The following is a 144179-nucleotide window of genomic DNA, read 5'->3' on the forward strand; positions in this document are numbered from 1 at the left end:
TAAAAAGGCAGAGTTTAAGGCTCTGTATCTGAGTGCGTACAGCATTCGTTAGCACAGAGCGAAATAAATATGTATGACCTGATAGCTATCACAGAAACATGGTTGCAGGGTGACCAAGGCTGCGACCTGAATATTGAAGGGTATTTGACATTTGGGAAAAACAGAAAGCTAGGAAAAGGTGGTGGGGTAGCTCTGTTAATTAAGGATGTCATTAGTACAGTAATGAGGGAAGGCCTTAACTGATAAGAGCACGATGTGGAATCAACTTGGGTGGAGATAAGAAATAGGAAAGAAAAGAGGTCACTTGTGGGAGTAGTTTATAGGCTCCCTAACTGTAGATACACTGTAGGACAGAGCATACAGGAGGAAACAGATGGCGTGTGTAAGAAAGGTACCGCAATATTCATGGGTGACTTCAATCTACATGTAGATTGGATGAATCAGGTTGGCAGAGATAGCCTGGAAAATGACTTCATAGAGTGTATGCAGAACAATTTCTTAGAGCACAATGGTCTACAGCCAACCAGGCTATTCCAGATCTGGTAATCTGAACATTGTGCAATCATCAGTGAACATCCCCACCACTTTATGATGGAAGGAAGGTTATTGATGAAGCAGCTGAAGATGGTTGGTCCGAGGACACTACCCTGAGGAAGCCCTGCAGTGATGTCCTGGAGCTGAGATGACGGACCTCCAACAACCACAACCATCTTCCTTTGTGCTCGGTATGATTCTGACCAGTGGAGAGTTCCCCCCCTGATTCCCATTGACTCCAGTTTTGCTCCAGTGGGTTCCTTGATGCCACACTCGGTCAAATGCTGCCTTGATGTCAAGGGCAGTCACTCTCACCTCACCTCGGGAGTTCAGTTCTTTTGTCCATGTTTGAACCAAGGCTGTAATGAGGTCAGGAGCTGAGTGGCCCTGCCGGAACCCAAACTGGGCATCAGTGAGCAGGTTATTATTAAGCAATGATAGCACTGTTGATGACCCCTTCCATTACTTTATTGATGATCGAGAGTAGACTGATGGGGCGGTAATTGGCCAGGTTGGATTTGTCCTGCTTTTTATGTACAGGACATACCTGGGCAATTTTCCACATAGCCAGGTAGATGCTCGTGTTTTAGCTATAGTGGAACAGCTTGGCTAGGGGCGCAGCAAGTTCTGGAGCCTAAATCTCCAGCACTATTGCCGGAATATTGTCAGGGCCCATAGCCTTTGCAGTATCCAGTGCCTTCAGCCATTTCTTGATATACTGTGGAATGAATCGAATTGGCTGAAGACTGGCTGGGGACCTCTGGAGGAGACCAAGATGGATCATCACTTCTGCTGAAGATTGTTGTAAATGCTTCAGCCTTACCTTTTGCACTGATGTGCTGGACTTCTCCATCATGGAGGATGGGGATATTTGCGGTGCCTCCTTCTCCAGTGAGTTGTCTAAATGTCCATCACCATTCACGACTGGATGTGGCAGGACTGCAGAGCTTAGATCTGATCCGTTAGTTGTGGAATGGCTTAGCTCTGTCTATCACTTGCTGCTCATGCCGTTTGTTACACAAGTAGTCCTGTGTTATAGCTTCACCAGGTTGACACCTCATTTTTAGGTATGCCTGGTGCTGTTCCTGGGATGCCCTCCTGCACTCTTCATTGAACCAGGGTTGATCAGGGGATATGCCGGGCCATGAGGTTACAGATTGTGTTCAAGTGCAATTCTGATACTACTGATGGCCCACAGTGCCTCATTGATTCCCAGTCTTGAGTTGCTAGATCTGCTCGAAATCTACCCCATTTAGCACTGTGATAGTGCCACACAAAACGATGGAGGGTTTCCTCAATGTGAATATGGACTTTGCCTCCACAATGACTGTGTGGTGGTCACTCCTACAAATTCTGTCATGGACAGATGCATCTGCGGCAGGCAGGTTGGTGAGGATGAGGTCAAGTATGTTTTTCCCTCTTGTTGGTTCCCTCACCACCTGCCACAGACCCAGTCTAGCAGCTATGTCATTTAGGACTCAGCCAGCCCTGTCTGTAATGGTGCTACTGGCGGGATAGGACATACCCGGGGATGGTGATGGTGGTGTCTGGGACATGATCTGTGTGGATGATTCCGTGAGGATGACTATGTCAGGCTGTTGCTTGACTAGTCTGGGAGACAGCTCTCCCAATTTTGGCACAAGGCCCCAGGTGTTAGTAAGGAGGACTTTGCAGGGTCGACAGGGCTGAGTTTGCCATTGTCATTTCCGGTGCCTATGTCGATACTGGGTGGTCCATCTGGTTTCATTCCTTTTTCTTGGCTTTTTAGTGGTTTGATACAACTGAGTGGCTTGCTAGGCTATTTCAGAGGGCATTTAAGAGTCAACCAGATTGCTGTGGGGCTGGAGTCACATGTAGATCAGATTAGGTAAGGACAGCAGATTTCTTTTCCTAAAGGACATTAATGAACCAAGTGGTTTTTACAACAATGAGACAGGATTAATCAATAACCTCACGGTAAAAGAGCCTTTAGGTGACAGCGATCTTAACATGATGGAATTTCATGTTCAGTTTGAAGGGGTGAAACGTGGGCCTAAGACTAGAGTTTAAACCTGAATATCGGTAATCATAAGGGTATGAAAGCAGAGCTGGCTAAAGGGAATTGGGCCTCAGGTTAAAAGGTAGGATAGTAGAGATGCTGTGACAGGTGTTTAAGGAGATATTTAAAAACTCTCAGCAAAGTTTATCTCTGTAAGAAAGAAAGACCCTTTGAGAAGGACACATCGCCCATGGCTGAATAAAGAAGTTAAGGATTGTATCAAATTGAAAGAAACACTGTACGAATCGGCAAAGATTAGTCATAGGTCACAAGATTGGCCAGATTTTAAGAATCAGCAAAGAACGACTAAAATAAAGGGAGAAAGTTGAGTATGAGAGAAAGCTAGCTAGCAGTATAAAAACAGATGGTAAGAGTTTGTACAAGTGTTTATCTAGGAGAAGTGTGACTAAAGCTAATGTTGGCCTTCCAGAGAGTGAGTCAGGGGTACTGATAATGGGAAAGAAGGAAAACAAATATACTTGAACATCAAATGGTAAACGGGAGGGAAAAACCTAAAACTATTACCAACACTAGGGGAATGTTGCTGGGGAAACTATTAGGCCTAGAGGCTGACAAGGCCCCAGATGGCCTGCATCCTTGGGTCTTAACAGAATTGGCTGCAGAGATAGGAGACACATTGGTTATAATCTTCAGAAATTCCTTAGATTCTGGAAGGGTCAAAGTGGATTGGAAAATGGCTAATGTAATATCTTTATTCAAGAAAGGAGGGGGAGGCAGAAAACAGGAAACTACAGGCCAGTTAGCCTAACCTCTGTCATAAGGAAATTGCTAGAATCCATTATTAGGGAGGTTATATCAGGACACTTAGGAAATCACAACATGATCAGGCAGAGTCAACATGGCTTTGTGCAAGGGACATAGTGTTCAGCTAATTTGTTCGAGTTTTTTGAGGAAGTAATAAGATGGATAAAGGGGAACCTGTAAATGCCGTGTGCTTGGATTTCCAAAAGGCATCTGATAAGGTGTCAAATCAAAGGGTACAAAGAGAACATGGTGTAGGGGGTAACATATTAGCATGCATAAAGGATTGGTTAGCTAACAGGAGGCAGAGATCAGGGTTAAATGGGTCTTTTTTTGGGTGGCAAGCAGTAACGAGTGCCATAGGGATCAGTGCTGGGGCCTCAATTATTTACAATCTACATCAATGATTTGGATGAAGGGACTAAATATATAAAACCTAAATTTGCTGATGACACCTAGGTAGGAAAGTAAGTTGTCAAGAGGAGGTAGAGAGTCTGCAATGGGATATAGACAGGTTAAGTGAGTGGGCAAAGATTTTGCAGACTGAGTATAATGTGGGAAAATATGAACTTGTCCACTTTGGGGGGGGAAGAATAGTAAAGCAGTATACTATTTAACTGGAGAGAGATTGCAGAACTCGATGGTACAGAGGGAACTGGGTGTCCTGGTACATGAATTACAAAAGGTTAGTATGCAGGTACAGCAAGTGATTAGGAAGGCAAATGGGATGTTGGTGTTTATTGCAAGGGGAATGGAATATAAAGGTAGGGAAGTTTTACTGCAGCTGTACAGGGCTTTGGTGAGACCACTTCTGGAATACTGTGAACAGTTTTGGTCTCGTTATTTAAAAAGAGATATAATTGCATTAGGAGCAGTTCAGAGAAGGGTCACTCGACTCATTCTGGGATAGAGGGCTTATCTTATGAAGAAAAGTTGAACAGTTTGGGCTTATACCCATTGGAGTTTAGAGGATTGAGGGGTGATCTTATTGAAACATACAAGATTCTGAGGGGATTTGGTGGGGTGGGTAGCAGGGGGATGCTTCCACTTGTGGGGAGGCCAGAACTAGGGGACACGGTTTAAGAATAAGAGTTTAAAGACTGAGATGGGTCTAATTTTTTTTCTCTCAGGAGGTGATTAGTGTGCGGGATTCTTTTCCCTAGAAAGCAGTGTAGGCTGTGTTACTGAATTTATTCAAAGCAGAGTAAGACAGACAAGGGAGCCAAGGGTTACGGTGGGCAGACGTGAAAGTGGAATTGTGACCACAATCAGATCACCCATGACCTAACTGAAGGGCATAGTAGGCTCGAAGGGCTGAATGGCCTCCTCCTGCTCGATGCCCCTATCCTGCCTCAGCCTGTGCCCCGCCCAGTCAGGCTGGCCCAGCACCAGGGACTCAGCTGGGGCTCCTGCTTCTGACAACTATCCATTGACCCAGATGGAATGTCTCGAAGAGGGTGTGAGGTGGAGTCTGGCAGGGGTTTGAATGTGGTGCCACCCTTTGCCCATCGGTATTGAATTGAATACAGAACAAGCGACTGCTGTTACGCTGAGCTGGGTGCCGTACCCGTGTCACAGCCGTCGGTGAGAACCCCTGTGTTCGCTGATCTCCATTGGCCCCTGATCCGGGAACTGCTCGAGTTTAAAATTCTCACCTCCTGTCCAAATCGGTCCAGGACCTCCTCCAGCGCGACAACCCTCCAAAACCTCGGCACCAATTCAATTCTGGCCTCTTGCACATTCCCAATTCTATTTGCTCCACCATAGGTGCTGTGCCTTTTAACTGCCTGGGCCCCTCTGCTCTGGGATTCCTCCCTAAATCACTCTCTCCTTAAAACCTTACCTCTTTAACAAGGCTTTCGGTCATGTGTCCCAATATTTCCTTATGTCACTTGCTGCCAATTATATCTGTGTAAATTATATATGTCATCTTGCACAACTGGGCTTATTCTCTGGGACCAGTTAGCGGGAATACCCAATGGTCTGGATAGCCCTGGATATTTGACCCCGGGATCTTTCCACATTTCCACTTAACAAAGAATTCTGGTTCTAATGTGGAGATCTGCTGCCACCTTGTGGAGGATGTAGGATAAATTTGAGGCCATTTTATTTGTGGAAACACTGGCTTTTTAACATTATTTCTTTCTTGAAAGAATGAATTAACTAATATTTCTCTAGTACCTTTCACAACCTTAGGATGTTCCAAATTATTTAACAGCCAATTAATTACTTTTGAAGTGTAGTCACTGTTACAATGTTTGTTTAATTTATTCATTCCGGGCTGTGGGTGTCACTGGCGATGCCAAAAATGTATCGTCCTTTCTGAGTTGTCCTTAGGGATTGTGCGCCACCTTCAGACAGCCTGGTGTAGGTACACCCACAGTGCTGTGAGGAACGGACTGTCAACATTTTGACACATGCAGCAACAGTGAAGGAACGTGAAATGGTTCCAAGTGTGGATGTCGTGTGATTTGGAGGGAAACTTGGAAATGGTGGTGTTCCCAACGCTTCTGCTGCCCTTATTCTTCTCAGCAATGGAGGTCACGGGTTTGGAAGGTACTGTTGAAGGTGCCTTGGTGATTTGCTGCGGTGCATCTTGTAGATGGTGCACACTGCTGCCCCTCTACATCGGTGGAGCAGGGAGCGAATGTTTAAGGTGGTGGATGAGGTGCCAATCAAGCAGGGTGCCATGTACTGAATGGTGTCAAACTTCTTGAGTGTTGTTGGAGCTGCACACATCCAGGCAAGTAGGCCGTGGAGTGGCTTTGGGAGTTATGAGGTGAGTCACTTGCCACAGAATATCCAGTCTCTGACATGCTTTTGTAGCCACTGTACTTATGTGGCTGGTCCAGTGACGTCGCTGGTCAATGGTGACCCAAGGTACCTGGTGGTGGAGCATTAGACAATGGTGATATTTGTGAATGGCAAGTTGGGGTGGAGGTGGTTAAACTTTCTCTTATTGGAGATGATCATTGCTGAGAACATAATGTGGTTGGTACAAAGGATATTTGCTTATCAGCACAATCTGGAATGTATGAAATGTGGGAGCCAGTTTGCACCCTGTGAAATTTCATTAAAGGTTTTCTAGAAATGCAGGTTGTTGTAAGTGCAGTTGAGGTGCAGGTCAGGCACGGTCTAATTGAATAGCAATAGAGGCATATCGGCTTGAATGGTCAACTCACGACTGTCTGAATACGAGAGCAGAGAAATACGGCCACAGGGATGGTCAATACAATCGGATCCTGCAATGATGTCAATGGGATCACTTCCTCCTGTAAACTCCTTCATCTGCCCCATGGGCTCAGGGAAATGGTGAGTGGAAATGATTGCAAGTCCTCAGTAACATTCCTTCCAACACTGAGTGTAGAGCAGCGCTGGGAGTCAGGCCCATGTGGTAGCTGATCCCAAGTCCCAGCTACAGGAACATTTCACCAGGTCTGTTGAAGGTCGTGAATCTGAAACATTAATTTGCTTTCTTTCCCAACAGATGCTGCCTGACCTGTTGAGTACTTCCAGCATTTTCTGTGCTTTATTCCAGATTACCAGCATCCTCAGCGTTCTGCTTTAACATTTAATCATTCCTGGACATCCCGCTGTTCCCAGTTCAGTGGGAACACTCTTACAGCTCAGCCAGAAGATCAGGGATTCAAATCCCATTAGAGACTCGAGCACAAAATCCAGGCTGGCTGTGTTAGAGTGCCGCCCGGTCTTGAGGGTGAGACATTAAATAGAGGCCCCCCCACAACAGTGCCTTCATTTCAAGAAGCTTAATTGGCAGTAACTACTTCGGTGCATCCTGCAGTCATGATAATTTTGATATAAAAGCAAATCTGTCTTTGCTTGTGCTGTGAAAACCCTGTTTCACTGTTTTCTTCATGCTCCTGTCCAGAAGGTTTTGTGTCCCAGTTTCTGTGCAGAGCTTATTCCGTGTATCCTGCCCTTTGTGAGAGTGTAAACAGGAGGGGATTGGGCAGCAGAGAATGTCACCACCATTGCTACACACACACACACACACACACACGTCCCTACACCCCTACAAACACATACCCCTACACACACACACGCCCCTACACCCCTACAAACACATACCCCTACACACACACACACCCGTACACACACAAACCCCTACAAACACACCCCTACACACACACACCCCTACATCCCTACACAGACACACACACCTACATACACACACACCCCTAAACACATACCCCTACACCCACACACACACCCACCTGTACACACACAAACCCCTACAAACACACCCCTACACACACACACCCCTACATCCCTACACAGACACACTCACCTACACACACACACACCCCTAAACACATGCCCCTACACCCACACACACACACCCGTACACACACAAACCCCTACAAACACACCCCTACACACACACACACCCCTACATCCCTACACAGAGACACACACCTACACACACATACACACACCCCTACAAACACATACCCCTACACCCACACACACACACCCGTACACACACACACACAAACACCTACAAATACACCCCTACACACACACACCCCTACACAGACACACACACCTACACACACACACCCCTAAACACGTACCCCTACACACACACCCCTACACACACACGCCCCTACACACACACACCCCTAAACCCCTACACACGTACACACACACACACACCCCTACACACACATACCTCTACACCCCTACACACACACCCCAAAACCCCTACACACACACACACCCCTTCACACACACCCCTACACACACACATTCCTACACCCACACCCCTACACACACAGACCTCTACACCCCTACAGACACACACCTCTTCACACACACATCCCTACACACACACATCCCTACACACACACACCCCTAAACACACATGCCCCTACACACACATGCCCCTACACACATCTCTACACACACAGACACACGCCTACAGACACACACCCCTACACCCACGCCCCTACACACACACACCCCTAGACCCCTACACACACACCCCTACACACTCACACCTCTACCCCCTACACACACACACACCCCTACACACACACACCCCTACACACACACACACACACACACACATCTCTACACACACACCCCCTACACCTCTCTACACACACACCCCAACAACCCCTACATACATACACCTCTACACTCCCCTACACACACACCCTTACACCTCCATATACACATACACACCCCTATATACACACACACAGACCTCTACACACACTCAGGCACCTAAATTCCTACACACACACACACACACACAAACATACCCCCTTACACACACAAACACACCCCTACACGCACACACACATATACCCACCTCACACACACACACCCACACCCATACATCCACAGCTCTATATCCACACACCCTTAAACACACACTTTCCTAAACCCCCTACACACACACACACCCCTACACAAACACACCTCTACACATACATACCCCTACACCCACACACACACCCACACCCCTACATCCACAGCCCTACGTCCACACACCCCTGCACACACACACACACACACACCCCTATACACAGGCACCCCTACATCCATACACCACAACATCCACACTCCTACAAAAACACACACACCCCTAAACACACATACCCCTACACCCTACGCACATGCACACCCCTAAACCAACTACACACACATACACCCCTACATACACATACATCCCTATACACACATCCCTAAACCCTCTACACACACACACCCCCTACACCCCCTTAAACACATACACACACACAGCCCTACACCCTCTACACACACACACTCCTACATACACATACATGCCCGACACACACACGCGCCCTACACACAATCACGCCCTGCACACAGATAGCCCCTACACCCCACTACACACACACCCCAACAACCCCTACATACCCCTATACACACACCCCTACGCCCCCATACACATACACACCCCTACACACAAACAAACACACACAGACCCCTACACACACAGACACCTAAATCCCAATACACACACGCATTCCCTCACACACATACACACCCCTACACGCACGCACACACATACCCCCCTAAACACGCACACATACCCCCTACACATGGACACACCCCCTACACACATACATATACCCCTTACACATGCTCACACACATACCCCCTACACACATATCCCCTGCACACACCCACATCTCCTACACACACACACACACCCTAGACACACACATCCCTACACGCAAACATCCCTAAACTCTTTATACACACACACCTCTACACCCCCTACACACACACGCCCCTACACCCACGCACACACATACCCCCCTACGCACACACACACACACACACATACCCATACACACATACCCCCACACCCACACACATACACATACCCCTACACCCACACACATACTCCCCTACATACGCACACACATACACCACTACACACACACACATACCGCCGTACACACACAACCCCCTACACAGACACACACATACTCCCCCCATGCACCCCTATGTGCACACACACAGACCCCTACACACACATACACCTAAACCCCTACACACACACATAACCCCCCTCCCCCCCCCCACCACACACACTCCCCTGCACAGGCACACACCCCTTACACACACATACATACCCCTACACACACACATCTACACACACCCCCACACCCCCTATACACACATCCCAACAACCCATACATACACACATCCCTACACACATACCCCATTACACACACACACATACCCCCCCTACACACACGCTCACACACATACCCCCCTGCACACACACATACCCTCTGCACACACACACACACACCCCCTACACACACACACATACACCCTACACATACACAGATCCCTACACATACACACATGCCCCCTACACTCACACATACTCCCCTACACACACACACACATACACCACTACACACAAACACATACCGCCCTACATACATGCCCCCTACACACACACACACACACACCTAAACCTCTATACACACACACACACATAACCCCCCCGACACACACACATACTCCCCTGCACAGGCACACACCCCTACACACACATACTCCTACACACGCGCACACCACCTACACACACACACACATACCCCCTACATATACACACATATCCCCTGCACACACACACCCTCACACCCCACACCCCCTACACATACACATCCCTACACACAGACATCCCTAATCACCCTACACACACACACATACACCGCCCTACACACATGCCCCCTGCACACACACAGACCCCTACACATGCACACAAATCCCCTGCACACACACACACACCCCTACACACACACAAACCTCCCTACAAACAAACACACACATATACCCCCTATACACACACACATATCCCTACACACACACACACACACATCTACACACACCCCCTCACACCCCCTATACACACATCCCAACAACCCATACATACACACACCCCTACACACATGCTCACACACATACACCCCTACACAAACACATACCCTCTGCGCACACACACACATACACACACACACGCCCTTACACACACACACACCCCTACACACACACACATACACACCCTACACACATGCCCTCCTGCACACACATACCCTCTGTGCACACAAACAACACACACACACACATGCACCCCTACACACACACAGACCCCTACACACATATAGACCCCTACACATACACACATACCCCCTGCGCATACACACCCATACACGCACATACCCCCACACCCACACACATACATACTCCCCTACACACACACACCACTACACAGACACACATGCACACACATACTGCCCTACACACATGCCCCCTAAACACACACATAACCCCCTACACGGACACACAGATACTCCCCCATGCATCCCTATGCGCACACACACAGTCCCCTACACACACACACACCCCTAAACCCCTACACACACACACATACCCCCTACACACACATAAAGCCCCCCGACACACATATACTCCCCTGCACACGCACACACCCCCTATACACACACTCACACACCCCCTACACACACACACACACATACTCCCCTATACACACACACACATCCCCTACACCCCCTTACACACACATCCCAACAACTGATACATACACACACCCCTACACTCCCCTACACAAACATACCCCTACACCCCCTTCACATACACACCTCTACACACACACACACACACACACAAACTCCTACATACACACAGACCCCTACACACACACATACCCCTTTACACACACAGATATACCTCCCTCCCCCCCCCACACACACACCCCTACACACACATACTCCTACACACGCGCACACCACCTACACACACACACACATACCCCCTACATATACACACATATCCCCTGCACACACACACCCTCACACCCCACACCCCCTACACATACACATCCCTACACACAGACATCCCTAATCACCCTACACACACACACATACACCGCCCTACACACATGCCCCCTGCACACACACAGACCCCTACACATGCACACAAATCCCCTGCACACACACACACACCCCTACACACACACAAACCTCCCTACAAACAAACACACACACACATATACCCCCTATACACACACACGCCCCTACACACAGACATACACACACACAGACTGCTACACATACACAGACCCCTACACACACATACTCACACACACCCCTACATGCACACATACCCCCCTACACACACACATATACCCCCCTTGCAGTTCCCACAACACTCAAGAAGCTGGACAATATCCAGGACAAAGCAGTCTGATTACTTGGCACCACATCCACAAACTTTCACTCCCTCCACACCGACGCACAGTAGCAGCAGTGTGTACCATCTACAAGACACACTGCAGGAACTCACCAGGGCTCCTTAGACAGCTCCTTCCAAACCCACGACCACTACCATCTGGAAGGACAAGGGCAGCAGATAGATGGGAACACCACCACCTGGAAGTTCCCCTCCAAATCACTCACCATCCTGACTTGGAAATATATCGTCGTCACTGTCACTGGGTCAAGATCCTGGAACTCCCTTCCTAACAGCACTGTGGGTGTACCTACACCACATGGCCTGCAGCGGTTCAAGAAGGCAGCTCACCACCACCTTCTCACGGGCAATTAGGGATGGGAAATAAATGCTGGCCCAGCCAGCGAAGCCCACATCCTGTGAATGAATAAAAAAAACACACACACCTCTAAACACACATGTGTCCCTAAACGCATGCACATGCACACGCACTCCTAAACAGGCACGCAGGGCCCAAAGCTTGTGTGCACGCCTCTAAACATGCGCACCCCTAAACACACATACACACACAAACACACACACTCCCTCTTCCTCTCCTTCCTGCCAGGTGACTGGATCGATCCGGGGGAAGGAGCCTGGGTTGACCTAGGCAACAGGTATCACCAAATGTTATTAGGTGGGGGGATAAATAAAGACAGGAATCACACCAGGTTAAAAAAAAGAACAATTTTATATCAAACACTGAATTTACCATATTTTTACATAGAATTGTTGATCGTCTTATTATAAAATTAATCGCTGCATATAAAACTCTTATAGCGAAAGCTAGCACTATGTTCCCATTAAATAAAACAATTGGGTGGAGGCACGGCTTATGCCCCAACATCACTAAACGTATTTAAATTGGAATTTCTTGGATGAACTCTAAACAAAATCAAACCAGACATCCTGAGCCAATAGCCTGAAAGAGCAGCAACAACTATCATAGTGATCTTTCCATATCCCGCACACACCGACTCTCACTGGGGTACAGTTCCACACACACTGACTCTCACTGGGGTACAGTTCCACACACACTGACTCTCACTGGGGTACAGTTCCACACACACCGACTCTCACTGGGGTACAGTTCCGCACACACCGACTCTCACTGGGGTACAGTTCCACACACACTGACTCTCACTGGGGTACAGTTCCACACACACTGACCCTGATTGGGGTACAGTTCTACACACATCGACTCTCACTGGGCTACATTTCCACACACACCGACTCGCACTGGGATACAGTTCCACACACACAGATTCTCACTGGGGTACAGTTCCACACACACTGACTCTCACTGGGGTACAGTTCCACACACACTGACTCTCACTGGGGTACAGTTCCACACATACTGACTCTCACTGGGGTACAGTTCCACACATACTGACTCTCACTGGGGTACAGTTCCACACACATTGACTCACTAGGGTACAGTTCCACACACATTGACTCTCACTGGGGTACAGTTCCACACACACCGACTCTCACTGGGGTACAGTTCCACACACACTGACCCTCACTGGGGTACAGTTCCACACACATTGATTCTCACTGGGGTACAGTTCCACACATACTGACTCTCACTGGGGCACAGTTCCACACACACCGACTCTCACTGGGGTACAGTTCCACACACACCGACTCTCACTGGGGTAAATTCCACATGCACTGACTCTCACTGGGGTACAGTTCCACACTCACTGACTCTCACTGGGCTACAGTTCCACACACACTGACTCTCCCTGAGGTACAGTTCCACACACACTGACTCTCACTGGGGTACAGTTCCACACACACTGACGCTCACTGGGGTACAGTTCCACACACACTGACGCTCACTGGGGTACAGTTCCACACACACTGACTCTCACTGGGGTACAGTTCCACACACACTGACTCTCACTGGGGTACAGTTCCTGAGTGGAGAGTTGGACTCCGACAATGAACTCTGCAGTTCGGAGAAGGTTCACTCAGTTGATTTATGGGATGAAGGGCTTGCCTTATGAGGAAAGGTTGAGCAGGTTGGGCCTATACCCATTGGAGTTTAGAAGAATGAGAGGTGATCTTACTGAAACAGAAGGTTCAGAGGGGCTTTGGCAGGGTAGGTGCTGAGAGTATGTTTCCCATCTTTCAGGGAATCTAGAACTGGGGTGGGGGGGCACAGTTTCAAAGTGAAGTGTCTCTCATTTAAGACAGAGGTGAGGGGGAAGGCGATGAGGAGGAATTTTTTCTCTCAAAGTGTTGCTAATGTTAGGAATTCATTTTTCCAGCGAGCAGTGGAGGCTGGGTCATTGAATATATTCAATGCCGAGCTAGACAGATTTTTGACTGACAAGGGAGTCAATGGTTATGGGGGACAGGCAGGAAAGAGTAATTAAGGCCACAATCATGGATCAGCCATGACTTTATTGAATGGCAGAGCAGACATGATGGGCCAAATGGCCTACACTTGCTCCTATTTCTTATGATCTCATGAACCCAGGGTTGGGAATGCTCAATGGGACTGGGAATCGAGTTCAACAGGACTCCCAAACACAGGAGTAAACCTGTGCCTCTGAGAGTGATGGTGCAGCTAGCTCCCTGGGTGTGTAAGTATTGGCTACACTAAAAGAATAGGTCAGACTCGTGGAGCAGCCAAACAGGAAAATGGAAGGTACCCGCTGCTACCGCACTGTTAACAGACAAAATCTGAGCAAAGAAAATCCAATCCAATTCATCACGAACCTATCTCTGAATTTCCCATCCCGGGCATCTGTATTGAAACTACTAATGTTTATAATATTATTGGAAAATATTTTTCTTTTAAAATAGAGGTTTAGTCTGTGGGTGTCTTAATTGGATTAAAGCCAGCTAGTCTGGGTGCTTTGATGGGTACTAGTTTTGAGATGTAAAAGAGGTAGAGTGCATTTGCATTTTTTAAATAGAGCATTCAAGAGGGGAGGGGGTGGGGGGGGGGGTGGGGGATGGTGGAGGGCGGGGTGGGGGGGGGCGGGGTTGAAATCTGACACCTAGCTAGCAGAGACCAAGCAATGTGTTTATATTACTAATACAATTGGTACTATGAAAGGGGTTTTATTGTTAAAAGAGGCTGGTGATACAATGAGAATTTACATTCAATGAGCTGTGTTAGGTATAACCTCAGCAGTTTGTGTGTGTGCAGGGCAGAGGCAATGTAAGATCAAACTAGCTGTAAACCTCCAACTGCCTCCACAGGAACCAAAGTGAAAGGAACCTCATTTTGAATTTGTCAGGTGAAAATGCTTTGCCTGGTGTCTGGTTAAAGTCTATGGGTTGCTGTTGCCTTAATGGAGATTAGTTTAGGAATTTGTTAGAAGTTATGATCGTAGTAATTTGTAGCCATGTGTATGTGTTTAATGTGTTGTAACTTAAAAAATGTTTTATTTAATTTAATATAAAACTTCTTGAGAACTGGTGGTCTGATTCCTGAATTTAGAGCTGCATCTTAAACATGCCACTTAAAATATAGCTTATAACAGTTGTTTTAAAGTTTTCCTCTGGGATTTTTAAATAACTCAGCTTTACCAAAAGGCTGTCTCATAACACATTACCTCCCCCTCCCTATTTTGTACAGTGCCTTTGATATACTGTACACTGACCCAATAGGATTACAGTATGGCTATTCCATATCACATCTTCACACTCTGTTCCATGTTACTGTCTTCACGCTCTGTGGTCATGGTTCTGGACTAGTAATCCAGAGGTTAAGAGTTCAAATCTGACAAAGTTTGTCTGTAAAACTGAATTCAATAAATTTGATAATTTGTGACTGGCAACAGTCTGTGAAGACAGCAACATGATTGTTGCAAAAAGCCAACTGCTTCATTAAGATCTTTCAGGGAACCAAAGCCCTTCATGCAGACTGACCTACATGTGACTTCAGTCCCACTCTATGCGGCAGACTGTGAATGGTCTCAGGCAATAAATGCCAGCCTCACCCGCATCACCCACAACCCAAGAACCTACTGGTGTTTGTGACGGCGATTTTTTGACGTTGTGTAATATTTCTCTGCCTGCCACTGTACCCAAAACAACAATCCATTTAAAATAAAATCTGTTCACTCCTCCCTTTAGTAGCAGAGTGAGAATGTGGGTGGAGGTCATTTTGACAAGTTATTTCTGACTAGTGCACTTAAACTGCAATAAGGCTTAAAATATATATATATATATATATACACACAGTTCCCTCTGACTCCTGGATCACTCAGTCCCAGTCCCACTCCCAGGATCCAAGCGGGAATTTCTGGTGAGGATTTCCATACTCACAATGGATTAAAATGTTAGTTCAGGAGACTACCCGGGGCCCTCCTCTTGGTGGTTTTTGCCCCCTGCTGTCCCTTTTTCCTTCGGCCAACCTCTTTCCTCCCTCCCCCATTCCACCATCAACACTCTGAGGGAAGTCTCCGTATATATAGGAGATAATAAAGATGGAGGCAGCTGTAATGGGGGAACACACACACACACACCCGGGGCAGACGGAACCTGAATCTCAGAGGGTGCCTGTTGGTAAATGGAGAACACCCTCCTCCCAGCGTGAGGCGCTACAAGGGTCAAAGGGAGCAGAGGAGAGGGTGATTGGAGGGGAGGATGGCTTCTTGCGTGAGGTTCCAGCAATTTGCTCTTCATCCGTTAATATCGCTACAGCATCTGAATCTCCCACTGTTGGGCCGGATTCTCATCGTAACTTTTACAAATCATCGCACTGTCCCGGTCGTAAGACTTGCCGCCTGAAGTGAAGGAGACAAGAATCATGGCAACAGGTTGACTAACACGGCGAGCATGCCGCTCAAGCACACAAGAGATCTTTCTCCCCGCCCCACAGACCCCCTCCCTAGTTTTCTCCTAAAGGCAATACCCCCTTCACTTAAGTACATCAGCATAAATACTGACAGTTCACCTCTCAACTGCTATTCCAGGAGAGGATCAGTTGGCTTGGATAGACTTGGGGATCGCACCCAACCGAGACGAACTATCAGAAGAAATATTTCCCCATCCCTAGAATCGGAAGGTGGGAGAGATGAGCAGCAAGAGTAATGGAAGTGGAGGGGCTGGATGAATACGGGGATTGGGAACAGGATTGTTGTGTGTGTGTATATATGGACACTGGAGTTCAACGGTTGTGAGACAACTGGGCTTCAAAGCTAAGAGGCGCCTCTTATCTTTCATAAAACAAAAACAGAATTACCTGGAAAAACTCAGCTTTCCCCCCCGCCCCCCCCCACCTTAAACCAGTTTATATTCCTCCTTTCTCCTAACTATGCTTCAGTTCTGCCGAAGGGCCATGAAGGCTCGAAACGTTAACTGATTTCTTCTCCGCCGATGCTGCCAGACCTGCTGAGTTTTTCCAGGTAATTCTGTTTTTGTTTTTAATATCTTCTCATGTGGCTTGGTGTCAAAATCTGACTATGTTCCCGGGAAGCACCTTGGGATGTGCTATATAAATGCAAGTTGCTGTTGTAAGTTTGCGTTGGGACAGCACCTCATCTTCCGACTAGGCACTTTACAGCCTTCTGGGCTGAATATTGAATTCAACAACTTTAGATCTTAAACTCCCCCTCCCCCCATCCCCACCCCGTTTCTCCCCCCTCCCTCTTTTTTTTCAATAATTTATATAGATTCTTCTTTTCCCACCTATTTCCATTATTTTTAAATCTAAAACTAAAACTTTTTTAGTCTTTCCACCCCACCCCCACTAGAGCTGTACCTTGAGTATCCTGTCTTCCATTCTTAATTAGCACTTTTCTCAGACAATATCACCACCTTCAACACCTCTTTGATCCTTTTGTCTGTGACATCTTTTGATTATCTGCTCCTATCACTGCTTGCTTATCTCCACAATCATCCCACCCTCAACTTCTCTCTTCCCCCCCGCCCCCCCCACCTTAGACCAGCTTATATTTCACTTTTCTCCTAACTATACTCAGTTCTGCCGAAGGGTCATGAAGACCCGAAACGTTAACTGATTTCTTCTCCACCGATGCTGGCAGACCTGCTGAGTTTTTCCAGGTAATTCTGTTTTTGTGCTGAAATAATCATGACTAGCGATAACAAAGGCAAGGTGAGGATTTTAGCCGTGGATGAGCTGAAGCAGGGGTGGAGTTGGGTGATGTTACCGAGGTGAAAGTAGGCAGCCTTGGGGATAGAGCAGAAGTGGTTGGAAACTCATCTTGGGTTCAAATACAACATTCTGGTTGCAAAGAGTCTGGCTCAACCTTGGAGGGCTACCAGGAAAAGGAATGGAGTCTGTGGCTAGGGACTGGAGTTCGTTGCAAGGACCAAAGATAATGGCTTCACTTTGCCCAATATTCAGGAGCATTGAGACAAGAGACAGTTGCTGGCTGGACTCGAAGACACGGTGTTCAAAAAGCATCAGTTTAGAGGACACTCACCTTTAATGTCGAGCACAAGCCCCTTGTACAAGAGGCTCTGGATTGTGCCACTCATTTCAAATGTCCACCAATGACTCGGTACCCGTTTCTCTGACCAGAGCACAACCTTACTGCCAGCATCAGTTACTGTGCCAATGGTTTGAAGGCTCATGTCCGGAGCAAACTGCAACACAGGGGAGGAAAGACACATTAAATAGGGAATGTAACGAGGCACAATGAAGGTTTGTCTGTTTATCTGGTGTGAAACAGACTTTGGCATTTCTTTCACCAACACTTCTCAACATGTTGACTCTTGCTGGGGTACCGATTCCAATGTCACCAAGCTGCCTTCTGGTACTAAACAACTCTTCTCGATGATGCAACTGTAGCATTGAGCGTCATTGGATTGTTTGAATGTGGAGGGCATCACCATCGAGCCCAATCACATTCTCAACCAGCTATCAGCTCTTGCTCCTGAACCAGAAGGTTGTGGGTTCAAGCCACTCAGCTATGGTACTGAATGGGCGCTGCAATGTTGGAGGTGTTGTCTTTCAGATGAGAAATCAGCTTCAAATTTTGATATTGTGCTCCGTACCCCTAAATCCAAGTCATGAATGTACATCAAAACAGTAGTTGTCCTAGTCCTGAACCCTGGGGAACACCACCGAATACTTCCCTCCATTCTAAAAAACAGCCATTTGCCACAACTCTGTGTTTACTATCCTGTAGCCCATTTTGTATCTGTGCTGCTACTGCCCCTTTTATCCCACGGGCTTCAATTTTGCTAAGGAGCCTAACATGTGGCACTTTATCAAGTACCTTTCAAAGTCCATGTGCACATCAACTACACTACTCTCATCAACCCTCTCTGTTATCTCACCAAAAATACTCCATCAAGTTCATCAAACACAATTTGCCATTAACAAATCCATGTCAACTCTCCTTTATTAGCCTGCGTTTGTCAAAGTGACTGTGGATTTTCTCCCAGATTATTGTTTCTAAAAGCTTCCCCATTACTGATGTTAAACTGCCTGGCCTGTAGGTAAAAGATTTAACCAGCTTTTTTAAATATTCGTTCATGGGATGTGGCCGTCGCTGGATAGGCCAGCATTTATTGCCCTTCCCTAATTGCCCTTGAGAAGGTGGTGGTGAGCTGCCTCCTTGAACCGCTGCAGTCCATGTGGTGTAGGTGACCCACAGTGCTGTTAGGGAGGGAGTTCCAGGATTTTGGCCCAGCAACAGTGAAGGAATGGTGATATATTTCCAAGTCAGGATGGTGAGTGGCTTGGAGGGGAACTTCCTGGTGGTGGTGTTCCCATTTGTCTGCTTCCCTTGTCCTTCTAGATGGTAGTGGTCATGAGTTTGGAAGGTGCTGTCTAAGGACCCACATTGCTGTGGGTCTGGATTCACATGTAGGCCAGGCCAGGTAAGAATAGCAGATTCAGACATTAGTGAACCAGATGGGTTTTTACAACAATCGACAATGGTTTCATGGTCATCATTAGACTTTTAATTCCAGATTTTTTTATTGAATTCAAATTTCACCACCTGCTGTGGTTGGATTTGAACCTGGGTCCCCAGGGCATTACCCTGGGTCTCTGGGTTACTAGTCCAGTGACAATACCACTACACCTATGCCACTGCCTTCCCCACCATCCCTCTAACAATAATTTATTCGTGGGATGTGGGCGTTGCTGCCAATGCCAGCATTTATTACCATTCCCTATACAACTAGTTACAATGTCCTAGCAAGCCAGAGTTAAGAGTGAACAACGTTGGTGTGGGACTGTAGTCACATATCAGGCAGACTGGGTAATGAACTTGTTTTATGAGAAAACAGTGGTTTCACGATCATCATTACTGATACTAGCTTGTTATTTCTGATTTTATAACATTATCTGAATTTATGCTGTCCAAGGAACTGTCAAGGTGGGATTGAACTCATGTCTCTAGGTTGTTAACGTAGGCCTCTGAATAGAATGCATTTTGATTCCTTTATGTTAGCTGCCAATCTATTTTTGTACTGTCACTTTGCCCCTTACTTTCTTTTCCATTTCTGTACCCTCTTTCAAGGGGCCACTTATTGCCCCATTAACTTCTACTTGTCCGTCTTTGACCCCAGGCCAGATTCCTCCTCCATTTGCTGAAATTAGTTCTCCTCTAGTTTTCCTGGGTGATTTGGAGGGTGTACAGGCCATAGTGAGCTTAGGGCCAAATGACAGAACAGGGTCTAGGGGCTGAATGGCCTACTCCTGTCCCTATGTCAACGAAGTGAAGCAATTGGCCTTGACCTGTTTGAATCCAGGTAGGGGAAAAGTGGGAACGTAGTCTGAATACACGGCCATTTTAACCCTCCCCCCGCCCCCACACACACCCCCCCTATCCCTGCGCCCCCCCCACCTGAACATCAGTGTATTACTCAAACATCCCAGAGTATGTTACATTCAAAGGAAGGTTGTTGATAGTGATCCCCTCTTTAAGGTGGGTGTCACATATCAACTTGTTGAGCTGCGCAGGATCCCCCCTCCCTTGTAGATCAGTGTAAACGAACAGCAACTCTCTTACTTTGGGTTTTAGCAACCCTTTCTCATAGAACCAGAGCTGCTCCAGATCCTTATCCTCAGGAGCGACGATGACCCGTCCGGACTTTACATCCTCCTGACACACAGTAACCGACAGGAGACCCTTCGTCTCTTTGTTCTTGATTTGGAAAAATGTAGGTTTCTGTAAAGACAAAGACATTTGGCATTAACCTCGAGGGTGTTGGGGCAGCGGGAGCAATGGTCTCATGCTGCTTCCCTCGTACTTGTGTTGAGTGTCATGCAACAGGAGTAAGGGAAACAGCAAGATGACTTTCAGGCCAGCGAATTTAGTACACTTGAAGGCGAGCAGCTGAAGTACCGAGGCCCCTAGTCTGGGGTAAAATGAGTAGGAGAGGAGAAGAGATGAGTCAGCAAGTTTTAAAAGGGAGATAACAAGATTGGGTTTTAAAGGGCAGTAGTAAGATTGGAGTTTGCGATTTGGAGGTTTAGGTTTGGCTGGTTATTGACAGTCTTGCACTAACCTGTGAGACTGGTGATAAGGATCCAATCCTGGAGAAGCCACTGTACTTGGGCCAGTTTGAAATCTCAATGGACTCCAGGAGCACTTGGCGACCTCGGAAGTTGCTGTACTCGTAGATCACCCAGCTGCGGACAGCAAAGGGAAGCAGGTGGGTCATGGCGTGGTGATATAAACAAGCTCTCTTTATACCCCTTAACCTTTGGGGTTCCATGCAGCCTGTCACAGGCTGGTTTGGGGTGGGGAGTGCCTGGGAACCTTGCATCACAATGGAGTCGTCAGGCTGGAGGTGTTAATGCTTGGCGGTTTGGTAGTTCTTGCCCACCACGATAACGTTAGGGCACTACTCCCTGTCATGCTGCCCCACGTTAACGTTAGGGCACTACTCCCTGTCATGCTGCCCCATGTTAACGTTAGGGCACTACTCCCTGTCATGCTGCCCCATGTTAACGTTAGGGCACTACTCCCTGTCATGCTACCCACCACGTTGACGTTAGGGCACTACTCTCTGTCATGCTACCCACCACGTTAACGTTAGGGCACTACTCTCTGTCATGCTACCCACCACGTTAACGTTAGGGCACTACTCCCTGTCATGCTACCCCACGTTAACATTAGGACACTACTCCCTGTCATGCTACCCACCACGCTGACGTTAGGGCACTACTCTCTGTCATGCTGCCCCACGTTAACATTAGGACACTACTCTCTGTCATGCTACCCACCACATTAACGTTAGGGCACTACTCTCTGTCATGCTACCCACCACGTTAACGTTAGGGCACTACTCCCTGTCATGCTACCCACCACGTTAACGTTAGGGCACTACTCCCTGCCATGCTACCCACCACGTTAACGTTAAGGCACTACTCCCTGTCATGCTACCCACCACGTTAACATTAGGGCACTACTCCCTGTCACGCTGCCCAGAAGCTGCCATGTGGAATAATCTCATGCTGTTTAGCCAGCCACAGTTTGAAACCGTTTCAAGTGCACAGCGTGAGGCTAAGGTTCCCAATCTTTCAGCATTGTTCTGAGTCTCTGAAAATTGAAGAGGACAGGGCTGCAAGCAACACAGGAAAAAATTCATAACACTGATTTAAAACAAAAATGCTTTCCCCCCCCCACCCCGCTTTTTAAAAAACTATTTTCCTTAACAGTTGCAAAAATATTGGGGCCGAGGAAGAAGCCTGTCTGACAGAATCGAGAATCATCCAAATGGATAACGAGGAGCCTGTGCACTTTCTGATTGGCCGTGGGAAGGTGGGACACTGTGTCAGGGGACCAATGGGAGTGTGGGGGGGTGAGGTGATTGGAGGCAGGAGGTCATGTGATGACACCTCCAGGAATGCATCCAACCAGAGTTGGCAAGCCCTCTGCGAGACCCATAAAACAATGCATCAGATAATCGGAGACAAAGCCTGTCTCACCAGTCATATAGCACCATAAGCAAATAAAACCCTTTAAAGCGGGAAGGTTCCTTACTGCGCAATTTAAAAAAGTGAACTGACCATTTTCTGGTTTTGGAGTTTTTGGGGTTTCTCTCCAATTGTCCAGTGGGTCTCCAGGTCTGACATGGAAGTTGGGAATAGGCTCTGTTCACAAGCTTCCACTGCCTCCTGTAACAGGCCTTGTTGCAGAGGGACACTCAGGTGTGACAAACCCATTGGATGTCTCTGATTGGAGAAGCCATATCCTTCATTCAACATCAGCCTACTCAATGTGGCTCAGATAGGAAACTGACAGAAAACTCCGTGAACCTCTCATTGCTCATCTCTGTAACGCTGTGATCTGATCAACACGGGTAACTAATGTATAAATTCCAGGATGCAAACATCACACATCCAAGAGGCTGTCAAAGACAAAAAGGTTGCCTATCATGATACCACTAACCCTGGCTACAATGGAGATGAATGGGTAATTCCTGTCACTTGTGTCTGGAGACTTGATTTTACACATATATAACTCGTATTGTTTTAACTATCCTCCACTAACTGCGTCTTTCTGGAGAAATAATCCTGCTTTTATTGAGCTATTTTGAGGTAGTTTTGGTTCTGCGTTTGGAAACTCTGATGACACCTCCTATGAGTTAAAGTTCCACACCCACCTCCAACTCATTGGCTGGCCGTGTTTGCTCTGGAAAATTAAACTCAAGTTCACTTTCCAAAAAGAGTCATCGAAAGAGGTTCTTACTCACTAAAACTCGCTCCATACTTACACACCGCCATTGACACGGAGAGACAGAACCAGATTGTTGTAGCCATCAGACAGCAGGTTCTTCACTTCCGAGCCCAGTTCAATCTCTTTCCCTTCAAAGTTCTCCAAGCTATATAAAGTGAGTGAAGGCTCAGAGAAGACCTGTGTGAAACAGACAGTTACCCAATGGACCACACACTAATCCCACCATTACTCCCTCTGGTCCGTCATGTACAAATCCTGGATTTCAGGTACGTTTTTTCAAATTCAATTCTTGTCAGGGATGAAGATTTTTTTTCAAATTTAACTGGGAAACTATGGGACAGCCAAGGGCAAATGTTGTCCCAAAAAAAGAACTTGTTTTTATATATTGGCCTCAGGGTGCCCCAAAGCCCTCACAGGCAATGAAGAACTGAAGTGTGGTCACTGTTGTCAAGTTGCTGAGGGCCAACTAGGTGGGATGACGCCCCATTGGAGGACTTTGGTGGGAGGCACCATTATTATCATTCAACACCCACTTACCCAATATGGCTTTGGCAGGAATTGGTCAGAAAACTTGGTGAACCTCTCCCCCGGCCACCTTCGAGAAACTGACTGAATCTGTTGTCTTTTAGGGGAACACAGCAGCTCATTTGCACTCAGTGGGATGTAAATACGCCTTGAACTGTAATTCAACATGGCAAGCCTGACATTTTTCCCAAATTCTTTTCAGGTCTCAATTCGTTATTGCCCAGGTGAATTCATAACCCAGCAAGATCCTGTAAACGCCGATAATGGCCGGGTAAACTGTTGTAGTCATGTCAGTTCAGGGATAAATATTGACCAGAACATCATTGGGAACTCTCCTCCTCTTCTTCAAAGGAACATCATGGAATCTTCTACATCCATCTGGGAGGGCAGACAGACCCTCAGCTTAAAGTCTCACCCAAAGGATGGCACATCCACCAGTGCTGCATCCCCTCAGTACTGCACTGGAGTGTCAGCCTAGATACTGTGTAGAAGTGGCTGGGGTGGGGCTTGGACTTCTGATCCAGTAGCAAGCGTTCAACCAACTGTGTCACATCTGAAGGTAAGCTGTGAATCTGTCATCCTATGCACTCTTCCTCCCCATAGTATTTTCACAATGTTGAAATGAAGGGGCGGGAGGGGGTGTTAACTCCAGAGCAGGGAGCTTATAGGATGTCCAGGCCAACCCCCCAGGGCTGTGGTGGGAGATCTGTTCACTTCAATAGCCAAGCCTCAAGGCATAGAATTTACAGCACAGAAACAGGCCATTCAGCCCAACTGATCTATGCTGATCTTTATTCTCCACATACGTCTCCTCCCACCTACCAGTATATCCTTCCATTCCTTTCTCCCTCATGTGTTTATCTAGCTTCCCCTTGAATGCATCTATTCTATTCACCTCAACTGCTCCATGTGGTAGCAAGTTCCACATTCTCACCAGTGTCTGGATAAAGAGGTTTCTTCTGAATTCCATGTTGCATTTATTAATGACTGCCTTATAATTTATGACCCCTAGTTTTTGTCTCCCCCACATCCACCCTCTCAAATGCTTTCATTATTTGCAAAAAATTAAAGGGACTCTAACCTGTTCAACCTTGACAGTGAGTAATAACCCAACCGACCAGCTGGCATTGGGCTTGTGAAGATTGGGCCACTTATTGGCTGCCAAGTCGGCAATCAGGCCAGTCACAAGGGTTTTAAAGGTTCAGGAAAGTCCTGTGGGTCAGAATGTGGTGGGGAGGTGGGTAGGGGTGTGGGGGTGGGTTCCTGGAGAAGCAAGAGCCCAAACTTTCTTTGTGGGAACTTCGTCTTCCTGTCGACCCTCAAAAATATAAACTTATAACTTTACCCAACTGGGCTTCCGCCAGGTGTGACTGAGCAGACTTATTGTTCAATAGGCTGTTAAAATTACATTAAGTTCCGAATGATTTCATAGGCCCTAAGTCACATTTACTCAGGGAGCTCTTGCTGCAGCCAATTGAGCTTCTCAAATGCCCAGGAACACAGCGTCATTAAAATGGCCACGGGGGCAGGGAAAGAACAGAAAGCTCACTGCTTGGATTTTAACTCCCATTCCACCTGATTTCCACTGTCAAGACACATCGCTGTCTACAACTGTAAACGTAATCTAATGCAACCAACTCAGCCATTCAGTCAGGATGAGAAGCATGTTTCTCTAATTGTTGTGACTCACTTACAACAGCAACTTGCATTTATATAGCACATCCCAAGGTGCTTCCCGGGAACATAGTCAGATTTTGACACCAAGCCACATGAGAAGATATTAAAAACAAAAACAGAATTACCTGGAAAAACTCAGCAGGTCTGGCAGCATCGGCGGAGAAGAAAAGAGTCGACGTTTCGAGTCCTCACGACCATTCAACAGAACTGAGTATAGTTAGGAGAGGGGTGAAATATAAGCTGGTTTAAGGTGGGGGGCGGGTGGGGGGGAGAGAAGTTGAGGGTAATTCTCCCCACCCTCAACTTCTCTCCCCTCCCCCCCGCCCACCCCCCACCTTAAACCAGCTTATATTTCACCCCTCTCCTAACTATACTCAGTTCTGTTGAATGGTCGTGAGGACTCAAAACGTCGACTCTTTTCTACTCCGCCGATGCTGCCAGACCTGCTGAGTTTTTCCAGGTAATTCTGTTTTTGTTTTGGATTTCTAGCATCCGCAGTAGTTTTTTGTTTTTATATCTGAGAAGATATTAAGCCAGGTGAGCAGGTAAGTTTTTAAATCGAGGACTGCCAAAGGTGGAGCAATTGTAGATACTTACATGGGGTATGGCCTTGACACTTCGCACCTGGGTGGTCATCCTGCAGCCCATCGATTGCAGGTCTGGGTAGTCTCCTTCACCAATCACATAGACTCTCCCATCATAGGCCTGGCCCTCATATAACGCCCAGCTGAAAGACAAAGCATGCTTGGATTAGTGAACACTGCACCCACTTGGAACATAAAACTGTAGCTTTCAGCAAGATCGCAAGAATAGAATTATACAGAGCACAGAAACCCATCTGGTCCATGTCAGGATTTATGACCCACATGAGCCTCCTCCCGATGTTCTTTATCTAACCCGATTAATCTATCCTTCTATTCCTTTCTCCCTCATGTACTTATCTAGCTTCCACTTAGTTACAAAAGTAATTGAAAATGAAAGTTCAACTTTACTTCAAATGGGCTGGAATTCAAGGGAGAAGAAGGTGTGCTTCAGGGGAGGTGGTGGTGTAGTGGCATTGCCAGTGGGCTAGTATTCCACAGACATGCTCTGGGAACCCAGGTTCAAACCCTACCGTGGCAGATGGTGAAGTTTGAGTTCAATAAAAATCTGGAATTACAAGTCTGAAGATGACCATGAAACCATTGCTATTGTTATAAAAACCTCCTCTGGCTCACTAATGTCCTTTAGGGAAGGAAACCTACCATCCTTACCTGGTCTGGCCTACATGTGACTCCAGACCCAAACAATGTGATTGACTCTTAACTGCCCTCTGAGGAATGGGCAGTAAATAATGGCCTAGCCAGTGATGCCCACATCCCATAAACAAATTTTTTAAAAAAAAAGTTGCCTTGGTCAGGGACCATTTAGAATATCGCTTTAATTCAGTACTGCTTTTCCACTGCAGCTCAATAGTGAGTGCAGGGGCAGATTCGCCAGAATAATACCTAGGTCAAAAGGGTTTAATTATGAGGGCAGGTTGCATAGATTCAGTCCTCAAGTCTAGGAGGAAGAAGAGTGGTCCGGTCGGGGTGTTAAAAATTATAAATTGATTCATCTTCCCTCGGGAGGGCAAGTCCAATCTTAAAAGCAGATCCGAAATCAGAAAAAATCTTTTCACCCAAATGGTAGTAAAGACCGAGAACTCACACCCCTAAGATTCATGCATGTCATGGACCAATTGGAGTTTTTCAATATAAAATGAGGTACACTTTTGTCGGATAGGGGTGTCAAAGGGTATGGAGCAAAGTGAACCAAATGAAGCTGGGCTACAGGTCAATCCGGATCTAATTATAAATGATGGGACAGTCGAGGGGCTGAATGGCCTTCTCCTTTTCTTATAAAGTGGAAGATTTGCACTTGGAGAGCACAGTGCTTTGGGATGCCAGTGTGGGAAGCCACAGGGCAGGGATGCAGATGGCTGCCCTCTGCTGAGGAAGCGGGGGCAAGTCAGAGGGAGAGTTCTCGCTGGGCATCCAGTGATGAAAGAGCAACATTGGCAAAGGGCTTGGACCAGGAATCCATATCACATTCTCAATCAGGGAGAAAAATCTAAAAATCACTATTTAAACACCAATATCCAAACATTTCTGTCAAATGTTCAGTGTGGTTACACTGCTCCACTGTTAGCTTGATGTAAACAGTATCTTGCTGTCTGCTCACAAGTGTGAAGTTGCTGTGTTTGCACAAACTCAACTATTTACAGATATTTAGGTCTAGTAATTACAAGGGTAACTGCATGGTAAACACTGATGACGCTCTGACACTAAGTGTGGATTTTCATCCCTTCATGTTGTGAATCATTTTAGGAAAATTTTAAAAATGTAAAATTTTTAATTTTTCAAATCTATTTTCTTGTTTTGCCTTCTCTCTTCTCCTCAATCCCCTTCCATCCAACTTTTCTTCTTCTCTCTATTTCTCTTTCTATACCTGATTTGACACATTAAATTTAAAGAGTTTAATTCAACCTCCTTCTCAGTCCTTCACTTTCCAAACAATTCAAGCTCATTGATTAAGACAACCAATTGGTTGCCATGTTCACTCTGGTCTCCAATCCCCTGTTACCTTCACTACCACCGCTATCAGCTCACACTTTCAATAACTTGGTGGGTAAATAATTTTTGAGCTGGAGAGGGCAGGGGCACATCAGACAGCAAACACTGTTAAATGGTTGTGTATGAACCTGGTCCCCGATGATGATGAGAAAATTGGAGGAGGGAAGACAATAGATGTAAAAAGAAAACACTTGCATTTATATAGCATCTTTCACAACCCCAGGATGTCCCAAAGCACATTACAGCCAGGCAAGCACTTATTTTAAAGTGTAGTCATTGCTGTAATGTGGGAAACATGGCAGCCAATTTGCGCACAGCAAGCTCCCACAAACATCAGTGTAATGATGAACATAGAAATCTGTTGTAATGATGTTGATTGGGGGATAACTATTGGCCTGGACATCAGCGGGGGCAACTCCCCAGCTCACACAACATGTCATAATCACGGTGCACAGTATGTTACAACATACTGGCAATCGAGTGCATTTACCTGCCATTTAGAACTCTGCATGATTGCATCTTAAATTCTCTTGGGATTCCAATCTTTTTCTTCTCGAGCATCAGGCAGCGTCCACTGAATTCGGCCTCCGAGTAGACCTTTATCTTTGTGGTGAAAGAAAAGAATTTGAACTTCATTTTAATCGCACATAGGTCAAGACAGCAACAGGACCAAAGGAAAGATTAGTATCAGCAACTAGCAAAATGAATAATATAGGAGTGAAGGAAAAGTCATGTAACCGATTACAAATCTAATCTGGCATGTGGTTGTTTTGTTTGTTTTGTACTTTCTTATGTGTGTCATTCATTCCCTGTTGTCTTAAATGTGACTGTGGGCTTTAAGAAAAGAAAAAACGTGACTTGCATTCATACAGCACCTCTAGGTTCCAAGAAATCCCAAAACACTTCACAGCCCATGACATACTTTAAGTGCAGCCATTGTTGTAAGGTAGCAAGTGGGCAACCAATTTGCACCCAGCAAACTCCTGAAAACAACTCTGTGATCTTGGCCAGATAATCTGTTTTTAGAGATGTTGGTTGAGGATCAATATTAACAGCCTATCCAAAATTTAATCTTGAATGTTAACATAGTTTCTGCCTCAACCATTAACTCTAGAAGTGAATTCCACGGCCTCACAACTCTTTGTGTGAAGAACTTTCTCTTGTTCTGTGTTCTAACTCTCTTAGTATAATCTTGTATCTATGGCTCCTTGTTCCTGATCCCTGAACTACTGGAAACAATCTTTTTCTATTTGCCCTCTCTCATTCTTTCATAATTTTAAACACTTCTGCTATATTGCCCCATAACCTGTTGGTTGTATGGTGGTTGTTTTGGGGATAAGGGGGGGATGCTGCCACACTGGGGTTGGGTTGGTGGTGGCCACATTAGGGTTGAGGAGGGGCTGTCTACTTTGAGGGTTGCCCATGTTCTGACACATCCTATGGTGCATGAGCTGCTTGTAATGAGTGTTGGAAGCTCAGAGCCAAGTCAACACTGCATAGCTGTCACGGTTGATAATTGTTGATAATTAAGCAGCCATCTCACCAATGGAACTGGGACTTTGACCAATTCAACACCCCATTCCCCATCCAATACTCTTGTCGTTCTCCTTTTCTGAGGAACCCGACTCTAGCTATGAAGTAGCTCCAAGGGAGACATTTACATTAGGATAATTCCAAGAAGTCACTTGGAATTGTGTGAGCCTTGCAAGTGAAAGCTGGTTATCTAGGTCGGTCAGCACAGCCAAAGCTCATCCTATCCTATGTTGGATGTCCACATGTGCACATTCTGGCAGAACGTATTCAGGAACCCCGACTGATTTACTACAGAACACAGGAACAATGAAGCTAATTGTAGCAACCCTACCCCTATCTTAATGAAAGTCTCTAACTCAGTAAAGACCCAAGATAAACCAGGAAATTCCCTGGTATCTCCCAATAGGATCACAGGATGAAGCAGCACAAAAAGAGGCCTTTTGGCCAATCATGTACATGTTTGCCTTTTGATTGGACTGCCTGACTAGTCCCAGTCTTATGATCGTTCCCCACAGCCCAGCAAATCTTTTCTCTTAGGAATTTAAATTCTTATTAAGTTTGCATCCATCGCCCTTTCAGGCGGTGTATTCTAGAACAGAATAACTTCTTGTGAAAATTTCTTTCCTCTTGTCGTCTTTGGTGCGTTTGCCAATCATCTTAAACTCACTGGTTATTGACCTTCCTGCCACTTTAAATGGTTTCACTTTATTTACTCTATCAAAACTCCTCAAGATTTTGAACACCTTTGTCAAATCTCTCCTTAACCTTCTCAGCTCCACAAAGAAGAACCCGAGTCTCACCATGTAACTGCAGTTTCATATCCCTGGTACCTTGCTAGTAAAGCTCCTCCGCAATTTCTCTAAGACCTTGACATCCTTCCTAAACAGTGTTGCCCAGAATTGGGCAGAATACTCCATCTGGGGTCTAGCCAATGTTTTATGGGGCTTCAGTGTAACTTACTTGCTTTTACACTCCCTGCCTCTATTGATAAAGCTAGCAACCTCATTTACAAAATAAATACAGTGGGAGGGTGTGGAGAACGATACTCACCTTTAGTCTCAGCTGCTGATCAATTGGCTCCACCTGAATACACAAAACAGATGACGAATCACTTTATCAGTCAGTCTGTACCTATGCCACAGTGCACTGACCCCCCTACCCTGCCCCCACTCCCCAGCTCTCAGGGAGATATACTATGAAACATGCTAGAGCAGTGGCTCTCTCAATCTTTTTGCTTCAAAGGTCCCCCTCTCATGTTATCAAAATTCCACAGACCTCCCCACAGGACAACATAATGTTTTATCTGTGTAAAATTTAGTTGTACGATTAAAGGTTATATATGCGTTATTATTTTAGTTTTTCTTAATGTGAAATTAAATGGGCCAGGCACTTTCGGTGGTTGAAAATACACAGCCACTGTCCACAAGCAGACCTGCTGGAGAGAGCGTGATGGAGAACTCATCCCCTCACACATCTGACTGACTGCAGAGCCCCCTTTTTTTTTATAGCATTGCCTGCACTGCCTGAGGAGTTGTTGCCTTGTCCTAATGACAGAACATGGAGGGTTTGTGGACGCCCGAGGTCAATGTTTAACCTATCCCAGAGATCTGACAGGTGCTCGCTAGTTCCCAGCATGCCTTAGCATCCCAAAATGTTACAGTGCTTCAAAGGAAATTTTAAATCTTTTAGCTCCCACAGCACCCCCCTGCAACCCCTGCTTTTCCATTTAGGCTTTTTTTCCCACACTAGGCCCGCTTATATTTAAGAACGCTTTAATGTCATTTTAATTTCAAAATAAATTTAATTTCACTTTAATCCTGTCCTTGGCATATTATTTTTAATCCTCTTCTCCACCAGTCACAGCAGAAGCGACACTGTCCAGCAGGGCTGCTTCCTTCCCAAACTTGCCAACGGCCAGGGAGGGTGCGAGTGGCCAACAGCGAGTGAGCGAGGGAGTGAGGGGCAGAGTGTAAGCCAGCCTCCACCATGCGGATTTGCACATGGCACCTGGCAGCCCAGTCTAAAGCAAGGCCAGGGTCACAGGGGAGAAGCCAGTTCTTGGTCCAGCTTTTGGAGCCCTCGCAAATGGCACAGGATGGTGACAATGACAGTTCCTTCTCTTCCTCCTCCACCCTCACCCCCAATGGGAACCCCTTGAAATCTTCTCATGGACCCCCACTTCAGAACCCTTGTGCAGCAAGCAGCGAGGTAGAAAACCTCTTTATCACTGGATTTATTTTTAGACAGGAGAACTGAGGCATCTGCAACAAAATAAGGATCAGGTACCAATCAGCAATGATTGAACTCAATGGCGAAACAGGCTTGGGGGGTGCTGAATGTCATCCCTTCCTGATCATATAAAATGAAAGACTATTTTAAAACCCTAGAAAGAAGGTTTTTAATATTCTGCTGGATTACAGTACATTTTCCTTGTTAAAAAGTGCAACACATTTTTTTTATTCGTTCATGGAATCTGAGTGTTGCTGGCTGGGCCAGCATTTATTGCCCATCCCTAATTGCCCTTGAGAAGGTGGTGGTGAGCTGCCTTCTTGAACCACTACAGTCCATGTAGTGTAGGTACACCCACAGTGCTGTTTGGGAGGGAGTTCCAGGATTCTGATCCAGCGACAGTGAAGGAACGGCGATATATTTCCAAGTCAGGATGGTGTGTGGTTTGGAGGGGAACTTCCAGGTGGTGGTGTTCCCAGGTACTGCTGCCCTTGTCCTTCTAGATGGTAGTGGTCGTGGGTTTGGAAGATGCCGTCTAAGGAGGCTTGGTGAGTTTCTGCAGTGCTTCTTGTAGATGGTACACACTGCTGCTACTGTGCGTCGATGGTGGAGGGAGTGAATGTTTGTGGATGTGGTGCCAATCAAGCAGACTGCTTTGTCCTGGATGGTGTCAAGCTTCTTGAGTGTTGGAGCTCATTCATCCAGATAAGTGGAGAGTATTCCATCACACTCCTGACCTGTGTCTTGTAGGTGGCTTTGGGGAGTCACAAGGTGCATTGCTTGCCGAAGGATTCTGAGCCTCTGACCTGCTCTTGTAGCCACAGTATTTATATGGCTCGTCCAGTTCAGTTTTTGGTCAATGGTAACCCACAGGATATTGAGAGTGGGGGATTCGCTGATGGTAATGCCATTGAATATCAAGGGCTGATGGTTGGATTCTCTCTTGTTGGAGATGGTCATTGCCTGGCACTTGTGCGGCGCGAATGTCACTTGCTACTTTTCAGCCCAAGCCTGGATATTGTCCAGGTCTTGCTGCATTTGGACATGGACTTGCCCCTTGAGCAACAATTTGAATATCCCACTGATGCCCTAAGTCTCTCTCATTGTAGGATTGAGTAATGCAGAGCTGAGAGGATCATGTACACACACACACATAGCCCTTGAAAACAGGTTCCAATTGCAAATAAATATCCTGTTAGACCTCTGCTTGTGTAAATTTTTAAGAAGAATAGGTTCCTCAAACATACAATGTTTCCCTCAAGACTTTATTCTCCCATTTTTTTCCCCTCTCCTATCCTCACTCCCAAAGGGACGGACTCTTTGTTGGAGCAGCGGTTCCTCAGATAACAAATGCCCTGTTACCTTCCCCAGTTCAATCCACTTTAGCCTAGGCTACAGTGTTGGCTGCATATTCAGTGTTTGAAGGGACATCAAGATCAGTTTGAAATCCCTTCTCACCTGACATCCATACAACTCTTCTCTAGAGGGTCACTGGATAGCAATCAGGGATAGGAACCCGGATTAATTTCTTTCCCAGGCCAGAGTAGAGTTGCCAGCTCTGGGTGAATGTATTCCTGGAGGTTTCATCACATAACTACCTGTTGCCAATTGCCCCATCCCCACACTCTCACCATTGGTCACCCAACATGCCCATCTTTGTGGTGTCCCTCCTTCCACAGCCAATTGGAAGGCAAACAGACTCTGTTCTCCAATTTGATGATTCTTGACTGTCAGTCAAACAGCCTAGTTCCCAGCTGCAATATTTCCTGAAGGAATAAACAGGAGACTTCCAAGAAAATGCAAAAAATAGCTGCAATTTATTTTAATGCCTCATGATTCTTCTTCAGGTTTGCTTGCAGCAGTATTTTGTGCATTCATTTTCAATTCTCGGAGACTCCAGGGCAATCTTCAAGGGTTGTCAACCCCAGTCCAGTGGTGCTGAGGCCAATGATGCTGCTCCCCACTACTCGCGGAGGTCAGTCAGATGCCCCCAGACTGGTGATCGAATTTGGAGGCTCCACATCTGAAGAGCTTGGGTATAAACTGGAGAGGACATTTGCCCATCGAGCCACTGTGGCGGCTCAGGAAACAATGGTTTATTCACCAAGGGGCCGGTGTCGGGGGTTGGGGGGGGGTGGGGGGGAGTCATATTATTAGAATCATAGGATGCACAGTATCAAAGTAAATGATTGGCTTACCAGTAAGATAGGGTGCAGGGAGCTAATCTTACAGTTCTGGGCACCCCAGTCCTGAGGGTTCCGGTAAATTCCTTTCTCGACAATGTACTGAGATCCAGAATAATTGACACTCTCGTAGGCCACCCATCTGAAAGAAGAAATGGTGAATATTTAGCAGCAAGGAAGCAGCTCAACGCCAAGCATTGAAAACAGGCTCTGGGCCTCGACTCTGGGCATTGATCCACAGCCTCTACACTTCTCCAGATACAAGTTCTTGAAATTATTCACTTTTATGGTAAGCTTGTTTGTTTTTTTTTTCCCTGTAGGATTTTCACCCTGGGTTGCTGGCCCTCCCCGTACCTCATTCAAGATACCTTCCTTCAAGCGCAAGCACAGGCAACCAGTGTCGAGAGATTGTGCAACTATGGAGCACTTGGCAGTCTATACCTGAACCCACCCTATGCCACACCCTTTGGCAGCTTGGGACACTCTGCAGCGAGCCAAGGGAAAACTCCCCAAGTCCATGACACTGGAGACAAATTGCAATGCTCAGCTGAAATTAGATCTCGGAGCAACAGGTCAGAGATCAAACCTGAGACCATCCTAGTCAACATGGCTACAGCATGGTAACCTTGCCTCTAACACAAGTGAGCAGTAGATTGTGCACACAGCTATTATAGGAAACAGTAGCCTTCGTAAACCAAAGGCAATAGTAGCCACAGTGTACAATATAATATCAGCTCCATTATATATTGCACAGTCCCAGCCCATGCTAACTCTCTGTCACATGCAGTTATAGTTCAGACCGCTGCAATGTGTTTACTGTCACTTACACTCCATTCAAAACATGAATGAATTGTATTATATCCTCGACATCAGCTAGCTCCAGGTCTGGGACTGATTCGACCATCATGAATGAATCTTTCCCCTCGTCGACATTTTTCTCATTCAGAACAATCGCAGGGTTAGAAAAATCCTTCAAAAAAAACAAAGAGAAGATATCAAACAAGATCACCCACAACACACTTTCTGCTCAGTTAATGCCAATCACTTTTAGATAAAGGAATTATCAACTTTTTACAAAATTATTCCACCCCGCAACTCCACCCCCACCCTTGTTTCCCCCTGGCGATGATGACTTTGCTGGGGAGACAGGTCTGGTCACCATCCTAGCATCAGTTCTACTTGCCTGAGCCTGGACTGTTAGTAGGTTGTTCTGGCATGTGAATACCATAGTGAGGCATCAACGCACATTATGTGCAAACCTTACACCCCCACCACAGCCCCACTCATACCACCACACATGTGAACTAGTCCCCAAATGCTCCCCTCCTTCCCCATGCCCAAACATTTCACTAAACAGCACAGGCATCAGCAGCAGGAATCATAGCTGATTTCCCCTAAGCCCTAACTCAGGATCAAATCACATCCCATCTAATCGAATCATAGAATAATACAGCGCCAAAGGAGGCCATTCAATCCATCATGCCTGTGCTAGCTCTTTGAAAGCTATCCAGTTAGTCCCACTCCCCTTGAACTTTCCCCATAACCCAGCAAATTCTTTAATTTCAAATAGATACCTGATTCCCTACTGAATGTTACTATTGGGTGCACTTCCAACACCCCTTCTAGTGCATTATTCCATGAGGCAATGTAGTGCCACCATTGGCCAAGATCACAGACTGGACATTGACCATGGGACACGTCTTGTCTCCATGCCAGGACCTCCCTCACCAGCTAGGCCACTGGGGGAAAAGCTGAGCTTTTGGCATTGTAAGAAATGTCTCTCTCAGATCCCAATACTCACTGCCCGAATGACGCGCAGTGACTTCAAATCCTCATCGCAGCCACCCCATGACCTCCAGTCCAGGAACTCGCCTTCTTCCAAGAGGTACTGATGGCCCCTGAAACCTTCCTTTGAGTAACCAACCCAACTGCAAGAAAGAGTTAAAGGGAAAAAAAACAGCATGTCAGCGGAAAGCATTTAAAGAGCACAAATAAACATCCAAATAACATTTTTAGACGGCATAGAATAAAAAGAAAGGGTGGAATCATCCCAGATTTACACTAAGTGCGATAGTGGGCGTGAAAAACAACATTTTACCCGCCAGCCGCAATGGCGGATTTTCGCGCTGTACCGACCCCTTCCTGACCCCTTCCCAACGTGTCCCACCTCATTAATAATACATTCATGGGAAAAACGCCGAATCGCTGGCAGGTGAGTTCCGCTTTGTCCGTCACGCCATGACCTCAGTGCTTCCTCGCTCTGGGCTCTATATTTAAAGTGCACCAGGGCACAGCCTATTTCATGTCTACAGACCAGGACTGTTCCTCGCGACAGATAGCCCTGAAAACAAAGGGGATGGCAACCCTCAAGTTTAGTGATGCCTCTCTGGGGCGCCTGCTGGATGCAGTCGAAGGTCACCGCAAACTCCGCTACCCCCTACTCTGGCTGCAGGAGGTCCGCCAGAGTCACCAATCCGGCCTGGGAGGTAGTGGCAGTGGCGGTCAGCATCAACGGAGCACAGAGGAGGTCAGCCATCCAGTGCAGGAAGAGGATGAATGCTCTCATCCTTTCCGCCAGGATAAGTCACCCACCTCATCACTCTCAACTCACACACTCACAAACCCATCTCACATCCACAAGGATCTCACACATCAAGGGACAACAACACTAACTCCTACACACCCTCACACCTCCAGCAGGCTCAGATCCTCTGGAGCTCATGTCCTCACCCTGTCCGTGTCTCTGCTCACCACACAAACATTCCACACAGTGCCATGTGTCCTGCTCACACTCTCTCCATCTGTTTCCATGAAGGAGAAGCTGGCTCACAACAGGAGAGGTCTCAGTGGCCCACATTAAGCCCCTCACTCACTTTGAGGAGTGTGCCATCACGCTGACTGGTGAGGAGGTGGACCGTGCCTATGGCGGTGGTGAGGTCGGTGGTGAACACCCACGTGAGGATCCTGCACCACATCATCCCTCCCTCAATGCAACTGTGAGTGCTCTCTCTCCTGCTTTTGACTGTTGTCACGCGCTAATTATCTCTGCTTTGGTTCACAGGGAGCTCTGCCAAGCAACCGACACTCTCAGCCAGCCAGTCCCTCAGCTCCAACCAGGGCCTCACCTCCAGTAAAGAGGACACCTCCTCCACTGAAGAATAGGAAATAAGCAGCCTGGAAGACCCATCACAGCGCTTACCCACACCCTGCACCAGGGCAGAGACACACACCTCGGCGGGACCTCGATCTAGAGCAGGCTTGTGCTCACAATCTGGTGGTCACCGCATGGACACGTGTCCACTGCAGGAGGAGGCAGGTTCAGCCGAGCTCCCCGGCACTGGAAGAAATGCTGGAGAAGAGGCAGCTGTGAGGTCCGAGTCAGATGATGAGCTTCCGGATTCAGCCTTGCAACTCATTGTAGAAAGTCAGCAGAAGGCGGGGGAACATCACGCAGAGCTGTTGGAAGCCCTCAACAGAGTCGCACACGAGTCGGAGGAACGCTTCAGCTCTGAAGAAGAGTCATAAGGACTCGAGGTGTTGGCTTGGTTTCTCCCTTCACAGATGTTGTCAGACCTGCTGAGTTTTTCTGGCATTTTCTGTTTTCTTTCCGGTGTTTATGCTTCACTTGAGCTTCCTCCCATCTTTCTTCAACTAAAACTATCATTGTAACCATCAATTCCCTTCTTCCTCATATGCTTATCTAGTTTCCACTCAAATGCATCTATACTATTTGCTTCAGCCACTCCTTGTGGTAGCAAATTACTCGTATACTGCCAGCCCTGCATTGCAAATAGACCCTGACCCAAGATAATGGATGAGGTCAGTGGGAGGGGAGGGGAAAGTATGGTTGGAAACCTTACCCCCACCCCTCGCTGCTCCTCCCCTAAAAGGAGTATCCCGACTGTAGGGCCAGTGATTAGAAAGCTGTATCACCAGGCCACACCAACCCTTTCTGTGCTATGCTATATACTTGTGCTGAGGTACTCACATTCCTCCATACACCTTTATGGAGCCAGCGTTTGAGAGAGCAGCACCAGTGTTGGGGTATCTGGACAGGAAGTCCGAGGAGTCACTGTACACTTCTCTGCTTCTCCCTGCAAAGTGCGGTTTCTCAAAAATGCTGATCTGGAAGGAAAATAACAATTTTTTAAAATCAGGGGACCCAGGCGAAGGGCCAGGATCCATTGTACTGGATAGCAGCAAGGCTGGAAAGAGTGGCTGAGAGTGCATGTCACAGCTGTATGCAAGTGCTCCTGAAGAGTCATTGCAGTAGGCCAGTGTGGCGCATAATCTGGGCAAGGTCATGTAGTGCTTATGGCGTTGCAATCAAGAGGTCTGGGCTAATAATCAGGAGAATGCAAGTTCAAAACAAAGTTTGAGAAACTGAATAAGAATCTAGAAATGAAAATCTGGGATTGGTAAAAATGACCGCGAGGCTGTCAGATTGTGGTTAAAAACCCAAATGATTTCGCGAATGCCTCTTCTGTCCTTGCTCAGCCTTGGCCTAAATGTGACCCCAATCCTACGTCAGCATGGTTGACTCTTCATTGCCCTCAGAAGTGGCCTCGCAAGACCCTCAGTTATACCAAACTGCTACATTGCAGAGATTCAAGACAATGATTCACTACTAACGCCTTGGGCATTAAGTGATGGGAAATAAATGGTGGGCTTGTGAGAAGGATGAGGAAGGGGAAAGAGCGAGGGAGAGAAGCAAAGGAACAGAAAAGGCTGAACGGAGGGAACGAGAGGGGGCAGGAGAAAGAAAGAATAAAGGGAAAACATTTCTTGCACCAGTACTCAAAACTTTACAGGAATTTTATGTGGCACAATCCAGAAAATGTAATTTTTTTTCCCCCAAAAGCTCCCTCCCCCAAGATACAGTAACATAACAAATCTGCAATGAAACAACTGATCAATTCCACTTTCTGTTTTCCTACCTTGGGTTCGTAAGGCTTCTCCACCCTGGGTGGACCCTGAAAATAAATCACACAAGACACTCAATCTTTGGCAGTTCAGCCTGAAACACTTGACCTGTTAGAGGGCATCTTATACTTAAGGGGGGCCCCTTGTTCTGGTGTTACCCACAAGTGGATTCAATTTCTCCACATCCACTGCACAGCAACCCCCCACAACCCCAATCATCCCCTTTAAACCCCTTCACAATTCTGAATAAGTCTATCGGGTCTTCTCTCAGTCTTCTCTTTTCCCAGAGACCAAGAACCCCAAGCTGCTCAAATATTCCTGACAGATTGTAATTCTGGGATTGTTGGTTCCTCCCAGTTGGTGAAAGCTGAGACACCCTCCTAACGCCTACTTGTTCTCGCATTAGTATGCTGGGGAAATTGGTCAGTTTTGACACCCGTCTTGACATCTCTACAATGATATTTTTATGTTGTGTCGCATTGCGTGTATACCATTTGTACTGGCATCAGAGATCCCACTTGTGCTTTCTCTGCTCTCCATTCCTCCAGTGTTCGATAGCCACCCACTTCCAGTGCACTCTGCTGGCCTTCGAAGAAAGGTTCAGAGTAAACAAACCATCTGTGGAGATAGAGAGACATCACTGTGGATCCTTTTAAATCCATTTCAAAATTCTCATCCTTGTGATCAAAATTCTCTCCATAGTCTTCACACTCTCCCCGTCTCTGGAACCTCCTCCACCCTTACAACTCTCTGGGATCTTTGTGCTCCTCCAATTCTGACCTCCTGTGCATTCCCGATTTCCATTGCTCCGCCACTAGTGCTCTTGTCTTCAGCTGCCTAGGCCATAATCTCAGAAATTCCCTCTTCAGCGTCTTGCCTCCTAAAAGATGCTCCTTAAACTCTATGGACAGGATTTTTTAAATGGTGGGTTTTCCTACCCTGACACCCAAAGAGCCAGCGGGGAATGCACCCCTCCCAATCACGGCAGCCCCGCAACCATTTAAAGCTTCAAGGAGCGTTAATTGGCATGAGATGGGACTTCCACGCCTCACTTGAGACCCACCTCAGAGAGCTGCCAGCCAATCTGATTGGTCATCAGCTCTGTAGCCCCAGCAGTGCCAGTGGCAGCAGTGGTCAGGACTGGAACTACAAGCAGTCCCCAGATTTTAAGTCCTGAAGACCAGAAAGTGCGGGAGGTCTCCTGGAGGGAAGGGGAGGCAAGGTGGGGCAGAGGGTTGGAGGTTTTGACGGGGAGTCCACGAGGGAAGACCTGGAGGGGTGCTCGATATGGAAAGGGGGCCCTTGAGGGAGGCACCCCTATTTCACTCCCGAGGTACAAGCAGGGTGACCTGCCGTGCTTCTCCTCACCACTGAACTCCTCCTACCAGCCTCAAAATTGAGGCCAGGACAGGAAGTGGCCCTAAGTGGCCAATAATTAAAGTTATCCTGAGTGCCCTAGTTAATGTTTTATCCCTCAGTCAACATCACAAAAATAGATTACTTGGTCAATGTTATATTGCTGATTATGGGAGCTTGCTGTGAGCAAATTGGCTGCCACATTTCCTACATTACAACAGTGACCAAGCTTAAAAAAAAGCTTCATTGGCTGTAAAGCATTTTGGGACGTCCTGAGGTTGTGAAAGGCGCTATACAAATTTAAGTTCTTTCCTTTGCTCCCACTGCCCCCACACATCTTACAGTGGCATGGGAATGGGATCCTGCTCATCACCTTGATACAGGACAGTGCAAGGCATAAGGGGCACTTACAGGGACGGCAGAAGATACAAAGGAGTAGGAACAAGTATTCAGTGTCACACTTGGCGCACAATTAAACCAACCGAGCCATCAGTACTCATCCAGTGAGACCCTTTAACAACAAGAGAGCTGAGAGACTCACAGTCCAGAATTCACAACGATGGAGGTTGTTCTTGGGGAAAACCCAAATATCCGAATATCCTCGGATTCACCATAAAATGACAGCTTCTTCCCCTCGCCGTTGGCATCTGGGAACAAGGATATTTGTGGTGTGGTGTAGTCCTGAAAAACAGCAACCCAAAGAAACAATGAGTCATGGAATGGTTCTGATTAATGAAGTTTGATCAGTGTGGAAGGACCGTCAATGATCATCTCCTTGTAGACTTTCCCCTGGTTTCAATGCTGTGCGCAGTTGTGTATATCTCCTATACCACTTTGCAGAAGCACAGAAACAGGAGCAGGCCCATTCAACCTCATTCCACACTGGACTCTAATGACCAGCAGAAAGAGGTAACCTTCCTCTGGGTACCGACTGTCATCCACATTCTCCAACATATGGGCAGGAAGAGGTCATTCAGCCCTTAGAGCCCATTGTCATTCAGACCTGTACCTTCACTCCATCCCTCTGCCTTGGTTTTGTAACCCTTAATACTTACCTAATAAAAATCTACCAATTTCAGTTTTAAAATTTTCAACTGGCCTCCCGCCTCATAAACTTTTTTTTTTGTTGGGGGTGGGGGTGGGGCGGTGGGGAGTGTTCCAGGTTTTCACCACCCTTAGTGTGAAGAAATTCTTCCAGAGATCACCCCTGCATGGACATTCCTTAAAAACCTGCCTCTTTGGTGAAACTATTGGTCACCAGTCCAAGTTATCTCTTCATGCGTTTTGGTGCGAAATTGTGCCTGGTAACCGCTCCAGTGAGTCCCCCTGGGACACTTTACATTGTTAATATATACAATGCAAATTCCAGCTGTTATTGTTGTTATCTCACACCAGTAGTTTGGGGATTTTACGTTGCAAATTTCTAAATTCAAGTCCCACTGCTTTGGTGCAACCAGTTTCTAATCGCTTTTGAACAGCCCTTCATATAGGGGCCCTGTACTAGCACTGTGAATACTGGGAGAGAGAAACCAAGAGAAATTATTGACGTACTCTTGTGTCAGATTAGAAACTTAAATCGTAGTTTGGGGATTGAAGTGAAGGGAGGGTTGTGTTAGTTCTGAATCAGTCATTGTGTTGGATGGTGCCTTAGCTCAGTCAACTGCTTATAGCCCAGTCCCTCTCTCTAGCATACCGGCCTCTCTCAGCACCGCAGTGTCCTGCTCCCTCATGTGCAGTATCTGTAGTGTGGGGAATAGTCAGGATGCATCAAAAATCAAATGTCATAGGAACAGCAGTCAGCCTTTCGGTTCCGCAAGCCTTTTTGACCCTTCAATTAGATCATGGCTGATCTGTATCCTAATTCCATTTTCTTATCTTATTTCGTATCTATCAATATCCTCACCCAACAGAAATCTATCAGTCGCAGAGTTGAAACTTTCAATTGACCCCCAGCATTTACAGCCTCTTGGGAAGAGAGTGTTAGTTTACCACAAGCCAGCATGTGAAAAAGTGCTTCCTGATTTCATAGAGTCACAGGGCAGGATTTCCCGGTCAGCATGCGGGGGGGCAGGGGGGGGGGGGGTGCGGGACCCACACGCCGACGCGTAAAATGACGCGGGATGATGTTGGGCGGAACTCCCGACCTCACCCCGCGTCATTTCAGTTTTCAGGTTGGCGGGGGCACAGCCAAATCAGCGGTGCGCCCGCCGACCTGTCAACGGCCTATTGAGGCCATTTAAAAGGGTAATTGCAGTGGTTAAAGGACCTGCCTGTCCAACCTTAAGGCCGGGAGCCCTGGCGGGCTTCAGTGAAAGCATCAAACCTCATCCACGGGCGGGATGAGGTTTCATGAGGGCTTTTAAAAATTTAATAGAAGTTTAACTAAAAGTGATGGACATGCCCCAACTGATGTGACAGTGTCACATGAGGGGACATGTCAGGGGAATTTTATTTCTCTATTTTTAACATTTTTGGTGTCAAACTCCCTGATGCAGCACTTAGCCTCAGGGAGATGAGTGCCCTCTTACACGCACATGCGCGAAAGAGCGCACTCTCGGCTCAGGGAATCGCACCCCCCCCCGCCCGCACAGGGAGCGCATAGCATTCCTGGCAGACGTCACGCTGGACGGGCCTTAATTGGCCCGCCCACGTAAAATGGCGGCGTAAACCCGCGCCCGCCCTTGAACTTCCCCCCCGATGGGGGGATAATTCTGCCCATAGAGTCATAAAGGTCTACAGCACAGAAAATGGCCCTTCGGCCCATTGAGTCTGCGCCAGTCGAACAAGTACCTAACTATTCTAATCCCATTTTCCAGCACTACGCCCATAGCCTTGTATGCCATGGCATCGCAAGTGCACATCCAAATACTTCTTTAATGTTATGAGGGTTTCTGCCTCTGCCACCCTTTCAGGCAGTGAGTTCCAGATTCCCACCACCCTCTGGGTGAAAAAACTTTCCTCACATACCCTCTAAACCTCCTGCCCCTGACCTTAAATCTATGCCCCCTGGTTATTGATCCCTCCACCAAGGGGAAAAGTTCCTTCCTGTCTACCCTATCTATGCCCCTCATAATTTTATGCACCTCAATCATGTCTCCCCTCAATCTCCTCTGCTCCAGAGAAAATAACCCCAGTCTATCCAATCTCTCCTCATGACTAAAACTCTCCAGTCCAGGCAACATCCTGGTAAATCTCCTCTGCACTCTCTCTAGTGCAATCACATCCTTCCTATAATGCGGATTGCAGAACTGCACGCAATACTCTAGCTGTGGCCTAACCAGCGTTTTACACAGTTCCAGCATAACCTCCCTGCTCTTATATTCTATGCCTCGGCTAATAAAGGCAAGTGTCCCATATGCCTTCTTAACCTCCTTATCTACCTGTCCCGCTACCTTGAGGGAGCGGTGGACCTGCACACCAAGGTCCCTCTGATCCTCGATACTTTCCAGGGTCTTACCATTCATCGTGTATTCCTGTGCCTTGTTTGTCCTGCCCTAGTGCATCACCTCACACTTATCCGGATTAAATTCCATTTGCCACTGATCAACCCCATCTGACCAGCCCGTCTATATCCTCCTGTAAACTAAGGCTATTCTCCTCACTATTTGCCACCCCACCAATTTTTGTGTCATCTGTGAACTTACTGATCAACCCTCCTACATTCAAATCTAAATCGTTTATATATATTACAAGCAGCAAGGGACCCAACACCGATCTCTGTGGAATCGCACTGAACACAGGCATCCAGTCATAAAAACACCCCTCGACCATCACCCTCTGCTTCCTGCCACTCAGCCAATTCTGGATCCAATTTGCCAAATTGCCTTGGATCCCATGGGCTCTTACCTTCATTATCAGTCTCCCATGTGGGACCTTATCAAAAGCCTTGCTGAAGTCCAAGTAGACTATGTCAAATGCATTGCCCTCATCTACACACCTGGTCACCTTTTCGAAAAATTCAATCAAATTGGTCAGACATGACCTCCCCTTAACAAAACCATGCTGAATGTCCTTGATTAATCCCTGCCTCTCCAAGTGTAGATTAATTCTGTCCCTCAGAATTGCTTCCAATAGTTTTCCCACCACTGAGGTTAGACTGACTGGCCTGTAGTTCCCTGGTTTATCCCTTCCTCCTTTCTTGAATAACGGTACCACATTGGCTGTCCTCCAGTCCTCTGGCACCTCTCCTGTGGCCAGAGAGGTATTGAAAATTATTGCCTGTGCCCCTGCTTTCTCCTCCCTTGCCTCACTCAACAGCCTGGGATACATTTCATCCGGGCCTGGAGATTTATCTACTTTTAAGCCTGCCAGACCACTTAGAACCTCCTCCCTTTCTTTGCTAATTTCTTTAATTATATCATAGTCCTTCTTCCTGATTTCCATACCCACATCGTCCCTCTCACTTGTGAACACCGACACAAAGTATTCATTTAGAACCCTACCTACGTCTTCCGGTTCCACACACAAATTATCACTATGGTCCTTAATGGGCCCTACTCTTTCCCTAGTTATCATCTTACTCTCAATGTACTTGTAAAATAACGTTGGATTTTCCTTTATTTTACTTGCCAATGTTTTTTCATGCCCCCTTTTTGCTCTCCTAATTTCCTTTTTAAGTTCCCCCCTACACATTCTATACTCCTCTAGGGCTTCTGCTGTTTTGAGCCCTCGGTATCTGCCATAAGCCTCCCTTTTCCTCTTTATCCAATCCTGTATATCCCTCGACATCCAGGGTTCCCTGGATTTGTTGGTCCCACCCTTTATCTTTACTGGAATATGTTGACCCTGTGCTCTCCCTATTTCCTTCTTGAATGAGTCTCACTGCTCTGATGCAGATTTACCTAAAAGTAGCTGCTCCCAGTCCACTCTGGCCAAATCATATCTGATCTTATTAAAATCAGCCTTCCCCCAATTTAGAACTCTGATTTCTGCCCCACCCTTGACCTTTTCCACAACAACCTTGAATCTAACGGAGTTATGATCACTATCTGCAAAATACTCCCCCATTGATACCTCTACCACTTGCCCGGTTTCATTCCCTAAAATTAAGTCCAGGATCTCCTCTCTTGTAGGGCCTTCTACGTCCTGGCTTAAAAAGCTTTCCTGGATGCATTTTAAGAATTCCGCTCCCTCTAAACCTATCACACTATGACTAACCCAGTTAATGTTGGGGAAGTTTAATTCCCCCACTATTACTACCCTATTATTTTTACACTTCTCTGAAATTTGCCTAAATATCTGCTATTCTATTTCTCTCTGACTGTTTAGGGGCCTATAGTACACTCCCAGCAATGTGATTGCTCCTTTTTTGTTTTTCAGTTCTACGCATATGGCTTCATTTGAGGAGCCTTCTAACATGTCATCCCTCCTTACTGCTGTAATTAATTCCTTGATCAATATTGCGATACCCCCTCCTCTTTTACCTCTTTCCCTGTCTCGCCTGAAGACCCTATATCCTGGAATATTGAGCTACCAATCCTGCCCCTCTCTCAACCATGTCTCTGTGACAGCAATGACATCATACTTCCATGTGTTAATTTGTGCCCTCAACTCATCTGCCTTATTCGTCAGACTCCTTGCATTAAAATAAATACCATCCAACCTTGCCAAACTCCCTTGTGCCTTAACTGGCCTATAATTACGATGCCTTCCAGGCTCACTTGCTCTCTCTTCTAATTTTGGCTGTGCATCTCCCCCTGCTGAACCGCCTCTCAGAATCTCATCCCCCTGCCAAGTTAGTTTAAACCCTCCCCAACATCACTAGCAAACCTCCCCGCAAGGATGTTGGTCCCATTTCGGTTCAGGTGCAACCTGTCCACCTTGTACAGACCCCACCACCCCCAGAAACGGTCCCAATGTCCCAGAAATCTAAAGCCCTCCCTCCTGCACCATCTCTCCAGCCTCATTCATCTGGACTAACCGCCTATTTCTGTGCTCACTAGCACGTGGCACCAGAAGTAATCCAGAGATTACTACCTTTGAGGTCCTGTTTTTTAATCTGCTCCCTAGCTCCCTAAATTGTGCTTGCAGGAACTCATCCCTCTTTCTACCTATGTCGTTGATACCAATATGTACCACGATATCTGTCTGTTTGCCCTCCCCTTTTAGAATGTCCTGCAGCCGTTCAGTGACATCCTTGACCCTGTCGCCAGGGAGGCAACATACCATCCTGGAGTCACGTCTACGGCCGCAGAAATGCCTGTTTGTTCCCCTTACTATTGAGTCTCCTACCACTGTTGCCCCTCCCCTCTTTTCCCTCCCCCCACCCCATGCAGCTGAGTCACTCACAGTGTCAAGAACGTGGCTGCACTCCCCAGAGGAACCATCACTCTCACTGTTTTCCACGCAGAAAAACGGTTCTCGAGCGAGATGCACCCTGGGGATTTCCTGACTACCTGCCTGACACCTTTCTTCTGTCTGATGGTCACCCATTCCCTCTCTGTCTGCACTTCCGTAAGCTGTGGTGTGGCCACGTCTGAAAACGTGCTATCCACGAAAATCTCAGCCTCGTGGACGCACCTCAGCGCCTCCAGCTGCCGCTCAAGCTCCGAAATTTGGAGCTCAAGTAGCTGCAGCTGGTGGCACTTCCTGCACACGTGGTCAGTCAGAGCGCAAGGAGCGTCTAGGACTTCCCACATATTGCAGGCAGTACATAACACGGGACTGAGCTGCCCTGCCATGCCTCTAGTTTAAAAGAAAACCCTTACTTTAAGTTACATACAGTAAAAAAATGTTAAATTATTTATGTACTTCAAATAAAAACTAGAACTCTTACCTTTCCTTAGCTTAATCTATTTTAAACTGGAGAAAAACACTTACCCACTACTCACCAATCAGCTCTCACCTTTGTGCTGACGTCATTTTTTGATGCTTCCCTGCACTCACGCTGGTTCTGATCCCTCCGCCACTCCCTCGTGCTGTCTTGTGATGTCACTCTTCACTCCCAATGTGCCTCGCTTTTATTATGCCCCTTCCTATCTCCAGTACAAAACCCTTGGAGATCTCTGTGTTCATCTAATTCTGGTGTCTTGAGCATCCCCGATTTTAATCGCTCCACCAATGGCTGCCATGCCATCAGCTGTCTAGGTCCTAAGTTCTGAAATTCCCTCCCTAAATCTCTCTACCTCGCTCTTCTCCTTTAAGTCAGTCCTTAAAACCTATTTCTTTAACCAAGCTTTTGGTCACCCATCCTGCTGTCTCCTTATGTGACTCAGTGTCAAATTTTGTTTGATATGAAGTACCTTGGGGTTTCTTTTACTACGTTAAAGAGGGTCTATAAATGAATGTTGGTGCTGCTGTTGTCATAGATTGTTTAGATTTGCTTTGGGCTAGAAGGTGGAGAGTTTATTATGCACAAGTCACTTTAGATGAGAGTCCTTTACAGTATGAAGCTAAAATATATTGGACAGTCAGTAATTACGCTTGAAACTCTGGCCAAATGCAAAATTTGCTCGAGAGAATCATTCCAAAGTTTCAGTCGTTTCTAACTGATAACTTGGGGATTTATTAGCTCAGCTTTTATTTTGCAATCCAGAGAATACAAGTTCAAGTCCCACCAGGGCAGTTTGTGAATCTGATTTTGGTTTAAAATATCTGGAATATCGGCATGAATTTTCATCACCGAGGCGGGTAGGAGGTGTCAGGAAAATTCCCGGCTCGGCCCCGCCTGCCTCGGGAGAGAGGAGCCGCAAAGGAGGGATCTTCGTTGCTGTGGGGAGTGCGTGGGCTGGAGTCAGGCCAGCCAGCTCGAGAAGGAGGTCAGAGGCAGCCACAGGGGTGCCAGGTGCCAAAGCCAGCTGTTTAGAAGGGCAGCCAGAGTCTTTGTCTCAGTTAAAATAAAGACACAAAGGGCCTCCAGCCCTCACCTATCACACCTCCTCACCCCCGACACACTCCCTATGCCCTATCCATGCACCCCCCATGCCCCCTACCAACCCCTTTTGGCTCCTCATACATCCTAAGCCAAGCTATGACCAGCCCCTCACCCACCTCCTATGGTCCCGGAATTGGGACCAGTCCGCCATTTTTAAAGGGCTCCTGAGTCATTCCAACTCGGTGAAAATTCAGCCCATAAAGCTGGTATCCATAAAAATTACCTTGAAACTACCGGATTGTTGTGAAACCTTGTGGTTGAATGGTAAATGCCTTCTGAAGTGGCCTCGCAAGCTGTTCAGTTGTATCAAACTGATGCAAAGAATAACCAGGCCAGTGATTCAAAACACTGCCTCACCACCACTAAGGAGGGCCAATAATTATGGCCTTGCCAGCGACACCCATTTCCTGAGAATTAACAAAAAACACAAAGGAAATCATTTTTCATGTTTCTCTTACCCTGACTGCTCTCCTGATGGAGCCGATGATGATGGGTTTGGTAGGAGGTGGTTTGGAGTCAGGATCTTCAGTCTCATCTTCAATTTCCTCTGACCAGGGATCCATCAACTCGATATCCTCCTCTCCAAATATGAACTTCTTCCCATTAAAATCTGGCTTCTCATAGGCCACCCAGCTAAAGATGATCAGAACAAGGCCACAGGTTTTTTTTCAGATGTTTCTTTTGTAAAATGTTTCTTTTTACAATCACCTGAACTCTCAGTGATGGGATCCACTGCAAATGCAATTGCTTATTCCATCTCTCTGTCTATCTTGCATTGCTTTAGGGAAAAGGAGAGAGAGGACCAGGTCGTGTAAAAACGGCATTGCCAACTTTGATTGGAGATATTTTTATCACATGACCTCCCGCCCCACCCCCCCCCACCATTGGTCGCCCTCACGGTCACTCCGTCTTCCCCTGGTTAATTATCTGATTGGATGATTCTTGACTGTGAGTCATACTGCCTTATCCATCTCCCAAATTTTTGAATTAATAAACAAAAGCGTTTAAAGAAAATGAAAAACATGCAGCATTTAAAAAAAAACACCCCTATGATTTTTCTCCGGGGTTTCTCTTGCAGCATTGTTCTGGAGATTCTTCTTTAACAGTTGGAGACTCCAGGACAATCCTGGAGGGGTTGGTAACCCTAGATACAATTAAGATTGATAGTGTTTTTCACAATGTCATAACTCTCATCACCTATTCATCAAACACAGACCAACATTCCCTTTACTGTGATGGGCCACTAGATGCCCCTTCAATATTTACCAAACTTTTGGAATTCTGCTATTGTGTCTCTCTCTTTTGCAAAGTTCCTCATTTCCTCTCTGAGTCTGATGCTTATTGGGTTAGAGCACGCAGGGATCCTCTGGAAGGCCATGTGATTGATCCTTTTATTTCCATGCATAGGAACAGGGGAAAGTAATTGGTCCCCTGAACCTGTTCTGCTGACATTCAACGAGATCATGGCTGATCTGTGGCCTAACTCCATATACCTGCCTTTTCCCCATATCCCTTCATACTTTTGGCTAACGAAAATCTAGTGAGCTCAGTTGTAAAATTAACAATTGATCTAAGCATCATTTGCTGTTTGTGGAAGACAGTTCCAAACTCCTACCACCCCTTGTGTGAAGAGTTTCCTAATTTCACTCCTGAAAGGTTTCCCTCTGATTTTGTGACTATGCGCCCAATCCAAATTCCCCAAATAGAAGAAATAGTTTCTCTCCATCTACCTTTTCTGTTCCCCTGAATATCTTGAAAATGTCGATTAAAAGTGCAAGAGCAAAATGCAAGAGCATGAACAGTGAATTCAACCTACTGATTGGAGGCTAGGGGATCCCAGCCCTCTCCTTCCCTGGCATTTAATGTGTGCATTTTCCAGAATGGTCACAGGATAACGTTCTGAAGCGGGAAGCCTGGCCAATTCTTTCCCATTGTCAGCAATGTAAGCCATCCACCCCTCCCAAACAACCAGTCTACTGGTACTGAAGCCAACTGTAGCCCTGACTGTAGTAGTAGGGTGTGGTACTTACAGGGTTAATGTGGGACTGAGTAAAGTACCGCCCACACAGTGATGTAAGAAGGCACATGACCCAGAGCCAGTGTCAGTCTGGAGAGGGACAAAGATGTGAAAAAACCTAGGGTGGATTCAGCTCCATACCTGTCCCTCTACTATATATGTTATATAGTTACGAGTTGTTAATAAAGACTTGCTTATAATATACTCAAGACTACGAAGCCTACTTCATGTTTTCCGAAGCAGGATTCTTCATGGCAGCAGCATCCGGATCAAAAACCCTTACCTCACAGGAATTAAAAACTAAGGAAAAGGGCACCTTCAACGCTTTTGAACTGAAACAAGCTCCCAACTGAAGCTACAGACATGGAGAAAATTCAGCAGAAAGAAAAAGCCCCAGCGAGAGCAGAGCTTGGGAGCAAAAAGTTTTACTCCAGCATAAGACTCCACTAAATCTCCCTTGGAAGTCCAGCTGCTCTGGCTGAGATCAGCTAATTTGCTTCTGATCCAGGCTCGAATCTATCTGTATGGTTCAGTACTAGAGTGACTGAGTCATGAACAAAGCTCATCAAGATACATGGGGGGTTAAATTCACTGTTGTCTGCCCCCTCCTTCCAAGTAGCTTTACTCCCCCATGGACAAATAATGCAGGTCCAAGGAGCCAATGGAGGTCCATTGTGCTTCAGACCCCATCACAGTGAAGCCAGGGCTGCAGGAGGAGGCAGCAGCAGTTAAGTCTTCAAACCAATATTGCAGCAAGAGACCTGAAGCAAGCACCGAGTCGCGTACTTTCATATGCAGGTGGCCTAATCACTGTTTCAGCAGTGTGGGGGAATCAAGGATACCTAATTTATCCTTTCGCAATATGGTAAGCCGTGCACTTTCAGGTCAGACAAGCCAACACTTCAAACCCTTTATTCTGGAACCTTCGAAGGCAGTGTGGTACCTGAAAAATGAGTGCTACACACCCCAATTTAACCCCCTTAAATGTTAACAACCAATTTTAAATGTATTTTTTTACAACAAGAAAGAGAAGCAAGGGGAGAAAAAAAGAAATCGCTGGAGCTGGAGGATTAGTAGTTACACACCCTCCAAAAGATAGTATGGCATTGACCAATTGTGAAATGTTTGCATTGGACTTACCATCCTCGAATAACTCTCACTGAAATCACAGCAGGAAAAGGCCATGATGTGCAATCAGGTACATCGCAACTAATTTCTCTCTGAAAGCCGGAGAAGTTTGGCTTGTCGTAAATGATGATCTAAATCATGAGAGATAGGAGATCGAAAAGAGTCAGAAGTTGAGAGGAGTTGATCTGTTCCACAGACAGAACCAATGACAGGCGTCATCACTCACTTATAGTTAAGCTTGTGAATCTTTGCTCATCGCAAATGACATAGAATTACATAAAATTTATGATACATAAACAAGCCATTCAACCCAACCAGTCTACATCAGTGTTTATACTCCACACCAGCTTACTCCCACCATTCCTTTTTTAACCCCATCAGCATATCCCTCTATTTCTTCCTCATATACTCATCTAGCTTCCCCATAAATGCGTTAATTACTGCATGTGGCATGTGACACGAGGGTTATAACGTTGCGAAGAGTCCCAGTAAACCTGAGGCTTGGGAGAGTTTTAGAAGTTAGCAAAGGACAAACAAAAAATGCATGAAAGGGAAGAAAATGAATTAGAGTAAACGAACAAGAAATATAAAAACAGATGGTAAAAGCTTCTACAAGTATGCAAAAAGGAAGAGAGTAGCAAAAATAAACATTGGTCCCTTAGAGGCTGAGACAGGAGAAATTATAGTGGGGAATAAGGAAATGGCAGAGGCATTAGACAATCTTTGTATTTGTCTTCACAGTAGAAGACACACAAAGCATACCAAAAGTAGTGGGGAACTAAGGGGCTAATGAAATTGAAGAACTTAAAAGTAATTAATATTAATCAATATTAATTTAAGGGGAGACAGTGGTGTAATGGTAATATCACCAGACTAGTAATCCAGAAGCACAAACTAGTGCTCTGGAGACATGGGTCCAAACCCTACCATGGCAGCTGGTGGAATTTGAATACAATTCAATAAGTCTGGAATTAAAAGCTTGTCTCAGTAATGAAACTATCATTGATTGTCATAAAAACCCATCTGGTTCACTCATGTCCTTTAGGGAAGGAAATTTGCCATCCTTACCAGGTCTGGCCTACATGTGACTCCAAACCCACAGCAATGTGGTTGACTCTTAACTGCCCTCTGAAATGGTCGAGCAAGTCACTCAGTTCAAGGACAGTCAGGGATGGGCAACAAATGCTGGCCTTGCCAGTGACGCCCACATCTCGTGAAAGAATGAAGAAAAATATCAGTAGAGAAAAAGTACTAGAGAAAGTAATGGGATTAAAAGCTGACAAATTTCATGGACCTGGTGGCCCACATCCTAGTGTTCTAAAAGAGATGGTTGCAGAGATGGTGGATGCGTGGTTGTGATCTTTCAAAAATCCCTAGATCCTAGAATAGTCCTAGTAGTATTCAAGAAAGCAGAGAGAAAACAGGGAACTATAGGCCAGTTAACCTGACATCAGTCATGCAGAAAATGTTGGGAATCCAAGTAGGTTAATGAGACATTTAGAAAATCAAAATATGATTCGGCAGAGTCGACATGGTTTTATGAAAGGGATATTGTACTGAACATATTTGACAAATTTATTAGAGTTTTTTTGAGGATTTAACTAACAGGGTATTTAATGGGGAGTCAGTAGATGTAGTACATTTGGATTTCCAAAAAGACATTAGACACAGAGCCATATAAAGATTATTACACAAGATAAAGGTTCATGGAGTTGGGGAATTATATTAGCATACACAGAAGATTGATTGATGGACAGAAAGCAGAGAAGAGGAATAAACAGGGCATTTTAAAGTTGGCAGGCTATAACTAGTGGGGTGAGGCCACAACCAGGGTTGAGGCCACTGCTATTTACCATCTATATCAACGACTTTGATTAAGGGACCAAGAGCAATGGATCCAAGTTTTTTGATGATACAAAGTTGGGTGGTACAGTAAGCTGTAAGGAGGACAAAGTCTTGCTACAATTAGACAGGGTTTTGTTGAGACTACTCCTGGAATACTGTATACAGTTCTGATCTCCATACCATAGGAAGGATATACTTGCTTCGGAGATGGTGCAGTGAATGTTCACTAGATTCATCCTAGATGAGAGATTGTCCTGTAATTTGTCAATAAATGCTGGCCCAGCCAGCGAAGCCCACATTCCGTGAATGAATAATAAAAAAAAATGAGAAATGATTTCACTGAAACATGTAAGATTCTGAGGAGGCTTGATAGGTTAGATTATGAGAAGTTGTTTCCCCTTGTTGGAGAGTCTAGAACGAGGGGTGGCGTAATCTCAGGATAAGGGTTCGAGCATGTGAGATGGGATGAGGAGGAATGTCTTCATTCAGAGAGTGATGAATCATTGGAATTCTCTACCTCAGAGGGCTGTGGATGCTCAGTTGTTGAATCTATTCAAGGCTGATGTAGGTAGACTTTTGGAATCTAAGGCCAGAATATAACACTCATTGAGCGGGTGCGCGCCCGACCCGAACGAGCGTAAATTGAGACACGATGACATCAGGCGAGCATCCCAATGTCATTGCGCAGTCACGCGATATTTCAGTCTGTAGGCATGGGCGGGAGTCAGCAGCGTGCCCGCCAACAATTATAAGAACTGTTAAGGCCATTAAAGTTATAATTGAATTAAATTTTTCGTGAAAAGGCCAAGTGGCCTTTGCATTTTTTAGGAAACCTCATCCACAGGCGGGATGAGGTTTCCAACAGCAAATAAAAGTAAAATAAAAATGTTTACATTTCATTAATAACATGTCCCTGCTCATGTGACAGAGTCACATGGGGGGACATGTTTTATAACATTTTAAAAATCTTTATTTTTAACTTTTCAGATCTACATCTCCCTGAGGCAGCTCTGTACCTCAGGAAGCTTTTCCAGCACGCACTTGCGCCCATGCGGATCTTCTGCCCTGCTGTGGGGCGGAAGTCCCGCTCGGCCCTCGTTAATGAGCCGTGCAACGCTTTATCTCTATGGAGCTGGTCGGGCCTGGAGCAAGTTGGCTTCACACCGTCATGATTTCCGGCAGGATTGGGTGGGGGGGGAGGCATGCTGCCTGCCCCCCCCTGTAAAATTCAATCCATTAACTCAATTTCTCTTTCCACAGATACTGTTTGCTTGATTTAATTGGCAGCTCCAATTCTTTTCACTTGAAGGACCAGTTTTGTCCCATTGTGAAGATCTGTCCGCCTGATGGTACTGTGTAATTTATTCATATGTTCCTGGAGACTCATCACCGCATTTGCGTGAGGGTGTTGCACGGCTGCTGTTTTGCTTTAATTCTTACATGACATTAGTTGGAAAGGATGAAGCTGAATTGTTTATCTAAGATTGATTGAGCAAGTCCTTTAATCCGTGGAGCAATTAAAACATCACCTGAGTCATAGCCAGGAAACTTGTTTTGCTCTAATTAGAACTGTCGCTTCTAATATTTCTCAGTGTGTCAGGAGAGATACGTAAATAATCTGATTTTGTCCATTGAATTACAACATAGGAACAGGCCATTCTGCCCAACTAGTCTATGCTGGAGCTCATGCCCCTTACAAGCTACCTCCTGCCTTACTTTATCTCACCTTATCAGCATATCCCTCTATTTCTTTCTCCCTCATGTGCTTACTTAGCTTCCCCTTGATATCTATGCTTGAGTATTGCTGAAAAAAAAGAGACATGCTATCAAAGCTTTTCGTCTTGCACTCACCAGGACAGCTCACAAGAATTTTCCAACAGTAATGGGCAAGGCCATCCCTGAGGGGGTTGTAGAGCCTGGGGCAAATCACACTGCATGGACTCCCCCGTAACATTTTTAGACAAGTTTCCGCTGACGGATGGGCTCCTGAGCGTGTGTGCGAAAAGGAGAACCAGCAGCGTCCCAGCTACTGAGCAGTTGGTTACAAGCACGGACTGCACTATTGACTGTGACAACTGTGTCGCATGTAAAACGACACCTTGCTTCCAAGGCTGAACACAATTGTTGGCTCTCCTTTCATTAAGGAGAAATCCATGATCCCTATGGGATTCCATTAGAACATTTTTACTAACTCAGCCCACATCCCAACTGGAGAACAATTTTGATCAGTTTTGGTCCCCTTAACTAAGGAAAGATATACTGGCATTGGAGGCAGTCCAGAGAAGGTTCACTAGGTTGATCCCGGGTATGGGTGGATTTTCTTATGAGGAGTGGTTGAGAAGGTTGGACTTGTACTCATTGGAGTTTAGAAGAATGAGAGGCGACCTTATTAAAACATAAGATTCTTAAGGGGCTTTACAGGGTAGATGCTGAGAGGTCGTTTCCTCTGGTGGGGTGGGGGGTCTAGGACCAAAGGGCATAATCTCAGAGTAAGGGGGCACCCATTTAAACCAGAGATGAGGAGGAATTTCTTCTCTCAGAGGGTAGTGAATCTATGGAATTCTTTACCACAGAGGGCTGTAGAGGCTGGGTCATTAAGTATATTCAAGGCTGGGATAGACAAATTTTTAATCAGTAAGGGAATCAAGGGTTATGGGGAAAAGGCAGGAAAGTGGAGTTGAGGATTATCAGAACAGCCGTAGTATCAATGAATGGCAGAGCAGACTCGATGGGCCGAATGACCTACTTCTGCCCCTATGCTCCTACGTCTTATGGTCCTATGGTCTAAGGTCGGAATTTTTCAGCCCCTCTCGCCAGTGGGATCTTCCGGTCACGCTGACGCGTTTGGGTGAGTGGAGATTTCAATGGCTTGCCGAACCTGCCACTGGGAGGGGTGGGGGTGGGGGGGGAGTTGGTGGGGGCTGGTGGGGGTTGGCAGAGAGGGCTGGAAAAGTTTGGCCTAAACGTCAGAGTGAGGACATTCACTGTGCTCAACTTTAAAAAAAAAATTACAAACACAATGTAATAAATAATTCGACTTTTAAAAAAGCGACAGTCCATCTTCCAACGTTAAGCAAATGTTCATTGCAAATGCTCACTGGAAGAAAAATAAGAAGCAGAGAGTTTCAATTGCCCGGGACCACAAATAAACACAGCAAGTGAGTGACTTACCCCACAGGTTGGACACTATGCACTGAATGCTGGCTTTAAAGACACTAACTAGTTTGGAATAGTTCATCTTGCCCCTCTGCATTAGATGAGAGTTGGAATAAAAGCTGCTCTGCCGCTGCCACCGAGGTCAACACTGCGGTCTCCAGGGGTGACAGACGGTGCTGAGCCCGCGTCGTGCTTCCGGCCACTGGACCTGCTGCCTTGACAGGGATTTATCCCAGTTCAGGTGGTTTTAACCTGCTTTCTCTTCTACCCTTTTATGAGTTTTGGAGAGGGGATACCAGCTTCGTTTATTCGCTTATATCCACCAGCTTAGAGTGCGAGAGACAGCGAATCAGCTGGTATGCACCTACAGACTGTATTACATCTGATGTCAAAGCACGGGGGTCCCCCCCAAAGTGAGGGGCCCAGGGATTCACCGTACCATAGGGATGGCTCTGGTAATGGGGGAACAACAATTTATATTGCATGAGAAGAGAGTGTTGATTGGTTGGCAAGTGGACTCTGATTGGTGGAGGCGGGTCCACCAATCAGAGTCCACTTGCCAACCAATCAAATGCTCTTCTCATGCAGTATAAATTGATGTTCCCCCATTACTGTTGGAAAATTCTTGTGAACTGTCCTGATGAATATAAGACTAAAAACTGAGACAGCATGTCTCTACTTTTCAGCAAAACTCAAGTTATGTACTACCAAATGACTATTCGTATATCTATGCTATTCGCTTTAGCTATTCCATGTGGTACCATGTTCCACATTCTAACCACTCTCTGACTAAGGAAACTTCTCCTAAATTTCTTCTTGATTTATTAGTGTCTAGCTTATATTTACGGCCTCTAGTTCTGGTCTCTTCCACAAGTGGAAACATCCAATCTATGTCTACCTATCAAACCTGTTCATAGGATCAAAGACCTTCATCAGGTCATCTCTCAACCTTTCTTTTTCTAGAGAGAAGAGTGTGGGGAATCACTGCATGAGTTTGAATATCGCTGGGATGAGGTTTGTTTTCAGTACATTGGCCGTTTGGGTGGAAGAATCTTTCAGCAACTCTCCACCTTCTGGCATCTGTCTGAAACTTTTAAAGCTTCTTCCCTTTTGCTTACCCCTTCCAACTCCTGTTTGGTGTCTGAATCTCAGCCCTCTCTTCCGTAAATTTCCTCTGGGAAATTTCATGACATGAATAGTCTTACTGGAGCAACCACACTTTGCTGAGAGAGGAAAAACTTGTCTATTCTTGTGTACAGGCTATAATTTTCTTAAAAAGCAGGGAATTTTCAGAGTATTTTGCAGAGGTTATTCAAAGCCATGAGCTTTCCTTGTAACACACTGAATTTTGCACTGGCTGATTGTATTCTACCTATGACCTGCTCAGACTCCTAAAGGCAGTTTTCAGAAGTGTTTAGACATTTCTGTCCATAATCATTCTTTTAAACTTCGGTTTTGTTTTAATCTAAATACTCATCCAGCTCCTCTTTATAAAAGGAAGTTGACTTACACAACAGTAAGTATTCCATTTGGCTCAATGATGAGAACATTCACCTGATGTCAGAAGGTATTGGGCTTACACCAAAGTCTACGCTGATAATTTGGTTCCAGGGAATATTGCGCTGTCAGAGGTGCCATCTTTCAGACACAATGTTAAACCGAGGTCCTGACTGTTAATTGTATAAATTAAGGTTAAGCTTAAACAGGTGGAGGGGCACTCATTGTATAATTACTTGTGCAAATATCCTATATTTGCCATTGGTTTACGGAACATCTAATGCATTGCTTCTTTGTATTAATAACACCTTTTGCATCTATAGTAGTGGCCAGGTGGTTAAGGCAATAGGTTAGAATTGCATTTGGGGTCTCCTCACACTATGTCCAAATCCTGCAGATTCTATTCCTGATTGACTTGAGTAGCTCACTTGGTTTGACATCTTCCTCTGGTTGGGAAGGGCAAGTGATCAAAATCTGTTCCAGGACTTGGGAGGTACGGAAATAACATTTATCTGGCTTGATTTTTTTTTTAGTCACAATACCCTTTTAAAGGAGTTGTTCATTTAGTTAATTTGTTTACTTGTTCATCAGTACTCAGAAGAGTATAAGAGACACTTCTCTTTCAAATGGGTTGATCATTTGTTTATTTTTATTTGTTTTCAAAAAGAGTATAAACACTTATTGATGCTGGTGGTGGGCTGTAGAGTTTAAAGATTTACATTTGTAATGTCCTTGTGAATAAATCCAAAACCGTAAGAAGTTTGGAGAAGTTTAAGACTATCTGCCTTCTCAGGCGGAGGTAAAAGATCCCAAGACACTATTGAATGAAGAACAAAAGCGACCTCCTGTTGATGTGACAAACCTTCCTCCTTCAAAACATTATCTATTGATTCACTCCACCTCTATCCATGGGACTTTGCTGTGTACAAACTGGTTATCACGTTTACCCACTAAATAACTGATGGCACTGTGATGACACTTCCAAAAAGTTATTGATTAGGAAGTCCTGAGCGGGTGAAAGGAACTATGATTCATTTTGATAAACTTCAGTTGCCCGTGGCTTGTATAAAATAGAATCTCTTTATCAAATATAAACATTTTGCATTTCCTGGTTCATAGTTCATTGCTCTTAACTTTTCGTTTCTAGTGGTAAATGTTTCTGCCATTTTTTTTCACTCATAGAATCTTACAGCAAAGGAAGAGGCCACTTGGCCCATTGTGCCTGATCCAGCTCTTTAAAAGCTATCCAATTTGTCCCACTCCCCTGCTCCTTTTCCAACAGCCCTGCAATTCTCTCCCAAGTATTTATCCTATTCTTCCTTGAATGTTATTACTAATACTGCTTCTATCATTCTTTCAGGATCATTTCAGATAATCATAACCTACTGCATAAAAAAAAATCCTCCTCATTAACCCTCTGGCTCTTTTGGCAATTACAATGAATCTGTTTCATCTGATTACCGAACCTTCTGACACTGGAAACTCCTTATTTACTTCTTCAAAACCCTTCACATCTCTCTTAAATGTTCCCTTATCTTTATCCGCTCTAAGGAGAACAATCGTAGTTTCTCCAATCTCTACATGTAACTGAAGTCCCTCATCCCAGGGTATCATTTTGGTCAATCTCCTCTGCACCCTTTCCAAGATTCTGACAACCTTCCTAAAATATGGTGTCCAGAACTATTTCATCGATTGAATTGCTCCTGAATTGAAGTGCATGCTGCACTGTGGATGCCATCACATGAATGACACAGATTGCATTGCCCATTCTGTTTAAACAGTTTTTATTTAATTCTGTCCTTTGGTTTATGACATGCGCTCCAGGGGCGGCGGTGGGCTAGTGGTAATATCACTGGACTAGTAATCCAGAGGCTCAGTCTAATGCACTGGGGACATAGTTCAAATCCCATCATGGCAAATGGTTGAATTTAAATTCAATCAATTAATCTGGAATTGAAAGCTAATCTTAGTAATGGTGACCATGGGATTGTCATCAAAACCCATCTGATTCACTAATGTCATTTAGGGAAGGAAATCTGCCATCCTTATCTGGTCTGGCCTACATTTAACTGTAGATCCACAGCAATGTGGTTGACTCTTAGCTGCTCTCTGAAATGGCCCAGTAAACCTCTCAGTTCAAGGGCAATTAGGGATGGGCAACAAATGCTGGCCCCGTCAGTGACACAAGTATTCCATCAAAGAATAAGGAATCTCTCTGAATGGCATCAACTTGTCTTCACAGGAACTACTTAATGGCATCAGATTATCAAGACTCTTGTTGGCTAAGGGTAGATGTTAACATGCACCTAGGCTATTTTTCTTTTAAATTGAGAAACATCTGTCATGCCGGAGACCACTTGCTTGAAGAATCATCATGGAGGCAAGGTAGATCAAAAAGTGGTAGTCTTGTTGGTAGTTGGTCTTGTTTCTTTTTGAAAAAAAACAGGTCCTGAACGAAGGGGAAACTGATGGGATGGGTGGGATGTTGCAGGGGGAAGGGCATGTTACTGGGAAAGAATGAGCCAGAATAGAAAATAGAGTGATGAGTCGGGGTTTTCACACAACAAAGAGGGAGCAGGATGGTGTCACTGGGGCCCATAGAGGGTCATCAGATGAAATCTCCAAGGGCCGCTGACCCTTGTAGCATCAATAAAAGAAACAAAGAAAGAGGATCAAGGCTACTTGAAGTGCACCCAGGTGAAACGTACATTTAGTTTGAATTGAGCAGAGCTAAGAAACTTCCCATGCAATTTGTAATTCTTACCTTGCCAGGTCGTGGGTTAATTTTTCCCTGGTCCTTCGGTATGCGTTTCTGTAAAGCAAAATATATATGAAACTTTTGATTAATTAGAGCTGTTTCACAGTGAATGACACCAGCTCCTGTCAAGTGGGCACTGAGGGTTGAAATAGAGGGTGTGACTGTAGCATGCATAATCAAAGAATTAGCTTGGATGTCAAGAATAATTCTTCTCCCAGAAAATTGAGTAGACACACACACACACAAAATTTTTAAAAAAATCATTACTTTGCTTTAATCAGCTGCATCAACATTCCCTGGAGCCCCACTGATGGTTAAACCATTTAAGTCAAAAGAGCCTGGAGTGATAATTGGGATCAGTTAATTAATGCAAAATGGAACACACAATGGAAAGTAGGAGTGGCTGATATCCTGCTCAGAGTTAATAATCTCACTCAGGGCAGTGACCAAAATGGCAAAATTAGCCGTGATAAAAAGAAGATAAAAGGATTCCTGCTCCTCATTACAATCAAATGACTCATGTCAGAATGTGCACAGGTGAGGATGTTGTAGCAAGGGCAGGATTGGGCTCAGTGCTGATAGATTTCATAGACAAATGACCTGTCACCACTTACTTCTAGGTGGATACTTGAAGAATGGTCACTTAGATGAGGTACAGGAGGGTAAACATCTCTTATGTGGCCATAATCTATCAAGAGTTAATATCAGAGGGTACATAAAATGGACAATGAACCTATACACCCTCCCCTGATTTTTTTCCTTTGGAAAGCTTATAAATCTATCATAATAAACATTACTTGAATAGCCACTTAAAAGTAATTATCCTCTTAAAAGCTCACAAATCTGTCAAAATAAACAAGCACACATTCCCCTTGACAGCTGTGTCAACAAACCCTCCTGAGCAGAATCAATTAGAGTCTTTGAACACACCCAGAAGCTCAGCCATCTGGGAAAGCTTTGAAACAGCCAAACAGATGGCTGAGGTGAACTTAAAAGGGAAAATCAAAACAATGGGGACATTTCACACTCTCAGACCTGGATTTCAATATTGTACAATGCATAATAGCACTTTATCCAGTAGATAATGTACAATATAGGGTATAATGTATCCTAATGCATCTGAAGACTTTTCCACTTTTGCATTTTTAAAGCCCACCTGACGCACTTTGGCCCTGTGTCGGGACAGAAAATTCCAGCCCTTGGAGTTAGTTCCCAGGGACACAGGGGGCCAGAGGAGTGGCAGCCAATGGAGTGGCATGGGAATGGTAGAATGGATATGGGCTGGTTTATGTCAAAACATCTTGAGGGAAAATTGGACCAGAAAATGGAACAATGTAACCAAGGAACAGTTTCAAAATAATTCCCCTCCTTTCCTCCATTTCCCATTCCTATTTTCTTCCCTCCTTCCCTGAAAGCACTAAATTAAACTTTCGATTCTGACGGGGAGTAGAACAGGCAATAGATCATTGGCTGCCCGTTATATACCCTCGCCCGATTCTGATTGTGGATGGCATTCTGGGATGTTTCTGTATATGTGGAGTGCTGCAGAAATGCAAGGTCTCATTAGTTTTATTGCCTGTGTTTATTGAATAATGTCAAATCCAATGAAGCCATTTCATGGGGCAAAACTAACTCCATGTTCTGTCAGCATGTCTGCACTTTCCTCGAGTTGACATTGGTTCTACTCCTGGAGAGCAGTAGCTACAGCCTGAGTTTACATATGTAGGTATCCAGCTCCATAGAAAGAGTGGTTTGGTGACATATTTTTCAACATTGATAGAGTGCAGGTTGAAAATTCTCTAAATTCCACTGAACCTGTACATCAGAGCACAGGTATTAACTTGGGTACCCAAAGAGCATTCATCATTATGCAAACATGCATATATATATATATATATATATGTTGCTGCGTCTCACTAGGCCTTAAAACCACACCATTTTCATTAAATGTTTAGAAAAATTTGCATTGCCTAGAGAGGGAAAGAATCTTAATCATGATGAAATTTGTTACGAGTGAAAGATTTTATGCACTTTCTGGTGATATGTTTATGTTTAACTCCTTCATCACAGTGTGTCAAAAAATGGACAACAATGATTCAAGTCTTCAACGAGTCCCAAATATACATAAGTTACTAATGCTTGCTTAGATACCAGCTGGGATACAGGCATTACAGGGGTAAGTCAACCTCACTACCTCACCTATGTAGCCACTCTTTCTTTGGAAGCCTAGGGAATGAGTATCAAAAGACTATTTGATAGCGGGTGGCATCACAACCAAGCTGATCCTCTTCTCACCTAATGCCCAAACCCAAGTGATTTCTGACAGGAGTGACAAGATAGCCCTGGAAACTCTAGTGAACACCTTCCTGCCCGTCCAGGGACTCTGGAGTAACTATGGACTCTATTACCAACACACCACTCATAGACTGAGCTAGGAACTTGGTCTTTATGGGTCACTACACTAAATGATGCATTTCCTGGTCTGCAATCTAAGTCAGTTCTCCAGAATTGTCCTGGAGTCTCCAGGAATTGAAAACTGATCTCCAGGTTACTGGTCCTGAAGAAATATCATCACGCCATTAACAAAATTATGGTGGGGGGCGGTGGGGTTTCTCCTCATTCTTTGAACATTTTCACTTACTAGATACAAAAATATTGGAGGTGGGAATAAAAAACTGTTTGGTTGAAGTTGAGAATCATCCAATCGGGTAAAGAAAGAGTTCATTCATTTCTCAATCAGTGTGGCTGCAAGGGTGACCGTGTCAGGGCATGAGTGGCAAGAGTGTGGGGGTGGGGTAATTGATGACGGGTGGCCATGTGATGAAACCTTTATGAATACATTCAATGAAAGTAAGGAACCCTGTGTGATATGCTTTGTTTCTTGTTTGGAGGAAGGGATGCTCCCCAGACACCTCCTGATGCAGCTCTTTGACTGGCTAGAGATTGGGAGCAACACACGTGCAAAATATGAGCAGACCAGTCACCCAGTTAGCATTGGTCTTACCAACAGATACAATGTATTGATACCATGGCATGGATCCGATTAACATTATTGAGGCATTCAGACAAGGGGTATTGGGTCAAGTATGAGTAAGTGGTTGTTTCAGAGTTGGTGATATAAGCTAATGGTGTGCCCTAGAGTATGTGTTAGGACCTAGCTCATCACATACATAAGTAATTTTGGAATGGGCATGGAGGACCAATATCAAAAGTTGCTGAAGATATCAAATTAGAGGGCACAGCAAGTGTGAGGGTGGTGGAGGAAGACGAAGGAAGGTTAGGGGTGGGAATAGGCAGATTATTAGGAAAATGCACAGAATCCCTGTATAGTGATCAGGAATGGGAATTGTCAGGAAAAAACAGAGGGGATAAACTTTCTACTCACCCATGCATCTGGAAAAGCTGTGATTCTTCTTGGTTTTCCATTAGCAATTGCATGCTGTCCTAAATCAGAAGGTAAAGAAAGTCTGCTGGACTGAAGGTTCCTGCCAGTATCTGACAGACTGGAGTACCCAGTCATCAGCCTTTCAGAGATGCTGGAGGGCAGACTGGGCCTTCTAGTATCCATCAAACCCCCTTCAAACATGCTAGCAATGAAAGTTGTTGGTTGCTGGTCAGTGGCCATTGTTGTTGTGCCGCCACCTTCATATGACAAATTTCTGTGTATAAGATTTGGCAATGTAGTCGATGGACTTATTGAACTCGCAGTTATTGATTTCAGGCTATGATCCGATGAGCTAGAGAAAGGCTCTAGGGGTTTCTTATAGTTGGAGTACAACATGCTGTTACTAAGTCGAGACCATTTGTTTTCTGCACCAAGAGGCTCTTTGTTTTCTGAATTTGCATTGAATGCCAGGTTGGTCCTTCCCAGAAGACTCGATTGGAAAACTATGCTGTTCTCTGCAGATGCACGTTGGATGCCAATTCTGGGCTTCTCCTCGAGTTGCATCTTCATCATCTCCAGAGGGGTGAGAATTTCTTTTTTTGGAGTCTTTGAGAAATCTATTCGAGGGACTGGTGAAACAGGTTGGGAAGGGAGGCTTGGCAAAGGCTTTCCATCGGTAACCAGCATGCCTGACAGCTGCTGTGGTTTCTCAGCGTTTGGAGAAGATAGAGGATTCTTTGGATTGGTTTGATCCTCTTCTATTGGAGGCAATGTGGCAAAAGGAGGAGAGATGCAAAGTGTTCTCTGGTTTCTAGGACCTTTGTTACGACTCAAGAGCATTGGAGAATCCAAGTTACGAATGGCATCTGCAAACCCATCTATTTCTGATAGACCATCAGGGTCGTCTGAGACATTTGCAGGCCATTTCTCTCTTTGATTTTGAATGAAGATGTCAGTGGAAGACATTTCATTCTCTAGAATGAGGCTTCCAGTTGATTGGAGTTGTTGATCACCACTTTCCTCTTGTCCTGTCTTCTCGGATGTATACCGGAATGTCTGTGCTTGAGACCCTGGATTAACTATGATGGAGCTTCTGGCCTGGAAATCTTTTGAATCCTCTGCAGGATTTTGAACAACAGCACTTTTTGAATTGAGAAGAGGCTTTTCAGTGGTGAAGGAGTCCAAAGAGTATTTTAGAGTTTTTTGAAGTGACCCATTTTCAGAATTTAGGAGAGGGGATTTAATTGGCTGTGGTCCAGGGACTTGATCCAATGTCAACTTGGCAGGTACACTTTCCTCACTGATTGGAAAGAGAAGTGTTTTAGAAATAAGACCATTCTGATCAGGGTTCAGTTGATGGAGAGTATTTATCAGTTGAGCACGTCCAGAGGAATTCACATTCTGCAACACATCACCTCTATCAAGTTGAGACACTTTGCTGGGCTGCTGAGCTGAATCACTTCCAATTTCCCTGACGTACAGAACCGAATTCACGGTGCTGTGGCTGCCAATGTTTTCTGCGGTGCTGCTCTGTGTTGGATTGCCTGACAGAGGGAGATCACGTCCATTCACAACACCGCCTTCACCTGTAACCGATATTGCAGAAACTTTGTGTTTCGAATCTGCAATGCTCAGTCGCAAGAAGCTATCTGGCGATCCTGACATTCCACTCCTGGTGCCACTGGGCCCTCCATTACTCTGTTGCTGCACCCTGCTGTTTGAGGTAAGTGAGGAGTCAGGACTCCCCGCAATTTGAGAAGACACATCTGTGGAAAGGTGCTCAGCAGTTTCAGCTCCGAGTTGGCTGCTAGTGTTCATTGTCCCAAAGTTATCAATTCCCACTTTTCCTGTATTCTCTCGGTTGCTTTCTATGCCTCCTGCTTGCAGAACTGGCCGTGGCAAGCTCACCAACTTTAGAAGACTTGTTTTGCTGAAAGAAACATTAAATAGTTTGTTTTTAGAAAGTGTTTCAGCACAGACATTCAAAACACGAGTACGCTGGATTCAATGCTTCAAAGAGAAAGAACACTTTAATTTATTGAAAAAAACTATGTCAATAACCTGGGGATTTTTTCAGTGGAGAAGGGAATGCTGACAAGAGACCTGATAGTGCTCTTTAAAGATTATGAAGGGAATCTCTCGGGTACATGTGATGAAAATATTTCCACTTGCGAGGAATCCAAAACGAGAGACCATAAATTTATTAGTGACTCTGTCTGTAAAGACGCACTGTGTAATGAAACTAGGCAAGCTCAGTCCAAAGCACACAACGCCTGCTCATTCGACAGTAGCTCCTCAAACTCTCACACCAACCCTGTCCCTCCCCGAACTCTCACACCGACCCTCAGCCCCTCCCAAACTCTCACACCGACCCTCAGTCCCTCCTCAAACTCTCACTCCGACCCTCAGTCCCTCCTCAAATTCTCACTCCGACCCTCAGTCCCTCCCCAAATTCTCACACCGACCCTCAGTCCCTCCTCAAACTCTCACTCCGACCCTCAGTCCCACCTCAAACTCTCACTCCGACCCTCAGTCCCTCCTCAAACTCTCACACCGACCCTCAGCCCCTCCCAAACTCTCACACCGACCCTCAGCCCCTCCCCAAACTCTCACACCGACCCTCAGCATCTCCCAAACTCTCACACCGACCCTCAGTCCCTCCCCAAACACTCACACCGACCCTCAGTCCCTCCCCGAACTCTCACACCGACCCTCGGCCCCTCCCAAACTCTCACACCAACCCTCAGCCCCTCCCTAAACTCTCACACCAACCCTGTCCCTCCCCGAACTCTCACACCGACCCTCAGCCCCTCCCAAACTCTCACACCAACCCTCAGCCCCTCCCCAAACTCTCACACCAACCCTGTCCCTCCCCGAACTCTCAAACCGACCCTCAGCCCCTCCCCAAACTCTCACACCGACCCTCAGCCCCTCCCCAAACTCTCACACCGACCCTCAGCCCCTCCCCAAACTCTCACACCGACCCTCAGCCCCTCCCCAAACTCTCACTCCGACCCTCAGCACCTCCCAAACTTTCACACCGACCCTCAGCCCCTCCCAAACTTTCACACCGACCCTCAGTCCCTCCCCAAACTCTCACACTGACCCTCAGCCCCTCCTCAAACTTTCACACCGACCCTCAGTCCCTCCCCAAACTCTCACACCGACCCTCAGTCCCTCCTCAAACTCTCACACTGACCCTCAGCATCTCCCAAACTCTCACTCCGACCCTCAGCCCCTCCCCAAATTCTCACACCGACCCTCAGTCCCTCCTCAAACTCTCACTCCGACCCTCAGTCCCTCCTCAAACTCTCACACCGACCCTCAGTCCCTCCTCAAACTCTCACTCCGACCCTCAGTCCCTCCTCAAACTCTCACTCCGACCCTCAGTCCCTCCCCAAATTCTCACACCGATCCTCAGTCCCTCCTCAAACTCTCACACTGACCCTCAGTCCCTCCCCAAACTCTCACACCGACACTCAGTCCCTCCCCAAACTCTCACACCGACCCTCAGTCCCTCCTCAAACTCTCACACTGACCCTCAGTCCCTCCTCAAACTCTCACACTGACCCTCAGTCCCTCCTCAAACTCTCACTCCGACCCTCAGTCCCTCCTCAAACTCTCACACCGACCCTCAGTCCCTCCTCAAACTCTCACTCTGACCCTCAGTCCTTCCTCAAACTCTCACTCCGACCCTCAGTCCCTCCTCAAACTCTCACACCGACCCTCAGTCCCTCCTCAAACTCTCACTCTGACCCTCAGTCCTTCCTCAAACTCTCACTCCGACCCTCAGTCCCTCCTCAAACTCTCACTCCGACCCTCAGTCCCTCCCCAAACTCTCACACTGACCCTCACTCCCTCTCCAAATTCTCACACTGACCCTCAGTCCCTCCTCAAACTCTCACACCGACCCTCAGCCCCTCCTCAAGCTCTCACACTGACCCTCAGTCCCTCCCCAAACTCTCACACTGACCCTCACTCCCTCTCCAAACTCTCACACTGACCCTCAGTCCCTCCCCAAACTCTCACACTGACCCTCAGCCCCTCCCCAAACTCTCACTCCGACCCTCAGCCCCTCCCCAAACTCTCACACTGACCCTCAGTCCCTCCCCAAACTCTCACTCCGACCCTCAGTCCCTCCCCAAACTCTCACACCGACCCTCAGTCCCTCCCAAACTCTCACACCGACCCTCAGCACCTCCCCAAACTCTCACACCGACCCTCAGTCTCTCCTCAAACTTTCACACCGACCCTCAGTCCCTCCTCAAACTCTCACACCGACCCTGTCCCTCCCCAAACTCTCACACTGACCCTCAGTCCCTCCTCAAACTCTCACACTGACCCTCAGTCCCTCATCAAACTCTCACACTGACCCTCAGTCCCTCATCAAACTCTCACACTGACCCTCAGTCCCTCCTCAAACTCTCACACCGACCCTCAGTCTCTCCTCAAACTTTCACACCGACCCTCAGTCCCTCCCCACACTCTCACACCGCCCCTCAGTCCCTATTCAAACTCTCACTCCGACCCTCAGTCCCTCCTCAAACTCTCACACCGACCCTCAGCCCCTCCCCAAACTCTCACACCGACCCTCAGTCGCTCCTCAGGCTCCCTCACAAACTGAGGCAGTAAGTCTTCAAACTCACTCTCACATTCACTAATTCCTCAAACTCCCACACAATTACTTAACTCACTCTCAGGCACTTTCAGCAGCTCATCAGATGATATCCTCTAGAACTACGGTTCCCTTATCCCTTAAAGCCACCAACCTGGAAGTTCCCCTCCAAGCCACTCACCATCCTGACTTGGAAATATATCGCCTTTCGTTCACTGTGGCTGGGTCAAAATCCTGGAACTCCCTTCCTAACAGCACTGTGGGTGTACCTACACCACATGGACTGCAGCTGTAGCAGCTCACCTCCACCTTCTCAAGGGAAACTAGGGATGGACAATACATGCTGGCCCAGCCAGCGAAGCCCACACCCCATGAATGAATTAAAAAAAAACACGCAGAATATCAACTTCCTCTGACAGTGCAGAAGGTGCATTTTTCTGTAAGTTTGTTTAGACTATAGTTTGTGGCGCACCCTCCCAGCCTGGGCATCAGTGGGGGAACAGCTACTGCCTCAAGTCTCCACAGCCGCTGTAAACCTCACAATAAGCAGGTACCAGTAATCCCCACAGTGATGGTCCCATCAATAACACCCCTTCAAAGCACCAGGTTTCTAACAAAGTCTCCCAGCAGCAGAGTAAAACATTTACCAGAGAGCAGACCCAAATAAAATACTTTGGCTATTTTTTTTCTTAAAGAAATAAAAAGGTGTATTGTAGGTTTGTTTGTCCCGGCCAAGTGTGTGTGTGTGTGTGTGTGTGTGTGGAGCACCCACCTTTCAGTGTGTGGCTCGGGGATGTTGTCCAGGTTGCGGCTGTAGCCCGGGCCCCGCGGCTGGAGAGCTGTGATGTGTCCCTGGTGATGTTTCCAGCTCTCTCCTCTCCTCCCGCATCCCGGCTCGGGGTAATGACTGGAGTCACGGAGAGGCGTGCCCGGTACACCCGCCGCATTCCTGTGGCATTCCTCAGCCTGGGCAATGGGAACTGGCCCCGCAGGTTTCTCCTGTTCCGGGGAACGCGACTCTGCCATGGGCACCTGGTTGGATTCCGCTCTCCCTCTCTCTCTCTCCCTCCCTCCCTCTCCCTCTCTCCCTCTCTCTCTCTCCCTCCCTCCCTCCCTCTCCCTCTCTCCCTCCCTCTCTCACTCTCCCCCTCTCTCCCTCCCTCCCTCCCTCTCTCTCTCCCTCTCTCTCCCTCTCTCCCTCCCTCCCTCTCTCACTCTCCCCCTCTCTCCCTCCCTCCCTCTCCCTCTCTCTCTCTCCCTCCCTCTCTCCCTCTCCCTCCCTCCCTCTCTCTCTCCCTCCCTCCCTCCCTCCCTCTCTCTCCCTCCCTCCCTCTCTCTCTCCCTCCCCCACGGTCTTCCCCCTTGGTCTGAGTGATGGTGATGTGGTATTTAGTCCTGGCTTTATCCCGGGGCTGCCCTCACTGCGGGGGTAGGGGGGGTCACCGATCGACTCACACCCCCCACCCCTCCAGCGCTGAGCGGACTGTGGCTGGGTCAGGGAGGGAGGGAGGGAGGGAGGGTCACTGTGGGTTCCCGGAGCTGGGGTTTCACAGGCAGGGCAGCCTCCTCTTTTATCTGAGCGAGTGTATGAAGTGCCCTGAGCCCAGTCAGGGAGTTCCTGCTCTGGGAGAGAGGCAATGGGGGATCTGGTAAGGCGCGTTGGGTGTCAGGAATGTGGTGACACTGGATCCTTTCAGGGTGTGATCCCAGTCTCCCTGTCTCCGAAACTCGCGGCTCTGACACTGCCGAGCATCTGGCTCATTGGCCCCCCGGCCCGGCTGTGTGGACAGTGAGACCACCCCCCTCTCCCCGGCCCGGCTGTGTGGACAGTGAGACCACCCCACCCCTCTCCACCCCTCTCCACCTCACCCCTCCCCTCTCCTGGCCAGTCCCGGTCCTCTTGATGGTCCCTTCTCCAATTGTCTGCCTGGCCCCGCTGCTGCCTCGCTGGACAAGGCACTGACCGGGGGTCTGGCACCTCTCTCTCTTTCAACCCCTCCTGCCCTCCCACACCTCCAAACAGCCTCAAAATGCTCCCCCCGCCCCCCGCTTCTCAGGTCCGTCTCGGAGAAGCTGAAATAGCGTTTCTAGAAAGAAAAAAACAAAGAAAAGATAAAGTACATTCAAAGTGGGTTTAACATGAACACAGTTGGCCTGAAGGAATTCTCTCTCTCTCTCTCTCTCTCTCTGTGTGTGGTGAATTTCCTGTTTCTATTCAACAGAACTGTCAGGGAGTCAACCAGTTAATTGTTAATAACATTGTCGATGTGTCGCTCGTGTATTTGTCACTCCCCGAGTTATATTGAAAATTCTTGGAGAGCCATGTTCACCCACAAAACCTCCCTCCCCGGTGTTCAAATCCCTCCATGGCCTCTCCCTTTCCTATCCCCGCGACCTCCTCCAGCTCTACAACCCTCCGAGATCTCTGCGCTCCTCCAATTCTGACCTCCTGTACATTTCCAGTTTTCATCCCCTCACCTCTGGCAGCCATGCCTTCGATTGCCTGGACCCAAGGAATTCCCTCCCTAAACCTCTGCATCTCTCTCACACTCTCTCTCTCTCTCTCTTGTCCTTTAGCCAATATACTTCAAATCTACCTCTTGACCAAGTTTTTGGTCACTTGCTGTAAAATGTCATGTGGTCCAGTGTCACATTTTGTTTGATTATGTTCCTGTGAAGGGGCTTGGGGATGTTTTACTTATGTGTTAAACGTGCTTTATATATGCAAGTTATTGTTGGGCTGGGAATGAGACTACTTGTATATGGTGGGGCTAATCTGATGCCCTGGCACTTGGAATGAAGCCACAAATAGTAGAAGATGTGTGGACATATTGGGGTCAAAATTGGTGCTTTTCTCCCTTTTATAGGGAGTAAAGCAGGCAAGTTCCAGCAGCTAACTACCACCAGTGGTATTGACCCCATATTGATACTCAGGGTTTTTAGGTGACGTATTCCATACCCATGTGTTAGTGGGTACATTTATCTGTAGATAGGGCAGAAGTGGAGAAAGTGCTTCCACTTGTGGGTGCGTTCAAAACAAGGGGAATCAATACAATAACATCCTGGGGGTTACCATTGACCAGAAATGGAACTGGGCTAGCCATATAAATACTGTGGCTACAAGAGCAGGTCAGAGACTGGGAATCCTGCAGCGAGTACATAGGAACATGGGAGCACGAGTAGACCATTCAGCCCATCGAGCCTGCTCTGCCATTCCATATGACCATGGCTGATCATTCACTTCAATGCCTTTCTCGCACACTATCCCGATATGCCTTTACGTCACTGGCATTTAGAAATCTGCCAGTTTCTACTGTAAATAAACTCAATGACTGAGCTTCCACAGCCCTCTGTGGTAGAGAATTCCAAAGATTGTTGATGACCCCTCAATAGGTGAGAGGCCTGTCAGAGGCTAGGAATTGTGCAACGAGTAACTACCTCCTGACTCCCCAAAGCCTGTCCACCATCTAAGTGTGATGGAATATTTTCCCCTTGCCTGGATGAGTGCAGCTTCCACAACACTCAAGAAGCTTAACACCATCCAGGACAAAGCAGTCTGCTTGATTGGCACACCATCCATAAACATTCACTCCCTCCACCATTGACGCACAGTAGCAGCAGTGTGTACCATCTTCAAGAAGCACTGCAGAAACTCACCTAGCCTCCTTAGATGGCATCTTCCAAACCCACGACCACTACCATCTAGAAGGACAAGGGCAGCAGATACCTGGGAACACCACCACCTGGAAGTTCCCCTCCAAGCCACTCACCATCCTGACTTGGAAATATATCACCGTTCTTTCACTGCTGCTGGGTCAAAATCCTGGAACTCCCTTCCTAACAGTACTGTGGGTGTACCTACACTACATAGACTGCAGTGGTTCAAGAAGGCAGCTCACCACCACCTTCTCAAGGGCAATTAGGGATGGGTAATAAATGCTGGCCCAGCCAGAGAAGCCCCCTCTGAGTAAAAAAAGAAAATTCTCCTTATCTCAGTCCTAAGTGGCTTCCTGCTTATTTTGAAATTGTGTCCCCTGGGTCTAGACTCCCTTACCTGCATCTACCCTGTCTATCCCTTTAAGTATTTTGTAGGTTTCAATGAGATCACTTCTCATTCTTCAAAACTCTAGAGAATACAGGCCCAGTTTCCCCAATCTCTCATCAAGTAATCACCTCCTGACTCCCCAAAGCCTGTCCACCATGTACAAGGCTCAGTTGGAGTGAGATGGCCTTACTCTCCAACTGCCTGGATGAGCGCAGCTCCAAAATCACTCAAGAAGCTTCTACCAACCAGGACAAAACACCTCATCCATGACTTTCAACAATCACTTCCTTCACCACCAGCACACAGTGTTGGAAGTGTATACTATCAACGTGTACTACTGGGGGCGAGAGTTCAGAGGGGATTTGGGGCGGGAGTTCAGGGGAGACTTGGGACAGGAGTTCGGAGGAGACTCGGGCAGGAGTTTAGAGACGACTCGAGCAGGAGTTTGGAGGAGACTCGGGGTGGAAGTTCGGAGGAGACACCGGGTGAGGGTCAGGGGAGACTTCGGATTGGGGTTCAGGGGAGACTGTGGGAAGCGGTTCGGGAGAGATGCAGAGGAGACTCGGGGTGGGGGTTTGGGGGAGACTCGGGGTGGGGGTTCGGGGGAGACTCGGGGCGGGGTGTTGGGGGAGACTCGGGGCAGGGGTTCGGGGGAGACTCGGGGCAGGGGTTCGGGGGAGACTCGGGGCAGGGGTTCGGGGGAGACTCGGGGTGGGGGTTCGGGGGAGACTCGGGGCTGGGGTTCATGGGAGATTCGGGGCGGGGTGTTGGGGGAGACTCGGGGCAGGGGTTCGGGGGGGACTCGGGGCGGGGGTTCGGGGGAGATTCGGGGCGGGGGTTGGGGGAGACTCGGGGCGGGGCTTTGGGGGGACTCGGGGCGGGTGTTCGGGGGAGACTTGGGGCGGGTGTTCGGGGGAGACTTGGGGTGGGGGTTTGGGGGAGACTTAGGGTGGTGGTTTGGGGGATACACAGGGAGGGAGTTTGGAGGAGACTCGGGGCGGGGGTTCAGGGGAGATTCTGGTGGGGTTCAGGGGAGGCTTTGGGTGGGGGTTCAGGGGAGACTCTGGACTGCAGGTCGGGGGAGATGCAGAGGAGACTTGGGGCGGGGGTTCGGGGGAGACTCAGGCGTTGGTTTGGGGGAGATTCCGGGTGGGGGTTCTGGGGAGATTCTGGGCAGGGGTTCGGGGGAGATTCCGGGTTATCCAGCGGTGCTGTTGGTGTTTGGAAACAGAAATCGCGGTATGACATCACAGAACGATCATAAGCTGATTGGCTGGTGAGTATTGTTGCTTAGGGATGGAGTCTTATGGGGGCGCGCTGCCATTTTAGGTGGGCGGGCCAATTAAGGCCCGCCCAGCGTAACGTCCGCACAGAAGCGCTATGTGAGGGTGCGCTCTTTTGGCAATGCGCACGAAAGAGCGCACTCATCTCCCTGAGGCTAAGTGCTGCCTCAGGGAGATCGTCTCTATTGTACAAATGATTAAAAATAGAGAAAAAAAAATCCCCAACATGTCCCCTCATGTGACACTGTCACATGAGTTGGGACATGTCCATAACTTTTTTAAAAACTTAAATTAAATTTTTAAAGACTGACATGAAACCTCATCCCGCCCTAATTCCCGCCAGGGCTCCCAGCCTGCCCGCCAACCTTAAGGTCGGACAGGCAGGTCCATTAATTACTTTAATGACTCTGTCAATGGCCTCAATTGGGCATTGACAGGTCGGCGGGCGCACAGCTGATTTTGCTGAGGCCCCGCCTTCCTGAAAATTTAAATGAGGCGCGGTGACGTCATGAGTTCTGCCTGATGTCACCGCGTATCATTTTACGCCCCGCTCCCTGCTCGCCGACGGGAAAATCCTGCCCATAGAGTACTTATAATAGGGGACTTTAAATACCCAGATATAGACTGGGATAGTATTAGAGTAAAGGGCCGAGAGGGTCAAGAGTTCTTAGAGTGTGTTCAGGAAAAATTTCTTCAGCAGTATGTTTCCATTCCAATGAGAAAGGAGGCACTGCTAGACCAGATTCTTGGGAAAGAGGTGAGCCAAGTGGATTAAGTGTCGGTACGTGTACCTTTAGGGGACAGTGATCATTGTACCATAGGGTTTAGGCTGACTGTGGAAAAGGACAAGGAACAATCCAGAAAAAGAAAAAAATAAGTGGAGGAAAGCCAACTTCAATGGGATAAGAACAGATCTGGGCTGAATAAATTGGAGTCAAAGGTTGGCAGGAAAAACGGTAGCTGAACAATGGGCTACCTTCAAAGAAGAGAGAATTTGGGCACAGTCAAGGTATAGTCCTTCGAAAGGGAAAGGTAGGGCAAACAAATCCTGAGCTCCCTTGATGAAAAAGGAGATAGAAATTGAGATAAGGAAGAAAAAGTGTGCTTATGACAGGTAGAAACTACAACTGAGAACCAGGCTGAATATACAGGGTTCAGGGGGAAGGTGAAGAAGGAACTAAGAGAAACAAAGGGGGAGTATGAAAAGAGACTGGCAGTTAACATAAAAGGGAATCCCAAAGTCTTCTGTAGGCATATAAATGGCAAAAGGAGTAGGGATGATGAGGCACCAGAAAGGGGATTTACACATGGAGGCAGGGGGCATCGCTGAGGTACTAAATGAATACTTTGCATCTGTCTTTACCAAGGAAGAGGATGCTACCCAGGCCATGGTAAAAGATTAAGTAGTCCTGACATTAGGAGGTTTAAAATTCAAAAGGAGGTATTGGATCGATTACCTGTACTTAAAGATGATAAGAGACCAGATGAGATGCATCCAAGGATACAGCGAGAAGTGAGAGTGGAAAATGCAGAGACACTGGCCATAGTTTCATTTTTCCTTAGATTCAGGGATGGTGCTGTAGGACTGGAGATTTGCAAACATTACACCCTTGTTCAAAGAAGGGTGTAAGGATAAACCCAGCAACTACAGGCCAATCAGTTTAACTTCGATGGTGGGGAAACTTCTAGAAACAATAATTCGGGACAAGGTTACTAGTCACATGGACAAATGCAGGTTAAATAAGGGAAGCCAGCATGGATTTCCTAAGAAAAAATCATGTTTAACCAACTTGCTTGAGTTTTTCAAAGAGGTAACAGAGAGGGTCGATGAGGGTAATGCTGTTGATGCGGTGTACATGGACTTCCAAAAGGCATTTGATACAGTGCCACACAACAGACTTGTGAGCAAAGTTTATAGCTCATAGAATAAAAGGGACAGTAGCAACATGGATATGAAATTGGCTGAGTGACAGAAAACAGAGAGTAGTGGTTAATGGATGTTTTTCGGGCTGGAGGAAGTTTTTTTGTTGAGTTCCACATGGGGTCAGTGTTGGGAGCCTCGCTTTTCCTGATATACATTAATGACCTAGACCTTAGCGTACAGGACACAATTTCAAAATTTGCGGATGATATAAAATTCAGAAGCATTGTGAACTGTGAGGAGGATAGTGTAGAACTTCAAAAGGATGTAGACAAGTTGGAGAATGGACGGACAGGTGGCAGGTGAAGTTCAATGCAGAGAAATGTGAAGTGATCCATTTTGGTAGAAAGAACATGGCAAGATATTATAAAATAGGGGGTACAATTCGAAAGGGGGTGCAGGAGCAGAAGGACCAGGGTGTATATGTGCATAAGTCTTTGAAAGTAGCAAGACAGGCTGAGAGCGTGGTTAGTAAAGCGTAAAGTATCCTGGGCTTTATTAATAGGGGCATAGAGTACAACAGTGGTAAAAATGGCACAAGCTCTCCTAGCTGTGCTCTGTCTATATAAAAAGTTTTCCTTCTTGCATGCTGCTTCTTTAAATATGCTTACCCGTAATGTTTGGGAGATTATTTTTCATCAGTGCAGCAGCTTATGCATCGTCAGAAAAATTCTAGTAAAGTTCTCAGCGTATACATACACCATGTGTGTGTGTGTGTGTATGTATGTGCGAGCGCATGCGTGTGCACATGCCTGTGTGTAACACTGTGTCTTGTGGCACTGTGACAAAGCTGTAACTGGCAGATTTACTCCGAGTAGTTCGGCCCCATTGAGAGCATTGCGCAAACTTTGATGTTTCAGGTTCCCCTTAGTAAGCAATTTCAAAATTGGACTGAAATGAAAATTCAGCTGAGAGATAACTTGGGGAGGTAAAACTAGACTACGCCCACACATCGGTGCTTCCAAGTTAGCTTGATTTTTCAACAGAGTGATTAGCTGTTGATCCTACCTCCTTCCTGTGGCAAAAAATGGATCATTCTGTCCTCCTTCATCAGCATTTACTTCAACCTGTCAGCAGGTTGTCTATAGGAAATTCTTTGCAGTTTGGGCAACCTGACTGAGAAACCCTGAACGTTGATGTACATGGGGTGAATTACAGCACAGTAGGAGGCCATTTGGCCCTCTGCCCATGCTTAAGCTCTGCAAGGACCTCCTCCCGCACCTCACCCTTTCTCCCTCATATGCTTATCTAGATTCCCCTCAAATACAGCTATGCTGTTCCCCTTAACCATCTGATGGTACAGTTGTTTAAATGAAAAAGGGGCTTATTAGATCCTACGTATTAAAAAGAGGTATAGAAAGTTAAGCTAAACCTGCCCAGATCGTTAAGTTAGGCAGCAGGTAGAGTATTGCATTTAATTTTGGTTGTCTGAGGGGTGAGAGGAACATGGGGAAAGAATTCACTGGGATAATGCAAGGGCAGAAAGGCTTTATTTGTGAGACTAGAGGAATTGGGAATAAATTGTTGTTGCTAAACAAGAGAAGGGCATGAAGAGATCAGATAATGTTCATAATTGAGGATTTTGATAGAGTACAGTAGCAATTGTTTTCACTGCTCCCTGAGTTGGTAACTGGTTGGAATAAATTTAAGGCCATTGACAAAAAGGGGAAAGTTCAGAGGATAATTTAATATAGAGGATTTCCTGGACATTGAATGCCCTATAAGAAACAGCAATTGCAGCAGAATATATCTCAGTTTTTTAAAAGGGGGCAGATAAATAATAGCAAAGTAAACACCTACAGGGTTACAGAGAAAGGACAGTGAAGCGGGGCTAATTGGATCATCCTTCAAAGAGCCTGCAAAGGCACAATGGGCCAAGTGGCCTTCATTCTCTATTGTTTTATTCCACGAGAGTTAGCAACCAAAAAGACACAGGTGAGAGTCAAGCCCAGGGTCATCTGAAAAAAGGAGAAAATCCATGGAACAAAAGTCAAATTTGCTTTACTCAGAAGAGTGGCTTTGCTCCTGACACTTAGTGATCCAGTAATGGGCCATCAATGCCACCAGGGGGAGCCAGTGAGCACAGAAAGGCAGCAGACAGAATCGCAGGAGGCCATTTGGCCCCTTGTGCCTGTGCTGGTTCTTAGGGAGCGCTATCCAAATTAACCCCGGTTTCCCTGCTCTTTCCCCATGGCCCTGAATTATTTCTCCCTTTCAAGTACTTACCCAATTCCCATTTGAAAGTTATTGCTGACTCTGATCCACTGCATTTTCAGGCAGTGCTTTCCAGATCATTAAAAGTCACTGGGAAAAACAATGATCCTCATCTTACCCTCTGGTTCTTTTGCATATCACTTTAAATCTGTGCCCCCTGGTTACCGACCCTTCTGCCAGTGCATTGCTTCTCCCTGTTTACCCTTCACAATTTTGAACCCCAGTATTAAAGTTCAATTGACATTGTGTTTGTGGGCAGGTGTGAGTGAGGTGGGGGGGTGGGTGAGTCTGTCCTGGGATACATTACTCAGCGCAAAGCACTGCTTTCTCTACAGCAAATGCAAAACAAGCTAAGTCTGTGATTCAGCTGCCTCACGCTTAATACCATATCAGCTGTGGTTCAGTGGGTCGCACTCTATCCTGAGTCAGAAGGTTATTGGTTCAAAATCTACTCCAGAAACTTGGGCGTATAACCCAAATTGACACTCCCAGTGCTGTTTTGAGGGAGTGCTGCACTGCCTTTTGGATAAGATGTTAAACCGAGGCTCTGTCTGCTCTTTCAGATGGATGTTAAAGATCCTGTGGAATTATTTGAAGGGCATGAGAGACCTGGACTGATACTTTGCTCTCAACATCTTAAAAACAGGTTATCGTGTCATCCATCTTACTGCTGCTGGGTGCTTGCCGCATGCAGATTGGCTGCCCTGTTTCCCTAAATTACAACAGCGTCAATGTTTCAAAAGTGCTTCATCGACTCTTTGGGGACTTCCTGTGGTTGTGAAAGGTGCTACACAAATGCAAGTCTATTCTTCCTTTATCATTCCCAAAACGTGCTCATGTGAACTTGTCATTGTTCTGACTCAATCACCCTGCTGAGTTTCACCAGTGAACAATTCCTGGGTGAGACAATTCCAGTCTCGAGTCACAGGGATGAGAAAGCGGCTAATGTCAAAGCATAAACACAACAGCAAAACAAATAATCAAATGGACTTCAGGAGTCTGTCGAGTGGGATTAATAGAATCTTCAACTGTCCTTTGCTTTCTTCCCTTTTAACTTCATAACCTAGCTGCTGAATTTGGGATGTTTTCTCTCTCTGAACAATGGGAAAAGCTAGAGACAGCAATGGAGATGAGGCTATCCCAGAATCCATAGCAGTAGTGAGCATGCTCTATTAAAACTGAAGGGCCGAACTCCACAATTGTTCAGCTGTTTAAAATATTGGACCGTACCAACAGGATAGTCCTGAGTTCAGTCATTGCACATACTTGCTATCCAGTGACTCCTGCTGTTAAATATACAGGTTGAGTAAGGACAGGATATTCTCTTGATTGGCCCCCCATGTTCCACCCTCCGAAAGTTAAACTCATCCAAAACATTGCTGCCTGTATCCTAAATCGCACCAAGTACTGCTCACCTATTATTGCCAACCGGTCCAGTAATGTGTTGTATGTATGTGCTCAAATCCCTCCTCCAGTTCCACAACACTCCGAGATCCTACACTCCTCCAATTCAGACCTCTTGCATATCCCTGATTTCCTTTGCTCTGCCATTGCCGGACTATAGGTCTGCTCCCCTGGCCCTAAAATTTGGAATTCCCTCTCTCCACTGCTCTCCGCCTCCCCTTTAAGACACTCGTTAAAACCTTCCACTTTGGCTAAGTTTTTGGACACCTGTCCTAATGTCACACTGTGTGTCTGTTTTTGTTTAATAAATGCTTCTTTGAAGTTCCTTGCAACAGTTTAGCACACTAATGATGCTATGTAAATGCAAATAGTTATTGTTGCTGTTGCAGGATTAGGCAGAGCTGCGATGCCCTTTGTGCACAAATATCAGGTTGACACCCACAGTCTGGGCTCACACACACCAAGAGCGGCCCCTTGGCTGTGGGACCAGGAAGGGCTGAGAGTCCCATTTCCCAACAGGAGCCTTGCTCTTCACCCCCAGGCGGCTAGGTACGAAGGTCATGGAGTGAAATAAACTAAACTTTGTCACAGAAATCAATTACATCAGGAAGTAGAAAGGCAGAGGGTGATTCTCCCAGTGCAAAGAGTACACTTCAATCACACGCAAACTATACACACCTCATCCACCCCCCATATACGCGTGGACATTCACTGGCACACACACACACACACACACACACACACACGCGTGCACAGAAACACACATTCCTGCTCAGGTGAACAAACCATACCTTTTCATTATTTCAAATGCACAGGATTTTCATTTTCACAGGGGATTGAGTCTAAAGACCTGGATTTTTCAGTTGAATCACCCAGCAGCACAGAGATGGTGTGTTAGGCAGGCAATCAAGCCAAAGAAGGACTGCTGATTATTATTACATTGGAGGAGGAAGTGAGCACAGTTCATTCTTAAGCTTTTGTTGGTAGTTACAGAGTAGAAACACACCATTCGTTGCTCCACATTGGCCTTACAGTTTTACCCTGGAGAATTTGCCTGGGGATTGAGCTTTGATGTGCAGACAATTAACAGGAGCCCAACACACTGACCTTGTGATCACTCCCCACTTTCCCGAGTCCATTTGGGGTGGCATCGGGCAGTCTCAAATCTATTTGATTATTGAGCGCACACAGTCAGCTTTCCCTGCTCTGCTTGGCTGGAAGAAGAGGGCAAATATCTCACAGAGACAATTGGGTCCGTTTCAGTAAATCATCCATTTGCCAGGTAACTCCGGGATCTCTGCGCTCCTCCCATTTTGGCCTCTTAGACATCGCAGGCTTGCACTACCACCATTGACAGCCATGCCTTCAGCTGCCTAGACCCTAAGCTCTGGGATTCCCTCCCTAAACCTCTCCACCTCTCTTTTTTTCCTTTAAGTGGCTCCTTAAAACTCCGCTCTTTGACTGAGCTTTTGGTCATCTGTCCTAATACATCCTTACGTTGCTTGGTATCAAATTTTGCTTCATAATCGCTCCTGTGAAGGCCCTTGGGATGTTTTAATTATGTAAAGGTGCTACTTAAATGTAATTTGTTGTTTGTTGTTGGCGGAACCACAAGAAGCTACAGTTTTCTCACAACACATCTCTAACACAAACCGATTTCCCTCCTCTTTTCTCAGCTATCCTTCCACCCATCCTGTCCCGATGGCAGGAGTACAGTTCCAGGTGTACTGACAGCAGCTCCTCCCCCACACCCCAGTATGTCTCCCCAAATGGCCAGACAGTCTGCACAGTAAAACCTACCCGACTCCAGGGTTGGAGGATCAGAGAGACCTCGGAGGGTTTAGAGGAGGTTACAGGTAGAGGGAGGGCTGAGCGATTTTGAAAGCAAGAATGAGAATTTTAAAATCCAAACCTCACCAGTTGGGAGCCAGTGTAGGCAAGCAAACACAGGAGTGCTGGATGAACAGGACTTGGTGCAAGTCAGGGCACAGGCAGCAGCTTTGAATGATCAAGTTTACTAGGAGTAGTATGTGGGAGTCTGGCCAGGAGTGCGTTGGAATAGCCAAGTCTAAAGGTAAAGGCACCAGTGAGGGTTTCAACAGCAGATGAGCTGAGACCTTCAGAGTAAGGTGATGTAACAGAGACAGGCAAGTGCCAGGCAATGACCAACTCCAACAAGAGAGAAGTTAACCATCTCCCCTTGATGTTTGACAGCACTTACCATTGCTGAATTCCCCACCGTCAACAGCCTGGGTCAGCCACATAAAATACTGGCATTGGAGGCCGTCCAGAGAAGGTTCTCTAGCTTTTTCCTGGGTATGGAGGGATTTTCTTATGAGGAGAGGTTGAGTAGATTGGGCCTGTAATCATTGGAGTGTAGAAGAATGAGTACGCTTTATTGAAACATATAAGGTTCTTAGGGGGCTTGACAGGGTAGATGCTGAGAGGTTGTTTCCCCTTGTGGGAGAGCCTAGCACCAGTAAGGGGTTGCCCATTTAAGACAGAGATGAGGAGGAATTTCTTCTCTCAGAGGGTAGTCAATCTGTGGAATTCTTTACCGCAGAGGGCTGTAGAGGCTGGGTCGTTAAGTATATTCAAGGCTGAGGTAGACAGATTTTTAATCAGTAGGGGAATCAAGCGTTATGGGGAAAAGGCAGGAAAGTGGAGTTGAGGATTATCAGATCAGCCATGATCTCATTGAATGGCGGAGCAGACTCGATGGGCCAAATGGCCTACTTCTGCTCCTACATCTTATGGTCTTACAAGAGCAGTTCAGAGACTGGGAATTTTGCAGAGAGTAACTCACCTCCTGACTCCCAAAAGCTTACAAGGCACTCTCTACTTGCCTGGATGAGTGCAGCTCCGACAACAGTCAAGGAGCTTTCCACCATACAAGACAAAGCAGCCTGCTTGATTGGCACCCCATCCACCACCTTCAACATCCACTCCCTCCATCACTGACGCACAGTAGCAGCAGTGTGCACCATCTATAAGATGCACTGCAGCAACTAATCAAGGCTCCTTTGACAGCACCTTCCAAACCTGTGACCTCTATCACCTAGAAGGACAAGGGCAGCATATGGGAACAGCATGATGGCACATTCCCCTTCAAGCCACACACCGCCTTAACTTGGAACTATATCACTGTTCCTTCACTGTCACTGAGTCAAAATCCTGGAACTCCTTCCCTAACAGCACTGTGGGCGTACCTACACCACATGGACTGTAGCGGTTCAAGAAGGTGGCTCAACAGCACCTTCTCAAGGGCAATAAACGCTGACCTTGCCAACAACATCCACATCCCATGAATAAATAAAAGAAAAATGTGTAAAAAGGTGATCTTAGCGGTGACATGAGTATGCGGTCTCAACTCAGGGCCAAATATGACACCAAGTTTTGGTGTTGGTGGGAGAGGGATCAAATAAGTGACTAGGAGACGGAGTTTGTAGCGGGGAGTGAAGACAATGGCTTTGGTTTTCATAATATTTACTTGGAGGAATTTTCAGCTGAACCAGCACCGGAGGCCAGAGAAACCCTGATAATTTAGAGTCAGTGGGAGAGTCAGAAGAAGTGGTGGTGAAGCAGAGTTGCCAAGGAGGTGTTGTCATCCTGTATTAAAATCATCATAATTTGGCCCATCGTGCTTGTGTTGGATCTGTGAAAGAGCTGCAAAATTAACCCCGTGCCCCGTGCTCTTTTTGGATAACCTGACGTTTTTCTTTTGCCTTTCGAAATATTTATCCAATTTTCTTCTGTAAGCTATTATTGAATTTGCTTCCACCGCCCTTTCGGGTGGTGCATCCCAGATCATAAATTGCAGTGTAACAGAATTCTCCCCTCTCCGTCTGGCTCTTTTGCGAATCTCCATTACATTGTGCCCTCGGTTACCAACTCTCCTGCCACTGGAAACGGTTTCTCCTTATTTACTCTGTCAAAACCCTTCATGATTTTAACATTATTACAGGCTCAAAGCTGATAAATTGGCGGTTGGAACCCACAACCTTCTTACTGAGAGGTGAGAGTACTGCCCACTCAGCCATGGTTAACAGCCATTTAGTTGAACAGCTAAACATTAAACTCTTGACAAAGTCGAGTTTCATTTCTTCCTTTAGGACCTGAAAGATCCTTAGTGAGTCACTTGGCTGACATTTAGAATGCATTGCTGTATAATGTCAGTAATAATTGGATTATTAATGAAATCCAATGTATCAGCAATTTACCAGCTTAACGGGGTGTTGCCTGTTGAGAAAAGACTTTTCAATTAAATTCACATTGATAGTTTTAAAAATTCTTTCACAGGATGTGGGCGTCGTTGGCTGGGCCAGCATTTTTTTTTATTGCCCATCCTTAGTTGCCTTTGAGAAGGTGGTGATGAGCTGCCTTCTTGAACCGCTGCAGTCCATGTGGTGTAGGTACACCCACAGTGCTGTTAGGAAGGGAGTTCCAGGATTTTGACCCAGCGACAGTGAAAGAACGGCGAGATATTTCCAAGTCAGGATGGTGAGTGACTTGGAGGGGAACTTCCAGGTGGTGGTGTTCCCATTTTGTCCTTCTAGGTGGTAGTGGTCGTGGGTTTGGAAGGTGCTGTCTAAGGAACCTTGGTGAATTCCTGCAATGCATCTTGTAGTTGGTACACACTGCTGCGACTGTGCGTCAGTGGAGGAGGGAGTGAATGTTTGTGGATGTGGTGCCAATCAAGTGGGCTGCTTTGTCCTGGGCAGTGTCCAGCTTCTTCAGTATTGTTGGAGCTGCACTCATCCAGGCAAGTGGGGAGTATTCCATCATATTCCTGACTTGTGCCTCGTAGATGGTGGACAGGCTTTGAGGAGTCAGGAGGTGAGTTACTCGTCGCATGATTCCTAGCCTCTGACCTGCTCTTGCAGCCATAGTATTTATATGGCTAGTCCAGTTCAGTTTCTGATCAACAGTAACCCCCAGGATGTTGATAGTGGGGGATTCAGTGATGGTAATGCAATTGAACATCAAGGGGCAATGGTTAGATTCTCTCTAGTTGGAGATGGTCATTGCCTGACACTTGTGTGGCGCGAATGTTACTTGCCACTTGTCAGCCCAAGCCTGGGTATTTTCCAGGTCTTGCTGCATTTGGATATGGACTGCTTCAGTATCTGAGGAGTCGCGAATGGTGCTGAACATTGTGCAATCGTCAGCGAACATCCCTACTTCTGACCTTATGATGGAAGGAAGGTTATTGATGAAGCAGCTGAAGATGGTTGGGCCTAGGACACTACCCTGAGGAACTCCTCCAGTGATGTCCTGGAGCTGAGATGACTGACCTCCAACAACCACAACCATCTTCCTTTCTGCGAGGTATGACTCCAACCAGTGGAGAGTTTTCCCCTTGATTCCCATTGACTCGAGTTTTGCTAGGGCTCCTTGATGCCACACTTGGTCAAATGCTTCCTTGATGTCAAGGGCAGTCACTCTCACCTCACCTCGGGAGGTCAGCTCTTTTGTCCATGTTTGAATCAAGGCTGTAATGAGGTCAGGAGCTGAGTGGCCCTGCGGAACCCAAACTGGGCATCAGTGAGCAGTTTTTGCCAAGCAAGTGCCGCTTGATAGCACTGTTGATGACCCCTTCCGTTACTTTACTGATGATGGAGAGTAGACTGATGGGGCGGTAATTGCTGGGTTGGATTTGTCCTGCTTGTTGTGTACAGGACATACCTGGGCAATTTTCCACATTGCCGGGTAGATGCCAGTGTTGTAGCTGTACTGGAACAGCTTGGCTAGGGTCGCGGCAAGTTCCAGAGCACAAGTACTAATGCTGGAATATTGTCAGTGCCCAGAGCCTTTGCAGTATTCAGTGCCTTCAGTTGTTTCTTGATATCATGTGGAATGAATAGAATTGGCTGAAGACTGGCATCTGTGATGCTGGGGACCTCTGAAGGAGGCCGAGATGGATCATCCACTCAGCACTCTTGGCTGAAGATTGTTGTGAATGCTTCAGCCTTATCTTTTGCACTGATGTGCTGGGCTCCCCCATCATTCAGGATGGGGATATTTGTGGAGCTTCCTCCTCCAGTGAGTTGGTTAATTGTCCAGCGCCATTCACAGCTGGATGTGACAGGACTGCAGAGCTCAGATCTGATCCGTTGGTTGTAGGATCACTTATCTCTGCTTATCACTTGCTGCTTATGTTGTTTGGCACTTGAATAGTCCAAATTGACATCTCAGTTTTAGGTATGCCTGGTGCTGCTCCTGGCATGCCCTCCTGCACTCTTCATTCAACCAGGGTTGATCCCTTGGCTTGATGGTAATGGTAAAGTGGGGGATATGCCGGGCCATGGGGTTACAGATTGTGTTCGAGTACAATTCTGCTGCTGATGGCCCACAGCGCCTCATGGATGCCCAGTCTTGATTTGCTAGATCTGTTTGAAATCTATCCCATTTAGCACCGTGGTAGTGCCACACAACACGATGGAGGGTATCCTCACTGTGAAGGCGGGACTTCATCTCTACAATGAGTGCGGTGGTCACTCCTACTGATACTGTCATGGACAGATGCATCTGCGGCAGGCAGGTTGGTGAGGACGAGGTCAAGTATGTTTTTCCCTCACCACCCAGTCTAGCAGCTATGCCACTTAACACTCGGCCAGTAGTGGTGCTACCGAGCCACTCTTGGTGATGGACATTGAAGTCCCCCACCCAGAGTACATTCTGCACCCTTGCCACCCTCAGTGCTTGCTCCAAGTGATTTTCAACATGGAGGAGTACTGATTCATCAGCTGAGGGAGGGCAGTACGCAGTAATCAGCAGGAGGTTTCCTTGCTTATGTTTGACCTGATGCCATGAGACTCCATGGGGTCCGAAGTCGATGTTGAGGACTCCCAGGGCAACTCTCTCTTGACTGTATACCACTGTGCTACAACCTTTGCTGGGTCTGTCCTGCCGGTGGGACGGGACATACCCAGGGACGGTCATGGTGGTGTCTGGGACATTATCTGTCAGATATGTTTCCGTGAGATGACTGTATCAGGCTGTTGTTGACTAGTCTGTGATACAGCTCTCCCAATTTTGGCACTAGCCCCCAGATGTTAGTAAGGAGGACTTTGCAGGGTCGACAGGGCTGCAATTGCCATTGTCGTTTCCAGTGCCTAGGTCGATGCCAGGTGGTCCATCCGGTTTCATTCCTTTTTTATGTCGTAGCGGTTTGTTACAACTGAGTGGTTTGCTAGGCCATTTCAGAGTCAACCATTGCTGTGGGTCTGGAGTCACATGTAGGCCAGACCAGGTAATGACAACAGATTAAAGCAAAAAACCGCGGATGCTGGAAATCCAAAACAAAAACAGAAACAGAAATACCTGGAAAAACTCAGCAGGTCTGGCAGCATCGGCGGAGAAGAGCACAGTTGACGTTTCGAGTTCTCATGACCCTTCAACAGAACTAAGTAAAAATAGGAAAGGGGTGAAATATAAGCTGGTTTAAGGGGGTGGGGGGTGGGGGGTGGGGGGTGGGGGGGTGGGGGTGGGGGGGTGAGTTGTTGGAACAAGCAGCCAGTAATAGGTGGAGATAACCAAAAGATGTCACAGACAAAAGAACAAAGAGGTGTTGAAGGTGGTGATATTATCTAAAGGAATGTGCTAATTAAGAGTAGAAAGCAGGACAGACAAGGTACAGATAGCTCTAGTGGGGGTGGGGAATACTAAAAGGGCTAAAAGGTAGAGATAAACAATGGGTGGAAATACATTTAAAAATAATGGAAGCAGGTCCCACCTGCTGCCTTTTCCCAGCATTTTCAGTGTTTATTTCAGAATTTCAGCATCCTCAGTATTTTGCTTTTATTCAAGAGCAGGAAAGTTCGGTTGCAGGGGTAGAGGTCGTGAAGGGTTGGGGGTGGGGAGGCGGGGGTGGGGGAAGGGCGGGGGGGGCTGGTTGGTATCAAATGGCTCGTAGGGTTGCAGGGAAGTTGGGGTATCTGTGATCACAATGGTGAGGGCCCAATCGCTGGGAGAGGTGGGGTTCGAACACATAGTGTGGGGGAGGGTTGCGGGTGCGGGTGGGGAAGATAGCAGGTTAGCTGGGGCCACTGGATGGCAGCTTCCCTGCTTCACCGGGCCCATAAGCAGAGCCGTAAAGAAACTCTCTATTCCACACAGCAGCAGTCATCTCCCTTTAGCCACCTTTTTGGGGTGAGCGGGAATGGGAACAATGGTGTCCGTCTGTCATGGTTTCCACCCTATAATATCAGGTTTTAATTTTGGGTTCCCTCTCAGTCAGGAGGTTGTGAGCTCAAGTCCCGCCTCAGAGAATTGAGCACATAACCCAGGCTGACACGTTCAGTGCAGTCCCAAGGGAGTGCTGCATTGTCAGAGGCACTGCCTTTCGAGGCCCCGACTGTCCTCTCAGGTCGTGGAAAAGCAGAGCAAGTTTGGACAAAATTTGGTAGTTCATGAATTTCTGTTTTAGAGTAAATAAGGAGAAACTGTCAACATTGGAGCTATGAAAATCGGGAATGTGCAAGAGGCCAGAATCAGAGAAGCTGAGAGAGCTCAAGGAGTGGTGGTGCTGGAGGAGTTTAGAGAAATGGGGAGTGGCCATGGAGGGATTTGAAAACAAAGATGAGGATTTTAAAATTGAGGTGTTGCCCAACCAGGAGCCTATGTGGGTCAGCAGGCACAGGGGACAATGGCTGAACAGGACTTATTATCAGTTAGAACGTGGGCAATGTGCTGAATGAGCTGAAGTTTATGGAGGGTGTAAAACAGGAGAGCAGTGGAATAGCCAAGTTTAGAGGCTATTTGGTTGATCAGGTTGCATGTAGGAGTCATTGAACATTCGTTAACCCTAACGTCTATTTCAGGCCAGAGTCCTGGTTGCATCTGCAGCAGCCTTACAAATATGGCAGGCAGCACACACTTATTTGGCATACACGCAATGAAGTTCATAGCCAAGAAATTCAAAGCAATTGCTAAGTATTTCTCACAGAAACAGGCCATTCAGCTCAACAGCTCTGTGCTGGTCTCGATGCTCCAATGTACCTCCTCCCACACTTCATCTAACCCCATCAACATATCCTTCAACATAACCTCTTAATTTATTTTGCAGTGTGTGGGTGAGTCGGTTAAGTTACGAGGGCCCTTTAAATTTTTTTGTGCATATTTAAAGGGACTGACTTGTGCGCGGCCTGATCTGGAACTTTCAGGTTGCTGCACAGCTGCGCAGCGTAGAGGGGACATTGCTATCCTGCTACCCTTTCTTCCTCGTGGTTATCTAGTCCTCTCAACGCCTCCTTGTGGTCAAGAATTCCACCATTCTTGCCACTCCTCTGGGTAGAGAAATTTCTCCTGAATTCCTTATCGGATTTATCTTATTTGTGGCCCCCTAGTTCTGGTGTCAGCTGAAAGTGGAAACGTTTTCCCTACCTAACCTATCTCTAATCAGACCTCGTTTTCTTTCTCTCTGGTGAAAAGGGACTCAGCCTGTTCAAACTTTCCTGATAGAATACCAGAACTGAGAGGATAGACCTTTGTTTCCAAAGACATGAAAACATATCTGCACAAACATCTTACTTGGTGCATTTGCATCACCAATTCACCCTCCGTCAATGATTTTAGTGAGCTACAGTTCAGTCTGATGTTATGGAATTAATTGGGATCACATCTAAATCTCCAATAAAAGCAACTGAAAGATTCTTGCTCTTAATTGCTCACCATACCCTCAGCTGCCTGTTTTATGTTTATCAGTTTGGCGTGGTGCCAATGAATTCTGCGGTCCACTGTGCTCTGTGGGACTTGATGGATAATGACTCTGTGATCCCGAGGTCATGGGTACCGAGGTTGGTTCTTGCATTCCCACTAATAGGGCAGCTGAAACTGCAACCTCAGCACAGAGTTTCTGAACCACTCCCACTCCTCTGGCATTACTTCACAGGAAGCATGGCAGAAACCGAGAGCAGAAAGCAGCTCCAAGAAATTTCCCAGCCACAGTGTTCTCTTTCTCAAAGGTTTATTTCTTGCCCACAACAAGTTAGAAGTAATGCTCATTGTTCTTGCTCTACAGCCGGCCGCTTGGAGATGCCTGAAGCTCTCCTGGGGTAACTTTTCCACCTAGTGTTAACTCTGGCTCAGTGGGTAGCACTCTCACTTCTGATACAGAAGGTTGCGGGTTCAAAAGCCCACTCCAGATACTCGAGGACACAATGTAGGCTGATGCTCCCAGCACTGAGGGAGAGTTGCACTGTTCTAGGTGCTGTCTTTTGGAAGAGATGTTAAGTTGAGGCCCCATCCACTCACTTGGGTGGATGTTTTGATCCCATGGTACTGTTTTTAAAGAAAAGCAGGGGAGTTCTCGCATGTGTCCTGCCCATATTTATCCCTCAACCAACATCACTAAAAATATTATCTATAGTCGTTCGGTAGTACAGAATTTGAGTATTGTTGAAGAAAAGAGAATTTTTTTGTTGAAGCTTTTCATCTTGCACTCATCAGGACAATTTGCAAGAAAATACCAATATCAGGAGAAACAACATATTTACGCTGTATGATAAGAGAGTGCTGATTGGTTGGCAAGTGCACTCTGACTGGCAGAGACGTTGTCATGGAGAATGTACCAGTTGATGGTGACTGACAATTAACTGCCAAGCATTGTTTGAAATTTAAACCAGGCAGCTTGACTCTGATTGGTCAACCATTGTTCTGGGGAATGAACCAGTGAATGGCTGTCACTTATTTTGTTTAGCTGAAGCAGGTGCAGTTGTGTACATGTTCTTTCTGTCGGCTAAAAGCAAGGCCTTTTTAATATATGTAGCTTCCATTACACGCAAATGCGCCACACTGTGAGCCCAACTAACAATCTTAAATTGGTTGTCAGTGTAATCGTTGGCACACTGAGGATTACTTAGCAAATGTTGTCCAATCGCGGAATCACATATAATGTTGGAAACTGTGTTTTGAGTTTTGCAAGCACAGGCTGGTTGGATATGGGCCATACCTTGCCTGTTATGAACAGCGGAATGGACATGCTACTTGATACTCAATACTCAAAACATTATCTGGTCATTATTACATTTCTGTTTATGGGAGCTTATGTGTAAATTTGCTCTAGTGTTTCCTATGTTACAACAGTGATTATGCCTCAAAAGTGTTTTAATTGTTGCTAAGCACTTTGGGACCTCCTGAGGTTGAGAATGGTGCTTTATAAATGCAAGTTCTTTCTTTCTTGCCTGAAGAAGAGCTACTTCCACCCAATGACCTCCACCTTATGTTTAACATCAACACAAAAAAGTCTCACTACAATATCGCTAGAAAGAATTCAGGTTATGAGTTCTACATTCAGCAACTCCTTTGAGATCACATACATGGAGCTCACACCCTCCAGGGCTCTCCATATGTCATATCCCAACCCAACACATCTCTGCCTCCTCAGAGTTCTATGGAGGACCAGTGAAATCTTTCCCCTTTCAGTTGGGGGAGGCGATGGCGTCATGGTATTGTCACTGGCCTGGTACTCCAGAGATCCAGCATAATGTTTTGGGGACCCACCATGGCAGATGGTTGAATTTCAATTGAATTGAATCCAACGAAAATCTGGAGTTAAAAGTCTCATGATGACCAAGAAAAGTCACTGTTGATTGTTGGAAAAAGCCATCTAGGGAAACCTGCTGTCCTTACCTGGTCTGTGATTGACACTTAAATGCCCTCTGAAATGGCCTAGCAAGCCATTCAGTTCCAGGGCAATTAGGGGCGGGCAATGTGATGCCCACATCCCAAGGACAAATTTTTAAACAGTTCTTCAAAGAGAGCTTGAAGTTCATGTCTGTTGCAAGTCCAAACAACTTCTGACCCCATTCAAGACTCCCAATCCTACAAACAGCTACACAAATCTCAGCTAGAATTACCAACTCTCCAGGATTGCCCTGAAGTCTCCAGAATTAAAGATTAATCTCCTGGACACTGTTGGTAGCAAACCCAGGGAGAGAAAGCATTGTGTTTTGTTCATTTTCTTGAATATGTTTGGGTTTTTAAAAAGATTGAAGATGGGAATAAAAGTTGCTCAACCAGGTAAAGTGATTGGAGATCATGGGATGAAACTTTTAGTAATACATCCAACCCGAGTTAATAACTTTCATCCCTGTGCTGATGAAGATCCTACAACAAGGGAATAGGGTTGAAGTTCTAACAGGTTGGATGGAAGAGCATAATCGAAAAAAAATCTTAAATAAAACAAAAAATGCTGGAAACACTCAATCTGAGACCGATAGATTTTTGTTAGCCTAGTATACTAAGGGATAATAAAGCCATGCAGGCAGATGGAGTTAAGATACAGATCAACCATGATTGAATTGAATGGCAAGTCAGGCTGGAGGGGCTGAATGGCCTAATGCTATTCCTGTGCTCCTAACATTGTGCAGGTGAGACAGAAATTGAGGAGGGTTCAGGTTTTGTCATTCTACCAGCTCGCAGCCAAGTAATCTACTCCCAGGCCTCTGTTAACAGCCAGTCACTTGAAGATGGACAAGATTAACTCAAGCTAACTTGCCCACTAGGCTCAGGGGGTGTCAGTCAGAAAGTTGTGGGTTTGAGTCTCACTCCAGAGCCTCCCAAGGGGTAGGGAGGGGTGGAGGGGTGGGGCTGGTGGTGTGGGATGGGTGGTGGTTGTCCTGGAGAATATTACATATGAACAGGTGACTAAGTTGGTCAGAGCCAGGGTAAAAAAAAAAAATCAGAGAATGGTTTAAGCACGGGGGGTCATCCTATGGTCAAAGGAAGGTAGTTGTCATTGTTGGAGGTCAGCCATCTCAGCTCCAGGACATCACTGCAGGAGTTCCTCAGGGTAGTGTCCTCGGCCCAACCATCTTCGGCTGCTTCATCAACAACCTTCCTTCCATTAGAAGGTCAGAATTGGGGATGTTCGCTGGTGATTGCACAACATTCAGCACCATTCGTGACTCCTCAGATACCGAAGCAGTCCATGTCCAAATGCAGGAAGACCTGGACAATATCTAGGCTTGGTTGACAAGAGACAAGTAACATTCAATCCACACAAGTTCCAGGCAATGACCATGTCCAATAAGAGAGAATCTAACCATCGCACTTTGACATTCAGTGGCATTATGATTACTAAATCCCCCACGATCAACATCCTGGGGATTACCATTGACCAGACACTGAACTGGGCTAGCCATATAAATACTGTGGCTGCAAGAGCTTGTCAGAGGCTAGGAATCCTGTGGCAAATAACTCTCCTCCAGACTCCCCAAAGCCTGTCCACAATCTACAAGGCACAAGTCAGGAGTGTGATGGAATACTCTCCACTTGCCTGGATGAGTGCAGCTCCAACAACACTCAAGAAGCTCGACACTGTCCAGGACAAAGCAGCCCACTTGATTGGCACCACATCCACAAACATTCACTCCCTCCGCCACTGATGCACAGTGGGAGAAGTGTGTACTATCTACAAGATGCACTGCAGGAACTCACCAAGTCTCCCTATACAGTATCTCCAAACCCACGACCACAACCACCTAAAAGCACAAGGGCAGCAGATAGATGGAAACACCAGCACCTGGAAGTACCCCTCCAAGCCACTCACCATCCTGACTTGGAAATATATCACCGTTCCTTCACTGTTGCTGGGTCAAAATCCTGGAACTCCCTTCATGACAGCACTGTGGGTGTACCTAAACCACATGGACTGCAGTGGTTCAAGAAGGCAGCTCACCACCACCTTCTCAAGGGCAATTAGGGATGGGTAATAAATGCTGGCCTAGCCAGTAATGCCAACATCCTGTGAACAAATAATTTAAAAATGCAGTCCGTTGTAACCTTGCTGGTTTTCTGCAAGAGCAACTCACCTAGTCCTTTTCCCTGTAGATTTGAACATTTTTTTTAATCTTCAGTTAATTATCCAATTCCCTTTTGAAATTGCCTCTGTCACTCTCTTGGGCCCTGCATTCTGGATCTTAACCACTGGTTCCGTAAAAACGTTTTTCCTCATGTTACTGTTGCTTCTTTTGTCAATCACCTTAGCCTCCCACCAATGAGAGCAGTTTCTCTCTATCTACTCTATCAACTCTGTTCAAACCCCTAATGATTTTGAACACCTCTATCAAATCTCCTCTGAATCTTCTCCAAAGAGAACAGCCCCAACTTAACCAACTTATCCATGCAGCTGAAGTTCCTCATCCCTGGGACCATTCTTATGAATATTTTCTGCACTCTCTCTAATGTTTTTTACATCTTTCCTAAAACGCGGTGCCCAGGACTGGGCACAACACTCCAGTTGAGACCAAACAGTGTTTCTTCCAGGTTTATCATAAACTCCTTAACGGGGGTGGGGGAAAAAGAGAGATCCATGAATTGATTGAAATGATTAAATAACAGAAATGAAAATTGCAAAAGACAATAATGAGAGAGATAAAAGATGTATCTGAGTCACAGAGGTTGTTTAAATTGCAGGGTCAAGGTGGGAAACATGGAATGAAAATGGCCTTTCTTGCTACCAGTCTGAAAACTGGGGAGTGAGAATTGAGACAAGTTTTAAGATTCCGCCGTTTGGAGCAGAATTGTAAATAAAGCTTCAGCATACCTGCAACACAAAGACACCTCTATCCCAGGAGGATTAGGAGTTTGTTGGTTGCCGTTCTTGAACATGAACATGTTACAAGAAGGTTTTTATTTTGTGGAAATGAATAGTCCCTCAGTTGTAAACCTGGACAGACCAGTTTGAATATGATCCTTGCAAACAGGTAATTGGGGCTAAGTTTAATGAGATGCCAAAGCGTTTCCGCCTCTCCTGAGATTAGTCGAAAAACACAAAACAAAAACAAGAGCATTTAACCCATCCTGATGATGTGCTACATGCTAAAGGGTTTTAGCTATAGGCATTTGGAAGCTTTGTTTTCTCACTGCAGTTAGGGACTGTCTCCAAAGCTTTTGGAACTTCTGGTTATTGGTTTAGAGGCCGGATGTTTTTCTCCTAAGGGCGCAAACTCTTTCTGATCCATGGACATGGCTCACTCTCCAAGAACTTTCAGTTAGCACCTTTAATGTAGTAAACTTCTCGAAATGCAAACAAAATTTTACACCGAGACCACATATGTAGGCATTAGCCCCAGGTGTGCAAAAGCTTAGTCAAATAGGTTTGAAGGAGAGTCATAATGGAGGAAAAAGGTGGAAAGCTTATAGGGAGGGAGTTTCAGAGTTTAGGTCTGAAGGAAAAAAATGCAAGAGGCCAGATTGGGGGAACGCAGAGATCTCAAGGGTTGCAGGGCTGGAGGAGGTTACAGAGGGTAGGAAGGAGAAAGGCCACAGAGGGATTTAAGCACAAGATGAGAATGTAAAAATTGAGGCACTGCTGGACCAGGCACCAATGTAGCTCAGTGAGCACAGGGAGTGATGGATGACCAGGAATTTCTGGGGTGATGGTGCTTCATTAATTTGTAAAAAGAGTAAATCTCCTTCTTCAATCTTCTCCTCATCCTACCACTCGGTGTCAGCTGTGGTTGCATTAACAGCATTCCCACCTCGGAGTCAGAAGGTTCTAGGTTCAAGTCCTACTCCAGAACCTGAGTGCAAACATCAAAGGCTGACGCTCCAGTGTAGAACTGAGGGAGTACTGACTTGTTAGAGGCCCCATCTTTCAGATCAGACATTAAACGGACACTCTATCTGCTCTCCCAGGTCAACGGTAAAAATGTCATGGTGCTAATTCAAAGATGAGCAGGGGTGTTAATTCCCCATGTCCTGGGCCAATATTTAATCCTCAATCAACATCACAAAACACAGAGTATCTGGTCATTATCACATTGCTGTTTGTGGGAGCTTGCTGTGTGCAAATTTGCTGCCCTGTTCCCCACATTGTAACAGCAGCTACACTTCAATAAAATACTTCGTTAGCTATAAAATGTTGGAACATCCGATGGTAGTGAAAGGCGCTATAGAAATGCAAGTCTTTCCTTTGCCATGACTTTATTCATGGCAGGTCCCACTTTCTGCTCCTCAGGCATCATCACATTCCTTTTTAGACAGCTGGCAATTGAAGCAGGGAAGGTCTGTGGCAGAGAGGAGAGCAGGGAGATTAAATGCCAGAAGGTTTCGTGGGTTCAAGGCCAAAGGGACTGCTAATGGGACAAATAAAGAAATAAAAGATGTGGCCACAGGAGCTACGAATGGAAGGATTGCAGTTGTCTGAATGCAAAGTAATGGAATTAAAATAGAAAAAAAACCAAAAGAAAACACAAACAAAATGAGGGCAGAAGTTTATGATCCAAAATTTATTCAGTTCCGTGTTGAGTCCGGAAGGCTGTAAAGTGCCCAGTGGAAAGATGAGATGCTGTTCTTTGAGCTTGTGTTGAGCTGTGTTGGAGAATGGCAGCAGGCCAACGTCAGAAAGGCAGAGTCAGAGCAAGGTGGAGATTTAAACCGACAGGCGACTGGAAGCTCAGGGTCATGCTGGGAAATCGAACAGAGGTGTTCCACAAAGCAGTCACTCAGTCTGCCTTTTACAGAGGAGACCACATCATGAGCAGTGAGTACAGTTCAGTATACTAAATTGAACAGGACACTAAATTGAACTAAGTACCAGTAACTTGCTGTTTCATTCGAAAGGAATGTTTTGGGTCAGTGAGGACTGAGGAGTGGACCAGGATGTCGGGGAGGGGATGGTCCCTATGAAATGCTGAAAGGGGAGGGGAGGGGAAGATGTGTTTGATGGAGGCATCATGCTGGAGGTGGCAGAAATGGCAGAGAATGATCCATTGAATACGGAGGCTGGTGGGATAGAAGGGGAGGACAAGAGGAACCCCATCGTGGACTCAACATTGGGTTCAACAATTTTAGATCATAACCTCAACAGATCAGCCATGATCAGGTTGAATAGTGGAGCAGGCTCGAACGGCTGGTGGCCTACTCCTGAGTAAACAACTCATGCTGCTCCCAGTTATGGATTCAAATGGCAATCAGCATTTTTCAGGGACATTAATTATCCCATTCCTGGCTCCTATTACTCAATAAAGAGTGCTGCTGTTATTGACTTCACAACAATTATAAATGATCTATTTGCCTTGACATGAATTTGGCATACAAGTCCAAAATTAAGGTTTGGTGATATTACTCTGTGCACGAATGAGCATGTCATAAATTAGTGTTAATTACTAGTGCTGTTCAAGCTGATATTACGATCCCACATGATGTTAATACTGGATAAGTTAGTTCCCAAGATGAAACCTGGCTTAATAGATCCTAACAGTATTTTTTTCAGAAACCGTGGAGGTCAGTTAGTGACCAAAATTCACAGGAGTCCGCTGACGAACTTTTAACACAAGGAATAAAACATTTGTTAAACAAGAAAAATGAATTATATTACACCAGACAAAAAGGTTGGAAAGATCTCAACACAAACACAAGAAACTGATTCAAATATTCGCTATCCCTTCATCCCAGCCATCTCTTTACAAAAACATACAAATTCGGAAAGATAGAACAATTTGCCATATCTATCTTATACTCTAATATTCAGGGTAAGTATACGCTACATGTGAATTAACAGGTGAACTGTGGACAGACACACCAAAGTAAATGACAGATGCGACCAAAGCAGATTCTATGGATTTCTCAACAACCCGCCCAGACGCTTGTTATACCGTATGCCAACCAGTCTCACGGAAACTCCGTCTTTCTCACGACGGTTTCTAATCTCCACGTTTGAATTGGAATTCTCTCCCAAATGTCGCTCCCACTCAGACAGCTTCAACGAGGATCCACCTCCAGGGTTTCAATCTTCACCTCCTGAGGTTTCTTTCCTCTGGATCTCCGCGGCCATACAAGCTCCTGCTTCCATGCATAATTTCAGATCTTCGGCCACGCCAAGCGGAACACCCCTGCTCCAAAGGGGCACCTTTGCCCTTACTGCCCGCAGCACGGAGTCAAAAACCTTTGGCTGCCCTCGTGGACCTTCAGGGTTTCTCGCAAGCCCACTTTCACTTCGAGACTGCTCCCCGCAGCTCTCTCCCTTTAATTTGGAGTCAATTGCTCTGCTCCTCCCTCTCAACTTTGTTTAACAGGATCTATCCCTGATCTCCGTCCTTGTCCTTTACCTAGGATTGTCTTCTGGGACCTCTTTCTGTCCTGCTCTGTGGTTTGGGATCTTCTTCTTCTTGGTTTGGGACCTCTCCCTATCACCCTCCCAGTGCCCTGCTCCCTGGGGCACCTTCTCTGCCATGGCTCTCCTCTTCAGGTCACCTGACCTGCAGCTTCACGCTCTTTCACTTTCCTTCTTTCTCTTCTCTGCATGTGCGCGGGGCCGGGTTCCAGTTTGAAGACATGAAAATGGGCGAATTGCGCACGGGCGGCCCTTTCCCCGCTGGTGTATGCGCAGAGACCTCAAGGCCCGAAGGGAACGGTAGTTCCTGAATCACGACTCTGACTTAAACTTAAGCTTTTTTGTCATTTTGTTTTGTTTCGCCACACTGGACACGGCTTGCTTTCACCTTTTTACTCAACTCTGCCCATCTCAGCCCATCTGCTACTGAAACTCTCATCCATGCCTTTGTTATCTCCAGACTCAATTATTCTAATGCTCTCCTGGCCAGCCTACCTCAGCACGAGCTTATTCAAAACCCTGCCGCCCCCTATCCTAATTCGTGCCAAGTCTCATTTCCCCTTCGGCCCTGTGCTCACTGACCTACTATGGCTCCCGATCCAGCAATATCGAGATTTTAAAATTCTTATCTTTCCTTTCCAATCCTTGCATGGCCTCACCTCTGCCCATCTCCGTCACTTCTTCCAGCCCTACAACCCTCAAGAGTTCTCTGCACTCCTCCAATTTGAGTCTCTGATGCATTCCCAATTTTAAATCCTTCCACCATGGGTGGCCATACCTTCAGCTGTATAGGTCCTAAATTCTAAAATTCCCTCCATCAATCTCTCCACGCCTCCATCTCTCTCTACACCTCTAGGTAGCTTCCCAAATGCTACCTCTTTGACCAAGCTTTTGGCCAGCTGTCCTAATATCTTGTGTCAATTTTGTTTGATAATTCGGACATTTTATTAAGGTGCTATATAAATGCAAGTCGTTGTTGCTGTTGTCTTTAAACGCATTGAGCAACCAATTGCGATAATTTTCTTTGACACATTGAGGATTTTACAGTGACATCTTGTGGTTCATTACAAGTTGCAGGATTAGGTTCAGAGAATAGAAAGGCAGGAGAACGCATACACCACAATGTGAAGTACCCAGATTGGGAAAGGGCAGCTCCCAATAGGATTCCTTACATAGGACAAGTTTTTCTCCGGTACCTCTGCGTCGTGACTGTGTCTCTAGCCTGCCCCTTGTATTGCTAAACAATCATTCACATGGCTTAGTTAGAATCCGGATTTTGTGACGTGACATTTCCTGGTTTCCAGCTGAACAGAACCTGTCCCACAGAGACACAGGAGGTCACAGCAAATAGTTGTGATTGACGGAAGGCAGTGTGAGTGCATAGAGCTGACAGCAGCCTCTGCTGGCAGCTAAAGCTAACTGCACCTGGTATTCCCAGACCTGACTCTGCTTAATTTCCGAGATTGGGTGTGCTTTTTCTTAAAAAATACTTATTCGACTTATTTAACATTAAACGATTTATTTAACATTAAACACATTTACAACATTATGAACATTCCTTTGTACCACACCAATCATTTCTTTAACAGCTTTTAACTACAAAAATGAAAGACATTAACATCTTTATTATTCTGTTACACTGTACACTCTTTAATTTCCGAAGTTATCAAAGTTCAATTTGTCACCCGTGACATATTAATCTACCGAAATTCAAAAAGTGGTCATAAAATGCCAACCTTAAATCCTTTTCTCCACAATGTTCTGTTGGTTTCTATTTGAAACACTCTCAGATTTATTCTCCTGCCCTTGTAAAACAGAGCAAACCTTGGCTGTACAACCACAAACCTGGCCACGTTGAACTTTAAACCAATTATCGCTCCCTTAGGTTTGAACAAAATCTCCTGCAATCCCCATCTCAGAATCCCATGGGTTTCCCATTCCTGCTTTTCAACCTGCTTAAAAATCAGTTAACTGCAAGCACAAGACCAGTAAATGGGACAATCTTGTCCTGTGTTGACTGGTTTTCCCTGTGCTTAAAAGTTCTATCCCTGTCTCTCATTGCTACTTTCCATTTCCCCCCTCCCTGACACTTCCTTTCCAATAACTGCTCTGCCTCCCAAACTACAAGTCCCATCCTTCATTGCCTTCCCTTTGCTTCAATCTTCAAAATTCAATTAGCTCCATCATTCCTTACCTCACTCACACACTGCTACAGGAGCCAGGTTCCTTATGCCTCCATGCACACAGACTCCTCTCTCACTCCCGAATGCTTTTATAACCTCCAGTTCACATTCAAGTCTTGTTTGTCCAATTCATATTCAAACAGCACAGAAAGATGTAAAGATATGGAGATTTTATTTTCTTCAGCTTCTTCTGTTTCTTCCTTTCTTCACTCGGTCTCCCAGGTCTACACTTCACTGTCTTGCCTCAAGCTTCACAAATACATTAACTCCACCACACACTCACTGGAGACCCCATTATTCCCATCCAGCCTCCAGTCTCCAACAGAGTCCACCAACCCTCCCCACCCCCAGTCTCCCCAAGAGCCCACCAACCCTCTCCACCCCTAGTCTCCAACAGAGTCCACCAACCCTCCCCACCCGCAGTCTCCCCCAGAGCTCACCAACCCTCCCCACCCCTAGTCTCCCCCAGAGCTCACCAACCCTCCCCACCCCCAGTCTCCCCCAGAGCCCACCAACCCTCCCCACCCCCAGTCTCCCCCAGAGCTCACCAACCCCTCCACCCCTAGTCTCTCCCAGAGCTCACCAACCCTCCCCACCCCTAGTCTCCCCCAGAGCCCACCAACCCTCCCCACCCCAGTCTCCCCCAGAGCTCACCAACACTCACCACCCCCAGTCTCCTCCAGAGCCCACTAACCCTCACCATACCGAGTCTCCCACAAAGCCCATGAACCCTCCCCACCCCCAGTCTCCCCCAGAGCTCACCAATCCTCCCCACCCCCAATCTCTCCCAAAGCCCACCAACCCTCACCGCCCCCGTCTCCCCCAAAGCCCACCAACCCTCACTGCACCCAGTTTCCCCCAAAGCCCACCAACTCTCACCACCCCCGTCTCCCCCAAAGCCCACAACCCTCACCACACTCAACTAGGACATCCATCCAATCCTCCCAGCCTGGATTATGTGCTCAAGTCTCCGGAGCAGGATTTAGAACCCACAACCTTCTGACCAGAGTGAGAGTACCATCCACTGATCAACACTTGACAGATCTAGCACTACTGTTTACTGCATCTACTGTCACTACCTACTGCACAGGCCACATAATCCTCTCCTGGGCATGGGGAGGGGTTTGGTATACCAGTTCCCCTCCTCACTCCTCCCACCCAAAAAGACATCCAAGAGATCCCATGGACTCCCTTTGCAAGGGGGCAGATTTGGAAGCATTAAAAAAAAATATGATGATCCAGGCTACGACTTGGTTTCTGTGATATCTTTGCAGGACAAAAAGAGACAGATGTATGCACATGGATTTCAAGTATCCAACTAACTAGTTTAATCTGCTCTTGGTTTATGTACATACTACACAAATGGCCAGAAGAGGATACTATTACAGTTTCTTTGATCAGTTACACTGCAACTTTTAGCCTTCATTTATCCTGCTTTCTTACTTCTGATTTTGGGCTCTGGGGGAGACTAGGGGTGGGGAGGGTTGGTGGGTTCCAACTGGATGCATCCTCTGACTCCAAGTTGTCCAGTGATTGATTTGTACTAACTGAAAGGTTTCATACTACTGTCTTGTGCACCCTTATCATCCTGTTCTCTCTGGTTCTCCAAACACCTGAATGGATCAAAATGGAAAATAATTGCTTGAACCCATTGGCCTTGACTTTGATCAATTTGTGATAAAGGCGTAATGGATCAATGTGCGTGTGGACTATGACGGGTCTGTATTGAACTGGACAAGCAAGGTCTCAGGATTGATCCATGTCCTACGCTTAAGGCTGGACTTTTTCCTGGAAGTGTCATCAAGTCACCTCCTGCCTTCAACCAGCCCACCCGCACCCTCCACCAGTGGCCACCTGAAACATCCATCCTTGCAGTGCCCCCCCCTCCATCCCCCATATGACCAATCAGAAAATAAACAGATTCCTCAGTACCTGATTGAATGATCCATGACCATCAATCAAACGGCCTTTTATCTCCATGTCTAATATATTTATGATTCAAATAGTTTATTTTTAAAAACAATTATTTTTAATGCCCTTATGATTTGTCTCCCAGGTGTTGCTCACAGTAATACCCTGGAGATTAATCTTCAACTCCTAAAGGGCGAGAGCACACAATGCAGGGCACACACTTGGGTGGGGTGGGTGGGAACGTCAAAACTAAATATAAATATTAATATTGAATAATCACTAATAAATCCAATAAAGAATTAGGAGAAACTTCTTGGAGTGATTGAGGTGAATAGCGTAGATACATTTAAGGCTGTGGCTGACTAGGGAATGTTTGACTGGATAGCAGTTCCAGGTTCACTATCCTAGACCAAGATAAACATGTGGACAATTATGGCCTATCTATGCTGTGCGTTGTCAGGGAGACTTACAAATTGGGGTGTGGTTTAGGGGGACATGTCCAGCACAGATAATGCAGTAGTCAATCTTTAACAAAGCAACTCAGTTATAAACTGGTGTTAAACAGGGAGTGGGCAGTTAAAGACAGGGCAGGTTGATACCAATATTGATTTCTAAGTGAATTGTGATTTGCATTTCTTATCTTTCCAGCAAACTGTTATACAATATGAAATGCTGCCTCTTGCAAACATAACTATATTCAACGCACTGGCCCACAGAAGCTCAGGGTTATAATAATGTCTATTCATGATCATGATGCGGATTATCATGTTAAAAAAAAACAACTGGTTCACTCATATCCTTTAGGGAAGGGAATCTGCCTGGTCTGGTCTATAAGTGACTTACAAACTAGCGTGGTTGATTCTTAGCATTTGTATAGCGGCATTCACAACCTCAGGTCTTCTCAAAACATTTCAAAGTTAATGAGGTACTTTTAAAGTGTAGTTACTGTTGTAATGTAGGAAACAAAGCAGCCCGTTTGTACATAGCAAGCTCCCACAAACAGCAGTGAGATGCTGACCAAATAATATGTATCCTGTGATGTTGACAGAGGAATAAATATTGGTCAGAACACCAGGGAGCTTCCCCCTGCCCTTCTTCGTAAAAGATCCCACGGCATTCTTTCATCATCGTTTTTTTTGAAAGTTCTGGCATGGACTTGATGGATGAATGGCCTCATTGTGTGCTGTACTATTCTATGGTTCTAACCCAGATCCACCAGAATACATTGATAGGATGTGTGAACCACACTTATCAGTTCATACTGTGATAAGTGCAGTGTTTTTTTATTCTCGGGATGTGCACGTTGCTATTGAGGCAGGAATTTATTGCCAATCCCCAGTAACTTTTTCACACAAATAGTAGTGGAAATGTGGCACACTCTACCACAAAGCTGGTGAGATTGAAGTCAATTCAAAATTTCAAACCTGAGATTGATAGATGTTTTTGTTGTGTAAGGGTATTAAGAGTTACAGAACCCAGATGGATAGATGGAGTTTGGGTCAGCATGCTCTAACTGGAAGACGAAACAGGCTGAAGGGGCTGAGCTGTCTACCCCTCTTCCTGTGTGCCTTCCTATGAGATGGTGGACTTTCTTGAAATATTGCAATCTATGCAGTTTTTTTAGCTTTTTTATTTTTGCATGGGATGTGGGTGTTGCTCGCAAGGCCAGCATTTGTTGCCCATCCCTAATTGCCCTTGAGAAGTAATACAACCATTGGTGTCAATGTGTCCCAGTTGGTAGCACTCTCACCTTGGAGTCAGAAGGTTGTGGGTTCAAGTCCCACTCTAGGACATGAGCACATAAATCTAAGCTGACAAGACAGTGCAGCACTGAAGGAGTGCTGCACTGTTGGAGATGCTATTTTTCAGATGGGTCATTAAGCCAAGGCCTTCGTTCTGTCTCAGGTGAGCATAAATGATCCTACCGCACTATCTGAAGGAGAGAAGAGTTGTTCCCCCTGCTGGCCTGGGTGATATTTATCACTAAATAAAACTGATCATCAGGACCTGTATCGCTGCTGTGTGGGAGAACATCCTGGATGCAAATGGGCTGCTGTGTAGCAATATTTACACTTTTCACTGTAAAGGACTTTTATGGAAGGTGCAATAATACTGAAAGTCTGTGTTTCATTTTCCCACAAGGGTTAGTAGCTGCTAGTGTCTTAGATCTTTATCTCTGAGCCAAGTCAGTATATCAGGCTGCTGGACTGTTGGGTGGTGGGGGGGGAGGAAGGGGGGCAGTGGGGGTTGCGTGCAGGAACAGTAACACACAAATCACGGGATCATGATGGAGGGTGGAGATCTTGCTGATGGTTTGGCTTTACCAAGGCCAATGTGTCACTGCTGACCTGTGTGCTCCTTTGCCGTATTCTGGAGGTTCATCCAGCCAGTCCAAATGTATGATGTTTGCTCATGTAATGTTTATTGATCACACCCATTATTTAACAGCCAGCTGTGTGTACAGGCAATTCCATGTTATTTGTCTCTATTTGCTCAGCCAATTTTATTGGGTCTAGCCAGTTGAAGGAAAGGAGGAACATGTATTTCTATAGCGCATATCTAGACCTAGGGAGGCCTCTTCTTTAAGGGGAGACACTAAGCAGAGATCTCAATGCCCTGTTCAGGTAAACGCAAAATCCACGGAGGCGCTGCGGAGCTGAGCAGGAGCCCTCTCCCCACCGATTCTTCAACACCCTCCATCTGTCCCTCTAAGGAACTCGGTTTGTGCTGCAGTAAAACTAATCAAAACATGCAGCCAGTGTTAGCCCAGAGCTACGCTCCGCCTCCATGGTTTTTTCCTAGTATTTTACAAAGGGATCCTGAACCAGGCACAGGAACCTTCCTTGCAGATTTAAATTGATCCAGCGCTGATCTCAGATGGCCGCTAGGGATGCTCAAAAACAATGAGGGCCAGCTTAGCGTCACTGGTTAAATTAGGCACAAGACATCACGTTCAGAAATTGGTATCCATTGCAGCCATTTTATACCCTATAAACGGGCATAAAGTGCTTAGATTTCTACCCCAGTTTGTCCAAATAACCTTTGCTGAACCAGATCAAGTGGCCCACATCAAGAGCAAGGATATCAGATCAAGTCCTGTAAATTGAGTTTTACTCCCAATTTGTTACCATGTGTCAATGTTCATGATCTATTAAAAGAATTGGGGGAGAATTAGGATCAAAGCAGGGAATGAAACTTTTCTCGGAGACCTCTCCTCATGCGTGCGGACACACACTGGTTAACTTTCCAAACAGATCTGGAATTCCTTCCCCAAATCTCCATCCTTCCCACACAGCATTCAAACATTCTCATACCTGGGGAGTACCACACCATACACTGCCCCCAGGTGATTGAGGGTTTTTATTGAATTAGCTGTTTCAACAAAGGCAGCAAGTTACTGCGCAAAACTAAAGAGCTTTCCAACACGTAGAGAAAAGCCCAATGAATTGTTCCACGAGTGACCTTTTTGCTTTGTGCTGTGACCTGGGTGATTAGTCTCAAATTGTTACCATTGCTTCCTGTGATTATTTGATTGTCCCACTGATGATCGACTCCCTCATCAGCTAACTCAAACAGATGTGCTTTAGTTGTATTTAATTAGATTGTGATCGCTCCCATTTAGGGAAATAGGGAAAACGTGTATTTGCATAAAACCTTGAACCTCGAAAAATTTCCAAAAACGCTTCACAGGGGCATAATCAAAAACTGAAAAAATACACCAAGCCAAAAAAGGAGATATTAGAAGAAGGTGACCAAAAATTTGTTCAAAGAGGTAGGGTTTAAGGAGGGGGAATGAGAGACAGTGAGGTTTAAGGAGGGAATCCCAGACAATGTGGCCTATATGGCTAAAAGCACAGTGGTCAATGGTGGAACGATGGAAGAGCTGGCGATTAAACTCAGTGAAGGGCCAAGGCAGGATAACATCAAGGAAGAGTGAATTTCGGATGTACAATTTCGGAACATCAGCAAGCTGTTTGACCATTGAGAGGCAACACAGTCCAATTCCAATGTCAGTCAATGCTGCACAATTAATCAACTTTCTGAAGGAGTCACAGGGTATTGATCAGGAGCACGGACCCTGTCACATTCACAGGGTATTGATCAGGAGCACAGACCCTGTCACATTTACAGGGTAATGATCAGGAGCACAGAGCCATCACATTCACAGGGTATTGATCAGGAGCACAGAGCCATCACATTCACAGGGTATTGATCAGGAGCACAGACCCTGTCACATTCACTGGGTATTGATCAGGAGCACAGACCCTGTCACATTCACAGGGTATTGATCAGGAGCATAGACTCTGTCACATTCACTGGGTATTGATCAGGAGCATAGACCCTGTCATATTCACTGGGTATTGATCAGGAGCACAGACCCTGTCACATTCACTGGGTATTGATCAGGAGAACAGACCCTGTCACATTCACAGGGTATTGATCAGGAGCACAGACCCTGTCACATTCACAGGGTATTGATCAGGAGCACAGAGCCATCACATTCACAGGGTATTGATCAGGAGCACAGACCCTGTCACATTCACTGGGTATTGATCAGGAGCACAGGCCCTGTCACATTCACTGGGTATTGATCAGGAGCATAGACTCTGTCACATTCACTGGGTATTGATCAGGAGCATAGACCCTGTCATATTCACTGGGTATTGATCAGGAGCACAGACCCTGTCACATTCACTGGGTATTGATCAGGAGAACAGACCCTGTCACATTCACTGGGTATTGATCAGGAGAACAGACCCTGTCACATTCACTGGGTATTGATCAGGAGAACAGACCCTGTCACATTCACAGGGTATTGATCAGGAGAACAGACCCTGTTACATTCACAGGATATTGATCAGGAGAACAGACCCTGTCACATTCACTGGATATTGATCAGGAGCACAGACCTTGTCACATTCACTGGATATTGATCAGGAGCACAGACCCTGTCACATTCACTGGGTATTGATCAGGAGCACAGACCCTGTCACATTCACAGGCTGGTGATCAGGAGCACAGACCCTGTCACATTCACAGGGTATTGATCAGGAGCACAGACCTTGTCATATTCACAGGCTGGTGATCAGGAGCACAGACCCTGTCACATTCACAGGCTGGTGATCAGGAGCACAGACCCTGTCACATTCACAGGCTGGTGACCAGGAGCACTGACCCTGGCTGGGTTTTCCCCTCCTCAACTTTTGAGTGGCACCGAGGGTAGTCACAGCTGCTAACTCAGCACAGACCCCAGATCAAACCAGGGCCTTTCTGCTCCATCCAAAACTGCTGATTATGGAAGCCTTTTAGTCACTTTTTAGTCACTCCTTAAAGTCATCCTTATCACACACACTGTGCTGGGAAAACAGTCTGTATTGTCAGTGGGAGGGGAGAATCCTTTACAAAAATCACTGATTTGGCCTCATCTTAAGTATTTTGTTCAAACTTTAGGAAGGGCTCAAGACCTTTGCCAATATCTTGGGGACGGTGTAGAGGAGATTTACGAGAATACCACCAGGGATGAGGGACTTTAGCTGTATTTAGAAAAACAGAGAGGATTAGAGAGAGATTTAATAAGTGTTCAAAATTTAGGGGTTTTGATAGAGTGATAGGGAGAAAGTGTTTCCACTAGCAGGAAGGTTAGTAACCAAAGGACACACAATTAAAATAATTGTCTGAAGAAGCAGAGAAGGCATAAGGAGAATGCTTCTTATCCTGAGGTTTGCTGATCTAGAATGCATTATGAAAGGGTAGTGGAAGGTTCAATAGTAACTCTCATAAGAAAATTGGAGAAATACTTGAAAAGGAAAAGAAAGTTGCAGAACCAAGGTGAAAAAACAGGGAACTGGGACTAATTGGATGGCCCTTTCAATGAGACAACACAGGCACAATGGGCCAAATGGCCTCCTTTTGTGCTGTATCATTCTATGATTCGATGAAGGCAATTTGAAATATTCAATTGTTTTGATTTGAACTTGTATTTAAGAAGCAGATTAGGACACACCTGTCAACACACTACCACAGGAGTCCTACCTGGCTCCTGGGCAGCTTTCAGACCCCACCTGGCATATGGCCCACAGCTCATTAGGCAAACATCATTTTAATACAACAGTTGCCATGTGCTGCGACAGTGACCTGCCTTTAGAAAGCAGAACAACTGTCAATACTGCACTGAATAAATAATGGGGCTATTTTGTATCTTTTTGTCCTGCCTCAGTATTTAGGAGTATTGTTACTTCCATAAGGACATGACATGAGGGCAGGCTATTTGGTCCATCAATTCTGGGCCATCACCGCTTAAGCTGGTTTTATCTGTTCCACATCATCACCTATGTCTGTGCGTGTCCCAGGAACATCCAAATTTCCCCTTGTGGGTGAATCCAGAACTAGGGGTTGCGGTTTTAAAATTAGGGGTTGCCCTTTTAGGACAGAGATAAGGATAATTTTTTTCTCTCAGAGGGTTGTGCGACTTTGGAACTCTCTGCCTCTGAAGATGGTGGAGGCGGGGTCATTGAATATTCTTAAGGCAGAGGTACATAAATTCTTGTTAGGCAAGGGAATCAAAGGTTATCAGAGGTAGATGGGAATGTGGAATTCGAAAAACAAACAGATCAACCATGATCTTATTGAACGGCAGAGCAGGCTCAAGGGACCGAATGGCCTACTTCTGCTCCTATTTCCTATGTTTGTATATTCGTATCTCTTTATACCCTCTCAAACTGATAACTGGAGCTAAAAGAGTTAAATTATGAGGACAGGTTGCATAGATTAAGTTTAAAATTCCTTAAATGTAAAATATTAATATATATTGATATAACTGAAGTGTTCAAGTTGATTGAAAGGGGCTGATAAGAACAGAGATAGGTCACTCAGCCCTCGAGACAGCTCTGCCTTTCAATGAGATCATGGCTGAACTGTATCTTAACTCCATTCACCCACCTTGGCTCCATATCCTTTTATACCTTTGCCTAGCAAAAGTCCATTGATCTCATCTTTAAAATTTTTAATTGATTACTTAATCTTCTACTGCTTTTTGAAGAGTGTTCCACACTTTTATGAAGATCTTCTTCACACAGAGTGGCAGTTTTTCTCCTGAATAGTCTGGTTCAGAATTTTAAGGTTCTGTCTCCTTTTCCTAGACTCTATCCATCCATCTGCCCTATCAAGTCCTTTCAGAATCCTAAAAAAAACTCAATAAAATCGCGCTTTAATTGTTTATATTCTAGGGGCAATGATATACAAAGAGAAACTGTTGCGGGAGAACCCAGAACAATGGGGCATCACCTTGAAATTCAAATTAGGCAACTCAGGGGTGATGCCAGGAAGCACTTATTCACGCAGGGTATAGTGGAGATCTGGAACTCTCTCCCTCAAGAAGGTGTTGGGACTGGGGTTAACTGAACATTTCAAAACCAAGATTGATAAGATTTTTGTTCAGCAAGAGCACTTTGGATTACAGACCAAATTAATATACAGATCAGCCATGATCTAATTGAATGATGGTGCAGGTTCAAGGACTGAATGGCCTACTCCTGTTCCTATGTTTACACCCCAGTTTACTCTCTTCTTTTCCCTGAAGATGCTAAATCTTGGGGCAACCCAGTTCCACAAGCGCCATCTGTTAACTTTATCCAAGTCAACATCTTTTTGCATGTGAAAATAGACAATGTGAAGAATGTATTCCATTATAAGGTGTGTTACACATACGTCACCATTCATTTAATGACTAGAGCAAAGTTCTGTACCTAAACACTGCCTAACTGAACAACTTTTATTTATATACTGCCATTTGTTTAGAGCATAAGACCATAAGATGTAGGAGCAGAAATTAGGCCATTCGGCCCATCGAGTCTGCTCCGCCATTCAATCATGGCTGATAAGTTTCTCAACCCCATTCTCCCGCCTTCGGCCCGTAACCTTTGATCCCCTTACCAATCAAGAACCTATCTATCTCAGTCTTATATACACTCAATGACCTGGCCTCCACAGCCTTCTGTGGTAATGAATTCCATAGATTCACCACTCTCTAGCTAAAGAAGTTCCTCCTCATCTCTGTTCTAAAAGGTCTTCCCTTTACTCTGAGGCTGTGCCTTCGGGTCCTAGTCTCTCCTACTAATGGAAACATCTTCCCCACATCCACTCTACCCAGGCCTTTCAGTATTCTGTAAGTTTCAATCAAATCCCCCCTCATCCTTCTAAACTCCATCGAGTATAGACCCAGAGTCCTCAAACGTTCCTCATACGTTAAGCCTTTCATTCCTGGGATCGTTCTCGTGAACCTCCTCTGGACCCTCTCCAGGGCCAGAACATCCTTCCTGAGGTACGGGGCCCAAAATTGCTCACAATATTCTAGATGTGGTCTGACCAGATTATAAAGCCTCAGCAGCACATCCCTGCTTTTATATTCCAGTCCTCTCGAAATAAATGCCAACATTGTATTTGCCTTCCGAACTACCAACTCAACCTGCAAGTTAACCTTAAGAGAATCCTGGACTAGGACTTCCAAGTCCCTTTGCGCTCCAGATTTCTGAATTCTCTCCCCATTTAGAAAATAGTCTATGCCTCTATTCTTCCTACCAAAGTGCATGACCTCACACTTCCCCACGTTGTATTCCATCTGCCACTCCTTTGCCCATTCTCCTAACCTGTCCAAACCCTTCTGCAGCCTCCCCGCCTCCTCAATACTACCTGTCCCTCCACCTATCTTTGTATCATCTGCAAACTTAGCCAGAATGCCCTCAGTTCCTTCATCTAGATCATTAATATATAAAGTGAAAAGTTGTGGTCCCAACACTGACCCCTGCGGAACTCCACTAGTCACCGGCCGCCATCCTGAGAAGGACCCCCTTATCCCCACTCTCTGCCTCCTGCCAGACAGCCAATCTTCTATCCATACTAGTACCTTGCCTCTAACACCATGGGCTCTTATCTTACTGAGCAGCCTCCTGTGCGGCACCTTATAAAAGGCCTTTTGGAAGTCCAAGTAGATAACATCCATTGGCTCTCCTTTGCCTAACCTACTCGTTACCTCCTCAAAGAATTCTAACAGGTTTGTCAGGCATGACCTCCCCTTGATGAAACTATGCTGACTTTGCCCGATTTTACCATGTACTTCCAAGTATTCTGAAATCTCATCCTTAATAATGGACTCTAAAATCTTAGCAACGACCGAGGTCAGGCTAATCGGCCTGTAATTTCCCGTCTTTTGCCTCGCTCCCTTCTTAAACAGGGGGGTTACATTAGCGTTTTCCAGTCCTCTGGGACCCTCCCTGACTACAGTGATTCCTGAAAAATCACCACTAACGCCTCCACTATCTCTTCAGCTATCTCCTTCAGAACTCTGGGGTGTAATCCATCTGGTCCAGGTGATTTATCCACCTTCAGACCTTTCAGTTTTCCTAGCACCTTCTCCTTGGTAATGGCCACCATACTCACCTCTGCCCCCCGACTCTCTTGAACTCTGGGGATGTCACTCGTGTCTTCCACCGTAAAGACTGATGCAAAGTACCTATTCAGTTCCTCCGCCATTTCTTTGTTCCCCACTACTACTTCTCCAGCGTCATTTTCCAGCGGCCCAATGTCCACTTTTGCCTCTCCCTTACCCTTTATATATCTAAAAAAACTCTTGCAATCTTCTTTTCTATTACTGGCTAGTTTATCCTAGTATTTAATCTTCTCCCTCCTTATTTCTTTTTTAGTTGTCTTCTGTTGGTCTTTGTTTACAAGGTCATCCCTCTCTCCATATCATCTTCAAACTGGGAAAGCAGGTCATCAAGTGTCCAGAGCCTCCCCCAACTAAAGCCAAGGGATGATGTAAGGTTGCTCAGGGTAATGCATTTTGTCCAAACACCTTAATGAAACAAAACACCCCAAGGCACTTCAAAGGAGCATTATAAAACAAAGTATGAGACTGAACAGTGTAAGGAGTTATCCAGTCAGGTGACTTAAAACTTGGTCAAAGAGATGCCTTAAAAGAGGAAAGCGAGGTGGGGAGGTGTAGGGAGGATATTCCAGAACTTAGGGCTCAGACAACTGAAGGTACAGCCACCAATGATGGAGCGGTTAAAATCAGAGATGCTCAAGAGGCAAGAATTAGAGGAATGCAGATATCTTGGAGGGATGTGGGGCTAGAGGAGATTAGAGTGATCAGGAAGGGTGAGGCCATGGATAGGTTTGAAAATGAGGATGAGAATTTTTAATTCAAGACGTTCCTTGACTGGGAGTCAATGTAGGTCAGCGAGAATGAGCTGAAGGGTAAACGGGACTTAGTGTAACTTAATGTTTGGCAAAGTTTTGAATGACCTAAAGTTTATAAAGGGTAGAATGTGGGAGACCAGCCAGAAGTGCATTGGAATAGTCAAGCTTAGAGGTAACAAAGGCATGAATGAGGGTTCCAGCAGATTAGTTGGATCAGGGGTGAAATCTGGCGATGTTATGGTGTGGAAATCCATGGTCTTAGTGATGGCATGGATGAGGTCAGAAGCTCACCTCAGTGTCAAATGTGATACCAAGGTTGTGAACAGACTGGTTTAATGTCAGACTGTTACCAGGGAGAGGGATGAATTTGGTAGCTAGCGAATGGAGGTCGGAGTGCGGACTAAAAACAATGGTTCTTAAATTGGAGGAAATTTCTGCTCAGCCGGTACTGGATGTTGGATAAGCAGTCTGATAATTTAACAACATTGGAGATGTCGAGAGAGGTGGTGGTGAAGTTGAGCTGGGTGTCATTAGTGTACATACAAAAACTAACACTATGCTTTCTGACGATGTTACTGAGGGACAGCATGTAGATGAGAAATAGAGAATCAATTGATCCTTGTGGGGATTGGGGGGGTGCACCAGAAGTAATGGTGCGGGAGCAAGAAGAAATGCCATTTGCAAGTGACTCCCTGGCTATGGTTAGATAGAATGGAATGAGTTCAGAGCAGTCCCACCCAGCTGGATAACAGTGAAGAGGCTTAAAGGAGGCTGGTGTGGTCAACTGTGTCAAAGACTGCAGATGGGATGAGAAGAACAAGGAGCAAAAGTTTACCTTTTTCAGAGGAACACAGGATGTTGTTTGTGATTTTGATAAGAGCTGTTTCAGTGCTGTTAGGGGGAGAAACCTGGAGGAAGTCAAATATGGAATTAGGAAGAGAATGGATTCAGAAAGCAAAATGTCCAAGGACTTTGGAAAGGAAAGGGAGGTTGGAGGTAGGACAGTAGTTTGCAAGGACAGCGGGGTCAAGAGTTGATTGTTCTTGAGGAAGGGGTGATGACGTCAGATTTAAAGGACAGAGGGACAACTCAAGTTTCCACTCAAACTTATTTGCATATCACCAAATAAACCAGCTCCATTGGGCAGCATACTAAAGCTTGATGTAAAAATCAATTTTTACACAATGTTTATCAAAAAAAAATGTTTATCATAAAGGGAAAACATTTGAAAATCACAATGTCATTCTGCCAAGCCTGTGAATAACATGGTTCTAAATAACTAAAGCTGACTTTATAAAAAAAAACTGTACAGAGCCGAAGAACCACAGAAAAGTTACAGAACAGAAAGAGGCCATTCAGCCCATTGTTGTCTGTGCCAGCCAAAGAAAAAGTTAATAAAACTAGCTTCCCATTTTAATCCCACCTTCCAGCACCTGGTCTGTAGCCTTGCAGGTTACAGCACTTTAGGTGCAGATCCAGGTGCCTTTGAAATGAGTTGAGGGTTTCAGCCTCCACCACCAAACCAAGCAGCAAATTCCAAACACCCACCACCCTCTGGGTGTAGAGGTTTTTCCTCATGTCCCCTCTAATCCTTCTACCTATCACCTTAAATCTGTGCCCCCTGGTAATTGATCTCTCTGTTAGGGGAAACAGGGGCATCCCTGCTTATTCTGTCTAGGCCCCTCATAATCCTGCACACCTCAAATCAGGTTACCTCTCAGCCTCCTCAGTTCCAAGGAAAACAACCCCAGCCTATCCAACCTTTCCTCATAGCTGCAATTTTCAAGTCTCAGCAACATTCTGATAAATCTCCTCTATACTCTCTCTAGAACAATTTTGTCCTTCCTGTAATGTGGCGACCAGGACGGTACACAAAATTCTAGCTGTGACCTAACCAGTGTTTTATACAGTTCCATCGTTACATCCCTGCTTTTGTATTCTATACTTGTCCAATAAAGGAAACCATTTCATATGCTTTCTTTACCACCTTTTCCACGTGCCCTGCCACCTTCAGGAATCTGTGGATGTGCACACCCCATCTACCCCTCCCAATATCTTCCCAGTTATTGTGTATTCCCTAGCTTTGTTTGCCCTCCCCAAATGTATTACCTCACACCTCTCTGGACTGAATTCCATTTGCTACTTTTCCACCCATTCAACCAAACCACTGATATCGTTCTGGAGACAACAGCTATCTTTTCATGATCAACTTACACACCAATGTTTGTGTCACCTGCAAATTTCCAAATCATGCCACCCACTTTTAAGTCCACATCACTAATATATACATAAAACAGCAAGGGACCCAACACTGAGCCCTGTGGAATGCCACTGGAAACCATTTTCCATTTGCAAAAACACCCATCAACCATTATCCTTTGTTTCCTGTTGCTGAGCCAATTTTAAATCCAACTCTCCACATTCCCCTGTATCCCACTGACTTTTACTTTTCTGATTAGTCTGCCACTGGGACCTAGCTAAATGCCTTACTAAAACCAATGTAGACAACATCCACCGCACTACCCTAATCAATCCTCCTTGTTACTTCCTCAAAAAATTCGATTGAATTAGTAAGGCACGACCTTCCCCTAATAAAACCATGCTGACTATTCCTGATTAATCCGTTCTTTTCTAAGTGACAGTTTACCCTGTCTCTCAGAATTGATTTCAGGGCATTTTAGCAAATCAAAAATTGTATGGCAAAGCTTTTAAAACTTGCCAATTAGTGTTCTTGTGCCTTAAAGGAAGCTTAAAATTAAGATAAAAATAGAAAGTGCTAGGAATGCTCAGCAGGTCAGGCAGCATCTGTGGAGAGAGAAACAAAGTTAACATTCAAGTTCGGTGACTCTTCCCTTCTTGAAGGCTCAGCATGACCACAATTACTGGAAAGTCCCATTGTAGTTAATTGTGCGGTGTATCAGCCTGTTTTATGGACAGGATTAGCTTCTAGAACACTGTTTATTTAAACTAGGATAAGAGATCCCAGGATAAAAGCAAAATACTGCGGATGCTGGAAATCTAGAACAAAAACAAAAATACCTGGAAAAACTCAGTAGGTCCAACCGCATCTGCGGAGAGGGATACAGTTAACGTTTCGAGTCCGTATGACTCTTCATCAGAATTAAGACATATAGAAATGAGATGAAATATAAGCTGGTAGAAGGGAGTGGGACAGGAGTGTTCCAGTGAAGCTCAACGCAAACTGGATGAACAGCACCTCATCTTCCGACTAGGCACTTTACAGTCTTCCGGACTTAATATTGAGTTCAACAATTTCAGACCATTAACTCTCTCCTCCATCCCCACCCCTTTTCCGATCCCCCTTTTTCCAACAATTTATAATTTTTTTTACAACTATACTTTTTTCTTTTCTCTCCTATTTTTAAATTTATTTTGATGTATTGTTTCATCTCCACCTTTTAGCCCATTTCAATCCCTTCCTCCCACCCCACCCGCACTAGGGCCATCTGCCACTAGCTTGCTTCCCTTAATGTCCCCATTAGCAAATCCTTTAGATAATATCACCACCCCTTTGTCCTTTTATCTATGACATCTTTGGCAATCTCTTCTTGGCTTCCACCTATCACTGGCCCCCTATCGAGCTCTCCTGTCCCACCCCCTTTCTACCAGCTTATATTTCATCTCATTTCTATATGTCTTAGTTCTGATGTAGGGTCATATGGACTCGAAGCGTCAACTGTATCCCTCTCCGCCGATGCTGTCGGACCTGCTGAGTTTTTCCAGGTATTTTTGTGTCAGAGATCCCAGGAGTTCAACTTGTGCTGAAAGTAATCCCGCTTGAAATCTCACAATCTATTTGCAGCAATTTGGCCAATTTTGGGCAAATTGAACTGGTAAAAACAATGCAAGCAAGCGGAAACGCCAGGCTGTTTGATCTTAAGGGTGCATGGGTTTAATGGAGTTTTGGTCCAGAAAAAAATGTTAGACCTTTTTTCATCATCCAATCCAATGGAGTAAAAAAGCAGATTTGAATTGAAGCTGCAGAAAGGAGCAGAGATGCAGATTAACCTATTGATTAGCTGTGTGGTATAACTGGATCAGGCTGAATTTGTTGAAACTACTTTATGCCTTCCAGATTAATAGTTTTACTGAACAGATATATAATCTCTTAACCACTTCTAATTCTGATAAAGAGCCATCAACCTAAAACTCTAATGCTGTTTCTGTCTCCACAGAAGCTGCCTGATCTGCTGAGTGTCGTCAACGTTTTCTTTTTTCCAAATTAGACAATCCTGTATTGGTTATTCTGTGGAGACATTTTGGTGAAGTCTGGTCCTGGGATTGGATGGAGGCAGCTGGCACACAGGGACTGACCAGTCACCCAGCTAGCATGAGGACACACAATAAGAACAGTGGGCAGTAACCAGAGAGGCAGATAAGACAGAGATCCAGCCAGTGTTCCCTCGTCAACTCAAGAGGGACATCTATGTTGGGGCAGCATTGGTGTTAGCGCCTAACCAGGGACTTTGAGCTCTGATGCAGGAATAGTAGAGCATATTGGCACATACACCCTGCCTTTTCTTTATGGATACTTAGGGAGATTGCCTGGAAGTCGATGCCAGGATTGGTCTGGCACAGAAGCACAGAGTGACTCAAGGTTATTTTAGGAATAGAACACTATATTGATGGAGTTAGTTGAAGAGGAGTGGGAGGAGGCTTCCATGCACCGGAAGGACTGGAAGGGAGAGGCGGTGGCATAATGGTATTGTCACTGGACTAGTATCCCAGATACCCAGATTAATGTTCTGGGGACCCAGGTGAAATTTGAATTCAATGAAAATCTGGAATTAAAAGTCTGATGATGACCATGAAATCCATCTGGTTCACTAATGCCTCTTTAGGGAAGAAATTCTGGCGTCCTTACCTGGTCTGGCCTACATGTGACTCCAGATACACAGCAATGTGGTTGACTCTTAATGTCCTCTGAACAAGAGCATTTAGGGATGGGCAATAAATATTGGTCTAGCCAATGATGCCCACATCCCATGAATGAATTAAAAAATGTTGTCAATTACAATTACAGTCAAATACAGTAGTCAGTTGGGTCCTCATACAGATTCAGTGATGAATGTAAGGTAAATTAATTCTTAAAGAGGTAATACTCAAAGTATCGAACATGTGCAGATTTGACACCAGTCTGGTCCAGTTATTAATCCAGTAAAATGCATGAGGCCATTGCAAAACAGAGACTACCACTGAGTGGAGAAAGTGATCTGCAACACCAGACTCTGAAAGGAGCTCGAGGAAAATATAAAGACCACTACCTTCATTTACAAAGAAGAAATGATGTCTGAAGGCAAAGGTCAGTCAGGGAGAGTGTTGGTGAAGAGACAATGGGGCTAGAAGGTGATGCTGAGTGTTGTTTAATAGTCTGTTAACATTCACTGTTGAAGGTCACACATGAAGAATGGCCACTTGGCTGATGCATCCTAAGTTCACTGGGCTATGGTCTTCATGTGGCTGGCCAATCAGTGGGTGAAGAGGAACATCCTAATCATTAGCCACAGTCACCTCTGGAACATTGGGAACAGGAGGAGGCCATTCAGCCCCTCGAGCCTGTTCCTCCATTCAATGATATCATGGTTGGTTTGTATCTTAACTCCGCCTCCCGCCTTGGTTCCATAACCTTTAAAACCTTCACCTAACAAAAATCTAGGAACGTCAGTTTTGACATTGACAATTAACTTTGCCGGCCTCAACAACTGTAATTGGCACGGAGGGTGTGGCTGGAAGGAAAGAGGGCAGGGACAATGTTTTCCAGAGTTTCAGCACCCTGTGTGTGAAGTGCTTCCTCACATCATCCTGAACAAGCCCTGGAATCTGGACACACCCACTGAGGAACGTTTCTCTTGATCTACCTTAACAAATCCTTTAATCTTCTTAAACACCTCAGTTAATCTTAATCTTCTAAATTCAAGGGATTCAAGTTTAATCTATACAATTTGTTCTCATAATTCTCATAATCATGACATGCTGATGAATCTGCCTGGCACACTCTCTGAAAGCAATCTCCTGAGCTGCGATGCCAGAGTTGCACAACGGTATTCCAGATGGGAAGCTCTATATAACTACAATAACGTCCAGCTGTTTGTTTTTCAGCCTCGTTGGTATAAAGGCCAACATTCCAGCCGCCTTTTAAATTGTTCTTTTTTGTAACTGTCCGATAGCTTTTAATGATCGTTAACTGTGCTCCTCTCCGCAGATGCTGCCAGACTTGCTGAGTTTTTCCAGGTATTTTTGTTTTTGTTTTGGATTTCCAGCATCCGCAGTTTTTTTTGCTTTTAATGATTGCTGCACTTGGAACCCTAAACCTCTCTGGTCCTGTGCGGTTCCCGCCTTTTAATATCATTCTTTGACCAACATAGATCATGTCTGAGTCGTCACGTCCCAACAAAGCCGAATCTGTCCCTTTAACCCGCGGAGTTCACTCCCCGCTTGAGCACGGACATAACAGGGACAGTCTCGTTAACCCATGTGCTGCGGTAGCCCAACTATCTCTCTTTTTCTCGGCTCCCCTTCGCTTTTGCCCTCGCTTTCCCCCCTCCCAGATGCTTCTTGCTCCGTTTCTCTGCCTCACCGCAGTCCCTGGGGCTAGCGTCGCTCTTGGAGAATAACTTAGAGATCGACTTTCGTACGGAAACTCTGCTGGACATTGTGGAGGTTCTCAGACACCGGCGGTCGTACTTAAAACACAAACTTCCTTCAAAATAACACCCGCGGCGATGATCCCGTGACCGGAGCCGGGAGTCAAGTGAAACTGACGACAGGTACATCACCTGAGAAATTAACAAAATGATGGAAGCAACACAGAAAGGTCCAGGACACAGACAGAGGGGCGCAACTGGATTACTATCGGTGTAATAGTCATTTGCAAGTTAAATAACAGGGGGGGAGATATAGACTCACTCTGTGGCGGAACTGAGCTGTTCTGTTGAAGGGTCATGAGGACTCGAAACGTTAACTTTGTTCCTCTCCACCGATGCTGCCAGACCTGCTGAGTTTTTCCAGGTATTTTTGTTTTTGTTTGTTCTTGTTCTGAGCTGTTATCAACTCCAGAGCAATAATTAATTATTTGCAAGTCAAATAAGAGAGAGGGAATGAGAGGCATACACAAGATTGGGGCGGGACTGGTTTGATGTCACGTCTAATGCTATAGGTATGAGAGCGAGGGAGAGGGTAAGGGTGGGAATGAGATACACATGTCAGCGGGGGGAAAAAAACACTTAGCAGTGAAGGTCTACTGTAGTCCTCACATTTTTTTTGGGTGAAGCCCCTGCACATCTCCTGTTCCATTGGGGTCTGAGGTTTCATGAAAGTTTGATCCTAGCAGGGAGCCACTGCTGGCTGCATTTCTACAGCTCGTTCCTGGGTGTTGTCTCTCACATTCCACTGGCACGATGCTTGGAGGGTGAAGCCCTGGCATTTGCTATTCTCCTGAAAGATGGCCGTACTGGGCACCCTTTTATACTGTATCAACTGTGTTTCAATGGGTGAACTTCTTGTCCCTGAGTCAGAAGTTTGCAGGTTCAAGTCCCACTCTTGATATAAGGATAAATGTAGGCTAACACTCCAGTGCAATAGTGAGGGGACAAAGATAAATGTCTGTCTTTCAGATGAGATGTTAAACTTAGGCAGATGCAAAAAGGACCTGTACAATTATCTGATGAAGAACTGTGGCATTCTCTTCATGTCCTGACCAACATTTATCTCTCAACCAATATTTTAAAATATACCCATTCATTTATGTCATTGTTGTTTGGATCTTGCTGTACACAAATTAACTGTATTGTTTCCTACAGCTTAACAGAAACTATATTTAAAATCTTTATTTTTTTTTTCTCCCCTTTATCTGTCCTTTCTTCCTTTCACCCTTTCTTCCACTTGCTTTGACCCAGGACAGTTACATAGTAAGGGGTAGCTGCAGCATAGAGCAGGTAATCGTACAAACATACGAATTAGGAGCAGGAGTGGGCCACTCAGCCCCTCGAACCTGATCCACCATTCAATAAGGTCATGGCTGATCTGATTGTAACCTCAACTCCACATTCCTGCCTACCCCTGATAACCTTTCACCCCTTTGCTTATAAGAATCTATCTACCTCTGTCTTAGAAATATTCAAAGACTCTACTTCCACCGCCTTTTGAGGAAGAGAATTCCAAAGACTCATGACCCTCTGAGAGAAAAAAATTCTCTTCATCTCTGTCTACCCCTTAGGCCCCTAGTTCTAGATTCTCCCACAAGAGGAAACATCCTTTCCACATCCACCTGTCAAGACCCTTCAGGATCTTATATGTTTCAAATCAGGTGGAAGATTTTGGGTTTGGGAGACACAGACACCTAAGATAGGCAGCTGAGGATTCGTAAGTAATTTTAAGGTAGTCAATTAAGAAGTAACAGTTTAGATATGATGAATTAACTAAGTAGACAAGAAAAGCGTATGAACTGCGACAGTTGAGAGTGGCTCATCAATCCCAAACGGTTGACAAAGAGTGTGTTGATCTCAGTAGCTCATGGTAGCAGCATTCTTCTCTCTAGTCGAAGTGTTAGGGAACTCTTCCCTTGGTCTTCCTCCATCTTCCCTGGCCCAGCTTCCATCTGAAGAAGATGACTGATTGATGAGATTGCCACCTGATGAGACTGGCCCTGTTTCCAAGCACATGTTAATATATTTTATTTCTAGGGGCTGGCAGTTTACTGTCATGAAGAGCAGATTACAGACACAACTTACTTACAGACATATTGAACTTTTTAAGGAAGACCTGTGTTGTTAAAAGAAATATAAGCAAAGATACTGAGCAAAAGATGGCTGATAATGTAAAGTGACCACTTTCTGAAGAATTCCTATTTGGATTATATTGACAGACCTGTCCTGAGAGAACATGAAATGTCACACTTGAAAAGATGTCATAGCCTTCTTCAAGCAGAAACACTTGATATTGAGATAGGAAAGATGCAAAAGACTGAACTTTAATCTCCCGTGGTTGCAGAGACAAAAGACTGATTTGCATGCCTCAGCAGTCAGCCAAAAATCCATCTCTTGTTGATATATATCTCAGAATGTGTAAATACCTCTGAGATGGATACAAGACATGACTATTTCCTCTCCTGGAATACACAGGAAAAAATGGGTTAAAAGCTATCTGTAGACCAGTGTGCCGGTGTACTGTGCGAGTGTGTCAGCAAGAAGAAAATGCAATCACCCCTGCAATTTGCAATCGAAGTATTTCTCATTCTCTGTTGCTGGAGACAAGGCTTAACAAGAAGCCACAATCAAAAAGGAAATAGGACAGCCTCTTCAGCTATCCTACAGAACCAAGTGTCTCCAACTAACTGTGAATCTGCCAAGGTTAGCTCTACCAGAATCACCCAAATTAACTGCAGCAACGTATCATCATCTGTACCTCATGGACAAGCAAAGGACTGATTTGTGTATTTTTTTTAACTTTTATTTGAACTCTTAACTTTTCATTTTTGATCTGTGTGTTTGCGTGTTGCATTTTTATTATTTTTTCTTGGGTTTTAGTAACTAATAAGATTACTCCTTCTTTGACTCAACAAAGCCTGATTAAATTGGCTCCTTCTAAAAAGTAAATACATTTGGACTGGGAAAAGGTATCCACGGGGAAAGGGTTTTTAAATTGACCTTGATGCAACCAACCAAGGGGGTTGAATAAAGAAGGGGAGCATAACAAATTGGGGTCCAGTTCCGGTCATAACAAATTAGGAATCTTGTTTGGAATTTAACAAATTGTGGAACCTCATCTGGGAACCGGTCGTAAGGTTTACCCTATGTCAATCGCTTGTTTACACCTTTCCAACTCATGAATACAGGACAGGTACCCAAGATGTTAGGATGGTCACCTCCCCATTGTCCATCACTTAGCCCGAGGTCACTTTTTAATTTACCTCATGCTCAGGGTGATTTGCTAGATAAAGACTGGGTGCTAAAAGGGTTTCTGCTATTGGTTCAGGAATGTTTGTAAAGTCTAGTGACCTCAATGGCAGGAGCATAATCTTTGTGACCTTTATCCCTGACTCCTTAGGATTGTTTATTTTTTTCCAGACAGAGAGAGAGAGAGAATTAAATGCTGTGCCAGCTAGATCTATGAGAGTTCTGTACAATTCAAAATAAACCATTTCCTAAAGGTGCTTATTTCTTACACAGGATACTGCACTCGTCCCAACTATATCTGAACAGGAGTCATCACCTTTGGGAGAGGCAGTCAGGCCCCGTGGATAAAGCTCTATGCAGCTACCTTTGAGTTAATTCAGCTTTTACATTTTATTGGCCATTTTATTGTCCTGGAGCCAATCACAAAAGTAAGTACTGACGGGATTGAGACAAAAATATTCAAATAGTTCAGGGCTGGAATTGAGCCTGAGATTGTAAACATTTGTGATGACTGGAGGAGAATGACACAGAATGTGATCTGGTCGGAAATGAAAACAGAAAATGCTGCAAACGCTCAGAAAGTCAGACAGCAGTTGTGGAGAGAGGAACAGAGCTAACGTTTTTAATGTGAAGACATGGTAGCTAAATTTGCAGATGACACAAAGATAGGTAGGAAAGTTGTGAAGAGGACATGAGGTTGCAGATGGATATAGATAGGTTGAGTGAGTGGGCAAAGATCTGCCAAATGGAGTTTAATGTGGGAAAATGTGAAGTTGTTCACTTTGGCAGGAAGAACAAAAAAGCAGATTAATACTAAATTGGAGAACAGCTGCATAATTCTGAGGTGCAGAGGGATCTAGGTGTTCTACTACATGAGTCACAAAAAATTAGTTTGCAGGTACAGCAAGTAATTAAGAAGGCTAATGGAATGCTATCCTTTATCACAAGGAGGATTGAACATAAAAATAAGGATATTATGCTTCAGTTATACAGGGCATTGGTGAGACCACACCTTGAATACTGTGTGCAGTTTTGGTCTCCTTATTTAAGGAAGGATATAAATGTATTGAAGGTGGTTAAAAGGAGGTTTACTAGATTGATACCTGGAATGAGTGGGTTGTCTTATGAGGAAAGGTTGGACAGACTGGGTTTGTTTCCGCTGGAGTTTAGAAAAGTGAAGGGTGATTTGATTGAAATATGCAAGATCCTGAACGGTCTTGGCAAGGTGGATGTTGAAAGGTTGTTTCCTCTTGTGGGTGAGCCCAAAACTAGGGGGCAATGTTTTAAAATTAGGAGTCGCCCTTTTAGAACAGAGATGAGGAGAATTATTTTCTCTCAGAGGGTTGTTGGGTGAGAATAAGATATAGGGCTGTATTTTAAGCTCCGCTGCTGGTGGTTTTGAAGACCAGGAGGGGTTTGTAAAATCCAATGGGCAATCTGCCCACTGCCTACCTGCCTGCTGCCAATCTGTCTGAAATTTTAGATGGGGTGGGGGGTGGGGCAGGCGTCAGGCAGTCCGTCCACCCTTGCACCTGTTGAGACCCTTAAGTGGCCAAATAGAGGTCACTTAAGGGCCTCATCCCATATTTTACCTGCAGTGGGGAGGGGAGGCTCACCAGCATGGGTTAGTGTTGGGTAAGGAGGGGGCATCCTCCATTGGGGGCCTCCTGGGCCCATTGAAGGCATACCCCCCCATCAGATCATTACCCCCTTTAACCCTCCCCCTTGAACTCTTGAACCCGGTCCCCCACCCGAGATTGCCGACTCCAGCCTTACATGGGCTCCTTGGCTTCTTTGGACTACCTGTTGTCCCAGCAGTGGCTACTGCTCCCATCTGGCACTGCTCGGACTACAGAGCTGCCGGCCAATCTGATTGGCCAGCAGCTCACTAAGGCTGGGCTTCCTCCTGAGATAGGGGCAGAAGTCTCGCCTTAAAGCAATTCATGCTGCTCCCAGCATTAAATGCGACAGGGCAACCAGCGGGTGAGCTCCCCATCCCGACTTTTTAACCGGGGGATGGTGGGGGGCAGGGTCCGCATAAAATCCAGCTCGCAATTTCATATTCCCCCATGGTTATCATTGACTGATATCGCTACCAACCCCAACCCATCATTACTCTTCTGCCTTGCTACTCCCTGTCATCACCCTGGGATTGAATCCTGCTTGGATAGGCCCATGGTTTCCCTCTGTGCCTCTCTCTCTCTGCAATCTCCAAAGGGCTCTTTGAGGCTCTCATCGCTGCCGTCTTACAGCAACCCCATTTACCGCGTGCAGCTCTCTCATCAATCTTCCCACCCAGCACACTCAACAGTAGTCCTCCCGTTCCACTCACCCACCCTACCACTGCCTTCTGACAGTGAATCAGTGATCACTACCCCTCTTTGCATTTTGCTCCAGAATGATTGTTCACCTGTGAACAAGTTCCTCCCATTCATTACTTTATTATCTGATTGAATCAACATCATGGCCTTGATAGAAGCCTGGATCATGGGTGGGGACAAGCAACTTGGCAAGGCTCCATCGACAGCACCTTCCAAACCCACAATCTCTACCACATAGAAGGACAAGGGCAGCATACCCATAGAAACACCACCACCTGCAAGTTCCCCTCCAAGTCACACACCATCCTGACTTGGAACTATATCGGCATTCCTTCACTGTTGCTGGGCCAAAACTGTGGAATTCCCTCCATAAAAACACTATATCATTGCATTGGTTCAAGAAGGTGGCTCACCACCACTTTCTCAAAGCCAATTGGGGATGGGAAACAAATGCTGGTCTTGCCAGCAACACTCACATCCCATGATACAATAAAAACAATACACCTCGGCCCTTACTAAAGGCTCCTCACCCAGCTACATTTTTCACCATCCACCTTGCCCAAACCACTGCAGTGATAGTGTAGCCTTTTTTTCGCAAAATCATACTTTGATCTCTTCCCTTACTCCTTCAAGCATCTCATTGTGTTCCATCCCTCTTTTAAAATACTCATTCTCCATATCTTGCAGAGTTTCTCATTAAGACAACCTTCCTCTCTTTCCCTCAGCCTTTGTAAACAGTAACTTCTCATCCTCAGTAATTTTAATCTCCATTTCACCTTAGCTTGCCCTCGCTTCCCTGACTTCATTGGTTTCTCATCCTCCTTTAACCGGTTTTCCCTGCATTAATCTCCCCAACCAATTTTCATGGCCACCTCATGACCTTGTCATCTCACATGATCTCTCTATATCCACTGTCTTGATCACAGATCGTATCCCATTATCCCTCAGCTCCATTTTCTTACAACCCCGGTTCCTTCTGTACCTGTCACTGGGCAAAATTCTTCCCAATTCTTTTAGAAAGGTGTTTTCAAGCTGGCAACTTCCAAGCCTTAGGCCGTCTATTTGTCATGATATTTCTGTCGTTGATGATTTATCTCTCCTTTGTTTGGAGAGTGTTAGTTACAGAATGGTGACCCTTAAAGAAGTCTTCGTGCTCTTCCATAGGTTAATGGAACCTGAAGCGCTTAATATTCAAGAATAAAAGTGTTTCAAAAAGATAGGAAAGGATAAAAAGGAAGTCGGGGAGCAATACTGATTAGGGAAAACTTTGCAGCTTTGGAAATAGAGGATATCCTTAATCCATTTGCTTAGAGTTGAGAAGCAAGATCAAGCTACTGAGGGGTATTCTAAAGGCCTCAGATTAGTGAGAAAGAGATAGAGGAGCAAATCTGCAGGGAAATCACTCAAATGTGCAAGAACTATAGAGTGGTGATATCGAGGGACTTTAATTATTCAAATATCCAAATTAGGAAAATGTTAGAGAACAAGGTAAGGAGGAGTTTCTGAAATGTGTTCAGAAAACTTACTTGACCAGTGTGTTCCTGTTCCAACTAGGAAGGAAGCACGAGTGAATGTGGTACTGGGGAATGAGTTGGGCCAAGTGTATCAAGTGTCTATAGGGAAACACATATGTAAGAGTGATAATTAAACAATAAGGTTGATATCATTAAAGGAGAAAGGAAAGCAACAATTTAAAGTAGAACTTCTAAATTGGAAAAGGGCTAATTTTAGTGGGATGAGAGGGGATCTAGTAAGGGTAAATTGGACTGAAAGACTGGCAGGAAAATGGTAACAGAATAACGGGTGATCTTTAAGAAGGAGATATTTCAGGTACAGGCTAAGTGCATTCCAACAAGGTTGGAAAGTATGGGAACCAATGCTCGGGCTCCGTGGGTGATGAGAGAGAAAGAGAATATGATGAAACAAAAAAAAAGAGGGTGTATGATGCATGTCAAGTGAATTATTTAAGCAAGAACCAGGCCAACTATAATAAGCTGAGAAGGAAAGTGAAGAGGAAATAACACTGGGGGAGAGAAGATGAGAATAGAATGGTAGATAATATAAAGGGGAACCCAAAAAAGTCTCTATTGGCATGTAAATAGTAAATATATGTTTAAAGGCACAGGACAAGGCTGGAATACCTGTTGACTAAGGAGGTGGATGCTGACAAAATATCAGTAGAATTGGAGATGCTGGAGGTAATGGGTGGGGTGAAAATTGATAGGCAGGATGTACTGGAAAGGCTGGCTACGCTTTGAGAGGATAAGTCACCCAGTCAGGACGGCTTACATCCAGGTTGCTGAGGGAGGTGAGGGTGAAGGTAGGGGAAGGAATTACTTCAATCTTCCAATCATCCCTAGATATGGAGGAGGTGCCAGAGAAATGGAAAATGACAAATTATTCAGGAAAGGTTGTTAAAACAATCCTAGTAACTAGAGGCTGGTCCATTTAACCTCAGTGGTAGGTCAGGTTTCAACAACAATAATCATGGGAGAAATCAAAAAATCCTTGAAGAGTTAATTAAGGTACTTTGAGTTAATTAAGGAAAGCCAGCGTAAATTTGTAAAGGGTAGATCATGTTGGTCCAAGTCGAGTGGAATGCCTGAGGTGGCGGCTGCAGCTAAGGACAGTGCACCCCGCAGGTTGAAGCAGTTGCTGACTAAAGTCACCAAGAAGCCGCCCAAGAAGTGGAGGAAATCTCGCAAGCAGAGCTATTCCACTTACGTGTACAGGGGGCTGTCCCACGTCCACCCTTCCACCAGGATCTCATCCAAGGCCCTGAGTGTTATGAATTCCTTCATTATTGACAGTTTCAAACGCATCGCCTCCGAGGCCTCGCACCTCATTCACTACAACAAGCGCCACACCATCTCGGCCAGGGAGATCCAGAGCGCCGTCTGCCTCAAGCTGCCAGGGGAACTGGCCAAACACACCGTCTCCAAAGGTGCCAAAGCGGTCAACAAATACGCCAACTCCGTTTATGTCGATCATTCTAAAGATTGAAGATCATGTTTGATCAATCTAATTGAATTATTAATTCAATACTGAGAAAGCTGATGAAGGAATGCAGTGGATGTCCTTTATAAAGATCTTAAGAAAGTATTGGACAAAGTACCACTTAAAAGGTTGGTTAACAAAATTCAGCCTCATGGAATAGGAGGGTCAATGTCAGCTTGGATTAAAAATTGACTCAAGGACAGAAAACGTGAGTTGTAGTAAAAGGTTATTTTTCAGACTGGAGGATGGTGGACAGCCTAGGACCACAGCTTTATTTTTCATTTATATATAAACAACTTGGATATTGGAATAGAGTAAATTTCAAAATTTGCTGCTACCAGATTTGGTGGTGTAGTAAACAGTGAGGATGACGCCAACTGAGTGCAATTGGAATTAGATAAACTAGCAGAATGGGCAGACAAGCGACAGATGGAATTTATTATGGAGAAGTGTGAGTTGAGGCATTTTGGCAGAAGGGGTAGGAGAGGCAATATAGGCTTAATGGCACAGTTCTAAAAAGGAACAAGGACCTGGGATTCATGTCATAAATCTTTAAAGTTACGGAGCAGATTGAGAGAGTAATCAGCAAAGCATTTACAACCTATGGTTTCATAAGTTGAGGTCTTGAATACAAAATCAGGGAAGTTTTGCTGATCCTTTATTAAGCTCTGTTTAGGCCAAAACTAGAGCATTATATCCAGTTCTTGTCACTATACTTTAGGATGTGAGGGAGCAGAGAAGATTTGTCAGAATGGTTCTAGGGATAAGGGATTTTAGTTGCAAGGTTAGGTCGGGGAAGCTGGGCTTATTCTCTTTGGAGGAAAGGAGAGTTGATAGAGGTGTACAAGATTATGACAGTTTTAGCTAAGGTAGACCAAGAAAAGCTATTCCATCTAGTTGGTGATACAAGGACTCAGGGACATAGACTTAAGGTTTTGGGCAATAGATGCATGGGTATGTGAGGAAGAACATTTTTACACAACGAGTGGTAATGACCTGTAACTTGCGGCCCACAAGGATGGTGGAAACAAAGACAATGGATGATTTCAAAAGGAAATTGGCACTTGAGGAAAATAAACTTGCAGGCCTACAAGGTGGGGGGGGGGGGAATTAACTGCATAGCTCTACAGAGAGCTAGAAGGGACTTGAAGGGCCAAAAGGTCTTCTGTATGTAATGACTCTACAACTATTAAAAGTAGATCCCATTCACCTATAGCTTAAGATTCTTTCCTGCTTAATCTTTGTGTTTGGAGCTCTCCTCTTTCCATGCCCCCCCCACCCCCCTCGCCCCCTCATATTGTACACCAGTGTTGTGTGTAGGGGTGTGGGAGGTGTATATTTATGAATTCTTGTTGCTCTGACAAGGTGGCATCAAACCAGGAAATGTTGTTGATCTAAGAGTAGTCAGCAGATGGGGCTGCTGCACTAGATACATCCTGTAGAAAAGATTTTGTGTGTGTGTGTGTGCATGTGTGCGCGGTGTTTAATCTATGCCATTGGATTTAGCCCATCAAACTAACTTTCATTTATACAGCACTTTTCATGACCTCAGGTCATCCCAAAGTTCTTCATAGTCAATGAAGTACTCTTGCAATGTAATCACTGTTGTAACCAAGGAAACCGGGCAGCCAATATGCCCAAAACAAGCCCCCACGAAAAGCAAAGTGATAAATGACAGTCTGATTTTGGTTGAGGGGTAAATATCAGCCAGGACATTGGGGAGAGCTCCATTGCTTTCTTTGAAGTAGTGGCCATGGAACCTTTTACTACCACCTGAGAGGGGCAGACCAGGCCTCAGTTTAACATCCACCTGACTTGTCAATCACTTCTTCCACAAGGTTAGAAGGCTTTCTTTTCAATTCCACATAGAAAACCTTCACCCAACGCTATCACGGGATAGGCCGGGTATGTTTTATGCCTGAGTTGCGTTCATAGCAGGTTGTTGTTTGTGTATCATCACATTCCACTCTTTCAGGTCAAAGTAAAGCAGTTGATCTACAGGCTGTGACTTAATGCTCCATCATTGGTTGAAACAATCTTTATACTAGCTGATAGGTAGGAATAGTCTCTGCATAGTGAGAGTTTCTAGGTTCCCATAACTCATATGATGAGAGGGAGGAAGTGACCCACATCCACCAAATATCCAGTCAGAACTCAGAGCCCAGAGTTCCAGTTTCCACTCATTACGATCATCTGGAGCAGGGTTTGAACCCCAGGACCTTCTGACTCAGAAGTGAGAATGACTACCACTGAGCTAAAACCTGGTTCCTTCCATCAGCAGTATCTCCTTTTAGGAACATATCACTTGCTTAACAGTCAACAGTGGTAAGTTAGGCAAGCAAAGAGCTTTTGCTTAAAAAGGCTTTCTCGGGGACTGCTTTAGTTTAGGTTTCAGATTGTAAAAGTCAAACAGTGCAAGGAGTTATTTTTAATCTAGCTTCCACGAATGCTAGTTTATTTATTCTGACCTAACATCAGTATCAGTCTGATTCTTAAAACACAAGATGGAATTTAACCCCTGCCCCATCCTTTCAACTCCCAACCCTATACCAATAATTCTGCAGACCCTGATTCCCAGCTAGAACCAGCTGTGTTTGTCAACCTGCAGGCAGGTTCTGGGAAAAATTCCCAACAGGTCCATGATTCAGAACAAAGCATTTCTGGAATAAACTGCGGCGATTATGTACTGTGATCAGACAGTGTAGTGGAGCACGGATAGACGGGGCCATGGAAGAGTTTTAATAGAATAAATAAGGAGATATTGTTTCCAGTGTCAGGAGGTTTGGTAACTAGAGGACACAGATTTAAGGTGATTGGAAAGGTACCAGAGGCAACATGAGGAAATGATTTTTTACACAGCGAGTTGTCATGGCCTGGAATGCTGTGCCTGAAATGGTGGTGAAAGCAGATTCAACAGTAACTTTCCAAAGGGAATTGGATACATATTTGAGGGGCAAAGCGTTTAAGGGCTATGAGGAGAGATCAGGGGAACAAGATAAATTGGATGGTTCTACCAAAGAGTCTGCACAGGCACAATGGGCCAAATGACCATCTCCTTTACATTATTCTATGATTCCATGAGGGTTGATAAACAGAAGACACAAATTTAAGGTAATTAGTAAAGGAACCAGAGAGGAAATGAAGCATTTTTTCAATGCAGCGAGTTATTGTGATCTGGAATACGCTGTCTGAAAATGGGCGCTGGAAGCAGGTTCAATAGTAACTTTCAAAAATGAATTGGAATTTTGCTTGAAAAGGAGAAAATGCAGAGATAAGGGGGAAGAACGAGGGAGTGGGACTAATTGGGTAGCTTTTAAAGAGCTAGCACAGGCTTGATGGGCCAGATTATCCTTGTGCTGTAGGAATCTATGGACAGGATTGAGCACCTGTGTGCATTGACATAAGATAAGGCGATCACAGGTGGATTTTACTTCCATCATCCTCCACCATGTCCACACTCCAGGCAGCAAGGAGACAAATTGGATAGGTAGAAAACCACTGCCAGTTCAGTGCAGGCTGCCTTTGACACGATGGCTGGTGTGACACTGGCAGTGTGGGTGACAGGACCATCCAAATCCTCATTGGAAACAGAAGATGAGAGGTCCACAACAGGAAATGAGAGGGAAGAAAAATATGCAACACAGTGAGCGCTACTGCCATGAAATCAGTTCACACAACGTTTAGCTTTTAATAGCTTAATGTGTTTGTGTAAATTTTTTTTGCCTTTAAGATCTTTCTTTAAGTTAGTACTCAGGATGCAGGCAAAGTTGATTCATTTAATACCCATCCCAAGATTTCCTGAGGAGGTGGTGATTGGAAACAGGAATGTCGGAGGCTCAGTTCCAGCTGACCTGATGACATGTAATTTCTCGCCACCAAACCACCTCCTACCCTCAACCCCCAGTTAATTTAGTGAAAAGAAAATCACAGGCTACTGAGCAAACAAGCAGGAAACCCTAGTGTCAAACTGACCTCGTCATTCGGTCTCCTGTTAATAGCAATAACTTGCATTTACATAGTGACTTTAACGTAGTAAAATGTCTCAAGGCGTTTCTCAAGTGTTATTGAATAAATTTTGACATCGAGCCACATAAGGAGATATTAGGACAGGTCACCAAAAGCTTGGCCAAATAAGGAGCCTCTTAAAGGAGGAGAAAGGAAATTCCGGAGTTTTTTTTATTGTTTCATGGGCATCACTGGCAAGGCCAGCCTTTGTTGCCCATCCCAAATTACCCTTGAACTGAGTGCCTTGCTAAGTCATTTCAGAGTTAACCACATTGCTGTGGGTCTGGAGTCACATGTAGGCCAGCAGACTTCCTTCCCTAAAGGACATTAGTGAACCAGATGTGTTTTTACCACAATCAGTGATGATTTCATGGTTACTATTCCTGAGACTAGCTTTCAATTCCAGATTTTATTAATTGAATTTAAATTCCATCAGCTACTGTGGTAGGATTTGAATCCATATCCCCAGGGCATTAGCCTAGGTCACAGGATCATTGGACCACAACACCACCATCTCCCCCTTTAGGCCCAAGCCAGCTGAAGGTGTGGTTGCTAATGGTGAAGAGAGTAAAACTGGTGATGCACAAGAGGCTAGGGTTGAAAGAGAGCAGAGGTCAGAGAAGTTGGTTGGGCTGGAGAGTGTATAGTGATAGAGAGGGGCAACTCCATGAGGATTTGAAAACAAGGACGCGAACTTCAAAAATCAGGTGGGCCAGTAACCAATGTAGGTCAACAAGCACAGGGACGATAGATGAACGGGACTTGATTTGAGTTGGTATATAGGGATCAGAGTTTTGGATGAGCTGAAGTTCATGGAGAATGGAAGTTGAGGGGCCAGCCTGGGGAGCACCGAAATAGGCAAGTCCTGAGGTAACAAAGGCATGGATGAGGTTTTAAGTTGAGCTGAGGCAGGGTGGAGACAAATAATATTAAAGAGTTGAAAATTATCTAAGAAAAATGATTGACAGAGGTGCAAAAGAACCTTCTTTTAATAACAACCGAGCAAAATAAGCGTGTAATTTCAGAGAACAGCCGTGCCCTTTTCACTGACTCAATCTAAGGCCCTTCAACCACAGGTGAGATGTACAGAAATAGATAGTGACTAACTGCAAAAACAATCCTGTAAACACTCAAGGACGTGAAGAACAACCTTTTATGGTGAAAATTAGTCAGACCAATATCTCCCCTCATGAGCAAAGAATTTTATTTTCAATATTTATTTTGTTTTTCATTTCAAGTTTCTAATCGCTCCCTCAGAATGGTAGTCACGGTTTCTCTCTGTCCTGTTAACCCTTTGAGGGCTGGCACATACACAAATTCTTTAAAAAATGGAACTTGTGCTGTGAATGCTGCACTGTTGTGCTGATTATTGGTTTATGCTATTCCTACTAATAATTAATGTCAAAGTATTTTTATTATTTTTATTCTCAGAACCAAGTCACCAAACAGCCTTTCCTGAAAAGATGAATGATGTGTTAAGAACATACACCTTTATTAAAGTATAAATTGTCCAGCTAGCTCAGTGGATTAGGAGATAAAAACCTCGAGTTGCAAAAATCCAGAACATGATGGTCCATTTACGTCATTCCGCAGTTTGCTTCACACTGACCTTCCCCATTATTGATAAGAATTTGCTGGATTTTCACACTGACAGCTCATCAAACCCACTACAGACAGATAGGCTCATACTTAACAATGACTTAACAATGGCAAGTACTTTATAACAGGGTACCACCCTACAGAATATCTGTACTCCTCCAATTCTGACATTTTGCGCATTCCCAATTATAATTGCCCCACCATTGGCGGCCATGCCTTCAGTAGACAAGGTCCCAAGCTCTGGAATTGCCTCCCTCCACCTCCCTGCCTCGCTTTCCTCCTTTAAGACACTCTTTAAAATCGACCTCTCTGACCAAGCTTTTGGTCATCTGACCTGATATTTCCTTATGTGACTCAGTGTCATATTTTGCTTTATAACACTCCTGAAAAGTGCATTGGGACATTTCATTACATTAAAGGTGTTATATAAATATAAATTTATGTTGTAATAATTGTTTATCTTCTTAATTTTCCATTCTGTCTCTTCTTTCTCTCTCACTTCTTCCAATCTTTCTTTCCCTCTCCTTATTTTTCTTTCTGTAGCTGATTTGATTCTAATTCACCCTAGTTCCCACTCCATTATTCCTCTGTCCCTTCCTCAATTCTTAAAATTCTCCACGTCCAAATGCAGCAAGACCTGGACAATATTCAGCTTTGGGCTGACAAGTGGCAAGTAACATTTGCGCCACACAAGCGTCAGGCAATGATCATCTCCAACAATAGAGAATCCAACCATCACCCCTTGATGTTCAATGGCATTACCATCACTGAATCGCCCATTATCAACATCCTGGGGGTTACCATTGACCAGAAACTGAACTGGACTAGCTATATAAATACTATGACTACAAGACCAGGTCAGAGGCTAGGAATCACACAACGAGTAACTTACCTCCTGACTCCCCAAAGCCTGTCCACCATCTACAAGGCACAAGTTAGGAGTGTGATGGAATACTCCCCACTTGCCTGGATGAGTGCAGCTCCCACAACACTCAAGAAGCTTGACACCATCCAGGACAAAGCAGCCCGCTTGATTGACACCACATCCACAAACATTCACGCCCTCCACCACCGATGCACAGTAGCATCAGTGTGTACCATCTACAAGGTGCACTGAAGGGATTCACCAAGGCTCCTGAGACAGCACCTTCCCATGACAAACCCATGACCACGACCATATAGAAGGACAAGGGCAGCAGATAGATGGGAACACCACCACCTGGAAGTTCCCCTCCAAGTCACTCGCCATCCTGAGTTGGAAATATATCGCCATTTCTTCACTGTCGCTGGGTCAAAATCCTGGCACTCCCTTCCTAACAGCACTGTGGGTATACCTACACCACATGGACTGCAGCAGTTCAAGAAGGCAGCTCACCACCACCTTCTCAAGGGCAGCTAGAGATGGGCAATAAATGCTGGCCCAGCCAGCGAAGCCCACATCCCATGAATTAATTTTTTAAAAATTAAAAACCTCATTGATTAAGGCCATTGGCCCAGTCATTCAGTGAAGTCTCCAGTTGCTCTGTTGTCTCTGTTGTTAGCTTGCTCTTCCAGTAACTAATGATGCTCTTTGAAAGACACCATTGTATTTGCTTTGTTATATCCCTGCTGATGCTCGTTGCTAGAATTGAGGCACATAGGGGGGATACACACCCCACACGCTCAGGGAGTTACATTTACTCTTATGCAGCAGTCCTTTTTGATTCTCGCCATCCACAAAAGTTCTAAAGAAGAGTCATGTTGGACTCGGAACATCAACTCTGTTTCTCTCTCCACAAAAGTTGCCAGACCTGCTGTGCTTTTTGTTTTTATTTCAGATCTCTAGCACCTGCAGTATTTTGCTTTTATTATCCACAAAGGCTTTCTGGTTTGATTACCTCTCTCTCTAAAAGCTTTTGATGGATTCCTCAATTTGGACAACTTAGAATTATAAATATCTTCAAAAATATGACCAGGAGCAAAAAATATAAATATAAATAACTGTGTTAAACTCAAAAAAGCTGCCAATCAAACAAATATTTGAACAATTCTCAAGATATTTCTGCTTGAATTAAATACCTTTCTCTTGGACATAATAGCTAAAATCTGTAATACTTGTATAAAAATAACCAGGCATATTTTTCTATGTGAGGCAGCCAGTTTTAACCCCTTGTGCCACATGAAAAAATGATGCCAATACCATGCTAAATCTTAGCATAAATGCTTCATTTCTCATCGCCAAGTCCCATTTAGCCGTCATGACTATACTCACTGACCTATATGGCTCCCTGTCTGGCAGCATCTCAATTTTAAAATGATCATTCTCGTGTTAAAATCCCTCCATGGACTTACCCTTCCCTGTCTCTGTCACCTTCTCCAGCCCTGCAATCTTCTGAGATCTCGGCGCTCTTCCGCATCTGACCTCTCGAGCATCCCTGAATACTATTGGAGGCCAAGCCTTCAACTGCCTAGGACCTAAGCTCTGGAATTCCCTCTCTGAACCTCTCCACCTTACTCTTTCTTTAAGACACTTCTTAAAATCTACTTCAATGAGCAAGCTTTTGGTCACCTATCCTAATATCTCCTCATATGGTTTGGTGTCAAATTGTGTTCGATAATACTTCATCAAAGTTGGGATGTTTCACTACCGTAGAGGTGCTGTATAAATACTAGCTGTTGTTGTCATTTAGCTTAGTGTGAGGTGCTTTTGTTGAGAGTCTTGCCCGCAAATCCACTCCTTAATAGGGGAAAGAAAATTCCTCAGAATGTCTACTCTAAACGCTAGTTATGCACTTATGATTCAACTTAAATAACCTGCTTGCACCCACCTTACCCTTTTATTATGCCACTTTTACTTTGCCACATTGTATGCTGTAATATTTTTTTGATCCCTCCATGAGGCCCCTTTGCATCATGAATGTGATTACTTGACCAACTAATTCAGAGAGAATGGAATGTCGCACCTAAAAGGTGTGTCACAGCCTACTTCAGACAGAGGCACTTCAAAGGAAAAGATACAATGCAAAAACTGAACTGTTATCACCTGTAGTTGCAGAGATAATGGAAAATAAACACTATCTCAGCAAAAACCAACTCCTGTTGAGTTAGATCCCAGACCGTGAACATGAACTGAGTTGAGATCTGGGTGAAAGACATGGTTGTTTTTTTCCATTCCAGGAATACACAAGGAAAAGAGTTTTAAAAAGCCAACTGCAACCCTAGTTCCGTGTGCTGTTATGGTCACAGGTAAAAAACACCTACTGGGCATCCCTGCACTTGCAGGTTTAAAAAGAAACTCTCTCTGATTGCTGGAAGCAAGTCACAAATCAGCAAAGCCACAGTTGAAAAGGAAATAGGACAACTCCTTTCAGCTAACCTGTAGAACCAAGAATCTCCAAACCAGCTGCTCAACTGCTAAAGTCAGCACTACCGGCATCACCTCAACTTAATGGCCGCAACGTTTCACCATCTACTCCTCACAGACAAGCCAAAGGACTGATTCATATATCTTTTTTAACTTTTATTTTTGGACTCAATTTCCCATTTCTAATCTGTGTGTATATGTGTTGCATTTTGATTATTTTTCCTCACATTTAGTAACTAATAAACTCACCCTTTCTTTGATTCAAGAAGGCTGGTTAAATTGGCTCCTTTTAAAACATAAATACAATTGGACTGGGAAAAGGTATCCACGAGGGAAAGGGTCCTTCTTAAATTAACCTTGTTGCGACCAACCGAGGGGGTTGAATAAAGAAAGGGAGCCAGTTCATCCCTCCTCACCTGGGGAGCATAATAATTTGGGGTATCTTGTCCGGGATCATAACAAATTGGGGCAACCTCGCCCGGGGACTGGCTGTAACACAGGAGATTAGACGCATGGGTAAGATTCCACATTTCTTCTCTTCTTCCTCCTCCTCCTCCACATCATAATCAATGAAAAAAGCCAACAAAAACTACAACATGCATCTATATTGTGGCCTTCAGAAAGAAAGAATTTGCACTTATTTAGCAGCTAATTTTCACAGCCTCTGTACATCAAAAATGCCCGCAGCCAATTAAGTGCTTTTGAATTGCAGTTGCTGTTGTTATTAAGCCAAGTTGTGCACAACAATCTCCCACTGATTCGATTAAATAAATAGAAGCAGAAAAAAAGCCTTGCATTTATCTCATGCCTTTCATGACCTCCTTTACAGCCGGTGAAGTTCTCTTGAGGTGCAGCCACTGTTGGAAGGAGGGAAACACAGCAGCCAATTTGCACACAGCAAGCTCCCACAAATAGCATTAACAGGAATGACGAGATAATCTAGTCTAGATGGCTGAGGGATACTTGTTATCAGGAAGAACTTGCCTGCTCTTTTTTGAATAATGTCAAGGGTTTTTTACATCCACTTTTTGGGAGCGGACAGGAACTCAGTTTAAAGTCTCATCCGACAGACAGTGCCTCTGACTGTGGTGTACTCCCTCAGTACTGCAGTGACTGTGTGCCAGGTAATTGTGCACATGGTGGCCTTCTGCCTGATTATTTCAACAGGTGGAAAAGCATCAGTTACATCCCTGGGAATATCTGTGATGAACTCCCATGGACTGACATTCCCAACTGGCAGATACTGGATCATGGAATCCACCTGGATGAAAAGTTTGGGAGTGTGATTCTATATAATCTACCATGTATCTGGCAGGTTCAAATCCAAAACAATATAACCATTATTACATCTATGAGTAAGGTGATGTACAGTCTTGTACAACCCCACTTAGAGTATTGTATTCAGTTCTTGACATCAGAGGTCAGAAAGGATACATTGCTCTTGGAAGGGGTCCGGTACAGATTTGCCAGAGTGGTGCCAGGGCTAAAAGGGTTAAATTATGATTCTGGGTTGCACAGGCTAGATTTGTACTTCCTTGAGTTTGGAAGATTAAAATGTGATCTAATTGGGATAGATAGAAATGTTACTTCCTCGGGGGTGATGGAAAGCAGGTGTCAAAAATGGATCATAGCCTTACAATGAGAGCTCTTCAGTGGTAATGTTAGGAAACAGTTCTTCACACAAAGGGTAGTGGAAATCTGGAACTTTCTCTCTCAAACATCTGCTGAGGGTGTGGGGGTGGGGTGGGGAGGTGGTGGTGTCAACTCAAAATTTCAAAACTGAATTGATAAGATTTTTGTTAGGTTAAGGGTATTGGGGGTTATAGAGCCAAGGCAAGCAGGTGACATTAAGGTGCATTACTGGTGTAAAAATTCAAGGCTATGGGCCAAGTGCTGCTAAATGGGATTAGGTAGGTAGGTCAGGTGTTTCTCACGTGCCAGTGCAGACTCGATGGGCCGAAGGGCCTCTTCTGCACTGTGATTCTGTGGTTCTGTGGTTCTGTGTGCAGATCAACAATGAGCTGATTGAATGGAAAGGCTCAAGGGGCTGAGTGGCTCACACTTGTTCCTACTGCTCCATGGAATTATATTACATAAAAATTACAGCACATTAACCTGCTATTCAGCCCGTCTGATCAATACTGATGTTTATGCTCTGCATAAGCCTCCTCCCACTTTATTTACTTCAATTCGCCCTATCGATATATCCATCCATTCCTTTCTCCCTCATGCACTTACTTGGTTTTCCCATAAATACATCTGAGTGCTGGGAGTATCCACCGACCATGTGAGCAGACAGGATACCAGCCTGGGTAAGAACATGACTGGAACAGGCTCGCTCTCCTATTTTAGCTTTGCATTCACCTGTGGAGCTTACTTCAGCCATGTTGTTGCAGGTTCTTGAGTGTTGCTGCCAAAATTTAACTTAAAAAGCAGAAAGTAGGCAAAGAATGCTGATCCATTTGCTTCCCCATCAGTTCTGAGGCTGTGGAGGATGTAATACAACAATGCTTAGCTGACTTGGGGTTAAGGAGGGAAGAGGTTAGCCCTGTGGTTTGTAATCCTCATTGTGACCCAGTGCACACCTGCTGAGAAATCTGCAGGAGAGATGAGTGGGATGTGGTCAGGGTCAAGGACATGGTTGGGATTGGAACCTGCTGAGGGTCAGGGTTGAAACTGAATGAAGGTAAAAATCTTATAAACATACAAAGAAGGATGGGAAAGGGCTCTGTTGTTGTCAAGTTCCTTATGTTACATTACTGGTGGGTGTAAAAATCCAGAGGACTGGATTGATAATCTGGAAAATGTGTGTTCAAAGCCCACCATGGAAATTTGTGAATTTGAATACAGTTAACAAAAAAATGGGGAATTAAAAATAAAAAGTGACCATCCAGCTGTCTGATAGTCAAAAAAACTCAGCTGGTTTGCTAATTTCCTGTGCTGTAGCTGCCTTGGAAGTGTTTGATGGGGACAGTGTAGAGGAAGCTTTAATCGGAGGGAATCTGTTGGAGCTTGCAAGAGCAGGAAACATGGTGGGTGGGGTGACTCAGTTAGCCAGAGCTGAAATTTTGATGTCCCGATGGCAGGTTGAGATCCAGAGATAAAGTTAGCAGCATGCTGGACCTCCTACTGTCCTGTGGTGGGTTCTCATATTTTTGCATGCCATATGTAGTCCTTACAGGGCTTTGAGTTGACCGACAACTTTCTAATTTCCCCCCACTGAGAGTGATCTCAGACAATAGCCTTTACAATGCACGGAAGGGAAGGTCAGCTGAGTCTACAAGTTCAGCCACATCCCACAGAATGACGATTACAACACAAGATGAACATTCAATTAAAAGAGTGAAGACAAAAAAACACAACATTGTTTCTTCCACAATAAGGGAATTGACCCTATTTCCACAGTAGTTATCAATGTGTGCCAACCATGAGGCGTGCCAGAATGTTTAGCCTTCTGACTAAGTTAGTCTCAACAAATAACAACGAATAATCTGAAACCAATGTAATGTGAAATGTTTACAGGTGAAATTTAAATTTGAAAAACGCCCATGCCACCTTTGTGCTCTCAATAAATCTTACGTCAATGGCAATAGAGTTGGGCCTGGAAGTTGTTGCTGTGATGAAAAGACTCCCTGTTTGTCCAGGAAGCTCTTTAATAGCCCGTCCATACCTGCTGCATTGTCAGCTAACAGCGGCTTCCACCGCTGAAAAGCTTCCCTTGCCACACGATCGCAGGCATCTCCTGTACATACCACCGACACTTTAAATTTTAATTGTAATCGTGTAGAAACCAGCAAAATAACAAGATAGCAAAAGTGGCGCCCACTTCCTGTTCCTTCATATGGAAGGGTGTGCCACGGTTAAAATTCCACCCCTCGTACGTAACCCGTGCTGTACCTGCTCCGGGGAGTGTTTGCTGGGACAGTGCAGAGGAAGCTTTACTCTGTATCTAACCCATTGTGTACCTGCTCTGGGAATGTTTGGTGCCATAAAGGCTCAAATGGAGACTCCAGGATTGGTGACCAAAATTGAGTGAACAAGGGGTTTTAAAGGAGCAACTTAAATAAGGAGAGTGTGGTAGAAAAGGGTGAGAGGTTTAGAGAGAAAATACCAAGAGCTTAAGGCCTATGTAACTGAAGGTATGGTCACCGACGATGGAACAATTATAATTGGGAATGCAAACGAGGACAGAATTAGAGGAGTGAATTGTAGAGTTGGAGCAGCGTACAGAAATAGAGAGGGGTGAGGCCATATGGGCATTTGAAAACACAGATGAGAATTTTAAAACGGAAGCCTTGCTCACCTGGGAGCCAAGTAAACCAGCGAACATGGGGTGATGGTGGATGCGAGTTAGGATATGGGCAGCAGCGCTGAGGTTGAGCTGAAGTTGGCAGAGGATGAAATGTGGGAGGCCGGCCAGGAGTTCACTGGAGTTGCTGCATCAAAAGTGGCAGAAAAAGGAATTGGTGCCCAGGTTAAGCTGACACATGGAGACTGGCTCTCTGAGTGAGGTTCTAGTTACAGCAGGTCTTCCAAAATGTCATGCACTGTCTCATCGGCTCGAGTTAAGCAAACACAATGCACAAAAACAAACATCCCTGGCAAGCGCACCTCAATTGCATCATACTCTGCGAGGGCTGATTATAGACCTAGCAAGACAGCTGGGCACTCCCTGCTGGGGTGCAAAGGTCCAAAAAGACACAAACAATTTGTTCATTACGAAACTGGCGTTTGTTGAACAAGATCCAGCCGTTCTTTTAAAACTCAGCACAAGTGGTCACAGCGTGAAACTGTTGCTTGTCCATGAGACAAATGTTTATTCTCTTTAGAGAAAAAGATTCTAAGCTGACAGGTTCATTTTCACAGTTCCTGCAGCAGAGAAAAGCTTCACAGTCTGACCTCCACATTGCGGTCTCTCTGCATCCACCCAGCCACTGACAGCACTGCAGCAGACTGAGTAATTAGAGTCATATCCTGGGGGCTAATAAATAAAACTAATCTTTCACCAAACAAGAAGTAATGAAAACAAAACACACTAGTGGCCCAGGTGGCGTGAGGTACAGGCCTGAACAGTGCCCAGATCAGAGAGACGATTCACTGAGCATTAGATCAGGTTCTGCTGTGCGTCGAGTAGTGAAGTGTCGCTCTGGGGCTCCAACTGAGGTGCAGTTTAGGGTTGCCAACCCTGATTGGACCGATTCATGGAGGTTTTGTCACATGACTTCCCCTCCACACTCCCGCCATTGGCCACCCATCATGCCCACCCTTGTTGTGTCTCGCTTTCCCATGCTCCCAGCAGTGTCTTGGAGACTGATCTATAATTCCTGGAGACTCCAAGGCAAATCTTGAGAAGTGGAAACTGTGGGTCAATTAGAATTTATTCAAAAATGATAATCGCTTTTCCATCTGTGTATGTGAACCACAATTTTAACTGGATGATAGGTGTTGAGAGATTGGGCGGGGGAACAGGGGTTGGGTGATAAGCTCGGAGGGTTGCATTGGTGAGTTTATAACCTGCTCCCAGGCCTCATCATTGTCTTCCAAGGAAAGTCTCCTGTCTGAACCCAATCGGAATCATAACCTGGTTGGCTGGCATAGGAGACCTGGCATTAAGGTGAGTAATGGTGTGGCAATGGGGGTTCAGGAAGCTATAGTCAGTGGGGGAAAAACACAGGGCAGTGGAGGCCCAACGTTTCTTCATGAGGTCTGTGGGGACATGCCTGCCCACTCCTGGCCCACACGGAGACCAGTGAATTGCACGGAGACCTTCACATCTCCCTGACAAGGTAGTATCTGCAACAACCTCCTGGGGGCGCTCATAGCTCATTAACCAACCCCCGTCAGCATTTTAACTCTGCTGATAAACTATTTATTTACGTTTAAAGGAAATGAATGCTTACTTTCTCCTCTTCTACAAGATACTGGGGCCTAGATTAGAGAAATGACAGCAGAGACTGCCTCACCCATCTGATTGAACTGGCAGACGAGAGCATTTTCAATGTTGGAGAGTGGGGATTAAGCAGGAATCCCAATTCCCCACCACAGGAAGCGGGGGAAAGTCACATCGAGCTGCTGCAGCTCAACAGTTTCTGCAGCTTAATGGACCAGGAACACTGTTTAACTATGGGGGGCGGGGGGAGAGGGGGGCTGGGGGGGCAGGAGAGGGGATTCGGGGAGAGAGGGTGGGGGCAGGGGAGAGGGGGAATGGGGGGTTGGGGGGTGGGGTGTAGGGCATGGGGAATTGGGGTGGGGTGTGGGGGGGCGGTGGGAGTGGGGGGAAGGGGAGTAGAGAATGGGGAGATGGGGGTGGGGGTATGAGGAATGGAAGGAGAGGGGGGGTGGGAGGCAGGGGAGAGGGGGTGGGGAGTGGGGAGAGGGGAGATGGGGGTGGGAGGCAGTGGCTAAGGAGAAAAAGGGGCCTGAGAAATAACAAGGCAGACATATCGATAAAAGGGGAGAAAGAGAGAGAAACAAAGGCTGGGAGAGAGATAGGCAAAGAGAAAGAGAGTGTACAAGATACCGAGGGTGGTGGGCGAGGAAGGGTTTGAGACAGACACAGAGGGAGTTAGCTGTGAGGGAGAGAGAAAATGCAGAGGGGGGAAGAGAGCAGGGAGAGATAGTGGAGAAAGAGAGAGAGAGGCAGAAGTGAAGATAGTGGCGAAACAGAATAGCTAAGGAGGAGGGAGAAAGTGAAAGAAACTAGCAGAAGGGAAGGGAGAAGGACAGAGAGAGAGAGAGAGTGAGAAGAGAGGGCAGAGAGAGAGCTGAGGGAGGGAGAGAGAGACAGACAGACAGAGAGGGAATGAAGAGAGTCAGGGAAGAAAGTATTAGAGGGGGAGGGAGAGAGTGAGAGTTTGTTAGAGGGGGGAGGGAGAGAGTGAGAGAGGTGGGCAAAGAGATGGGTTGTCTGGGATCTCATGTAAGAGTTGCAATGGGAGAAAAAGTGGCACAGTCCGAAGGGTCTCAAAAAGCTGCTGTGGAATTCACCTTGTGAGAAATAAGGGCATGAAGAGAAATGCCCTTTGCCCATCAAATCAAGCTGTCCATGCAGTTTGGATGGAGGTGGCCATAGTAAGTCACAAGTCGTGCCAGGCATTGGCATCACTGACATGTGCCACCTCAATCAATGTCAGCTCCACTGGGACTGTCCAAGCCACTCTCTTGATAATGAGGTAGCACCAATGATGTAACAGTAAGAGAAACCAACACAAGTGAAACCAAATACAGGCAAGCAGTTAAAATGGCCACAGAAATTTACCAGTACTGATCGTACTGCATCTCGTGGCTCACAATCTTAACCTGCTCTTCTGAGTGGGCAAGAGAGGCCTGAGCTAGAAGACAGCAGCCGCTTTCAATATGATAATGAATCATAAACCAACATTGTCTGGACCTTTGCTTATACCAATTTGAGAGCAATTTTATCTCTACACTTGCATACTTACCTACAGAAAGATGCCTGCTCAAAGCCAGTGGGTCCTTCTTATGTGTCCCAAGAATGGTTTTACTTTGCCTGCACGTCCCCCACCCCCTCCACCAGTGATGTATATTTGGCCCCTTCCTCTCCCTTATCTATATATTACTTCCTATGACTTCAGGGACATAGGAACAGTCCTATGACAGGGTAGACTGTACTGTGGAAGGCTATTAACTGGGTGGGTAGAGTCCACGATAGGGTAAAGTGTACACAGGCTGTGGAAGTTGTTGAATGGCCTTTA

General features: G+C 45.6%; 1 protein-coding gene across 1 annotated transcript; it reads right to left on the reverse strand.

The window, feature by feature from the left end:
* Window positions 1-15136: 15136 nt before the first annotated feature.
* crybg2 (crystallin beta-gamma domain containing 2) lies at window positions 15137-70092 on the reverse strand. The gene is made up of 20 exons (XM_078566066.1): window positions 69839-70092; window positions 64452-66381; window positions 61073-61120; window positions 51823-51941; window positions 49124-49298; window positions 41334-41473; window positions 39928-40054; window positions 39451-39486; window positions 38502-38638; window positions 36315-36441; window positions 35341-35483; window positions 34529-34655; window positions 31152-31184; window positions 29059-29171; window positions 26572-26701; window positions 23810-23949; window positions 21596-21719; window positions 21097-21255; window positions 18553-18715; window positions 15137-16890 (listed from the first exon to the last, which is right to left on the reverse strand). Exons 1-20 carry the CDS (start codon window positions 70090-70092, stop codon window positions 16802-16804), a joined length of 4314 nt encoding a protein of 1437 aa, XP_078422192.1. The 3' UTR covers window positions 15137-16801.
* Window positions 70093-144179: the final 74087 nt, after the last annotated feature.

The sequence above is a fragment of the Cetorhinus maximus genome, chromosome 21, assembly GCF_964194155.1.
Source record: "Cetorhinus maximus chromosome 21, sCetMax3.hap1.1, whole genome shotgun sequence".
In the NCBI taxonomy this organism is placed as follows: Eukaryota; Metazoa; Chordata; class Chondrichthyes; order Lamniformes; family Cetorhinidae; genus Cetorhinus; species Cetorhinus maximus.

Excerpts from the sequence above, each read along its gene's own strand:
- crybg2 (XM_078566066.1), bottom strand. The coding sequence starts at position 70,092 with ATGGCAGAGTCGCGTTCCCCGGAACAGGAGAAACCTGCGGGGCCAGTT. Across the intron at positions 66,382-69,838 it reads CCCGAGCCACACACTGAAAG|CAAAACAAGTCTTCTAAAGT; the intron begins GTGGGTGCTCCA and ends TGTTTCTTTCAG. Across the intron at positions 34,656-35,340 it reads ATTCATGTTTTGAATGGAGT|ATGGGTGGCCTACGAGAGTG; the intron begins GTAAGTGACAGT and ends TTCTTCTTTCAG.